This window comes from Chrysemys picta, chromosome 20 (genome assembly GCF_011386835.1).
Source record: "Chrysemys picta bellii isolate R12L10 chromosome 20, ASM1138683v2, whole genome shotgun sequence".
Taxonomy (NCBI): Eukaryota; Metazoa; Chordata; order Testudines; family Emydidae; genus Chrysemys; species Chrysemys picta.
In genome coordinates this window covers 24,467,027-24,590,712 of record NC_088810.1, presented here as the reverse complement: position 1 = coordinate 24,590,712, position 123,686 = coordinate 24,467,027, and the positions used below count along the sequence as shown (strand labels likewise).

At 57.3% G+C, this 123,686-nt stretch overlaps 5 protein-coding genes and 1 long non-coding RNA gene across 17 annotated transcripts in view; 3 read left to right on the top strand and 3 right to left on the bottom strand.

The window, feature by feature from the left end:
• Nucleotides 1–6,947: 6,947 nt before the first annotated feature.
• On the bottom strand, nucleotides 6,948–21,406 carry LOC122172944 (uncharacterized). Of its 2 annotated transcripts, none has more exons than XR_010594093.1 (4): nucleotides 21,268–21,406; nucleotides 17,768–17,820; nucleotides 17,475–17,595; nucleotides 6,948–15,261 (listed from the first exon to the last, which is right to left on the bottom strand). It is a non-coding gene; the product is annotated as an uncharacterized LOC122172944 (long non-coding RNA). The 2 variants fall into 2 exon arrangements; XR_010594094.1 differs by lacking the exon at nucleotides 21,268–21,406 and adding an exon at nucleotides 19,130–20,539.
• Nucleotides 21,347–50,199, top strand: ADAR (adenosine deaminase RNA specific). 5 transcript variants are annotated; one of them, XM_065574371.1, is made up of 15 exons: nucleotides 21,347–21,478; nucleotides 31,708–33,074; nucleotides 37,684–37,870; nucleotides 38,496–38,653; nucleotides 39,110–39,251; nucleotides 39,408–39,622; nucleotides 39,834–39,990; nucleotides 41,040–41,211; nucleotides 41,855–41,948; nucleotides 43,693–43,821; nucleotides 44,300–44,433; nucleotides 45,257–45,439; nucleotides 45,914–46,026; nucleotides 46,665–46,792; nucleotides 48,118–50,199. In XM_065574371.1, the coding sequence occupies exons 2-15, from the start codon at nucleotides 32,347–32,349 to the stop codon at nucleotides 48,356–48,358; spliced, it is 2,781 nt and encodes a 926-aa protein (XP_065430443.1). In that variant the 5' UTR covers nucleotides 21,347–21,478; nucleotides 31,708–32,346; the 3' UTR covers nucleotides 48,359–50,199. The 5 variants fall into 5 exon arrangements, with proteins under 5 accessions (XP_065430443.1, XP_065430440.1, XP_065430442.1 ...); XM_065574368.1 differs by having other exon boundaries at nucleotides 31,504–33,074; XM_065574370.1 differs by lacking the exon at nucleotides 21,347–21,478 and adding an exon at nucleotides 25,218–25,361 and having other exon boundaries at nucleotides 31,504–33,074.
• Nucleotides 50,200–57,869: 7,670 nt separating this feature from the next.
• Nucleotides 57,870–74,063, bottom strand: CHRNB2 (cholinergic receptor nicotinic beta 2 subunit). Its single transcript, XM_065574375.1, has 6 exons — nucleotides 73,699–74,063; nucleotides 64,802–64,947; nucleotides 64,226–64,270; nucleotides 63,077–63,186; nucleotides 61,682–62,678; nucleotides 57,870–58,189 (listed from the first exon to the last, which is right to left on the bottom strand). The coding sequence occupies exons 1-6, from the start codon at nucleotides 73,760–73,762 to the stop codon at nucleotides 58,019–58,021; spliced, it is 1,533 nt and encodes a 510-aa protein (XP_065430447.1). The 5' UTR covers nucleotides 73,763–74,063; the 3' UTR covers nucleotides 57,870–58,018.
• Nucleotides 74,064–84,068: 10,005 nt separating this feature from the next.
• On the top strand, nucleotides 84,069–97,945 carry UBE2Q1 (ubiquitin conjugating enzyme E2 Q1). Its single transcript, XM_024108559.3, has 13 exons — nucleotides 84,069–84,445; nucleotides 87,232–87,336; nucleotides 87,666–87,770; nucleotides 88,653–88,703; nucleotides 92,168–92,308; nucleotides 92,966–93,050; nucleotides 93,621–93,681; nucleotides 94,236–94,326; nucleotides 94,424–94,482; nucleotides 95,002–95,050; nucleotides 95,836–95,931; nucleotides 96,460–96,526; nucleotides 97,510–97,945. The coding sequence occupies exons 1-13, from the start codon at nucleotides 84,170–84,172 to the stop codon at nucleotides 97,539–97,541; spliced, it is 1,218 nt and encodes a 405-aa protein (XP_023964327.1). The 5' UTR covers nucleotides 84,069–84,169; the 3' UTR covers nucleotides 97,542–97,945.
• A 2,348-nt stretch (nucleotides 97,946–100,293) lies between these two features.
• TDRD10 (tudor domain containing 10) lies at nucleotides 100,294–119,427 on the bottom strand. Of its 7 annotated transcripts, XM_065574366.1 has the most exons (14): nucleotides 119,161–119,427; nucleotides 118,842–118,968; nucleotides 114,889–114,917; nucleotides 113,979–114,055; nucleotides 112,325–112,386; nucleotides 111,587–111,657; nucleotides 109,698–109,857; nucleotides 109,130–109,172; nucleotides 106,867–106,948; nucleotides 105,668–105,815; nucleotides 104,925–105,070; nucleotides 103,702–103,856; nucleotides 101,000–101,070; nucleotides 100,294–100,644 (listed from the first exon to the last, which is right to left on the bottom strand). In XM_065574366.1, coding segments are annotated over exons 3-14 (1,086 nt in total). In that variant the 5' UTR covers nucleotides 114,891–114,917; nucleotides 118,842–118,968; nucleotides 119,161–119,427; the 3' UTR covers nucleotides 100,294–100,575. The 7 variants fall into 7 exon arrangements, with proteins under 7 accessions (XP_065430438.1, XP_023964330.2, XP_042699075.2 ...); XM_024108562.3 differs by lacking the exon at nucleotides 118,842–118,968; XM_042843141.2 differs by lacking the exons at nucleotides 118,842–118,968; nucleotides 119,161–119,427 and adding an exon at nucleotides 116,921–117,071.
• SHE (Src homology 2 domain containing E) overlaps nucleotides 116,233–123,686 on the top strand; it is a 12,685-nt gene continuing 5,231 nt past the window's right edge. Inside the window, 8 exon segments of the mRNA XM_005280576.4 lie at nucleotides 116,233–116,843; nucleotides 118,527–118,653; nucleotides 122,513–122,583; nucleotides 122,585–122,828; nucleotides 123,366–123,388; nucleotides 123,391–123,447; nucleotides 123,449–123,487; nucleotides 123,489–123,529. Of these exon segments, the coding sequence (XP_005280633.2) occupies nucleotides 116,376–116,843; nucleotides 118,527–118,653; nucleotides 122,513–122,583; nucleotides 122,585–122,828; nucleotides 123,366–123,388; nucleotides 123,391–123,447; nucleotides 123,449–123,487; nucleotides 123,489–123,529 (1,070 nt within the window). The 5' untranslated portion in view covers nucleotides 116,233–116,375.

Sequence of the window (123,686 nt, the reverse complement as noted above, 5' to 3'; positions counted from 1 at the left end):
TGTCCTCCTAAAGTAGAGCGTGTCTGCAGGGCAGGTGGAGGGAGCACACGGAAGCTCCCTGAGTCACTCCTGGCCTGTAGATCAGCAAAGAAATTTAGTTTTCAGCCGCTGTTGTCCCTGAGGCCCCCAGGACCATGTGTGTTCAGGACTTCCTTGGGGTGGGGAGGTGAACAGAGTCCTCCCTCTGTCTCTCCCCTGCCCTCGGTCATCACATGACTTCCTGTGTGATGGTGTAGTACTGCCCTGCCTCCATGAGGTTTGCTGCTGCAGATAAGCTCTGCTTTCAGGGGAAATCGTTTTAAGTGAAACAGACCCGACAGTGCACTGCCCCGCCTGGTCACCACCAGCTCCCTGAGGAACTGCCCAACATTCTTAGCCAGAAACGAATGAGCCGTGCCAGGGCCCTCTGGGGTCAGATGACAGCCAGTATGATACCAGGCTTCCTAGGATACCCCAGAATGACACTGCCACAGGGTAGAGTTGACACATTTCTTCATTGGTATAAAGAGTCCTAAATTCTGAGAGAGGCTGATTTGCTGGTGGTACAAGGGGATATTCCTTCCTGCAGAACAGAGACATTACGCGTTTCCGGGGACTCACTGAGTTTTTGATGCTTGTGGCTTGCAAGTATTCAGAACAAGCAAACAAACCATCTCTTCCAATCTCTAGTCTAATGGCTGCTTTGGGACTGGGCTGGGCTTGATCTGCGCATGGGGCGGGTGTGCAAAGCTGGCGTGAGGCACTCCCCTGTGGCTGGGGCCTGGCCAGCCTCCCTGTACTGAATTAGGGCTGCTCCAACTTACGCTTGCTCCAAATGGCCCCAAGGGTCTGGAACTACAGCCAAGGATCTGCCCGGCACATAGGCCTAGTCAGACTCGGGAAGGGGCCAGAAGCTCTGTCTTACAACAGAGTGACCCTCCTGGGCTGGCGAAAGAGTCCATCAGCAATGCAGCATGGAGCAGCCAAAGAGCCCGGCCCTACACCTCTTGGTTCTGTATTTCTGTTCAGTGCCTTCCTGCCCTGCCGTCCCCACTGCTTGTGGGCTCCCGTCTGCAGCGCTCCAGAGCAGCACCCTTGCAGTGACCAGATGCCATTCGGAGAACTGCCCCCCTGCCCCCCATGCTTCCCAGCAAGTCTTCATCTCTCTGGAGATCTGAACACCCTTTTCCGCTGAGTCACCAGTGCTGCCCGGAGCGGAGGCTCTTTGCCCTGGCTCAGCCGCCAGCCTATCCCAGGCAACAAACATCCTTTACTCCCTGGTCCTCGGTTTCCAGTCTGCAAGCTATTAGTCCAGGGGAATGCACGAGAGGAGAAGTCCAACCGCTCAGTCCTGCCCCTGGGTCTCTCATAAGAATCATTGACGTTATTTCTTGCAAAGGAGACGATCCCTGCAGGGAACCCATGAGACAGCAAAAGAGATGGGGGTAGGTTTGCCAGACCATGGAACAAGCAGCGGTCCCGAGACCTGTGGGGTTGCTCCGGGCAGCCTCAGAGGATGAGTCCTCTGCACAATTCCACTCTGGCTTCCTGTTGACCCACCCCATTTTCACTGTCTCCTCGGGTAGCGTGATTCCGCTCCTGCGCTACTGCCTCCGGGTCGGTTCGCCATCATGGATCCTGGCTCCACAGGGAGACATTGATGATAATACCATCCTTAACTGCCACAAACATCCCTGAAGGGGGCGGATACCACAAAAATCTGCTCTTCTGCCAGCCACAGCCCCTTACTCAGCTGTGCACCCCTCCACACCACCAGAACTGAATTACAGAGAAGGGCTTTTCAGGGTTTGGGGAAATAGTCCTATATAGGATTAGTTCCCCTCCCTCTGTCAGACTTGGGGCTGTTTTCCTGACGCTTCCTGTGGCCCACAGCGTGTAACAAAGATGCTCACACTTTTACCTTCCTGCCTGAATGGATATTACCCAACAAGCGTGCTGCTTTCTCACTGTTTCTGTTCAAAGTCATCTCGAGGGCTTTCCCTTCATTTCAGACTCTCCGGATCCCTGCCAACAGCACAGTTACTGTGAGACACAGAGCAGGGCAGGGTTTCCACTGGCTTGTTACTGAAAATATCTCCTTTCTTGGCTATCTACCGGTCCAGGATTCCACCGGGGAACTGCCACGACCGAGGTCAGCTAGTACCAGTGAACTTAGTGGGCTCTGAGTCACTAACCCTGAACTATGAATCACTTCTGGTTGTTATTTGTATGTATCCATGGGCAGGATTTGATCAAGTGCTCACATTTCCTAGTTCTTCTGCTAACCATATGCGTGGTCCCTGTCAGCCCGGGGCTCCCTACATTTGGGGGGGAGGGGCAGAGATGCATCCAACAGCGTTGCCATAAAACTGATTTGTACCCAGAAACAGGCATGTTTTAAACTAATGGCTTTAACCTGTTCACTGTAAAAAGTGCCTTGGACTTAAATCTGAAGAGGTCAGTATCTATAAATATTTACTATGCGGGTGTGTAAGTAGGTAGATACCTACATATCTATACACACACACACATATATATATATACACACCCACCCACAAATATACCATCTATACGTACATATATAAAGACTTCAGAACCCTCTGTCCTATTGGTCTTTGGAGCTCTGTTCTTTCCTTCTGATCTTCAATATATTTGCTCAGAAAAAGGCCTTTTATTAACCAGGCCAATCTGCCCAGCAGTGTCGAGTGTTATGATTCTCTCTCTCCTCTTAAATAACTTTTTATGAACAAGTTGGAGGTTTTTTCTCTTGTGTTTTGAAACAGCCAATGCTAGGCCTGGTGGCTTTGAATTCATCACCACAGCCTCCGCCCAGTGGTGGGAGAGCAATAGGACGTGTGGGAGAAGCAGGCTTCACTTCTCCGGGCTGCCCTGCTGGGGCATTCTGAAGGTGGGACTTTTGGAAGGGAATCATTGGGAGACATTTCATTAGATTGGCTTATTATTTCCTGCAGAATATTTATTAAAGTGGCCTCCAAAATGCGGTCTAGACCTTCCCAGGAGAGTGACAGCTCCCATACTACCTGACTCGGTGCTGACAGTCCTATTACCACAGTGGATCTGGGTACCTCTGAGACATTCATGGGTACCCTGCCAGAGAGACCATTTTGCACTGCCCCTGAGCTGAGGCATAGACCGTTTCAGTGATTCGCACATAGAGTTTGTGGCAGAACTGGGACTTGAGCCTAGATCCCGTGAGTCCCGATGCCTTAACTGCAAGCCCATCCTCCTGGTCTTCCTCACTCTAGTGCTTCCCGCCGGTAGAGCGGCAACGAATATGGCACTTTGCCTGGGGCAGTTCTGTCTCCAAAATGCAAGTGGCATTAACCAGCTGTCCAACCCTCCTCTTGAGTCACAGCCATTAACCCATTTGCAGAGCACAGGCGGCAGTGGCCATTAATCTCCCATCAGTGAACAATGCAATTCACACCAGAGACACGTCCCCAACTTCCCGAGCAAGTCTCCTGGAGAGGAAGCAGCAGCTTCCCCAGTTTAAGCCAGCAGAGTCCATTTGTACACTTCACTGCAGACTTCCCTCCACGCGCCTGGCCCTAGTCCGACTAAAGCCAGGAGATAGCAAACACAGACCAAAGAGGCAGGAGAAGCAGCGCCAGGCTGCCCCAGAATCTGAACTAGAAAGGGTTCTTCTCCCTGCCTTCCACGGGCCGAGAGCACGGAGAGCTCCAGTTCCAAGCTTTTTAATGACAAAACCACAGGTGCTTGATGCTTTCACTCAGAGCCCTCCTACCACTGCGGTGGTACTTCATACTGTCTCTCCTCTTAGGAATGAAACCAGGGTCACGTCCCCCCACAAAAATGTTATCATTTTGAAGGGGCTGCTACCTTCCAATGCTCCCTCAGGAATCTGTTTTGGGACTCAACCATTACACCCTTGTTTAAGGGACGAAGGGATCGGCCGTGGTAACTTGTGAATGTGAAACGCTGTTCCTCTGGCGCCCTGGCAAGGTACTTTGCTCCTGAAAACGTAACTGTGTAGCTCAGAGCAGACAGGTCTCCCACACTCCAAGTGTACATTCAAGTACAGACAGGACACTCAAGGAGCACACCAGTGCAAGGGAGAACAGGATCAGGCTTGGTGTGTGTTGCACTGTTAAGCAAATAGTCAGAGCCCTTCCTTACACACAAAGAAACTGGGGTGAAAGGCTGTGAAACCAGATAGAGTCCAGACGGCACCAAAGGGACTCTGCAAAGAGAACGAACTGATAACGAGGAGGAGGACACAGAGCCCTCCCTACCTGGCACGGGATACCAGAGCCAAAGTCCAGCAAATGGCTTAAAGGCCTTGTCCAAAACCTACTGACGTCAATGGGAATCTTTCCACTTACTCAGGAGCAGTGATCAAATGAATCCGCAGCAGCCCTAGTCACTCGGGGCAAAGCAGCGGCCAGGTGACCAAATTCTCATACCCACAGACACAAATTCTCCAATCCACCCAGAAACACGCAGTCATGATGGGAATCTCTCGTGCAGTAACCCAGACGTCAATGCTTTGAGGAAGCCTGGGACATGTGAAGTCCTCCACTGACACGCTTATCATTTCAAAACTATGCCCTTGGGGTTTGTGAGAACTCCGGAGTTAATACCTGTCAAATGTGAAAATACCCTCAACAACCTCTGCAGCACTTACGTAGAAGATTAAAACCATGTAACTTTGTTTCCAGTATTACAGGGGATTAAGGAGGCGGTGCCCTGGTGTGTTAATCCTGCTGCATTTTCCAATACCACTAGAAATTACACACAGAGATTAGGCAAAATGTGCTTAATCTTTCTTTTCAGCAGGAAATCTGTATTTATGAACAGTTCTGGATCGAGGACTCTCCAAGGGGAAAGAGGATAATGCCTGAAACCTAGATCTTCGTTCTCTCTGCAACGATTCACCCACTGGCTTTCTGAAGCTGGAAACAAGGACTCCATTGTTGTTTCAGTTTGGGAGCAGGCTGCTGGCATGTAAAATTAAAAAGGTGGTAGAGGAGTTTTTAAACTAAGGGCTGGGAAAACTGACCGGTCAGAGGAGCACACTCTTCGGACAGAGCCATCCTGTACAAGAGGATTTCTTAAAGGGGATACATCCTAGTAAGGAGGAGAGGACAGAAGTTGATAAAGTACAGGTAGGAATTGAAGAGAACCCGTAAACAAAAAAAGAGCCCCATTCAATTACATCACATGAAGGCAGACAACTAACTATGGACAAACATTAGAAGTGACTGTATAGAAATGCTAGAAGTCTAAATACCAAGATGGGTGAACTTGAGTGCCTGGTATTAAATGAGGGTATTGATACAACCGGCATCACAGAAACGTGGTGGAACAATGATACTCAAAGGGACCCGGTACTACCAGGGCACAAAATCGATAGGAAGGACGGAATAGGTCGTGGTGGTGTGGGAGTGAAAGAAAGCATAGAGTCAACTATAACTACAATCTTAAATGAGTCAAACTGTGCCACTGAATCTCTGTGGATAGAAATTCCATACACGTACAGGGTAAAGTGGAAAGTTTTGTTGGTTGTATACAATCCAGGGGTTGTGCATTAACCACCCCGATGTAACATTTCTCCAGTCAAGTCCTGATTCCGTTTAAACGGATTTACTCTTTTCCCCAGGATGTGTGTGTTATTCTCAGTAACACTCATGGAAGTTCTGCATGTACAGCGAGAAGATGGCAGGCTGCTAGTAAGGGTGTGTCATCTCCCAGCACAGTTACCAGAATAAAGACAAGCTGTATCCAGTTTAGACTAGTGGCCTGGCACTCATGAAGAAAGCAGCATTTCTCAGCAGGATATGCTGTGAAATGTGCCGGTAAATTACATTTTTTTCTAACTAAATGGGTATTTCTGAACTTCCTGCTGGTAGCAGCCACTCGGCTAAGACAATTATATCAGTTGTGACCCTGCCGGCACGGCAGCTCCATTGCACAAACTGCAAACACGTCACCATCCTCCTGAGACGCAGGTTCAAAAAGAATCAAAATAAAAAACTTAGGGCTTGACGCTCTGTTGTCTGGAACCTGAGCTGTCATTTGCACCGGTGCAAAGTGCAGTTGGCCACCACCTTCCAGATGTATCTGTTTTACTCCCACTTTGCACAGCTGAGAACAACAGAGAATCAAAACCATGAAGTAACACTGCATGTAGCCAAAGACACTACACCAGGGTGGTGTATAAAATGCAACACGCTATATAAAAGTACATTAGGCCAGTGTTAAGAATAAAAGTAATACCATATGCGAGCAAAATACAAGAGAATGTTGTGGATGGATTCATTCAAAACAAACCCTCCCAAGCAAATAAAAACCAAGCCTCAATGTAACACCAATGCAAGGTTTCACATCATCCCAGCCATTGAGAAATGCAGATGAGGTTGATAAATATTTTCCTCCAGTTGGATTTTTGCAAAGATCTGTACTTTTCTTAACAGCGCTGTTCTAAGAGGCCCCCCACAAAGCACAAGAAAATGATGAGGCCCGTGGGAAAGAACAAAAGCTTTGTTAGTGCTAAAGATATTTTCCAGCTCAGAATCTGATTCAGTCGGCGTATTCCCATCTTGCACCTTGGAAGCAGACAGCTTGCTTCTCACTGCACCAAAGAACTGCTCTGCAAAGACAGGAGGCTCCAACTCCGCACCAAACTGGGCCCGATCAGCCTATCACACAGGCTTTTTATTCCAGGCTGCAGGGAGCGGAGTGTGTCTCAACCAGTGGTTTCTGCCTAACTGCGGTGCCAGGATCGCCCCCTGAGAAGGGCTCCCTGGTCTCCCATATGGAGGTAGGTCACTGTAATATTGGCTGCCTCATAGTACCGGCAACTTGAAACTGTTGGGCCAGATGAACCCCCTCAGGCTTTGATGGGGTGGCTCCAAACTGCTCCTGGGTTTGGGTTTTGCAAAATCAAAGCCCATCTGAAGACACCTTGCAAAAGGAAAGTGCCCCCCTTCCCCTTATTTTCATTCTCTCTCTCTCCTAGTCACACTGATCGGTCATTTCGACAATTCTTGTCCCACTTCTAATTCTATATTAATTATAAAAACCCTCCTTATAAAACATCCCTTTGTTGTTACATCTCTTGGAATGGCAGGCTAGGATGGCAAGCGGAGACCTTACGTGTAACAACACAACGCTTCAGGAAAGTTAAACGCAAGCTCATCAAACCGCACGCACTGTAACAACTTTCCTTTTCAAAACTCCAAGCGCTCGCCTCTCCTACGAGCCATTCCTCTGGCTAGATATGGCCCCATTACTGGAGTACCTGAGCACCTCACAGTCTTGAAAGCCCGAGGCTAGTGCCCTGAACACTGCACCACCGGCAGAGAGTGTATGTGAGCAAAGGCAGTTGTTTATTAATCAGTCCGCAGGGGCAGGATATAAAGTATTAACCCGTCTCGCTATGGCGGAGATGCTGTTCTTGTGCTAAGGTCTCCTTTCCAGTACAGAGAGAGAGTGTCTGTCTGTCTGTTACTTTGGGGGGTTACCTGAGGCATTTGGGGAGAATTACCACACCCTACTCCCAGCAGGAGGGAGCCCTAATGGGCACCAACTCGCTGCCTCCAGAGAAGCAGGGCACCCGGGTCCCTGGTTTCCCCCCAGTTCGACACTCTCCTTAGCACGAGGCACTTTGGCAACTGTGGAGGAAAGCCAACCTGACGTTGGTTTAACAGCTCGAGGGAGAGAGACCAACCCAAGCCAGCCTAAGGATCTGGGACCGTAAGGCCACAGGTAAAAGAAACACGTCAGACGCCGTTTATAGCCTGGCCTTAGTAACCAGTGACTTTCCTGTCTCATCCGGCATTTCTCACCCAAATAAGTTCTAAACAGCGCTTGCCCAGTCTAGAAAGCTGGGGTTCGCCGTTGATGAGACAACCCCGCTGCAGAGTCATTCCTCCTCTTTCCTCTTCTCTTGTCCCATGGCCCAGAGCTCCCCATTCAGAGACTTTTATTGGAGTTCTTTTGTCTTTGCAAATGCCGAAGCCTGCATCTGGCCAAGACGGCAAACACCAACTAGCTCAGTCGATGGCTGTCCATGGTTCTCATGTAGCTCGGGTCAGCTCTCGGGCTCCCCCGCCCCAGGTTCACACCCAACTGATTTGGAACACCACATCCTGCACATTACCTAGCTCTGCAACTGCTTCCCGTACAAACCTCCCTCAATAACCATGACAATCAGCCAGTTCTTAGCTGTTGGCAGAAACCCCACATGACCCCCTCGGTGAAATATTAAGAAGATGGTTGGACACAGGGGTAATATACCTGCCAGAGCACCTCTGTGTCACAGCACCTTGCTGTGCCTGGGAACTGCTTCGTAAAGACGTGCAGAGGGAGTACGGTATCTCCCAGGCATGCAGGCCCCGTTCGCTACGCCAGCGAGTGACTCAGCCGCAGCCTCTCAGGGATTCTTAGGCACTGCCGTGACTAATGCGGTTATTTTTGGATCCCCCACCTTGCCGGCGATGGAATGGGTGCATGGCGCATCTCTGCACCCAGCAAGAACAGAGACACTCCTCCCGCTCCTGAAGAGAAATAGAAGATCACTGGCTATTGCTGAGGGTGGGGGGGAGCAGAAAGCTCTCCATGGACTGCAGTGTAACCGCCTGACTTCAATGAACCTGGTCCCATAACGCATCGGCACCCCCGACACCGACTGATTCCCGGGAGACAGCAAGGTCCATCCACAGGCACATGAACAGGCTTGTGCGGATTAGTTACCCTGGAGTAAATTGGAGTGATTCAGCTGGATTCTCTCCAGATTTACATCAGCATTGTCAGAGCCGGACACGGCCCTTGGATTTGAAAGAAATCACATTTGTGTGTCATTCACTAAGCTCCTTTCAACGTGTCCTTCGGAGCCGCTCTTCTTGGGAGCTCAGACCTCTGCTTCTCCCCTCGTGCTCTGCTCCAGAGCAGGGGCTCTCTGCCTTCTCCAGCCTGCCACCACAAGCTACAACAGAAAGAAGATTCAGGACCCCTCTGAGCAAAAAAACTGGAGGGCTGGCCATGCTCCCAGGTTGAGAACCCACGCTCCAGAGAATGGAGGGGGAAGAGTAGTGCTGGATGGGGAGAGGAGCATGAAGAGAAAATAGCAACTCCGATGCAAGTCCCCTGGGATCTGCCCAATTCCCAGAGTCACCATTTCTAAGGCTACGTCTACACTTAAAACACGACAGCAGCGCTGCTGTAGCACTTCAGTGCAGACTCCCTGTCCCAACGGGAGGGCCTGTCCCATGGACCTAGTGCTGTCTACACCCGGGGTTAGGTCGGTGTAGTTATATCTCTCACACCCCGAGAGACGTGCCTATACCAATGTGAGTTCATAGTGCAGACCAGGCCTAAGAGAGAGAGTCCCTTTGGAGAGGGATATAAAATAAATCTGCTCTGGGCACCTGGGTCAGCCTCTTCCAGAAAACAGATCAGCTCAGCTCAGACCAGAAAGACAGAATGGTGGATAACAACAAGCATTAGGCAGCAAAATTACCTCTCCTCATGTGTCCCAACAAACCCACTTCCACAGTGTCCTTAATCCTGCACTGTTCCGTCTGCCAGCGCTGACCCCTGCCTCCCCTAGACACACACCGAGCTACCCCAAAGCCCTTGGAGGACACGGCTTGCTCTGAGGCTGGCACTGGATGTTGGTCAGGAGCAACAGGCTTTGTACTCATTAAAGGGAAATCAATTAAGCTGCTAGATATTCAGCCACCTGGTGCCTCTGACGATTTTTTCTCCTCCTCCCCTTAATGTGCCACTGCTGCCCCAGGGAAGTCATGAAAGCAACGAGACGTATTTTCTCTCTCTCTCTCTCAGATTAAAAAATGCTGTATGCAAAGAAATCTGCTCAGGCCATCCAATTACACTACCGTACATCGTCTCTGAGATTTGCAAACCGCTCTCTTTCTATCCATTTATCATCTCTCTCTATCTGCCTCCCTGCCTCTCCATCTGCCCAGATCACTATCTGATCCACGTCTCGGCTCCTTCCGTTGGCTTGTGCTGCATAAAATGATCATCTGTAGTGAATAAAGAATCCATAGTGAATAAGGGGACCTGAGGAAGGTGTAACAGGCTCCCGTGGGATGCAGAAATTACTCCTTTATGCGGGGAAGCCCTTTCAGAGGCCCAGATGCACTCGTGTTTCACTTGCTAGACAAACGCATTATACCGTCTCTCGGCTCTCAAGAGCTACATAAATACGAACAAGCTGAGAGACGAGGGCCACCTCTCTCCTGGCCTTTCCAGGAGGTTCCTGAAGTTTCTTGAGGCATATGATGGGGCAGGTGGGGGGAATCCACTCAGCTGAGCTTCAAGGTGATACCAGGCAAATACTGTGGCTAGTCTGGGTAAATTCAGACCTGGGCATCTTCGCTGCTGGCAGAAGTAGATTTAAATGCGGGTGGCTCCTGCAGATGGCTCGAGGGAAGAGCAGTGAGCTGCATTCCCCCAGGGTAGCTGCACTGCAAAGACTCACATCCCTGAGGACGATGACTCTCGGGCCAGTGGTGTAGCTATCTGTAAGCCATGCCAGCGTGGCAAAGGTCAGACAGCTCCTGCCCCAAAGAGCTGACAGTCCAGAAAGTGCACAGATCAGACAGGTCACACCAGGAATCTGGGAGGAAGGAGTTTTGGTTTGGTTTGTTATTATCTCACTTCCTTGTGGGCATGACAGCAGACATGTATCCTTAGGTGGGACCTGAATAAGGTGTCCAAACCATAAAGGGTAGCCTGGAGAAAGGAGGTATGGGGTGCTGCTGGCCAGAAGCACCCTCACTCCAGGGCTCACTGGAAACTCTTCCCTTTCAATCTCTCTAAATGCAGAGTACAGCGCTCTCCCTCCGACAAATCGTACTGCACACGATGGGAGGGGAGCCTGAGAGAACAGCTACGGCTCAGGAACAAATGCACGATGGAATATTAATGCAGCATAAACTGACATATTGGGAAGCTGAGTGAAGTCTGGGATTAGGGAGGGTCATTAGTTTAACTGATTCACTCTCCGGGAACTGCTGTGTCAGGCACAGTAATCCGGAGGAGCGACACTGACCCACTTTTCACCTCCGATCCCCCTCAATAACCGGCGCTGCCGGAGAAACAGCGCAGCCACCCTTCCTACAGAACAATGGCGCCTCCTCACTCAACCTCCCAGCTGATGCACACGCGCCCAGGCCTGATGCACATTGCCCAGCAGGCCTGGTGCCAGCCATGCCACGCTCCCCACGTCTCCACTGAACACTGACAAGTACACTGTCTGGCTCACCTGCGCGTTAGCAGTGTTAAAACAGGCTTTCGAATGAACAGAATGTGTTTCGCAATTAGACTTTATTGAACGCTTGTGAGCTGCTGCCTGCATTAATCTCATGTATAACAGCTGTAGCCCACACTGTACGGTAAGATTTGAACATTTGCATCATCAGCCTTTGCAACTGTGTAAATCACCAGACAGGAGAGAGACAATAACCAGCGTGACGTGCTGGTCTCCAGCGGGTCTCATTGTCCTGCCTGACCAAGAAGGCCTATCAATGCCAGACGGACCAGAGTGGAACATTAAAAGGGACCAAAGACTGATGTTTACCTTTCCTCTTCCCCTGTGAAGATGAGACCTGCAAGTGAATTCCTCCATCAGCCGAGTTTGCAACTCGCAGCAGAAGGAGGGAAAGGACAAAGGCCCCTAACAAGAAGGAACTGGAGCAAGGATTACTAGACATAAGCAACAGCTCTCCCATGCTTAGCCTGGACTAGCCCTAAAGGACACACACAGCTTGCTTATTATGGACGCTTCTATTACTTTTTGAAGCTTAACATTGGAACGCGTTTGTGTGCATCTACGCTTACCTGCTTTAACCTCGTCAAGAACTCTCGTTTCCTTTTCTTACATAACAAATCGTTCCATAGTTTATTCTAGGATTGGCTCCAAGTGTTGTCTTTGGCAGGAGCTCTAAAGTGCAACAGACCTTGGGCAAGTGACTGGTCTTTGAGGCCTGGGAGCAACCGGAATATCGTTGTGATACTTGGTAGAAGGGCCCGTCCATCATGAAGGGAAGTGGCGTCACAGAGCAGAGGACCCGAGGGGACGGCCTGTGACTCCATATTCAGGCTGTTATGGTGCCTGGGGAGTTTACGCTTGATCATTTGCTGGTGAAATCGAAGTACAGAGCTCCCAGGCAATGGAGGGTTTGTGCCCTGCCTTACCAGTTTGCCCTGAGGTTGGTGCTTATGCTCTTGAGCGACAGCCTGGCAGAGCTCAGCTGGGATAGAATATTCTGGAACAGCATGCAACCTTCTTTCCTATGCCATGGAAAGCAGCAGAACTAAACGGTCTAGTATCCACCTGGCCCAGATGAGCAAAGTCCTCTTAGCCATTGGAACACCAAGACATGCAGCTACTGCCATCGCAGAACATCCGTGTTATCCCCAAACGAGACCATACCGGACAGGTGCCAGGAGCCCACGGCCCATAGGCAGTGGGTGGCTCGGGCTACAGAGCGCTCAGTCTCCCCTATCTGTTTTCTGAGCCACCCTGCTGCCCAGCTCAGCAGGCAACGCGCATGTCCGCCAGGGCCAGGAAGGGAGTGGGGTGTAGCAGGGGGAGGGCCCCACCTGCACACAGACATGCCCACCAAGTGCCACTGTGGCGGGCTCCTCCGAATCTGAGTGGCAAGAGGCCGGAGCAGGACCCAGGCCCACAGGTCAGGAGCGGACGCTGTGGGGTGAGCATGGGACGGGCTCAGCCCCCCAGCGAATATTTTCACCAGCAGCCTCTGCTGAGGCGCACACCTAACTTCCATAAAAAGGGAGCACCGTCCTCTTCAAAACCAAAGGGCAGCCCAGTGTGACGAATGCCCCTCGCACAATGGGGCCTGGGAGCTTGGTTCTGGATGGCGCACTGCGGGTAGGACAGGCCAACTAGATACTACGACTGGCAGCCTATAAATGCTACAGACTACATTCAATTAGGCATCCCGGCGTTGCTTGGTTCAAGATAAGGGCCGCCCTGGCCTGCACTGCAGAACACCCCAGGCTGGATCTCGCTACGCCTGCAGCTTACCCGGTGTGATACGTCAAGGGATGGTCAGCCAGGGAGACTGCTTGAGAATCAAAATGTTCCGATGCCTCTTTGTAAGAAGCCAGGCTGCCTTGCGGAATAGCCCTAAGGATACTAACACCTTCCACTTCTACAGCTGATGTGGGAGCTCCTGGATTTCGGCTCCTGACATTGATCCCCTGCAGCATCCGCACCTGCTTTGCGATGGCGCAACTTTAATAGACTGAAGGCAGCCTGTGCAAATGTGAGACTGTCATCACACTGTCGGACCAGGCAAGCGTGTCACCAACAGCTGGACAGATGTGGTCGCTCTCCCCAGAGCCTGGCTTCCCTCCCTCCCCACACCCGGAGCTCGCAAGAGGAGTAATTGTTGCTGCCTTGGCTTGATCAAAGCTCAGGTTCAATCGTTCATTCAGCAGCAAGAAACCCTGAGAGGAACAGCTTGTGCAATGCCCCAGATAACACAGCTCGTTTCTGGGACCCGCCAGAAAGCTGGGAAACCCACCCCGCTCTAGACATTAGCAAGGGACAAGGAGGTGGAAGTGAACTGCCTTCCCGCCACGTTTTAGGAACGAAAGCCCTCTCCTCTCCGGTGCGGAGACAGCAGTTCTGACAAAGCAGCAGACGGACCCAGGATGACACAGGACAAGCAGACAGGGCAGTACACTGCCGTATGCAACCTACCTCCTAGTGCCTGTTTGGTTAACGGTCCATACCAGCTCATTCACATGCCATTTCACTAGTGTCTTGTGCTCACGTAATGGACATGTACCAGTGACACTTTGCTCGGCAGGATTGTTAATTGTCCCATGCTCATGTTTGAACAAACGCACCGTCTTAAACACACCCTGCTGGACATCTGTTCGCTCTCACGTTGTGATACTGTCACAATGCTTTTAACAACAACAAATACTGAAAAAAATGTGAAGGGGAACTGAAGGCACATGGAATGCGGAGACTTTCCAGTCTAGGTCACTGGTTTGAACGGGCCCCAAGTGAAGACAATGCTGTCTGTTGTGGGGGCCATGTGAAATGAAGGAGTGACATCAGTCTCGCTTTTAGCGCTATGTGACAAAACCCCTTACTGCTCGCTGGGAACCTCTGCAAGGCGGCCAAAACTGATCCTATCTTGAGCTGATCCACCCAGTGCAAAAACAGTGCATGGGCGCGGGAGACGTTTGTACCTATTCCATGGGTAACGAGGAGATGACTCCAGGGCTATTAATCCAGCACCATCCACCCCAGGCATCCATTCATCTTAAATAACAACGTAGGCTGTTGGGTTCAGGAGCAAGCACTACAAGTGAAAGCCCCCAGCCCTTTTCTGCCTGGGGAGAACAGGCTGACGGCAGGAGCAGAGAACGGAGGTTCCAGTGTCCTTGAAAGCCGTTTACAATGAAGCTCTGGGGGAATGGCAGCCTTATACTAGAACTGTCCTTAGAACAGAAAGTTGGATGGGGGAGCTGTGCTGCAACTCTTTGTATTCCAAAAGAGAAAAGCAACGCATTGCAATCAGATGCTCGCTGCGGGTTCCAGAATCTCCTTGCCTAGCTGCTTCTTGGGCAAATGCTGCCACCGTGTGGCCTCTGGAGAGCTCTCCGCAACTTTGTAGGAGAGCGAATCATTTGGAACCAGCTCTCCATCTCCCAGGAGGAAGGGCTAAGAAGCACTTGGGAGAGCTATAGCAAACCTGCCCCGGATCCCCCACAGAGCCTAGAGCTGGAATACAGATAATACAGAGCATGAAATGAAAGCACGTCGCCTTTCTGTGCTGGAACAATGTCCACCAGTTAGCGTGGGCTGCCAAACAGCTCACCTAATCCCTGACGCAATGAATACACCGTGTCCACGCTTTTCTGAACTCCGACCCATGAATGAGTTATTAGGCACTGGCCCTTATCTCCAGGATAAACTCACTCGCCCAGCCCGTTCCCAAACAACAAGTGAGTCTTTGTCGTTACAACTCCAGGATGCAGACAGGATATTAAGGTTTCTTTTAAAATTAAATCGATAAAACTGCAGTTATTAAAGATGTGACTTTGGCAACTTGCAATCTGCAGAGCATCGAGCCGCATTCCTATTGAAGGGAGTTTGGAATCCGGATGAGCTCCCATTGATTAGCTGATACTCGTTGCATACAAATGTCTCCATTGCACAATGCTCGATAGCCCCATCATTCCTAGCACAGACGGCACATCACTCCGGGGCGGGAAAGAGAGGCTCTGTTGGGTTTTAAGAATAACAAATAAGCACTAAATTAAACAAGATTGTTTCAACTTACAGAATGATCACAAGCAATCAAACACTGAACCGATCTAGGGCTTGATTCTTCCCTGCCCTGCATCCTGTGGAGTGATCTACACCAGTGCAAAGTGGTGTCAAGTGCTCCATCCACCCCTCCCCCCTCATCAGAAGGGGAGCAGAACGAGGAGCAATGGTCTCAAGTTGCAGTGGGGGAGGTCCAGGTTGGATATTAGGAAACACTATTTCACTAGGAGGGTGGTGAAGCACTGGAATGCGTTACCTAGGGAGGTGGTGGAATCTCCTTCCTTGGAGGTTTTTAAGGCCCGGCTTGACAAAGCCCTGGATGGGATGATTTAGTTGGGAACTGGTCCTGCTTTGAGCAGGGGGTTGGACTAGATACCTCCTGAGGTCCCTTCCAACCCTGATAGTCTATGATTCTATGATCTTACCCCTCACTTGCCAGTGTTGCCAATTCTTGTAATTTTATCATGAGTCTCATGATACTTGGGGTCTGTCTCAGATCCCCAGCCCCCAGTAGGGTGACCAGACAGCAAGTGTGAAAAATCGGGACAGGGGGTGGGGGATAATAGGAGCCTATATAAGAAAAAGACCCCAAAATTGGGACTGTCCCTATAAAATCGGGACATCTGGTCACCCTAGCCCCCAGTCACATGAAACTTTCACTTTCATGTTTTATGCCAAGGAAGAGAATCAGTTCCCTTGGGTCTAAAGCACAAGGTCCCGATCCTGCCAAGACCAAAGCACCTGCTTAGCTTTACTACTGTGCAGGGTCCCAAATGAAACCAGTGGAACTACTCCTGGTAACAAAGTTAAATACACATGGAGCACGGGGGCATCAATGTGTTCTTATGAGTTACCAAGTCTAAAAAACGATGGGTTCATTACACTGACATTTCTCTAGAACTGGTTTTGTTACAGTCAGACCCAGGACACATTTATGACTTGCCCAGAGGGTGCTGACTGCAGTTTACCAGGAATCACCAAGCAGAGCTCCTACAGACAGTCATACAAGTTCTGTCAAACTGAATGAAAAGGCTGCCGGAGCTTAGGGAAATGCTCACTGTTAGCTGGAATGCAATTCTTTTTCGAAGCCACCAGTAAAGTCTGCTTAGTGCCTTATGCCCCAGCCCTGCAATGAGCTCCACACAGAGGATTCCCGAGCGATCCCAGTGCGGGGTCCAGCCACACACAGCGCAGAACTGCGGCTTTACCTTCTCTGTCTGAATTACTTGTCAGGTGCAACTACTGCCTACCAGTTATACCCATGCAAACCACCAAAACCATGACATGGGGTCAACAACATACACTGGCCACCTTACCCTTCAGGTGGAAAAACCATTCATTACACCGTTACACTTTCTGCCACTTGTACTGTATTCAAAGTAGTTGCTGTCTAGCTATTTTGATCTCCATGCCAGATGGTAAATTACATACAACTATTTACAGGAAAGAAACAACGCAACAGACACGAACAATCTGTTCTATGCCACTAGTTTTCATATGAATACAATTAAGAGGGGTTTCACCTTATGAAATGGAGAATCCGCAGTATTTGAGGGATGAGTATTTGAGCACTGGAATGGGTTACCGAGGGAAGTGGTGGAATCTCCTTCCTTAGAGGTTTTTAAAGCCTGGCTTGACAAAGCCCTGGCTGGGATGATTTAGTTGGGATTAGGTCCTGCCTTGAGCAGGGGGTTGGACTAGATACCTCCTGAGGTCCCTTCCCACCCTGATATTCTATGATTCTATGAAGCTGTTTTTTAATCAGGATGGATGAGTCCGCCTCCATGTTCCTGGAAAGTGACGTGGGGAAGAAATGATGGGGTGATTAGTTTTTGTTTTGTTTTGTTTTTCAAATAGAAATTTTATTAAGAACTGAAAGCAGCAGCAGCTCTTCTCTGCTCAGTGCAGAGGGGGAACCATAGAAATTAGAGATAGCCGACAGTCCGTTAGCACCTTCCCTTAGAATTCTTTGTTGCCACTAACCTAGGGCGTGAGCAGCCTTTACTCTTACTGAAGCTGGAGGCATTCTGCACTTTGCAGACGACTAACAATGCCGTGCAAGATCAGAGGGCCCTTGAATCCAAAACTAGCAACTCAACCAGCTGATTCAAGGGAGACTCCTCCTTAGTTGCTGGCACTTATTACTCTTGCCCTCTCCCAGACTGACCGTTCCACAGCCCTTCCAGTGGAGGTGTTGAAGTGGGGTCCCTTCTTCCCTTCCGTACAGATGTCTGGCTGGAAGTTGAAGGCAGTTGGGTTTCCACAAAACTGTAATCTTGCTTCTTTGTCTATTGAGGAATAAGGCAGGTCAGGCCGAGATGCTATTTGTCTCTGGGCTGTCCCTCAATATTAGAATTCACTCATTTCAGCAGTAAATAAAATATTCATGCAAGTGCATTCTTCCCAAAGCAGTCGTGTAGCCAGTGTGCGCTATTACAGAGAAGAGTGCGTGCTACTCACAAGTGAAATGGCCCCTTGCCGAGATGTCTATTTCTCGCCCTAATGGATGACACCTATAAGTAAAACACACATTGTCTAAATGACTCTATTTTCGGAAGAACTACGCTCTCGGGAATATTGAACATTCCCATGGCCCTCTTCAAAAAACACTCAAGAGAGAACCCAGTTTTCCAGTCCAACATTATCACTCTCAGTAAAACAGGCTCCCATAGAGAAGGAGGAGCCTGAGAGCATCCACTCGAATACCCAGGGCGCTATCGCTATTTAATGCATGAGGCTGGACTGAACCTCGTATCCACACTAGAGCCAAGGCTGCTCCCGTGTGATCCCGCAGGCTGAGTACAGGCCCGGTTTTAGGCACAGGGAGCTGCCTGCCTACATTCCCTTGGCTATTTCATAACATTTTGATGAAACATGATGACATATTGATGCCAAATCATCATTAGTGCTTTGTGTGATGAGATTCTGAGATCTCGACACTCTCTCTGAACCCCAGGGATGGTTCATGAGAAGATGCTGGCCCCCTATCCTCCAGAAAAACATGTATTCATCCCATCTGCCCCTGAAAAGTCAAAGATCCAGTGTGTGACTCTGTACATTGGGAGGAGAAGAGGTATCGGTCTCACAGAGGAGGAAGGGTGGGTAGGGAAAGAGGCACGTCCACAACTGGGGCATCTACTGGCAGAAGTTCAGGGAAGAGAGGATGGAGGTTTCCTTTTAAACAGGGACTGGGGAGGAGAATAGACTGCAACGTTCACCAGCCAGGACTCAATAAAGGAGACGTCAGATTACAGAGGGCAGGGGCCAAAGGAGACATAAGTTCCTGTTCTGCAGAACTCGGGATCAGCAAGAAACCACGTAGCAGATCATTACAAAAATAGTCTGTCCACAGACTTCCTCCTAGGCCACAGCAACTGGCTTTTATAGCGTTTAAGGCAGGGGTTCTCAAACTGGGGGTCAGGACCCCTCAGAGGGTCACAAGGTTATTACATGGGGGGTCGTGAGCTGTCAGCCTCCACCCCAAACCTCGCTTGACCTCCAGTATTTAATATGTTTTTAATGCATAAGGGGGGTGGCTCTCAGAGGCATGCTGTGTGAAAGGGGTCCCCAGAACAACAGTCTGAGAACCCCTGGATTAAGACCAGGGAGGCCCATTACGGTCGCTTAGTCTGACCTCCAGCATAACACGGGCCAGAGAAGCCCACGTGTAGCGTATCTCCTGCCCCAAGAGGTATTCTAGTCTTTATACACATCGCTCCGATCTGATGTAAATGTGGATGTTCTTAGTCACACAAATGTCTGATCCCTATCTGCATCCTTAGTGCATTCATTTATAAGACAGTGTCTCTGTTGACCACTCACTTCTGAGGCTCCAGAGAAAGACCAAGAAACATCTGACAGTTTTAAAAGCTACCATCAACCTGTCACGTTGCACAGCCCAAGGCAGGGGAAGGCTCGTAGCACATCTCTGAGATACAGGGGGAGTGCCACCCCAGGCAGGCTCCAGTTGGGTGGGAGGCAAGCGCACTCCCATGGGGGCTGAAGGAGGGTAGCAGAGTGCAGTGGACTGTGGGAGTGAGGAGCGTAGGGTTGCTATCTATCCAGGTTTGACCAGGATCATCCCTTTTTTGAAGTGGCTCTCCTGGGAAATCTGTCAGGATGCGCACTCCCAGCAGGCCAGTTTTATGGGCTCAGCATCATCGCACGTGTCCCTTTTTCTGTACCTCAGAGATGGCACCCAACAGTGGGGGGAAGCCCGTCCATCAAAGGATGGGTGTCTCATGAGGTACAGGGAAATAGGGGGTATCCTGGGGTGTCTGTTCCTGTGGGGGACCCCTAAGGGAAGGAAAAATATCCCAGTTCCAGGGGGGGATCCCTGAGGGGAACGGGGATATTCATGGGGGTATCCATGAGGGGGAGGTGTCCCCTGAAGGGAAGGGGAAATATCCCAGGGGGGTGGGGTCAGTTTTGGGAGGATCCCTGAGGGGAAGGGGAGTACCTCAGGGGGGTGGGGTATCCCAGGGGGTGGGGGGTCCCTGAGGGGGAAGGGAGTATCCCGGGGGGTGTGTGTGTGGTCTGTTGGGGGTCCCTGAGGGAAGGGGAAATATCCCAGGGGCATTCCAAGGGGGAGTACCCCAGGGGGGTGGAGTCAGTTTCTGGGCAGGGTCCCTGAGGGGAAGGGGAGTATCCCAGGGGGGTGGGGGCTGTTGGGGGTCCCTGAGGGGAAGGGGGTGTTGGGGGGTATCCTGGGGGGTGGGGGCTGTTGGGGTCCCTGAGGGGAAGGGGGTGTCCAGGGGGTATCCCTGGGGGTGGGGGGGTCTCTGAGGGGGAAGGGGAACACCCCGGGGGGGTCTGTTGGGGGGTCCCTGAGGGGAAGGGGAAATATCCCAGGGGCATTCCAAGGGGGAGTACCCCAGAGGGGTGGAGTCAGTTTCTGGGGGGGTCCCTAAGGGGAAGGGGAATACCCCTGGGGGGTGGAGTCAGTTTCTGGATGGGGGTCCCTGAGGGGAAGGGGGTGTCAGGGGGTATCCTGGGGGGTGGGGGCTGTTGGGGGTCCCTGAGGAGAAAGGGGTGCCCCAGGGGGTGGGGGATCCCTTTGGGGAAGGGGAGTACCCCAGGGAGGTGGGGTCTGTTGGGGGGTCCCTGAGGGGAAATATCCCAGGGGCATTCCAAGGGGGAGTACCCCAGTTTCTGGGCAGGGGTCCCTGAGGGGAAGGGGAGTATCCCTGAGGGGTGGGGGCTGTTGGGGGTCCCTGAGGGGAAGGGGGTCCCGGGGGGGTATCCTGGGGGTGGGGGCTGTTGGGGGGGTCCCCGAGGGGAAGGGGAGTACCCCCGGGGGGGTGGGGGCTGTTGGGGGGGTCCCCGAGGGGAAGGGGAGTAACCCGGGGGGGGTGGCGGTTGTTGGGGGGGTCCCCGAGGGGGAGGGGAAGGGGAGTACCCCGGGGGGGTGGCGGTTGTTGGGGGTCCCCGAGGGGGAGGGGAAGGGGAGTACCCCGGGGGGGTTTTGGGGGGGGTCCCCGAGGGGAAGGGGAGTACCCCGGGGGGTGGGGTTTGTTGGGGGTCCCCGAGGGGAAGGGGAGTACCCCGGGAAGGTGGGGGCTGTTGGGGGGGTCCCCGAGGGGAAGGGGGGTATCCCGGGGGGGTGGGGGCTGTTGGGGGGTCCCCGAGGGGAAGGGGAGTACCCCGGGGGGGGGGCTGTTGGGGGGTCCCCGAGGGGAAGGGGAGTACCCCGGGGGGGTGGGGGCTGTTGGGGGGTCCCCGAGGGGGAGGGGAGTACCCCGGGGGGGTGGGGGCTGTTGGGGGGGTCCCCGAGGGGAAGGGGAGTACCCCGGGGGGGTGGGGGCTGTTGGGGGGGTCCCCGAGGGGGAGGGGAGTACCCCGGGGGAGGGGGGGCTGTTGGGGGGGTCCCCGAGGGGAAGGGGAGTACCCCGGGGGGGGCTGTTGGGGGGGTCCCCGAGGGGCAGAGCGCGGCCGGGCCAGCCCAGCCCCTGGCCGATCACCTGGTGCATGTGGAGTCACGTGGTCCGCCCCCGCTCCCTCCCCTCGCGCCTCGTCGCGCCGTGACGCCATCACCCCCGCGCCAGGCACCGCGGCGCTGAGGAGAGCGGGGTCTCCGGAGGGGGAGGGGAAGCAGGCGCAGCGCGAGCCCCGGCGGGCAGCGGCCTCCTCAGCCACTCGGCTCCCGAGTCCCGGGACGGAAGCGGCGCAGCGGTGAGAGGCGGAGGCGGGGGCGGGGGCCGGGGGGGGGGGGGGCGAGACCCGGCGGGGGAGAGAGAGAAGCGGGAAGCGCCTCGGGGCAGCGCGTGCGCAGTGGGGGCTGCGTGGAGGTGGGGGCGGCGCATGCGCGGTGTGGCCAGCGAGGGGGCATGTAGAGGGAGGGGGCTCGCGCTCCCCCCCCCCCGCGCGCTTTGCAGCACGTGCGTGGCGGGGTCACGTGTCCTGGCCCCCGGGTGGGGGTGTGAATTCCTCCTGCGGCGCTTCCCGCAGCTCCTCCCAACTGCACGAACTCCTGCCGGCCTGCGAGCGCCGGGCCCGGGCTAGTGCCTGGCCAGTGGTCCCGGTTCTCCCCCAGCCCGGCCCGCTCCCCCGGCGCCCCCCTGCTGCCGGCCTGCAACGCTGTCCCCTCCCCCCTTCCTGCGGCGTCGGAGCGGGCCGTGCTGGGGACCCGCCTGCACTTCTCCGGCCTTCCCGCCTCGGCTAAAGGACGGGGCGGGGGCGGCTAAATTCTCCCAGGGACTCTTGTGATACCGTTACAAGGGCCTCCCCTCTGCTCGGCAGGAGAAAACCTAAATGATATCAAGTATCCGAGGGGATAGTAGCCGTGTTAGTCTGGAGCTGTAAAAAGCAACAGCGGGTCCTGTGGCACCTTAGAGACTAACAGAAGTATTCGAAGCATAAGCTTTCGTGGGTAAGAACCTCACTTCTCCTTGCATCTGAAGAAGTGAGGTTCTTACCCACGAAAGCTTATGCTCCAATACTTCTGTTAGTCTTAAAGGTGCCACAGGACCCGCTGTTGCCTTTTAAAATGATATTGTGAGATGTCCGAGTCAGATGCTGCCTAGTTCAGAGTGACGAAAGGGGCATTCACCCACGAAAGCTTACACTCCAATACATCTGTTAGTCTTAAAGGTGCCCCGGGACTCTCTGTTGCTTTTTACAGCTCTGGACTAACACGACTACCCCTCGGATACTAGTTCAGAGTGTGACTGTTACATAACCTACCAGGCAGCCCTAAACATTCGACTGCCACACAAAATTTTATAGTAACTTTTAGGGGGAGAAGAGGCCTGTCTGCTGTCAGGATGACTGCCTGAGCTGCCGTCTCTGTTGTGTAGTACCTTTTTACACAGTGTACGAGGATGCTTTTCAGGGAGACTGAGAGGGAGGAAGTGACTTTTTTTGTCTCAAAGGTCCCAGCATCTTGAAAGGACGGATGGAAGGCTAGCGATTTTTTTCTGTCGGGGGTATACAAGTGAACTTAGCAGGCAGGGGCATTAGTGGATCTTTTGCTTGGTTGGAGTAGAAAGGAAGGCCTGGAGTTTAAAGCCCTGGAGGAGAGTTTGGAGCAGATGATGTGGTCCATCTTCCTGAATGTACATAACCGTTTTGATTTGTTTGGCGATGTTTTTGGTTTCATTAATGTAATAGGCCTATCACAGGAATGCTGACAGAGTACGGGGGGGCCTAAACAGAGCTTTGGGGCAGAAGTATTGAACACCTATAGCTCTCACTGACTTTGACTGCTGATGTTAGATGCTCAGCATATCTGGTTGTCATGGAGATCCAGGGCCTGATTTTTTAGTGTTACAAAGGTCAGGTAAACCTGTTGTGGAAGCAGAGAAAAGAACTGACAGAAGGGAACCGCAACAAAAGAGTGAGAACTCAGTTTTTCTCCGACACAACATACCCAATTTTACACTATTTTGTTTCATGATATAGCGCATTCCTAGGTGAGCAGTAACCCCCCGGGGAAATGTGCTGCCTATGATATCTCATTGTTCAGATATTTATCTGTAATGGAAGCTCGTAGACATCAACACAGTTATTTTGATCTGAAAAGACTGGGCGATACTGTCACTTTCTACTTGATGTGGAAGCTTTCAGGAAGCAAGCACAGTGTTTGGCTGGGAAACCAGGACCTCTCTCTTCAAGTGGATTTAGGAGACACAGATTAGCTAAATGTTACCTGTTGCAATGGAATATGGTCCTTTTAAAGTTCAGATTTTTTGTTTGTTTTTAAACTACAAAATGAACAGATGGTGGCAGTATAGGACTGATTATATGGCATGTGCTTTTTAAAAGGGCTAAAATGTTTTTCCCATCTAGATATTGTTGTGGCCTCTATCACTCTCATGTTTGTGAGACACTCAGATACTGAAGAATTCTCCTCACACCTTTGTGAGTCAGCAAAGCATTACTATCCTCAGTAATGATGGCTGGTCTGAAAGACATAAGAGTTCTTTGGTGAATCCATTCGCTTCAGTAGCAAATGTGCATGAAGGCAGTTTGTAATTAAAGAGGAACAGATCTGCTCATAGTGGAAATAATCAGATATTGACTCCTTTCGAGGCTGAATATAGATTATATGTTGATTGAGGCCTAGATCAGCAGTTATTTCCAAGGCTAGTAAATGTTGGTCACCACAAATAGAAGTCGTATGTAGTATTATACACTGCAAATAATCTCCCTGGCCACTCGATTACAGACCTAAAAGTCGCAATATTACAACAAAAAAACTTCAAAAACAGACTCCAATGAGAGACTGCTGAATTGGAATTAATTTTCAAATTGGACACCATTAAATTAGGCTTGAACAAAGACTGGGAGTGGATGGGCCATTACACAAAGTAAAACTATTTCCCCATGCTTATTCCCCGCCCCCAGTTCCTCACATCTCCTTGTTAGTTGCTGGAAATGGGCCATTTTTCATTACCACTACAGACATTTTTTGTTTGATAATAGCTCACCTTAACTGTTCACTCTCCTTATGGCGTATATAGTAACCCCATTGTTTCATGTTGTGTGTGTGTGTGTGTGTGTGTGTGTATATATATAGATATATATAGAGATCTTCCTACTGTATTCTCCACTACATGCATCCGATGAAGTGGGCAGTAGCCCACGAAAGCTTATGCTCAAATAAATTTGTTAGTCTCTAAGGAGCCACAAGTCCTCCTGTTCTTTTTGTGGATACAGACTAACACGGCTGCTACTCTGAAACCTGCACATAATTTGTTACTCATGTAACTTGATCATTCTTAAATTACTGGATACGTAGAACAAATCACAATGGGCTTGCTAAAATACATCGCTGATATATTGAGCACTGGCGCTCAGCGGGTCAGAGAACATGCGACAGGAAAACTGCTGCACTGACCCAGGGCTGGTGGTGGGACTCGGGGAAGACGAGATGTGTCTTGAGAGTTTGTCCATCTCTAACTTCTCTATTATGTGCAGCTGATTTGTGGTAACTAAGACATCTGTAGTGTTGCTTGCCTCCCAGGCTCCACCCCTTTGGTGAAAAACTGGAGCTGCCGGACACATGATTGAAGTGAGAGTAAAAGCAAGCTGGGAAAACAAAACCGAATTTGAACCACAGCTGTGGGAGGCTGAGCTGGACAGAGAAGGGGATTTATTCCCGCGTGTTACATTGGTTTAGAAACAGTCTGGGAGTGGGACAGTGAAATCTGCGGGCACTTCTGCATTGTCCCTTTCTTTAGTCAGAGCCGTAGCCAGCAGCTTTGAGGTTTGTTTCTCCCCGGGATCAGCTGAAGAAATCATTTGGTCAGCGAGGATGCCGTTTTGGTCTGGACTTAAAGGGGGCTTCCCCCAGCGGTGTGGCTGGGCGGGGTAGACAGAGCAGCGCTATCGCGGGAGGGGACCTTAGTGCGGGGAGCTTCTGACCCTCACGTCCCCCGCGTCTCTCCTCGTGCGTGGGGGAAAGTCCAGCGCCCCGAGCGCGGCGTGTCCCGCGGGCTCCCACGTGGCTCCGCTCCCTCGCGTGGGGGGGTCGCGTGCATTGCGCGTCATCACTCCTGGCCGGGCGCCCTCCGCACAATAGAGGCGGCTTCGCTGGCGGCGGCGGCCGAGGGGGGTAAGGAGGCCGCTGGGGCGGGGCGGGGCGGGAGCCAAGCGCCTCTGGCTCCATTGTAACCCCAGGCTCCGCAGGGGGGGCATTGGAGCCCCGCCCCCCTGTTCATCTCCCCCCCCGTGCATGGTACCCCCCCCCGCCCCTGTTCATTCCCCCCCCCCCGCCCCGGTGCATGGTACCCCTCCCCACCCCCCTGTTCATTCTCCCCCCCGCCCCGGTGCATGGTACCCCCGCCCCCCTGTTCATTCCCCCCCCCGTGCATGGTACCCCCGCCCCCCTATTCATTCTTCCCCCCCGCCCCGGTGCATGGTACCCCCCGCCTCCCTGTTCATTCCCCCCCCCCCGTGCATGGTACCCCCCACCCCCCTGTTCATTCCCCCCCTGCCCCGGTGCATGGTACCCCCCGCCCCCCTATTCATTCTTCCCCCCCGCCCCGGTGCATGGTACCCCCTGCCCCCCTGTTCATTCTTCCCCCCCGCCCCGGTGCATGGTACCCCCGCCCCCCTATTCATTCTTCCCCCCCGCCCCGGTGCATGGTACCCCCGCCCCCCCTATTCATTCTTCCCCCCCGCCCCGGTGCATGGTACCCCCCGCCCCCCTGTTCATTCCCCCCCCCCGCCCCGGTGCATGGTACCCCCGCCCTGGTGCATGGTACCCCCCACCCCCCTATTCATTCTTCCCCCCCCCGCCCCGGTGCATGGTACCCCCCACCCCCCTATTCATTCCCCCCCCTGTGCATGGTACCCCTCACCCCCCTGTTCATTCTCCCCCCCCGCCCCGGTGCATGGTACCCCCCCCCGCCCCCCTGTTCATTCCCCCCCCCCCCCCCGCCCCGGTGCATGGTACACCCCCCCCCGCCCCCCTGTTCATTCCCCCCGCCCCGGTGGATGGCACACACACCCTTGCTCATTCTCCCCCCTCCGGCCCCGGTGCATGGCTCTCCCCCCCCGGCCCCAGTGCATGGCATCTCCCCCTTGCTCATTCCTCCCCCCCCCCCTCCGGCCCCGGTGCATGGCATCCCCCCCTTGCTCATTCTCCCCCCAGTCCTGGTGCATGGCACCCCTCCCCCCGCCTTGCACCCCACCGGGACCTGAGGGAGCCCAGATATACTTACCTGTGAGGGAAGTTCCTGGGTTTTCACACACGCAGTGGGGCGCACAGATCAGTAGAAGTGGGGCAGATACATTTACTGCCACTGGGATGCACCTAAAGTAGCAGGTCAAGTCGTTAAGAACAGTGTTGTGGGACCAAGGCTGGGAAAAGGCTTTGATTTGAAGACGTTCATGCTCTTTCCTTATGAAATGCCCCTATGAGGAACTGCCACGTGACCACATTCATTCACTAGCAGCACATCCTCCGTCGCCACCAAACACAGCAGCTCAGAGACGGGATGATGCAGGAGAGAGGAACAGTTCCCCCAGGTTGCTGAGGGACTAGAATGATGTGCACTTGAGCAGATGGCAGGTTAGCGATTGGCTGGGCCAGCTGTCACAAAGGAGTGGAGTGGAGGTAGATGGAGAGCCCTAGACATCCTCATTCCACTGTGAAAGAGAGAGCCCCCTTCCTAATCCAGAGAGGGAAATGTAGCTACTTTCCACCCCAAGAGTAATTTATAAATCTCTGTTGCAAGGCTTCATGTTTTCACTTAGTTCCTTAACACAAGAACAAGGAGAAATTCAATGCAATTTAAAAAGGCACGTGCCTTACAACTGGTAAAAGAACATTTTTTTTACATCAATATTAAATTGCAGAATTTGCTGGGACAATATTAATTCAGATAGTTTAGCAGGATTAAAACAGGATTAGATGTTTTTATGAATATCAAACACTTAACATTACACTAGCTAAGATCTTGCTTCAGAGCATGAACTGTGGTCAGGATGAAATTTCAACCCTTGTTTAACTGAGAAGGTTTACTGAGAGCAGGGTTAGGCTGCTGTCACACAGGATATAAAACTGATGGACCGCTGATCTGGTGTGACAGTTCCTATGTGCCTGCCATCTCTCAAGAATTTAGAAGAGCAAATCATCTGCCAGCCTGTGTGCTTACTAGAGGGAGGAAGAAGGAATAAATTGTAGAGGGAAAATAAAGTTCACTCTTCTGCACCCCACAGTTGCCAGTAGGGCAGTGGTCCCCAAACTTTTTACCTCTTATCCCCCCTTGCCCCAATGCACCCCACCCAGGCTCTGGGAGAGGCACGCAGATGGGTAAGGGGGCCGGGGCGGGATTGGGGCCAAGGCTGGCAACCAGTGCCCCAGGCAGAGGGCCAGCCGCCATGTCCGGAAGCGGAGACCTGGGAGCGGGGCCGGCAGCTGGTGCCCCGGGTGAGGGGCCGCGGCTGGCCCAGGAGCGGAGCTGGGTGGCGCTTCCTCCCCGGCCCCAGCCGCGCCCCCTCGGAACATTCCTCTGCACCCCCCGACAGTAGTATCTAGGGGCCTCAGTTGAGATCAGAGCCTTCTTGTGCAGACACTGCATACAGATAGTAAGAGACAGTCCCTGCCCCAGACAGTCCAAACAGACAAGACAAAGGGTGTGGGGAAGGGGAGAAAGGAGGCACAGACAGGGGGAAGTGACTTGTCCAGGGTCACACAGCAGGTCATTGGTTCTCTTGACTCACAGCCCAGTGCTCTGTCCACTTGATCCATCGCCTCCCCAAAGGAAAGGCTGGCAGAATCCCAGGCTCTTGAAATTGCTGACAATCCAGGCTAAGCGTCAGGGACAAGTTTATAGTGACGAATGCAAGTAGTGGACATAGAGCGTATCCATCAGACGTGCTGCTGCGCTGAACGGGTAGACATGCCCTTAAAAACTACCAATGTCATTAACGCTCTTGACGCTCATTATCTTCAAAGCATCGTACAAACAATCGATCATGAATTCTCACAACACTCCTGTCAGCCAGGGGAGTCATGTAACCCTTTTCTACAGCCAGGGAATCAAGCTCTGAGCCCTTCTCTACACTACAAATTACTTGGGTATAATTTATGATGCTCAGGGATGTGAATAATCAACACCCCTGAGCACCATAAGTTACACCAACCGAAGCGCCGATGTAGACTGTGCTGTGTCGGCGGGAGAGCTCCTGCCAACGCCTCTCGCAGAGGCAGGCGATATTAAGCCGACGGCAGTTTAGAGCGTCTTCACCAGAAGTGCTGCCGCAGCGCCGTTGTCAATGATGTCATGTTGACATAGCCTGAGAGAAGCAATTTCCTCAAGGCCACAGAGGAAGTCTGAGGGGTTCAACCCCGAGCATCCCTGCCAGGCTCTAGTAAGCTCCAGGAGCCACAGGTGTGTGTCCTGGGAATGGAGAGAGGAATGTTCTCAATAATAGGATTTATGGCTTTAAATTCCTGCAAAACAAAATCTTCCACCAAAGAGCCCTTTTCAAGTCTCATTCCTGCCTCCCCCGCTGCTGCCACTTGGAAGCGCAGTGGAGAGAGAAATGCACACCCCTCCTTCTAACGAGGGAAACTAGAACCACCTGTCCTTAGGGCCAGTTCCCAACTGCGGAGTCACTGCGTAGTACAGAGGGGTAGCTGTGTATGTATCCACACAAACTAACAAAGAAATCTGTTAGTTTTTAAGGTGCCACCGGACTCCTCGTTGTTTTTGCGTAGTACGGTTTGGTAAAAAGTTTGTAAGCCACTGTTTAAACCAGAGCCAGCTGCAGCAGGAGATGGGTAGAAGGGGGTGTATGTGTGAGCACTGCATGAAAGGGTTCCCTTTCTTTCCTGGAGGGATCCTGGAACAGACCCGCCCTGGTGAAACAGAACACCAGGCAAAACAGAGAAGTGAGAGTTAGCTGGGAGAAAATGAAACCGAAACTTAACTTGGAGCCATTTTAAGTTGATCGAGTGGATGATTACATTGTTAGCTCCCTGCTGGGCAGAGGGGAAGGGGTGACTAGCCTGTTTCTGTTGTTTGTAAAAAGTACCGAGGTACCGAACTTTTCTGTATCTAGGAGCCATTTGTGAGCTCCGTCTTCAGCTGTTCGGCTGGCACGGGGAAGAGCTGCTCCCGTTGGTGTTTCAGTTGCTTTCAGCCTTTCCTAGCAGTGTGAGTCTGTGGTTAGAGAGATGCGGTGGAGGAGGCCATAGATATCTTTTGTTGGACCAACTTCTGTTCGGGGGGAGAGAGAAGCTTTTGAGTTACACAGATCCCTTCTTCAGGTCTGGGAAAGGCAGTCAGAGTGTCACAGCTAGGTACAAGTTCCGACAGATAGTTTAGCATAAGTAATTAGCACTATTCTAAGGGACCATTCGAGGTGAAGTGGCGATAGGTTACAGCTTAGGAACAGTTCTTTACCTTCTGATCAATTAAATGAATTGTACTTGTCAGCTTGGGCAAAAACAAGGTAAGAGCAACTTCTAAACCCTCCCTTCCTCCTCCAGGTGTGTTGTGTGTTCTAAGAATTTCTTTTTAAACTTGACCAGTGGACCAGATCTATGTGACCTGGTAACTAATAGGACTGTGATGGCAGGAAAAGGAATACAGGTCTGTCTCATCTTACGCGGGGTTCGGTTCCGCGGTTCGCACGTAAAGCGAAAACCGCGTATAGTCAAAATTACATTGAGTTCAATGGCAGGTGGAATCGCCCGCACAACAGGTACAATATTAAAATTGTTATTTTTTTTTTCTTTTTTGTTTTTTTGTTTTTTTGCTGACCGCATAAAGCTGAAATCGCCCATGTTAAATGCACGTAAGATGCGACAGACCTGTACTCACTACCCTCTGCTAACAAGAAGGAGATGTAGCATTCCTACCTGCATCACATGGTATCAGTATGGGTTGAACCAGGGAAAAATGCAAGCAGAGGCTGTTTGTCACAATGTTTAATGCGAGTGAAATTTCAAATGGCCTTAGGCTGGCAACCATGTCTATACTAGCACCTATGTCAACAATGTCACTCAGGGGTGTGGAAAAACACCCCCCTGAACAACATAAGTTTTGCCGTCATAAGCAGTCGTGTGGACAGTGCTGTCGTCCCACCACTGGCTGAGCTGTTTTTATTATGTCCGTGGGAGAGCTCACTCTTTGTATCAGTACAGCTGTGCCACTGTAAGCTTGTAGGTGTAGACCTGGCCTTTGATTCTGCACGAAAGTGGCATGGCTGGTGTCTGGGGTACTCTTCAGCGGAGTCCTTTTGCCAGCATTTACTGCTTAGCTCACTTGCAGTGTCCTGTGTTTTTTCTCCCTATTTTTAAGATGATGTAATTATCGATCACTTACATCCCCCACGTGGTCGCTTTCTGTGTCTGGCTGTAAAGAATCCGTTATTGTCCTGCACAGGTTCCCTTATAAAGATCTGGGGCATAAAAGTTCTGTGGGGATATGGTTTCTGTCACTTTATGTTCACATTCGGCTGCTGGCACGCTTGGGTAGGACTAGAGCATCCCAGTCAATCGTGGTGGCTATCTTTTTTCTTTCATTTTAAAAAATCAAGTGCATCATTGGTTCCAGCCTGACCCCTCAGACCAAAATTCATTTGTAATCAGATGATGGTGCCACGTTTGTGACTGGTGTGAGCTGGATCTGAACTGCAGCCCTAAAAGGCTCTGCATCCTATTACCAACCTTCTACGCTATCTGGTTCCCATGGATCTTATCTCTTTAAAGCATCGTGAAATGAGAGAATTAGCTGTATAGGTCACTCTCCATCAAGGGAGGAAGGGATGTTCTTGTGGACTGAGCCACAAGTTAGATGCTCTGCAGACTCACTGTGTGATGCTTGGCAAGCCACTTGACCTCTCTGGGCCTTAGTTTTCCCATATGTGAAATGGGAGAATTGTGCTTGGAAAGTGCGCCGAGATCCTTAGATGTCGGGCACGATGGTAGGGCAAAATACCCAACAACCAGTGAGGGGTGCTGAGTCTTAAGAATGAAGTTGTTTCTCATTGTTGGGCTCATTCAGAATTCCTTTCAGGTCAGTTTTGTGTTTGGGGCAGGGGCTTAGGCAAACACGTTGTCAGTTTCATTTACCTGGCATGCATGAGTAGCATAGCGACAGGGCTTGTAGGCTGTAGGCAAGGTTAGCCAAGAAGATGGTTATACATTGTCTTGGAGTGGAGAGGCTGGTCATACTGTAGCTCTGGGCTCCTCTGGGAGTGTAATTGAGTTTTGAACCCTTGTTCTTTCCTTTTGGCAGGCCTCTGTGCAGCAATTGTGCGAGTGGAAAGCGAACCACAGCTGCCTCTCTTCTGGTGTGCAAGAGCCCCGATTCACACTTGCATTCCAGCAGCACGCTATGAACACAGGTTTTGGTCGAGGCAAAGGCTCTTATCAAACACACCCAAAACATAGCTACTGCAGTCCTAATCCAGCCTTTTTTAACAACTCTCTCATCCCACAGGGAAATAATCGCGACAGATTCAGAAACCAGCAGGTACAGTTCCTATTGGGACAAATCACTGAAGCTCCCCTGTACCCATTTTGGGAACAGAGGCCACAAGTAGAGCAACACATCAGGGGTCCGCGAGCTGCTGTACCAATTCCTAGAGGGAGTGGGCACAACAGCTGGGGCACAGCTGGGAGATTTAGGCCCCCCTATATCAGTCAGCAAACGCAAAGTTTACCGTCTTATTCCCCAACTCAGTACAACTACAGAAAATCAGAAAGGGAATTTGACCATTTCAACCTGAGTTTCCAGAGACTGACTGTTGCTGGGCAAAACAGGGAGCAAGAAATTTTGACAATTTTAGGGCAGCTCAGGCAGGGGGAGTCCTGTACAGGTCGTGAACTCGCCCGTAAACTTAAAACCCAAAAGAAAGAAGTCAATCGTTATCTGTACAAACTTCTCCAGGAAGGTAAATTGCATAAAGAAGGAGAGACCCCCCCCTTCTGGCGGATTGTGGACAAATCTGGCTCTGTAGGGGCCGTGTGCGAAGGAAGTGTCACCACCGACAGGAGTCGTTGCAAAGACACAGCTTCTGAGAGTCAAGAAAAGGAAAGCCCCACGGTCGGCTCAGAAGACAGGACCGAGTCTCCCATCATGGCTGAAGTCAAGGAGAAAATCTGTAACTATTTGTTCAATGTCACAGACTCCACAGCATACAACCTTGCAAAAAACATTGGTTTTTCAAAGGCCAAGGATGTTAACACCACTCTCAGTGCCCTGGAAAAACTGGGAGAAGTCCACAAGGAGAACACAAACCCCCCAAAATGGTCCCTCACTGAAAAGAAACGGGAGCGGATGCAGATCAAGTTAAAAGCCAATGAAGTAACGGAAATGGCACCTCCCGCCCCAGAGCCAGAGTTTCCAGCTGCCTGCCTAGAGCCGGATCCGCAGGAGAGTGTGTTGCCCCTCACAGAGGTAAAGATGGAAGAAGAAGAAAACGTAAAGAATGGACAGCAAGCCCCTGAGCAAACCGAACAGACTGACACCAGTGCCCCTGACCCAGGCCTGCGGGCCCGGAAGCCCAGATACCGCTTCATGAACTATGACAACTCTGAAAATGGCAAGTGGGCCACCGATGACATTCCAGATGACTTGAATGCCATCAATAAGCAGGCGGATGAGTTGAGATGCATCATGGAATCCCCCTCATCTCCCAGCTACGCTGCCCAGTTTGATACGGCTTTCCAGTGTACGCCCTTAGAAAAGCTGATTGCCTGTCAGGAGAAGAATCCGGTCAGCGGCCTCATCGAATATAGCCAGTACACTTACCAGCGCTGTGAATTTGCCCTTTTGGAGCAGAGCGGACCCTCGCATGAACCACGGTAAGAAAGAGAACATGGGTTTCCTTTGCTATTCTTTTCTGATTAAAGAGATGTACATAAGCTAGATTATGATTTAATTGGTATCACAGAGACTTGGTGGGATGAGTCTCATGACTGGAATATTGATATAGAGGGGTATAGCTTGTTCAGAAAGGACAGGCAGGGAGAAAAGGGAGGAGGGGGTTACCTTATACATAAAGAATATAGACACTTGGTCTGAGATCCAGAAGGAGGTGGGAGGTAGACTAGTCGAGAGTCTCTGAGTAAAGATAAAAGGGTTAAAAAATAAGGGTGATGTCTTAGGTCTGCTATGGACCACCCAATCAGGAGCGGAGGTAGATGAGGTATTTCTACAGCAAATAACAGAAATATCTAAAACATAGGACCTAGTAGTAATGGGGGACTTTAACTAGGCAGACATCTGTTGGGAATGTAATATGGCAAAACACAAAATTTCCAATACGTTCTTGGAGACAACTTTTTGTTCCAGAAAGGGAGGAAGTAACCAGGGGGAACCCATTTTAGACTGGATTCTGACCAACAGAGAGGAATTGGTAGTGAATCTGAAGGTGAAAGACAGTGATTGTGAAATAACAGATTTCATGAGTCTAGGGAAAGGAAGGAGTGAAAGCAGCAGAATAAGGCTACTGGACTTCCAAAAAGCCGACTTTAACAAACTCAGAGACCTGGTAGGTAAAGTCCCATGGGAAGAAAATCTAAGGGAAAAAGGTGTTCAGGAGAGCTGGCAATTCCTTAAGGAAACAATATTAAAGGCACCACTGCAAACTATTCCAATGCAAAGAAAAGATAAGAAGAATAGTAGAAGGTCAACATGACTCCATCAGGAGCTCTTTAATGACCTGGAAATAAAAAGGGAATCCTACAGAAAGTGGAAACATGGTCACATTGATAAGGAGGAGTACAAAAGAACAGCACAAGTGTGTAGGGACAAAATCAGAAAGGCGAAGGCACAAAATGAGTTCCACCTGACAAGAGACATAAAAGGCAATAAGAAGCGGTTCTTTAAATACATTAGGAGCAAGCGAAAGATGAAGGAAAGTGTAGGTCCTCTACTTGGGAAAGGAGAGCTAATAACTGATGACATCAAGAAAGCTGAGGCGCTTTGTGACTATTTTGCTTCAGTCTTCACTAATAAGGTTAATTATGACCAGATACTCAACACAAATAATATTAACAACTGGGGGGGAAGGAATGCAAGTCAAAATAGGGAAAGAATGGGTTAAAGAGTATTTGGATAAGTTAGATGTATTCACGTCGTCAGGGCCTGATCAAACTCATCCTAGGGTAATTAAGGAACTAGCTGAAGCAATATAATAATTAGCAATTATTTTGGGGAACTCCTGGAGGATGTGAGATGGGAAAAGTAATACCTTGCTTTAAAAAGGGAAGACTGAGGATGTGGAGAATAATAAGACCAGTCAGCCTAACTTCAGTCCCTGGAAAGATACTGGAGCAAATGATTAAACAATCCGTTTGTAAGCACCTGGAGGATAACAGGGTTCTAAGGAATAGTCAGCATGGATTTGTCGAGAACAAATCATGCCAAACCAACTTAATTTCCTTCTTTGACAGGGTTACTGGCCTAGTGGATGGGGGGAAGCAGTAGACTTGATATACCTTGTTTTTAGTCAGACTTTTGACACAGTCCCTCATGACAGTCTCATTAGCAGACTAGGAAAATGTGGTCTAGATGACATTACTATAACGTGGGTGCATAGCTGTTTGAAAGACTGTACTCAAAGAGTCGTTATCAATGGTTTACTGTCAAATTGGGAGGACATATCCAGGGGGGTTCTGCACTGGTCAGTCCTGGGTCTGATACTAGTCAATATTTTCATTAATGACTTGGATAATGGAGCGGAGAACATGCTTATCAAATTCACAGATGGCTCCAAGCTGGGAGGGGTTACAAGCACTTTGGAGGGTGGGATTAGAATTCAAAATGACCTTGACAAATTGGAGAATTGCTTTGAATTCAGTAAGATGAAATTCAAGTAAGACAAAGTGTCAAGTACTTCACTTAGGAAGGAAAAATCAAACACACAACTGTGAAATGGGGAATAACTGTGTGAGTGGTTGTATAGCTAGAAAGGATCTGGGGGTTCTAGTGGATCACAAACTGAATATGACTCATCGGTGGGATGCAGCTGAAAAACGGCTAATATGGTTCTGGGGTGCATGAACAGGCGTATGGTACGTAAGATGCAGGAGTTGATTGTCCCGCTCTACTTGGCACTGGTGAGGCCCTAGGTGGAGTCCTGTGTCCAGTTTTGGGCACCACGATTTAAGAAAGATGGGGGAAAATTGGAGAGAATCCAGAGGAGAGCAACAAAAATTATCAAAGGTTAAAAAAACTGGGCATGTTCAGTCTTGAGAAAAGAAGACCGAGGGGGGACTCGTAACACATTGGAAGGTTGTTAAGGGCCTATAATGAGGATGGTGATCAGTTGTTCTCCATGTCCGCTGAAGGGAAGACAAGAAGTAATAGGCTTCAAGGGAGACTTAGGTTAGATATTAGGAAAATCTTTCTAACTCTAAGGGGAGTTAAGCTCTGGAATAGGCTTCAAGGGAGGCCAGGGAAGTTTCCCCATCATTGGAAACTTTTCAAAACAAATTGGACCAACCCCTGTCAGGGATGGTCTAGGTTTACTTGGCCCTGCCACAGAGCAGGGGGCTGGACTTGATGACTTCTCAAGGTCCCTTTCAGCACCACATTTCTGTGATTCTCTTTGGCCTCAATTAACTTCCGATCTAATTGCCTCATCCTAGATTTGCAGGGCCAGTGCATCAATATTTGCTGTGCTTCCTCCTGTGGCAACCAGTCTAATCACCCGCAAGGGTCGTGTGCCTCACCCAAAGGACTCAAGGTCCCTTAACTAAAATAGGGAAAACCATTCACCAAAACAACCAGCTCTTTCCCTCAGAAACCCCATAGTCCCCAGTGAGCAGAACAGAAAGGAACGCACAGTGCTGTCCTTCCTGGTGTTTTACACGGCTGAATGGTTCAGCTGGAAAGGAAACCGAAAGCAGCTGAGTCTGAAGGGCCCGATTCTGCTCTCACTTACTCAGGTGCAACTCCCACTGACTCTAGAGTTGCCTCTAGAAGGACTGGAAGAAGAGTGAAATGAGGGGAAGTCGGTAAAGGCAGGGGAAATAGAGGAAAATAACCTCTAGAGCAGGGGTTCTCAAACTATTGTACTGGTGACCTCTTTCCCATAGCAAGCCTCAGTGCAACCCCCCTTATCAATTAAAAACACTTGTTTCTATATTTAACCCCATTATAAATGCTGGAGGCAAAGCGGAGCTCGGGGTGGAGGCTGACAGCTCGTGCCCCCCCCCCCCCCATGTAATAACCTTGCGACCCCCTGAGGGGTCCCGACCCCCAGTTTGAGAACCCCTGGTCTAGAGAGAGAGTTCCCCCTGAATCGGAATGAACAGAAGCTGATGTCTCTGTCCAGGAGTGGGAAATCCTCCGCAGCAACTTGCTGGGGGGAGGGGGAGAAATGTCCTCCAGGTTTCCTATGGTTTCGTGCCCTTGGATCTTTTTTCTGATCCCAACACCCTTTGCACTGCTGGCATTTAACCTCCGGGAACCCCTTGTTAGCCGCTCTGCAGCTTGTCACTAGCTGCAAGCGTCTCATGGGTGTGGCAGTTCGGAGCATCCCGTCTGCACGAGCAAAGGCGTAGCACGTCACTTGCAGTCCCAGAATGGGATTTTTTTCTGGGCTTTTACGGTTAGTCTGTTGAGGATACTTTTTGATATTGTGGCCATTCCTGGGCACTGATGTGACCGTGAAAGACACCGTTTATGCCACACTGGAATATGTCAATAGGCCCACTAGACGGGAAAATCGGCCTACTTTCCAAAGACAAAATCCAAGCCTTCTCTTTAGGGAAAGGTCTGAATGGAGTTAGCCCCAACGGCTTGTCTTTAGATCCAGTTCAACCTGCTTTTTCCTGAGAGGAGTCCGCCTCTGCAAAAGGCTGGGTGCCAGAAAGGAATCTAGCTGGCGTAAGCTGTCATTGGGGTCTGCCCCTGAGAGAGAGGCAGGCACATCTGTCAAAGCCAAAAGATTTAAACGAGGAAGTGCCTGGCAAAGATGCTGTGCAGAGAGTTGGCAGGCAGGTCAGATCCTGTCTGAGGGACAAACTGACCCAAAGTGACTAGGCACAGATGTGACGACTGGCTTTCAACCTTTCTTTTCCCCGTGCCGCAGACTGTCTTGGATTTGCACTCTGAGAACAGCCAATGAGTTAATGACTCATGCGGCCTCTGGTCGTCTGGACCGAGGAGACTCATTCTGCAGCATTAGGGCTAAACTCATTGGGGTCTCTGTCGCCACATCTGCTGTGGAAGGCTGTGTAAACTTCTAAATGAAGCCTCTGAAGGCCTGCCCCAAAGTCAGATTGCATCTTCAGTGTGTCTGGCCCTTCTGCAGCCGTGGCTTGTTTGCTTCTGCACCACGGGGACCAGCAGCTCCATCCCACTAGAGTACCTAGAGCTATGCTAGAGGCGTAGTGCAGGAGGGGCAGGCTGGTATCTGGAGTGACCGGTCACATGTTTGTCCTTGTCTCTTCCTCTACGAAGATTTAAGTTCCAGGCCGTGATAAACGGGCGCCGGTTCCCACCAGCGGAAGCAGGTAGCAAAAAACTGGCCAAGCAGGAGGCAGCTGCCAACGCCATGAAAATCCTGCTGCGCGAAGCTGAGACCGAAGGGGAGGATGGCATGGAAGGGGAGGAATCGTTCATCCCAGACAGCTCCGAAGCAGAGTTGGTGAGTCCCATGCTGTTTGTTCTGGGCGACATGCAGGCTGAAATCAGTGCCTTGATGCCCGTGTTCTTAGCCCCTCTCTCCCAAAAGAGCTGTCCTCTGCTGCTGCTGAGAGTTTCCATTCACAGATGCAGCGCGAAGCAGACAGTGTTTGGGACAGGCTGGCCTGGCACTAGCTGTCAGGGGAGGGTGATGTAAAGGAGCTAGAGATTGTCCCTTCCCAAAAGGAAATGTGATTCTAAATTGTGTGTGGGGAAACTGTTTCAAGCCTGTAGGAGGGCACGCCGCCTTTCTCTTTCTGGAATTAGCGCGCTCGGGTGCTATTTGGGTATTGCCCAGAATGGCCGGAACGTTCCACAAAAGGCCCCACGCTTCTCTTGCTTGTCGCAAAAGTGGCTTCTTATGAGTATACAGAGGGGCGCGGAAGCAGAACCACAGATGTGAAGCTGCCGTGCTCTCGATGCAGTGTGGTGCTCGTTCTCTTGGCCGGGTTGGCTTTGTCCTGTAGTTAGCATCTCTGAGTTGACAGAAGGTTGCAGCCCCTGGGCTAGTGCCTGACAACAGCAACCTGTGGGTGGGAGCTTGGCTGAGATCTGTGCTTTAGTCGCCTCTGCGTTTCTCGCCGTAGCCTGCACGCCCAGAACCAGAGCCTCCATCTGCAGCGGCACAGCTAAACTTGTCTTCCGGGAAGAACCCCATCAGCATATTAATGGAATATGGACAGAAATCAGGGAGCACATGTGAATTCCAGCTGCTGTCTCAGGAGGGACCACCCCATGACCCCAAGTATGGCACATCATGTTAATTGGGGGGGTGGGGGGAGTAGGGATTCTTCTCTTTATTTCCTCTCCAATCAGATGAACCAGCCGTGTTGCCCCATCTGTCCGGGTTCCCATACACTTCACTGTTGTTTGAGTGCTCATCTTGTTCAGGGACGTCTGGACCTGGCTCCCCCGAGCCCTGTGCGCCCCAGAAAGAGGTCAAGGAATGCCTTCCTCTGGGAGGCTGGGCGTCTCCAACCCAAGGACAGGTTCAGAGCTCAGGGGCCAGTCCTGAATACCATGCATGGCAGTGCCACGCCAGTGCTTTTGGAGCATCCCGTCATCCTGATGCTCTTAAACTGCTGATAACTTGGAAATGTTCCTTGTGCATCTTTAGCCCGACTTGAACTGGGAGTGGGTGCAAAGAACAGACTGAAGCGGCTGGGTTTAACATTCTTCTCATGGTGTAACATCCTGCCAGGTTCAAATACTGCGTGAAGGTGGGTGAGCAGACATTCCCCGCGGTGATAGCCAACAGCAAGAAGGGAGCAAAGCAGATGGCAGCTGAGGTTGCTGTGAAGATCCTCCGTGGGGAGGCTGGGGGGCAGTTCTTCCCAGAACAGGTAGAGACACCCTTGCACCCTTTACTCCTCCCTCCAGCAGGATTTTATCCCGGGCGGGTCAGCCGGCAGTAGCCCAGGCTGACTGTGTGCAGTTCCCCTGCTGTAGTACATACTCCTAACCATTTAACTTGCTCCTCTTGTCTAACTCTTCTGCAGCCCTCCGTAGAGGTCCCAAGCGAGCCGACCCTGGATCCGCCTGTTGCCCAGCCCCTGAATCCGGATGAGTCGGCAGCAAAAGCCAAGGGCATCGGGGAGCTGATCAAATACCTCAATGCCAATCCCGTCAGTGGCCTGCTGGAATACGCCCGTTCCAACGGGTTTGCAGCAGAGTTCAAAATGATCGATCAGACGGGACCGCCTCACGATCCGAAGTAAGTGACTGTGAATGTCCATGACAAATCTGGCACTGTCTGGCCGCCCTGAAGTGGGCGCAGACTCCTGCCTAGCATAGCAAATTCCTGGTGAATTTGAGCTAGCTACTGTCAGAGCGTCGTCTGCCTCCCTACAGTTGGCAGGTACAAATAAAAACCACTTGGTTTTCAACATTGCTCTCCCAGTGACATGCTGCTGCTACCTCTGTAGGTTTGTCTACCAGGCCAAGGTGGGAGGCCGCTGGTTCCCAGCCGTGACTGCACACAACAAAAAGCAAGGCAAGCAGGAAGCGGCCGACGCAGCACTCAGAGTCCTGATTGGGGAAACGGAGAAGGCCGAGCGCACCGAAGGACTGAGCATCGCAGAGGTAAGTTCTCTCTCCCGAGCTAGACTGTCACTTGTCCTGCTGTTCAGTCTGCTGGGAGCGCTGTCCCAGAGCTACGCCCTGCTGATCGGTGACTTGTAAAGGTAGAGCCAAGCTGGGTCTGTTGTCCATTCCTGGCATGTGCTAGAGCTGCTCCCGGTGGGACACGCACCTACTCTGACCCTGCCTCCTGCCAGCCTCTGGTGCTGGACTGAGCGAGCCCCAAACTCTGATCCATGAGCAGCTGAAGCATGGTCCTGTGGGTGAGAGCAAGAGCACACAGTGGGATTCCGCATTCCAAGTTCAGTCATTCTGACGCCGCCTTGTGGCACCTTCAGATATCGCACGGCAGCTCAAAGGTGCTGTGAACAAAGCTCTAATTCTGGCAGGATTGCTGCCCCAGTTCTGTGCCATTCTGAGTCCTGCTTTGAGCTCTGCGATCTCTAAGATGTGTGTTCCCTGCTGCAGTGCTGATCCTGGCAGATGAGATCTTGCCTAGTAAAAGCGGATTCAGAGCAGGGCCAGAGAAGGCAGCCAGGTGTACACCATACACTCTCCCCGCAAGCACCCAGAGGAAGAATTGCTTAGGCACTAGTGATAGAGAAGTCCTACTAGCTAAGTCCCAGGGAACTGGGGCAGAATTGTTTCTTACTGTTCGGTTTTAAACGTTCTCAGTGATGGGGGTTTCCACTCCTTCCTTGGGGAGACTGTTTCTCACCCCAGCGCACCTCGCTGTCCGGAAGCAAGACTATCCACTGATGTGTGTCTCAGAGCTGAGCGTGGGTACAGCAGAGTTCTCGAAAGAGGTGTCCCCTCTATGCCGTGGTAATCTCTGCGTTTGCAGTCCAAAACTGCATTGGCCTTTTGTGCCCATGGCAAACTCACCTCTATCTACTCACCTGCTCTTTCCCTTGGCATTTGCGTGCTCTGGATTCTACCCTCCCACTGAGTAGCTGTCTTTCTGATTGGCTTCCTTCTTGATTCTTTATTTACGTGAATGAATGACCTGCCTGTGATCTCTTAGCAATGCTGGTGTTGTGTCCCCCTTCCAGCTCCCTGTGAGCGGCAGTACCCTGCATGATCAGATAGCTATGCTCAGCCACCAGCGCTTCAATGCCCTCACTGCTCGCATCCAGCACAGTCTGCTCGGACGGAAGATCCTGGCTGCAATCATCATGAGGCGAGGAGAAGAGGGCCTGGGAGTTGTGGTCAGCATTGGCACGGGTATGAGCCACTACTTCCAGCATGCATTGAACTCGGACTCCCTAGCTAGATACATTTCTTACTCGAAGTAGGCACTGGCCAGTCCTATGGGCTCCTTCAGGGAGAGTGGGACACGGTCCCCTCTCAGCATCCTACAGGGTTAAAGAATGGTCCCAGGGTTCACACGGGTCACCAGTGATTTAGTTACAAAAGGAGAAAACAAATCGAACGTGCCTTCAGCTCTATCGCTCGTAATCTTTGCTTGCACTGCTACACACTAGCCTGTGCATCAGAGCATGGATTTTCCCTCCTGGTGTCAAACAGCACAAAGTCCTATGGCTTCCCTCGGCTTTAGATTTCTAAATCCCCCTCTCATTAGGTGGCTGGCACTGCTTTGCCTCTCCTCAGAGGATGGGCAAATGAGGCCTCCAGGTTTGAAGGGACACAGGGTAGATCTAGATTTGTGCTGCTCATAAAAAGAGGCAAGTGATTTGTGTGTGGAGTAGAATTCTGTCCTGTTCATGTCTAACGGATAATGATCCCGGTAACTGGGTCTGTGGTGGTCAGGAGCCCGGAGCAGTGAGGCTTGGTGAGATCAAACACTGCCTTTTCAGAGGAGCCTATGCGTTGGCATTGTGAGACTTTTCCCTCCCTCCCCCTCTAGGTAATCGCTGCGTGAAGGGGGAGGAGCTGAGCCTGAAGGGCGAGACTGTGAATGACTGCCATGCAGAAATCATTTCCCGACGAGGCTTCGTGAGGTGAGGGACGGGGGAATCTTTGTTCTCTGTTTGGAGGGAGTCTCGGGAGAAAGGTACGAAAGGGAACACCCAGCTGCTCGTATTTCCCGGGACCTCTGCCTCGCAGGCAGACCCCTCTCCAGGAGCACAGCCAGTGTCAGTTTCTGCAGAGAACACTCTGGTGCGTAGGAGCTGTGGTTGCCAACACTTGCTCTTTATCTATCTGGCTGTGAAGCACAGGGACACTGTATTTTACAAGGAAGGGTTGTGTGTGACTGTTGCCCACATTACTGCCATGTTGGCAATGTGTCAGGACCCCCGGGCGGTACTTCCCGTCCCTAGGAGGGATTGGATTGCAGCCACACTCATGTGCAATACAACGGAGAGCCAGGCAGAATGCCATGCACCATCTCACCCACGCACAGCGCTGCTCCGCCCAAGGTGGATAGAGCCTTGTGCGCATATACATTTTTACATTTATATCTGGTACCGCCACGCTGGGGGAGCTGCTGGTGCGGGGCGCTGACTCCTGGCAACGGCGGCCCCACATTCTGCTCCTTTCGCCGCTGCGGTTCCGCAGATACTGATTTATATCCGCAGATATCCATTTGTAGCCACGCAGGGCTCTAAAGATGGAGAACTGTCTTCTGAGTCAGAGCATCTCTTCAGATCCAACCTCCACGCTTGGGCTCTTCCAGTTCGAATTGCACTATCAAACCTTATCCGTGCAATCTTGCCATAGGGGGTAACAAACCCAGCCCAGTCTGCGGGGCAAGGCTTCCCCAAGCTAAGTCCCACAACCCCGATTGCTCGCTCCTCCCTCATGCATTTAGCATTGCACCTTATAAATAGCGAGAGAGAGAATCTGGACTAGTTCCAGTCCTTATCTGTACCCCGTCCAGCCGTTCAAAACAACACCAGCCCCTCCCTGACAGCCTGCACCTGTGTCTGTGCTGGTCACTACACTTGGTGTGTTCCTCCACCCCGGGACGATGGGAGCAGGTCCCCAGCCGATCGGTGAGTTAGAGCAACCGTGTGCCTGTGATCTGCAGGTTTCTTAGTGATTTGTCCTTCCCATGAATCCCTGGGGCTGTGGTGGACAGGCTGTTCTACCAGCTCGGGTCCGGCACAGGCCGTTCAAGGTGAGAGCAGGGGGACGTGTTTCAAGCTGAACTTTGCCTTGCTGTACAAAGCTGGGACGGTCTCCACACAGACTCTGCTTTAAGCACCTCTGTGAAGCTGCAGTTTCCCATTAGTCCTTGACAGTGTGTAAGAAACCTCCAGGTTTCCCCTGCGCTTGGACCAAAGTAGCTATAAAAGGGCCAGTGGTCGTACAGCCGCAGGACTGGTTTACAAACGATACTGCCAGCGCTCAGCCCTCCCTGGGACTGTCGTCTTAAGTGAACTTTGTGCTGAGGAAAGCTGCTAGCGTGGCAGTCTTGGCGTCGTCTTCCCCGCAGGATGAGTACATGCAAGCAGCAACCGGGTAAGCGTCCCGTACTCTCCTACAAGTATCCCTCTCCACTGACCTGCCTGTTACCTGGTCAGCCCTTGGCTTCTGGGCTGAAACCTCTCCTGGGTTTTCCGCCCTCACGCGCCCGAACCAACAGACACAGCTAACCACATCACGTGTTTCACTGAAGCTCTTTTCCACCTTCAACAGAGACAGCAGTTGGGGCACTGCCTGTCCTGATCACGTGTGGGGTTGGGGTGGTTCTGATCTCTGGAACGAGGCCATCCTCTGACCCAGCGTGTTTGTTTCCAGGTTTCTCTACAGCGAGCTGATGAAGTACAATCCCGCCGATCCCTCCTCCGCAGAACAGAGCATATTTGAGTCAGCAGGAGAAAACAGGCTCAAAATAAAAGACGATGTTACCTTTCACCTCTACGTCAGGTCTGCACGGCGCAGAGCGCTGCTAACCTTTACTGGGGCTGCCCCATTAATCTACCCCAGCTGATCTGTGTCTTCTGATGGGCATGAGCCCCAGACTCTCCCCTGACCTTCCCAGTCCCCATGTACCGATAGGCTTGGGTGCTGGATAGCAGGGGTTGCAATGCCTTTCTGAGAGGGCTGCATGGTGCACGCTGTCATGGAATGGTGCTGATGATCCCTTGCTCTTCTATAGCATTCAAAGGGCTTTACATCTGTAATGTATTTCTCCTCCCACACCCCCGGGAGCTAGGGAAGTAAAGGTAAAGCCGCACGTATAGACAGGTCTGGAGTGGAAGTGACTAGAGCAAACCTCACTAACAAACTCCCCTGGTGCAGTAACTGTCGTGCCGAGCCAGCGTAGGAGTCTGGCATCGCCTGCGTTATTTCCAAGTCCTTTGGGTTTACGCTAACTCAGCGGGGGCTGTTGGTTTGGTTCTAGCACGGCGCCATGTGGAGACGGGGCCCTCTTCGATAAATCCTGCAGTGACCAGGCAAGCACAGCGGGGCAGAGCCAGCATCAGCCTCTCTTTGAGAATCCCAAGCAGGGTAAACTGCGCACCAAGGTGGAGAATGGTGAGTCTTGCAAAGCCTCAAGAGCCCTCGCGCCAAGCATGCTGCAGCGCCGAGAATGCTGGCGTCTGTATCTTCCAGTCACACGGAGGATCCGCTGCGGGAAGTGCTCCCTGCTGGTAACCCCTGGCCAGATGGGGGGCTTATCTCCATTAAGCTCTTCCATGTGGTAGCGTGATCGGGAGAATCAGAGCCCTGGGGCCAAAGGCTAGGAGTTTCGCAGCTACCTCTCTAGGAAAGGACCAGACTCTCCGCTCTCCTGTGTCGGACAGAGAGCTGCAGGAGGTGGGAGAGGGGAGCTGGCGTGTATCCCCGGGAGTCTGAGCCCCCGCGGGGTTAGGCGCTGGAGAATTGATGTCCTGCAGGCCTTTCTCCCGTTTGTGCTTGTTGCTGCCTGAGGATCAAGTGTGCGAAGGCCGAGCGGGTCAGAGGATGGGTGAAAGGGGCGGGCAAGGGGCTGTGTAGGTGGAAAGTCACGCTCCGCCCTCCGTGCTTTTGTCTGAATCCAGCACCCACGCTCATGTGGCACTGACCTCCTTTGCAAGCGCGAGCTAATTGGGCTTCAGCCATGTGAAAACCTGCCTCTCTCTAGTCTACCCAGCTCTCTCTCTGCTTGGTGCGAGAGCTTGCCCAGCAGAACCCGGCAGCAGGGCACTGGGTGCAGGAGCATGTCCTCTGTCAGCGTGGGGTCGTGCCGTCTCAGAGGTGGGCATGTTCGCTTCAGGGAGCTCGTGGAGCGTGGCGTGCGCCCTTGGTGGAAGGGGGGTTTGTAGCCGTGTGGGCTGGCTGGCGCCTTGCTAATTCCCTTTCCTCTCCTCTCCTGCAGGGGAAGGCACCATTCCCGTGGAGTCGAGTGACATTGTGCCCACGTGGGATGGGATCCAGCATGGGGAGAGGCTGCGCACCATGTCCTGCAGCGACAAAATCCTGCGCTGGAATGTGCTTGGCCTGCAGGGGGCGCTGCTGTCGCATTTCATGCAGCCGGTGTACCTCAGCTCCGTTACGCTCGGTACGAAACCCTGTGCGCACTCAGTGCATTCAGGGGCTGAGCTGCGAATGCCAAGGGCCAGATAACCTCCTTACTGCAGTAATGGAAAAGAGATTCAGCGGGGGGCGTGGGAACCGAAGGCTAAAATGTTGATTCCAGCAGAGCTGCACCATTAGGAAACACATGGGACCTTGTGGATTTTAACCACAGGGATACGTGGGGATTTTCTCCTTGGCTCTCGGTTTGGATGTGTGAGGACGAGGGGGGAGACAGAAGTTGCCTGTAAATGTTTTATGGCCACAAATGTTGCAATCTGTAAAACTGAACCCTTCACGTGTTAATGACCAAGGACGTGTCTAGTGATAGGAAAATTGCTGTCCTGAACGTTTCCGCCTCCGGCTTTCTGAGCAGAGCGGTGCAGCTTCTCAGATTTCTGCCTGCCCATTAACAATGCAGCTGCTCTGTTTCCTAATGCCTGCGCGTGTCTTTTCCCAGGTTACCTATTCAGCCAGGGTCACCTGACACGTGCAATCTGCTGCCGCATGTCGAGAGACGGGAGCACGTTTGAAGCAGGTCTCCAGGCTCCGTATCGTGTTAAACATCCCGAGGTACCGTAGGCTTGGCAGCTCTCAATGTTTCCATTCTCTCCTCTCCGCACAAGGCTCCAGCCGTCTGCGCTGGTGCATTCTGTATTCGTGTGACTTGGTAGACTACCTGCCGGAAGGTTAATGCTCAGTGACCTGCCACCTTCCCGCTGTAGCAGGAAAGTTTAACTTCCTTCTGGTATTTGTGGGCCCAGCAACCTGGTTCAGGACAGAGCGATCATAGTGGCTGGTTCTGGGCTTCCCTGTCTTTCAGCCCACTGCCACATCTGGCCAGGTGTGAATGGTTAATGAGACCTTTGTGCACACGGTGGTGCTTGGGCATGACTCAGTGGTCTCTCCGGATTCCATGCATGCCCGGTCTAACCCGTCTCTCGAGGGGCTGTCACGGGGCGATCTTTGAATTGGGGAGCGTGGCGTAGCTGAGATTGAGAAACATAATAAATGCTTTGCCGGTGGGGGGAGCCAGAATGCAACGCAATTGCTGGGCACTCCAGCTGGCAGGTCGCTAGTGGGGGCCACAGGTGAGAGGGTTCAGCTGCATTACCCGTCTACCAGTGCTGAGAACCATGCACCCCTCCCAGCTGTGTGCATGTGCCACACAGTCTGCTGGGCCAACCTCTTGTCTCCCTCTGGCCATCTAGGTGGGGAGAGTTAGCGTCTACGACTCCGCCAGGCAGACAGGCAAGACCAAGGAGTCGAGTGTGAACTGGTGTCTTGCCGACGAAAGCGAGGTGGAAGTCCTGGATGGCACAAAAGGCAAAGTAGACGGGTAAGTGAAGAGCTTTGAAGCCTTCATAGAATCATAGAATATCAGGGTTGGAAGGGACCTCAAGAGGTCATCTAGTCCAACCCCCTGCTCAAAGCAGGACCAATTCCCAACTAAATCATCCCAGCCAGGGCTTTGTCAAGCCGGGCCTTAAAAACCTCCAAGGAAGGAGACTCCACCACCTCCCTAGGTAACGCATTCCAGTGTTTCACCACCCTCCTAGGGAAATAGTGTTTCCTAATATCCAACCTGGACCTCCCCCACTGCAACTTGAGACCATTGCTCCTTGTTCTGTCATCTGCCACCACTGAGAACAGCCGAGCTCCATCCTCTTTGGAACCCCCCCTTCAGGTAGTTGAAAGCAGCTATCAAATCCCCCCTCATTCTTCTCTTCTGCAGACTAAACAATCCCAGTTCCCTCAGCCTCTCCTCACAAGTCATGTGCTCCAGACCCCTAATCATTTTTGTTGCCCTCCGCTGGACTCTTTCCAATTTTTCCACATCCTCCTTGTAGTGTGGGGCCCCAAACTGGACACAGTACTCCAGATGAGGCCTCACCAATGTCGAATAGAGGGGAATGATCACCTTGCCAGAGGCTGGCTCTAGGGGAGCTTGTGAAGGGGCCGGTTCTCCGTGCTGTTCCTGCGGTGTGGGAGGACCTGGCGGACTAGAGCCCCAACCCCAGTAAAACGGGGATACGTTGCAATCAGAACAGCTGGTCTCAGTCACTGGGCACACTGCTCCAATCGCTCCCACGCTCAGAGCAGTCCTGCCAGTGGGGCCTTCGCTTCCCAGCCCCGGTAGCCAGAGCACGCCGACAAGTCCAACGGAAGCCATGGCGCGCAAGGGGAGGAGCGCTGTGCTTTCACTGCGGCAGCCGCTCGTTGTTGCTAGAGTAGAAACGTTTAGATAAGTTTGGAGGCAGATTTTCCCTGTGAAACGTTCTTGTCGGTTGTGGTCCAGGCCTGTGTAGGCGCCAATAGGCGGGGGCCCCCTTGTGCTGAACAGGCACAGAGCAAAAGGCAGTCGCTGCCCCAGAGAGCGCCCTGTCCACACATGGGCCAACTAAGTTCTATTCCTGACTCTGCTGGTGATCTCTGGTGGCCACTACCCTTCTGCCCACGTGCGAGGGTCTCCCCGGGAACTGCAAGGCGTGGCTGCTCTGTGCATCGCTTTGCTTGTTGTTACAGCCCTGATCCTGCCATGAGACTCTGCCCACATGGATCTGATGGCAGGACCACGTCCTACATCCCCAGCTGCTGTTTGCCCCCGTGGCCCCGTGCCATTCCCTGGGGTTCTCATTCGGTTCGTGTTCTTCCCCTTTCCAGACCAAAGCTAGAGGTGTCCCGCGTGTCCAAGAGGAGCATGTTCGCTCTGTTCCAGCAGCTCTGTGCCAAGGCTGACCGCAAAGACCTGCAGAGCCTTGCGCTGTACTCAGATGCCAAGGAGGCAGCCGGGGCCTACCAGGGAGCCAAGCGGCACTTCTTCAGGGCGCTGGAGGAGATGAGCTATGGGAGTTGGATCTGCAAACCCCAGGAAGAGGAGAACTTCTCTCTCGCCGAGGCGTAACAAGCTGCCCTCTGTGTGTGTGTCTGTGTGTTCCTTTGGTTTTCTTTTTTTGATTTTTTAAATGGAGCCAGGAATGTTGAGTAGGAGTGTGGATTTCCCCTGGGTCTCTCCTCCTTTTGGTTATCCTGGCAGTACACGTTGATTCTGCTGGGAGGGACTCCCGCGTTCAGATTGCATTCTTTCTACGTGAGTGTACACAGCACACGAGAGAATCCACACTGTCCACACATTTAAATGAAGCCACAGGCGAGCCCGCTCCCGTGTCCCTTCATCACAGCAGTTGGGGGGAACGCAGCTTTTCGCTTGTCAGATGCATTGTCTCGATTGGATCCTTTTAAACAGTATGTGTGTACTTCCCAGCGTCTTACCCTCTCCCGAAACACTTCCCTCTGATTTGCAAGATGATTCCTGCAGCTATTGGCAAAACTCCCCGGGACTTTTCCTTCCCAGCAGTCCTGCTGGGTGGGCACAAATCGGTTTGAAGACAAGGTGATCTCTTGCAGCTGCTATTTAATTCTGGGATCTGCCTGTAGGGCATAGCACAAGCCGGGTGGGATTCAGGGCTAGTGGCAGATTGCATGTACTACCTGATCTAGATCCCCATAGTTAGCAGGCATATTCCTGGCTTTGGCGTGGTAGCCTCGTCTGACATACCCTGTTGATTATGAGGGTTGGGGCTTGATTTCTGGAGTCCTGCTGAGATGGGCCATTCTAAAACCCTGCCTGACACTTCCCCCTGCGAGGGGGGCGAGTGGCACCCGAGGGTGGGGTGCCCCAGACTTGCCAGGTAGGGTGACACCACTTTAAGATGCACGTCAATGAAGTGGAGCGTTTCTTCCTCACCCCAGACACCCCTTCGGACCAGTTTCATGACTAGCCCATGGCTGGTTCGGCCGCAGCACAGCCCCTTTTACTGAAATGGGACCAGGGATCTTTTCGAGCCTGGCCTCTGTTTTTAAACCGTGCCTTGAAACGGTCATGAATTTTATCTTGTCTACAGGCCTCGGGCCCCCCAGCCTCTCCTCTTGGTTGTTTGCAGGAATCTAAGACGCCTTCGTGGGTGATGGGATCTAAGGCAGGTTCTGTCTGTGTTGGGAACGCAGATTGGTGGCTGTGCTCCCGCCTGCCCTCTCTGCAGGCCTGTGTCTGGGCAGCCCTGGGGAATGGGGGTCGTGGGGCTGCCTGCCAGCACTGGGCTATCAGGGCCAGCAAATCCCATCCAGCCTGCCTAGAATCCCAGGCCCCGGGTTACAGGATCAGCTTGCTCCGGAGGTCGGTTGCGTTTGGCCTGAGCTGGCCTGGGCTTTGTCAGAAGCTAGTCTGGGTTAGCCTGGCCCTGGGGGAAGGGGCGAATTGAGTGGCGCTGTGAGCAGTCAAGTGCTGCGCGGGGTGTACGTTGCAGTGCGGGAGGCTGGGGGCAAGGTCAGGGGGCGGACTGCCCCTCTGAAGTCATTGAAGAGAAACCCAGACCTGTTCCTACTCCACAGTTCTGGCATCTCCTTGTGCCGTCTCCACCCCGCCCCCATTTATTTTATTTGTAATTCGTTGCACTGTCAGCGCGTCGGAGCAATTCCCGCCGTGCATCATTTGGGGACTGTCTCCTGCAAACTCGTCCTACCCCCGCCCCCTTTCTTTTCTGTCATGTCGGATTCCTTCTCTTGTCGCACTGGCTCTGGAGAGCTGAATGGAAACAAATGTAAATTTATTCATGGGAGAACTGTAACCCTCCTTTTTATTTTATTTTAATTTTTGTAAGTCTGCTTTTAAGTGCCCCTCAGTATCGATGAAATGAAGTCCTAACATTCCGCATAAAAATAAAAAAAATTCTGTATTGTTAGACAGCTCCGCTCTGTGGGTTGTTTTAATTCCTGGGACACGAACAGTGGGGCCAAAGCCGGTGTTAATTTAAATGGCAGCGAGCATGGAGATAGAGTCGCTCAGAAGGGAAAGGGGGGTTATTTGATCGTCAGCTGGACAAGTGCTGACGGCTGCACCATGTCCCGCACGGATTTCATAACCAGGTGGGGCTCTGCCCCCGGACGGCGGGTCTGTGTTGAGCAGCAGCTCTGCAGGGGCAGGTTCAATCTCTCCCCCCTCAAAGTTCTCGAGTGACTTCTGAAGTGACTTGCTCTGCCATCCCTGGAGCTAGGGGCACCTTCTGTCCATCCCTGGGTACTTACCTGCATAGCCCCAGCTGTGCTGAAGCAAGGGAATAACCCCTCCCCCCCCTCCCCAAAGGGGAGACAGTTGGCGAGTCATAGATTTAAAGGCCAGAAAGGACCATCAGATCATCCATTCTGACTGCCTGGCCTGGGTCACCCAGGAGGTTTCACCCCCGTGCTCCCATATTGCGCCCCGTGACTTGTGTCTGGCTAACGCATGGCAAGCTGGATCCAAAGCCCTCAGCAGATCGACTCCACCTCTCCCCTGGTTCCAGTGGCTAATCGCCCTCTGTCACGGAGTATTGGGGAACTCAGGGCCCTGCACCCCCCGCTTCCTGCGATTCACCATGACTCTCAGCCAGCCAGTAAAGCAGAAGGTTTATTTGGATGACAGGAACACAGTCCAAGACAGGTCTTGCAGGCACAGACAACAGGGCCCCCCTCAGTTAGGTCCAGCTTGGGGTCCCAGGGCATGCCAGCCCACCCCCCTTGGGGGGTCAGAGCCATCTCTGCCTCCCAGCCATCTCTCCAGCTCGCTTCCAGCCCTCTGCCTTCAGCGACCCCTCCCACAGCCTTTGTTCGGTTTCCCGGGCCCCGGAGTCACCTGACCTCCAACCCCCTCCTGGGTTCTCATGTTACAAGCTCAGGTATGTTCCCTTGGGCCGGCTCCCATCCCCCGATGCAGACCATCCTAGTCACACTCCCCTGTCAGCATTCACACACCCCAGCAAGAACAGTCCCAGTTCGTCACATCTCTCCCCCCTTCGAGACCGAACTGAGCAGGGTCACTTTAGCCAGTGACCCGGGGAAGTTCGAACCTACCCCCGTTCCCATGGATGCCCCCGCATCCCTCCAGTTCCTTGGTGAGAATTACACCAGGCCCCTTCCGTTCCACGCCCCCCCTTAGGTCGGGGGTGCTTGATGGCACTCGCAGTTCGCATGTGGGAAGGTTTATGCGGCCTGTGCCCTTTTTCCACCCCCATACCTCTGGGGTTCCAACTGGGCTGTGGTCTTCTCCCAGCGCTCCAGTCTGGAGGTCTGTGCTTTGGGCTCTCTTGGTTCAGAGCCGCCCTTTTTACCTTGGCCACCCTCCGGAAAGGCTCCTCTATGCTGGGCAAGGGTCCTAAGGCTGTTTTCCCCTTGTCCCAGGCCTTCCTCCCCCTCTGACAGGGGTCACAGGATCCGCAGTACTGTCGGACAGTAACAAAGACCCCAGGCCAGTAAAAGCTCCGTAGCAGCCTCTGCTGGGTACGCCAGGTTCCCTGGTGCCCTGAGAGGGGAATGTCATGGGCCCGGCACAGCAGCTGGCGGCGATACTTCTGGGGTACCACCAGCTGCCTCCTGATCCCCCCTGACTCCATTTTCCCTGGGGGAGCCCATTCTCGGTACAGGAACCCCTTCTCCCACAGGAACCTTTTCCGGCCACCTCGTTCCATGGTCTGTACCGCATTGAGGTCGGCCAGGTCCCTTATCTTCCGCAAGGAGGGGTCTCTCTGTAACTCGGCCTGGAACTCAGCAGCTGGGACAGGGATGGCCACCTGCTCTTTCTCGCCCGCTGGGTCCGAAGCTGCAGCCTCCCTGAGCCGCGTCCCTGGGCGTTCCCTCCCCACCAGGTTAGGGTCCTGCGCCTCAGGCAAGGCACCCCCCCCAAGGCCAGGGCGCAGGGCCCCTCGCCGGCTCTGACTGCGGGTCACAACCAGTGCCTTTTGGGGGTTGCTTGGCCAGTTCTCCAGGTCCCCCCCCATCAATACCTCAGTGGGCAAATACGGGTGTACCCCCACATCCTTGGGGCCCTCCTTGGCCCCCCACTTCAGGTGTACCCTTGCCACGGGCACTTTGACTGGTGTTCCGCCCACCCCCGTCAGGGTCAGGTAGGAGTTGGGCACCACCTGATCTGGGGCCACCACCTCGGGCCGGGCCAGCGTCACCTCTGCGCCCGTATCCCAGTATCCATTGACCTTCCTCCCATCCACCTCCAGGGGAACAAGGTACTCTCTCCGGAGGGACAGCCCCGCGCCCACCGTATAAACCAAAAACCCTGAGTCTGGGGCATCCAGCCCCCTAGAGGAGCTGGCCTGGGGCCCTTCTCTCTCTTGAGCAGTTGATAAGCTGCCAGCCCCTCTTGCGTGAGAAGCCTGCCCCTCGTCCGTCTGGGCCTCTACCAAGTTAACCCTATGCGGGTTCGGTCTGCTCAGTCTGTCCTTGAGCTTGGGGCACTGGGCCCGAACGTGGCCTCTTCGGCCGCAGTAATAGCAGCTCATGTCCTGTGGGTCCCCTCGAGCCGGTCGGTTGTCCCTGACGCTGGGCATTCCCCGTGGGAGGGGATTCCCCATATTCCCCCTTTGGTAGGTCCCAGGGTGACTCTCTCTCTGCATCGCGGCGGGCCTGTTCCTTTGGGGCTCCTCCCTGCCACCCCCTGCCCGGCTCTTTACAAACTCATCGGCCAGCTGCCCGGCGTGTCGCGGGTTCTCTGGCTTTCTGTCCACCAACCACAGCCTCAGGTCGGATGGGCACCGCTCATACAGTTGCTCCAGTACCAGCAGTTTAATCAGGTCCTCCTTCGTCTGGGCCCCGCCAGCCCACTTGCTGGCGTATCTTTCCATGCGGACGGCTAGTTGCAAATAGGAGATCTCAGGGGCTTTATCTTGACTCCGGAACCTTTCCCGGTACATCTCAGGAGTCAGCCCAAACTCACGTAGCAGGGCCCTTTTGAATAGTTCGTAGTCCCCTTTCTCTGCCTCTCCCAGTTGGCGGTACAATGCCACGGATTTGGGGTCCAGTAAGGGGGTAAGGACCCGGAGTCTGTCCGCGGGATCCACCCGGTGCAGCTCGCAGGCCGTCTCAAAGGCCTCCAGGAAGTCATCCATGTCCTCCCCCTCCTTGTATGGGGCCATGATGCACTTATCAAAGCTCCGTGCAGTCCTGGGTCCCCCCTCACTCACCGCAGCCGGGGGTTCGCTGCCCTTCAATCTCGCCAGTTCCAGTTCACGCTGATGCTGTCTCTCATTCTCCTGTCTCTGTCTCTCATTCTCCTGTCTCTGTCTCTCATTCTCCTCCCGTTCACGCTGATGCTGTCTCTCTTTCTCCTCCCGTTCATGCTGACGCTGTCTCTCTTCATGCTGTCTCTGTTGTTCACGATCCTCCAGCTCCCTCAGTTTTAGCTCTTTCTCCCATTCCAGCCAATTCCGCTCCCCGGATGCTGAACGTCGCCGGGAGGATCCTCTGCTGGCCGGCGAGCTTCGCCGGGGGGACCCCCTGCTGGCCGGGGGGGTCACGGCGCCTTCAGTATTTGCTGGGCTCCTCCCCACCCTTCCCCTAGGCATAGGAAGGAGGGGTCTCGGGAAGCCCTCAGCAGCGGGCTGACCACTCCCAGCTGGGACAGACACTGGTGCCTGCGCTGCATTTGCCAGGCTGCTTCCCTGAGACACAGGGATCGGTTCATTCGCGCGATCTTCCGCCTCCAGCTGGGCAATGAGCTGTTCTTTGGTGAGCCTCCCAATGCGCAGCCGCCTCTGCTTGCACAGCTCCACCAGGTCGCTCTTAAGCCGCTGGGCATACATCTTCCTGCTGGCCACTCACCGGCCTGTGTGCTCACAGCTCCCCACAGTTCCCAGGGGGACCCCTAGTGTGCCAGCCCTTCTCGAGGTCACCACCTCTCTGCCAGGGTCGAGCTGCAGACTCCTCCGCCCCTGGGACCACTCGCTGCGATCCCCCCGGGGGACCCTGTTACTGCAAAAGTCCTTCTCGCTGGTCACACACTCCCAGGGGTAATAACCGTCTCTCTCCCACTCTTCAGCGTGCCTGGTCCCCGTCAATCCCCCTTCGTTTTACTGCTCCCCAGTCACTTACTGCAGGAAGCGCCGTCCACGGGGTGCAGTAGATCCCGCCGCTGCCACCAGTTGTCACGGAGTATTGGGGAACTCAGGGCCCTGCACCCCCGGCTTCCTGCGATTCACCATGACTCTCAGCCAGCCAGTAAAGCAGAAGGTTTATTTGGATGACAGGAACACAGTCCAAGACAGGTCTTGCAGGCACAGACAACAGGGCCCCCCTCAGTTAGGTCCAGCTTGGGGTCCCAGGGCATGCCAGCCCACCCCCCTTGGGGGGTCAGAGCCATCTCTGCCTCCCAGCCATCTCTCCAGCTCGCTTCCAGCCCTCTGCCTTCAGCGACCCCTCCCACAGCCTTTGTTCGGTTTCCCGGGCCCCGGAGTCACCTGACCTCCAACCCCCTCCTGGGTTCTCAGGTTACAAGCTCAGGTATGTTCCCTTGGGCCGGCTCCCATCCCCCGATGCAGACCATCCTAGTCACACTCCCCTGTCAGCATTCACACACCCCAGCAAGAACAGTCCCAGTTCGTCACACCCTCCACATTAACAATCTGACCCTAAACTTGCCCGGCTGCCTTGGGGATTGGCTGAGGAGTTGGACTTCCCTCTCCGGGTGAGGAGGGGAGTAATTCTCTAACTCCCAGGGCCCTTGGGGCATGGAGCCTTGTCAGGCAGCCCCCCAGCTAGACTTGAAGGAGCCCCCTTGGCCAGACAGCTCTGACCGTGTGAGTCGCAGCTCTGGGTTTCATAGTGCTGCTAACGTGCTCTGCTCAAAGACGTCTCCACGAGGTGCCGTGGCTGACTGACCTTCCTGGGAGGGCAGCATCTGCCCAGCGCGGCCCCATAGCCCGGGTTCCTGTTCCATTTGAGCTCAAGTTTTTTTAAGACACAGACTGTCCTGCCCAAGAGCGGTTTTATTACATGTCAGAACAGTTACAGCCCCCCTTCGAAACAGACCCCGGCCTGGAGCACCGTTGGCTCTCGCTTTGCTCGGAGCAGCACGGAGATGCTGGTGACCAGCCGTGCAAGGTGTAGTGCCAGGGACGGACGCTTAGGCCATTTTGAAAACCAAGGAAAACAGCAAAACTCTGCTGACACCTGGGTCTCCTGGTCCCAGCCAACTGGAGCAGAAGGTGTCACTCAACCCCCCTGCAGGGCCCACGGCTATTGCTCTGCCGCAGGGTTTTGCCTCGTGGCCGCCCAGCAGCCACTCTTGTATTTTAAATGGGGTCCCACTAATCACTGGGAAACCAGGTGCCTTCAGAGCTAAGCAAAGGGGGACTTGAAATTGACTCAGTGAAAACATGATGCAAAGGGGCTAAAGCGACTCCTTCAAAGTGCCCAACCGCTGCCCGAGCAGAGTTTGTTCACTCTGCCCGCCGCCCATTGCACGGTGCTGCTCACGCCATGAAGGGACCCTGTTACGCACCCGGCGAGTAAAGACTTGGTACTGCCCCCTCCCGTGTCTGGGGGGCGGGAGGGGGGAGTTAGAAGTAGAACCCAACAGCGTGCCTGATCCGCCGTTTAAAGCGAAGGGGCGGGAGTAGGCAGAGAACGGGAGCTGCCTTCGTGCATCCAGTCTAGGGCACATAGAGGCAGCATCCCACCTGGCTGCCTAGTGCCGCTGCCGTCTCTCTCCCGGCGTGGGCCAAGGCGCTGTGCTGCAGCCAGAGGTGGGGCTGGATTCCCGCTCTGAGCCATCCCGCCCCCGACCGCTAGGCTGGCACCGCAGAGCTCTGCTCCGGCTGAGCCCCAAGACTTCGGATTCTACCACCAGGCAAAGGCAGGAACGGGTTTGTGCCTGATCTGCTCTGCGGCAGAGCCCGGGGCTGAGCGGTCAGGGGGGTGGGACTGTGATCCTGACCGCTCAGTGGGTAGACCCAGTGGTCTCCGGCCCGCGGGGGCTCATCTGCCACGGCAGTTCCATCCTCAACCAGCTTTAGATTTGAAATACCCCTCAAATCTAGTCCCGCTCCCCCTGGAGGGCAAAGCGGGTGCAGTGTAAGTGGCCATTTACCAGCGGCTGGCCCTTCGGGAGCAGGCCGGGACCCTCTATGCCTGGCTGGAGGGAAAGCTGAGAAATGACTGGCTGGGATTGTTTACGGAGCAAGACTTGCAGCAGCGGGATGTGCTCAGTCTGTCCCTCTGCTCCGTGCTGCCCTTCCACACAGCCTGGAGGATTAGCGCTATTTATAGGAGATGCTTGATTTCAAATTTCCCCCCGGGGAGGCAAATTCTTGCCTGCCCAGGGATTGCGGCACTGGCCTTGGGTTTCCATTCTGCACATGCACTGTCCATCTCCCTCCACCCCACATCCGCTCCAGGGCACCAGCCAGGGGCCTGGACACGGTTCCTAATCGAGCTGCGGCTGTATCTGCTGCCTCTCGCCCCCCGCAGAGCTGGAACCCGGGAGGGGACGGCCCTAGGGCTCCGGCAGAAGGAACAGGCAGTGGGAGCTTTCACCCACGGACTGATAGTAATACTGAGATCTGACGAGCCACCCTCGGAGTCTTGCAGAGGGAAACTGGGGCCACGGGCGACTCCTGGGTGTGTCTGCAAGGATCTCGATCGAGCTGGCTCGTGGCTGTAATAATCACTCTCGCTCCACGGAAGTCCAGTGGCATCGGCTGAACCTGGCTCCCCTTTGCCCCGTGCGCCGCTTCGCAGCAGGTCGCACTTTAACGCCCTCTATGACACTGGTGAAATCCAGCTTTGCTGCACGTTCGCACCCGTGTTTCACTGACATCTTCCACCGGCATTGGCACTGACGCAGCAGCCTGGTGCAGCCCGATCGTGATCTGCGGTGGCACAAGAGCCCTCGCCGGGGCATGGCCAGGTGCAGTGGCCCCACGTGCGCTCTGGCTCGGCGTTAACAGCGTGTAAATCGCAACGAGACAGGGACGCTGCTCTTCCCCCGTGTTAAAGTTCCCAGCCCACCTGGAGAACTGCAGCCCTTGTGCCCTCTCGGCCCTGCCTCTCCCCTGCTCCAGGGCGCCCCATGATGAGGGTGGCTTAGAAATAAAAAGGGGGTCAAATTAAACCAAGTTTTAAACAAATTCCCCCTCCCCCCGAGTCCGTGTGATTATTTATTGGGCTGCGGTGACATTGGAAGCAACAGCGGATGTCTGAGGCTGCCCCGGGCAGCGCCCCCCACCCCCCCGAGCTTCCAGGGACACAGTTGGCTGAATGCAGCAACGGGCTCCGGGCTCAGTCCAGAGGACGTGTCTGGGGCGTGTTCACCCCCAGCCAGCCCTGCCCCTGGCCGCATGCGACCTGGCCCCGCTTTGCTCACCCCGCGCTACTGTGGGGACCATTTGGCCTCGCTAATCTATCTCTGGGGGGAGGGAAGCCCTCCTTGACCCCCAAGCGCAGTTGCTGGAGCAGTCCTGTCCCTCCCAGGAAGGGCCGGGACACCTCGAGCTGCGCCCGGCTCCCGGCCTGTCTCCTCCGTCAGCTCCTGGGGCTTTGCTCTCAATGGGGCGGACGTGGAGCTCCCCCCTCCCCCCCCAGCAGCGGGAGCCAGGACTGAAAACAGCAGCAAGGCCCTGAGACCCCCCTCCCCGGACTCCCCCAGGCCTGCGTGCTCCAGTCACGTGCGCCAGGCCGCTGTCTTTGTGGTGGGGTGATGGCTCCGCGCGCACGGGGCAGGGCTGCCTGCCGTCCCCCAGCCCTATTTGGAGCTGGGCGGGCCGTGGTTGAGCTGCAGCAGGGAGGTGGTGGCGTAGTTCTGGAAGAGCGGCTGGAGGAACATGCCGATGGTCCCGAAGACACAGACGAAGATGAAGATCCACAGGAAGAGGCGGTCGATCACCATGGCCACGTATTTCCAGTCCTCGCTCACCTGGAAGGAGACGGCGTGTTCAGAATCCGGGGCACGGCCGCCCACCCCGCCCCACACACTGACCCGAGGCGGCGCGAGGAAATGGGGCCAGGGCCGAGCTGCGTGTGGTTGAGGAGCGTCAATCCCATCAAGGCAGAGGCTCGAGGACAGGGCGCTTACACGGTGCTAGTCCGGCCTCCGCCCTCGCTCCTGCCAAACCTCCTTCCCCATCAACCCACCTGGGCCCCTGAGCCCAGCAGCAGCACCAGGGGCCAGGCCTGCTGCCCCCGGGCTGGCTTGTTGTGAGGAACTGGGACTGTTCTTAATGTGGCCTTTGAATGCTGAGTGGGGAGTTTTGGCTGGGAAGACAGGGGAGTGTTGGCTGGGACGGTCTGCATGGGGGGATGGGAGACTGGCCGAGGGAGAATACCTGAACATGTAACGTGAGAACCCAGGAAGGGGTAGAGGCCAGGTGACACCTTTGCCCGGGAGAAAGGCTGGGGGAGGAGACGCGGGGGGAGGGAGAGTTTCAGGAGCTGGCTGGTAATGGAGGAAACCCAGACGGGGCTCTGCCCCCCCCCCCCAATGGGGCTGTGGTGCCCCTGGGACCCCAAGATGGACCTAACTAAGGGGATCCTGTTGTCTGTGCCTGCCAGACCTGTCTTGGACTGTGTTCCTGTCGTCTAAATAAACCACCTGCTTTACTGGCTGGCTGAGAGTCATGGGGAATCGCAGGAAGCCGGGGGTGCAGGGCCCTGAGTTCCCCCACACTCCGTGACACTTGTCCCCTCTGCTTCCGAGCCAGCTGCTGCAGGGATGGCCTCAGACTCTGCCCGGCAGGCCACAGCTGGGTTAACACAGAGACTCGGCCCCAGGAACGGGCCCAGAGCGCAGCCCTGTGCGGCCAGGAACAGGTTAAACGAGACCGGGAGAGACGCGCTCCGGGAGCACCTGGAAGGTGCTGTGTCAGTCTCGCTCCCACGAAGCCCGGACCGGGAGCGGGCGGCCCAGGACAGCGTGTGGACCTGGGCATCAGGACTCCTGGGAGGAGTGAATCGGGCCCCAAAGAGCCCTTTGTCTATGTCACTGCCCTGCCCGTGGGCGGGAGAGGGTGGAACGGCCCCGAGAGCGATCTCCCTTCTGTGTCTGATGGCCCACTCCTCTCTCAGAAAGCTCGCACGTCAGCCCGTGGATCCGGGGCCTCTCTGGTGCCCCCATCACTATGGTATCTGGGCACCTCTCCATCTGGTGGGGCTTGGGGCGGGTCGGCAGCAGATGCACAACATGCTGCCCCACAGGGGGATCTGAACTCGGCTCCCTCCCCATCCGTGCAAGCTGCCTGTCTCGCCCCTGCCCGTACGGCAGCATTTAGGCCTGGCCAGGTGCTCCTGTTCTGTGCCGCTTGCCCCTCTTGCTATGGGTCTGGGAGGGGCAGTTTCATGCCTGAGTCTTGCTCTCATTGCTGTCCTTGGCCAACAGCATCGGCTTCGCAGGGAGCCTGGCTGGGACGCGACAGATGGGACTTCCGCGCAGCTTGGAGGAGGGACAGGCAGGGACCGAATTAATTCCGCTGCCTAGAGATCGCGGCAAGACCCGAAAATCAGCATGTGCTGGAGGCAGGGCGGAGAGGAGCCCGGTAACCACCATTCACCTTCGCTTCCACCAGGCCCTGGGACCGGCAGCTTCCTCCCCTGGGCTGGATTTGTGCTAAGGGAGGCCGAGCTGCGTGCCCTGGCTAACGGCGAGCCAGGCCCAGGCGGAGGCAGTGCAGCCACGTGGCAGGAGCAGGTGGCCTCAGCGCTGGGTAGCTCTGGGCACGGCCACCTCTGCCCTGGACCTGCCACGTGACTTCCAGGCAGTGACTTCCCCTGCGGAGGCCTCTCTGTTCCCCTCTGTAAAGTAGGGACCGTTCCAGGAATGTGGAACTCGACCCGTGGGCTACACAGCCCCCCCTACCGCTCTGCCAACGCCCCACGCTCCCCACCTGCAGCGCACGCGCCCCTGGGCTACCCTCGTACACGCGGCTCTGCTCGTCTCAATCCCACCTCCCCTTGCAAAGCCACAGGTGCCTAGAGCCCCCGGCCAGGCCAGGCCAGGCCAGGCCCGCCCGCGTCTCCCCAACTCCCAGAATCTCAGACTAGGCATCGTGCTGTGACGTGGGCCGGAGCCCCTCTGAGCTGGGCCCCTCCCCAGATCTCTCCCGCCCACCCCTCATCCAAAACCTGCAGCCTCCCGGTGCTGCCCAAGTCCTGGGCTGCTCTCCTATGAGACAGTTCTGGTTACTATAGCAACTCCGAAAGCGGGGCCTGGCTGGGGCAGGTGCTGACAGTCTGGCAAGGCCCAGGAGGAAGGGATGGGGGGCGAGGGGCTGGGCCTGCTGGAATCCAGCCGCAGGGTTACCCCGGCACTTGGCATATTTGCATTTCAGAAGCCCCCACCCTCTGGGTGTTGGCAGAAACCCCACAGACACAGCCAGCTTCCCTGCCCCCCGCCTGCATCTCCCATGAATATTTCATGGGCTTTCCACGGGGCCCAGCCGAGCAGAAGGAGGATATTGATTTTGGACCTTGCCATTTGCGTTGAGAGCTCAGGGCCGGCGCCTTCCCGCCAGTCCTGCAGGCCGGGCTGGGAGGAGAGGGACGCTCCGACTGCCGCCCCCTTGGCACTAAAGCTGCACCCTGCCCGGGTCGCCTCCCTCCAGGCCCCCAAGCACAGCACAGCAGGGGACCGGGGCGTGGGCACACTGCGCTGATGGTCCCTGCAGGGCTCGTGAGAATTTGGCAGTGCTCCTGTGCAAACCTTTAGGTGAATTATGGTTGACACCCCCTCCCCGCAGAGGGGTGGAAGTTGGGGGGGTCTCCCCTGTACCCCAGGGCAGAGGGTCCACCCTGCTGAGCAGCAGGCGCGGGAGTTGAAGGAGGCTGTTGTACTGCCTGGGGTACCGTGACACTGCGGGCTGGGGGCACAGCGCTTACACCACCTCCCTGGGGGACCCTGGCTGACTCCAGGGATGAATGTTGCCCATCACAGCTGGGGAGAGGCCGGTGCAGAGACCTGCTCTGAGCGGGCGGGTTTGCCATGCTGTCTCTGCCCCAGGCTCGGCAGCAAAGGGGGCAGAGGGAGCCCAGCACGTCTGGGGCAGGACTGGTCCATGCTCAGGCCTGAGCCCACCCTCCGTGGCCACGCATGTGCCCAGGTAACACTTCCCACCGCCACGGAGCAGAGCCCCTGGCCAGCAGCGGGGCCAGCAAAAGAAACCAACATGCACAGAGATGGGGCGGGCAGTGCCAGGGACACGTGTGCTTTTGTACACACACACACACACACACACACACACACACACCGGCTTGCACACAGCCGCCTGCACACAATCCCGGCTGTGTGTGCACCAGGTACACACACGCAGCCTTCCATGGGTGATTGTGCACCAGCACACAGACGTGTCCATTCCCCCTTGCACACCCTCCCCCCCCACACCTTCCCTCTCTGCCTCCACCAGCTCCCCCGACTCACGCTCTGGTCGTCGTCCTCGCTCCTCATGTGGTCTGCGATGAAGCGCACCCCATCCACCGCCTCCTCCACCCCACAGCAGCACTGCTGGCTGGGCGCCGGGGCCTGCCCCTGCCGCTCCCGGTAGCCATTGGCACTGTCAGCTGCCTCGGTGAACTGCCGGCCGCCCCCCGCGCTGAACTTCTGGACGGTGGCCTGGTTGGCAAAGCAGGTGCAGGAGCGGGCGCTCTCCCGCAGGTAGAAGCTGCTGCTAGCCCGCTCCTGGTTCTTCCGGTGCTGACGCAGCCGCTGGCGGGCACAGTTCTGGCGCGGCTGCTTCATGAAGAGGACGGTGGGCAGCTTGTCCAGGAAGACCACCTTGACCCAGGGCGGCATGGTGTGGGTGGTGGGCGAGCGGTGGTGCACGTTGAGCACACACACGCTGGTGACGATGGAGAAGGTCACCAGCACCATGGTGAACATCAGGTACTTGCCCACCAGCGGCACGTCCAGCGAGGTGGGCGGCACGATCTTGGAGATGAGCAGCAGGAAGACGGTGAGGGCCAGCAGCACGGAGATGCAGAGCGTCATCTTCTCACCGCAGTCGGAGGGCAGGTAGAAGACCAGGATGGCCAGTGAGGTGATGAGGATGCAGGGGATGATGAGGTTGATGGTGTAGAAGAGCGGCTTGCGGCGGATGATGAAGTCGTAGGTGATGTCCACGTAGGTGGAGTCGTCGGGGTTCTCGTTCCGCCGCCCCGGCAGGGCGATGATGTCCCACTCGCCGCTGGGCGTGAAGTCGTCCAGGCTGGCCACGTCGCTCTTCAACACCAGGTCGATCTCCGTCCGGTCGTAGGTCCACGAGCGGAACTTCATGGTGCAGTTCTGCTGGTCGAAGGGGAAGTGCTTGACCTCGATCTTGCAGGCGCTCTTGTAGATGGCTGGGGGCAGCCAGAAGATGCTGCCATCGTAGGAGACCACCGCGTTGGAGTAGAAGGAGACCTCGTACATCCCGTCGGCACTGGGGAGCAGGAGAAGGGCCGTCAGGCCGCAGGGATCTCACCCCCCACCAGGACTGTTCTGCCCACCAGCCCAGCGGAGCCGGGCTCCGTCCCCCCGGGCAGCAGCTGCCGGGAGCTGAGGGTAGGGGTGGAAAACACCCAACTGGCTTCCCAGCTCCTGGGAGTGGGGCAGGGACAGCTCCTCTGTGGGTCTGGGTGGAGCTGCTGGGATCTGGCATGGCTGAGAGTGAGGGAACAAGATGTTGCCTCTTCCCACAGGGGACCCGCGTCCCGCCCCTGAGGCTCCCCTACAGATCAGGCCAAGTCCGCTCTGGGCAGGACCCTCAGCCAAAGCGAGTGGGCCCAGAGGCTGGGATAGAGGCTGGAGCCGCTGGGGGACGGGGACGGTGGCACCTACTTGTTATAGAGGACGACGTCCGGCAGCCAGATGTGCTTGGAGGGCAGGCGCACCTTCCGCATGTTATCAAAGTCCCCTGGCTTCCAGGTGAGGCGGTAATCCTCCCACTCCTGCGGAGAGCGCGGCAGGGCCTCAGCACCGGCCCAACCCTTCCCCTGCCGCCCAACCGGCCCTGCCCGGCCCTGCCACCCAACCAGCCCTGCCCGGTCCCCACTGCCCAACCGGTCCCGCCCGCCCCTTCCCCTGCCGCCCAACCAGCCCTTCCCCTGCCGCCCAACTGGCCCTGCCCGGCCCCTGCCACCCAACCGGCCCTTCCCCCACTGCCCAACCAGCCCTGCCTTGCCCTTGCCGCCCAACCGGCCCTTCCGCTGCTGCCCAACCGGCCCTGCCCGGCCCCTGTCACCCAACCGGTCCTGCCCCTTCCCCTGCCGCCCAACCAGCCCTTCCCCTGCCGCCCATCCGGCCCTGCCCGGCCCCCACTACCCAACCGGCCCTTCCCCTGCCGCCCAACCGGCTCTGCCCTGCTCCTGTCGCCCAACCAGCCCTGCCCAGCCCTGCCGCCCAGCCGGCCCTGCCCGGCCCTGCCACCCAACCAGCCCTGCCCGGCCCCCACCGCCCAACCGGTCCCGCCCGCCCCTTCCCCTGCCGCCCAACCAGCCCTTCCCCTGCTGCCCAACTGGCCCTGCCCGGCCCTGCCACCCAACCAGCCCTGCCCGGCCCCCACCGCCCAACCGGTCCCGCCCGCCCCTTCCCCTGCCGCCCAAACGGCTCTGCCCTGCTCCTGTTGCCCAACTGGCCCTGCCCAGTCCTGCCACCCAACCAGCCCCACCCGGCCCCTACCCCTGCTCCTGCCACCCAACTGGCCCGGGTTCTGCAGCCCCAGCTCTGGGGTGAGGGGAGGGACCCCAGGCTGGCGCTCCCCCCACCCGAGTGCCTGCACCCCCCCCCACAAGCGGCCTGGGCCTCAGGCCAGGGCGTGGCTGGGGGAGCTTCCTGCCTGGCGTAGGGTTGGGACCCTCCCTCCCTTTGTTTCTGGAGCAGGCAGGAAGTTGGGGGGGAGGGTGTACGGGGGATGCAGCGCAGTGGGGGCAGAGTGAGCTGTCCAGGGGAAGGGGTGACCCCCACCCTACCCCACGCCAGGCGTCTCACCTGTGTCAGCCACACGTTGGTCGTCATGATCTGCTCCCGCTCGTGCTGCAAACAGGACCGAGGCGGCGTTAGCAGGGTCGGGCACAACGGGGAGGTAGGCCCAGCCCTCAGCAGGGCGTGGGGGCAGACGGCAGGCCTGGGGCTGGCCGCTATGGGCAGGGGCAGCCAGGCAGAGAGAGCTCGGAGAGGTCAAACCGCACCCCCTCCCTTTACGCGGTGCAGCCCGGCCCCCAGCGCCCCCCAGCAGCGCCGGGGCCTCCTGTGCTGGCTGGGCCAGACGCAGGCCATTGAGCGTGTGCGTGTGTATACCTGCGTGCAAATGCATGAGTGTGCACAGCGAGCCAGCGTCTCCCTACGCACGGGGGTGCACGCGCACTGGCGTGTCCCCGTGCGAGGGGGCTACACACACACGTGCCTGTACGGGGGTGTTTGCAGCCCGTGCCTGGCGTGAGAGACTGACGCTCAGCACAGCCCTCCCCCCCCCCATGCCAAGTGCCTTCACCCCTCCAGGACCCGGTCTCTGCCCAGGGCAGCAGGTGCGAACCCCGCGCTGTGCCGCAGACCCAGCAAACTCACCACACTGATGAGCTGGGCCAGCGACACCATGAGCTGCACGGTCACCAGCTCCGAGCCGTTGGTGGCCGGGCGGATCAGCTTGTTGTAGCGGGATGGGTCCAGGAGGTGCTCAACCAGCCGCTCCTCCGTGTCGGTGCCCAGGCTTCCTGCAGGCAAGGGGGGGACAAAGGGGTGAGACCCCAGTACCCAGCCTCCTTGTCCCCACACAGCACCCCTTCCAGCCTGGCCTGCCCCACACCCCACTGGCCAGGTCCTGCCAGTGGGAACTGAGCCGCTGGTCTGGCCCCAAATATTCCTCCCTCCCCAGCTCCCAGCTGTGGCCCAGGGGGCGGGGATCCCAGCTGCAGCGTCTGGAGAAGGGTCCAGCGAAGTCGCGGCTGCTGGAATGCCAACCATCAGCTCCGAGATGGGCTCGTTCGGGTGCCTGGGGGGCCTAACGCCCGGCTCGCCCAGCCCAGCATGCAGGGGGGCTCCCAGCTCAGTCCGAGTGCGGTGGCCATACCCCCGCTGCCCCGAGGGACGGGACCCCCACCAAGTGCTGGGCACTGCCCTTGGGCCCCCGCCAGGAAGAGCCCTGACAGTTTGATCAGCCAGGAGCATGACCCACACCGCTGAGCCTGCAGGATCCACCCGCCGTGGGGCAGCCCCTGAAGGCTGCGGTGGGTCGGGGGAGAGACCACTCCGAGCCTGGCATGGCTGGGGCAGGGACAAGGGCAGCCACCCGTCTCTCTCGGTAGTTACAATGTGTTGCGGAGTGTGGGGGAGTCAGGGCCCTGCACCCCTCTTCCCGAGATTCACTGCGACTCTCAACCAGCCAGTAAAGCAGAAGGTTTATTTAAGGACAGGAACACAGTCTCAAGCAGAGCGTGTAGGTACGACCGGACCCCCTCAATTAGGTCCCTCTGGGAGGTTCAGGGAGCTTAGACCCCAGCTTGGGGTTCCCTGCGTTGCACCACCCAGCCCAAACCGAAACTAAACTCCAAACTCCTCCTGCTGCTCCTCTCCTTTGTTCAGTCTCCCGGGCAGAAGGTGTTAATTCTCCCCACCCCCGTTCCTGGCTCAGGTTACAGCTCAGGTAGCTTCCTTCAAGGGAAGTCCCCCCTCCTCACTGCAATCCCCCTGCAACATTCCCAGGTCAAATCTGCCCTGCTCCCTGCTCCGTCACACAATGCACCAATGGCTGGCCCCTCTAGGCTAACCAGGCCCCTGGGTCTCGCCCCCCCTGGAAGGAGGGAGGGGGCTGAGTGGCCTTTCAAAGGACCTGGTTGCTTACTGGTGGTGAACAGGCAACACCTGTTTGTACCCCCCCACCCCGCTCCGAGAGTGCTGGACAGAGACAGGCCCAGCCCGCCCTGCGTTGTCTGCAAAGCGCTAAACAATGCTGCAGAAAGCGTCTGAGCAGAGAGCTTGGAACCGCCACCCCGGCACCCCGCAATTCCTACGCCCAAGTCCCCCACCTCTCCCTGCCCTCCACCCCCTGCCCCCACGGCCGCTCTGCAGCCCAGGGACATACACCCGCCTCCCTGTGCTGTGGGCAGAGGCTCCGGCTCGTGGGGGTGGTGGCAGCAGGCTGTTCCCGTGGAGGGTTCGTTCCAGCTATGGGGGCCCTTCAGCCCGTCTTGGGACCCAGTCCTCTCGTCACCAGCCCCGCTTGGGGAGGGCCGGGCATGGAGGGGTAACGGTCTGAGCGGTTTTCAGTGAGCGGCAGGGTGTGACCCCTGGTGTCCCGGGCAAATCTCAGCGTGGGGTGTGATGTTCACCCTCCCTAAACTGCCCGACAGGCTCCCTTAGATACAGGATTTGCCTTTCCTGTCAAACTCTTGGCAGCGTTGCTGTGTGGCTGTTAAACAGCCCTCATGCCCCACCCCAGAAGCAGCTGCATCTGGGTGCTGGGTGAGAAATCCCTGGATAACCAGCCCCCGCACCTCACCCCAGAGGTGGCTGCATCTCGGTGCTGGGTGACCAGTTCCCTCTCTCAGTCTGTAAAGCAGTTTGGGGTGAAAGGGGAGTTAGAAATGTGACCTATTAATATAACTGCGATAGTGGGTCTTGCAGCTAAGACAGACACACAGAGAGGAAGCAGACCTACAGACAGACAGCAAGAAATGGGGCTTATTCCACAGCCCCCCCAGTGCCCTGTGCTCAGAGCCCCATGGCTGGGAATGGCCGCCCGCATGTGCACACGGATCCCGTCCCATCAGCCCCCAGCCTCCTGTCTGAGCCAGGCCGGAGCCCTGGCTTCTTGGGCCGCTCGTCCCCAGAGCAGCTCGGCGCCCGCCCGTCCTTGGGGATGAAGGCGCCGGTGACTGACAGGCCGCTTCAAAGGGCCTGTAATGAGCCTCGCCCGCGGGGTCAGGGCCTGCGGAGGATTCTGGGCTGGCGCTCGGGCGCCGTCTCATCTTGCCGCCTCCTGGACGCCGCTGATAGCTCTGTGTTCGCGGGCCCTCTGCCCCTCATTACGCACCGCCTTTGTAGCCAGCCCGCGCAGCCGGCTCCGGCCTTATCACTAATCACCAAGGAGCCAAACCCAGCCGCAGCAGGGCTACGCCGCAGGGGATTTGGCCCAGTGAGTGCAGACGCTCACCACGGGCAGAGGGATGCCAGGCAGGGCGGAGGCCTCATGCCACTGATGTCCCCCCCCTGCCCCAGTTCTGAGCCTCAGCGAGTGGGGCCTGGGCCTGGGGGCTGCTGGGGGAGGGGAGCATGCAGGGGGGTGAGTGCCTGGTGGGGAGGGCCCAGCTGCAGGGGTGCTTGGGCCAGGTGCTGGCTCTGGTCTGGAGGCTGCCCCGTGCTCAGCCTCACCCTCCCGCCTTCCCTGTGCCCGTGGGTGTGTCCGTCTGTCCGTCCATGCGCCACCTCCCCGGGCACTCCCCTGTTGTGAGCCATGTCGCCGGCTCTGGGAGCCCCAGCAGGTGTATGGGGAGAGCCCGGGGGACCAGGCTCAATGGCTGAAGGGGCCCAGCCTGCATCCCCCCCTCAGCTGCTCCATCCTGCCCCACGTGGGGCTGAGGGGGCCGGTCTCACCAGCCTGCTGGGTACCGGCCAGGGAAGGGGAGAGGGGGGCAGAGCAGGGGGCTGCCCCAGCCAGGGGCCCAGCTCTGCCCTCCCTTGGTGCCTGTCGCTCTACATACCCCACCCCCCTCGTCCCAGTCCTGCTTGTCAGTGTCAATCCACCACTCCTCCTGCCCTTCCAGCCTGCCCCACCCCACCAGGAGCTGCCCCAGCCAGATCCCGACTGCCTCCCGGCCAGGCTGCAAAGGGTGCAGCGGCTGCTGAGTTTCAAAATAACCCCTCTCAGCTGGGGGGCAGCAGGCCCGGGGCCTGCCGGGCGCAGCGCTCGCTCTGGGGCTGGCCCTGTGGGGGCTGGAGGGTGAGTGCAGGGCTGCAAGTAAGACCCAGCACCCACTGCACTAGAGAAACCTCCCCCTCTCCTGCCCCCCGCTCCTAGAGGGCATGGCAGCTCAGCGGGGGAGCAGGGCGAGCTCCCGGGCCCAGGAGCTGAACAATGGCAGGGAGGGATGCAGCTCTGGTCGGGGCTGCGCTGGGTGCTGGAGGGAATGGCTGCACCCTGTGTAGATCTCAAAGCACTTGGCTCAGGAGGCCAGTATCGTTTTATAGGTGGGGAAACTGCGGCACAGAGACAGTAAGTGACTTGCCCCAGGTCCCCCAGCAGAGCCAGGCATGGAACCCGCGTCTTCCGAGTGCCGGGCCAGTGGGCTAGGGCAGGCCACTAAGCCACACGGCCGCTCCCCTTCCAGCTGACGTCCCGGTCCAAGCCTTGGTAAGGCTCTGCTCAGCTGCCCCCCGCCCCGCTGGGTAACAATCCATCACGTTCCCCTCCGAAGCCAGGACACGACACCAGCGTTTCCGGACAGTGTAACCGCGTGTCTGGGCCGGGGCTCAGGCAGGCCGCAAAGTGCAGCGAGGGCTTGATACCGAGAGCTCTGAAATATCGATCCAGGGACAATGCCAAGCCCGAAAATGCATTTTCCACACAGAGATGGGGGGAGGGGCACAGAAACAAACTGCATTCCTCAGACTCGTTTTCCCTGACTGTGCTGACCGGAGCTCGGAAATATGTACACAGGGGGGCTGGTCCGTGAGAGGCTGAGGATCGGGACTGGGACACGGGGCCTTTCCCCTGTAGGGGGCACCGGCTCCGATCCAGCCCTGGGGCAGGGGACTGGCTGGCTCAGGGGGGCAGGGAATGGGACACGGGGCCTCTCCCCTGTAGGGGTCACCGGCTCCGATCCAGCCCTGGGGCAGGGGACTGGCTGGCTCAGGGGGTCAGGGAATGGGACACGGGGCCTTTCCCCTGTAGGGGTCACTAACTCCCATCCGGCCCCAGGGCGGGGACTGGCTGGCTCAGGGGGGCAGGGAATGGGACACGGGGCCTTTCCCCTGTAGGGGTCACTGGCTCCTAGTCATAAAGTGGGTGGAAATGCCCCCCTCAGAATCACACTCCCCCGTGTGAGGCGCTGCACCTCCCCAGCCAGGCCCCTAGCAGAGGGGGTGGATCGGGCATGGCTGAGTGCACTGCACTCTGGGTCGTCTCTGCTTCCAGGGGCCCACAGGGGAAGCCGAGGAGAAGAGCCTTGAGGCTGCTCTTATTTATGCCTAAAGCCACCTGCCCCCTCGCGCAGGGACAGGGCCACTGAGAACTGAGCCCTCAGGCTTCATCTGAGAGCCTCTGGCCTGCCTGGCCCTGGCTAATGCCCTGCTGGGGAGCGAGGGGGATGGGCCAGGCAGTGGAGGGAATCAGGGCATCTGGGAAGGGACCTGCCCTCACACTGTGCGAGAGGAGGCTAACGGGCTCCTCTAGGCCTGCGTGCGCTAACGAGGCGCACCTGCAAGGCTTGCGCCGCCGGGAGGAGCTGAACAGGGGAAAGTTTCCCGGGGACGGGCGCTGCCACAGAGGGAAGGTTGCCCCGCCTAGCACTGAGGGTAACCGGGCCAGGCCAGCCGAGGAGGAGACGCTGCCGGAGCCACCCATGCCCCAAGCCGAGGGGCGGAAGGTAAACGCGGGAAGGGACGAGAGACTGTGAGAGGCTAAGTGGATACAGCCAAACACCCAGGGGCTGTCTGAGGGCCCTGCCCTGTTCCAGCCCCACCCCCAAGTGTTGCCAGCTGGGGTAGAAGAGAGGGTCACTGAGGGACAGTGGGACTTTGGGGGGGGCCTAGGGAGCCCTGCCCCCGCCCCAGTGTCTCAGCTGGGCCCTTCCCGAGTGAGTTGGCTTCTCCTGCGTGGGGCCGTGTTGTGTCACGTGAAGGGCCCGATCCTGCGAGCCGGCTGGTCCCACCAAAGCTGGTGGCGTGAGCCAGGCTGCAGGATGGGGCTCGCAGAGGGAAGCAGCAGGCGCAGAACGAAGCCCAGCTGTGCTTTGCCCTCTCCAGCAGCAAAGGGCCACTTTTCCTAGCCACCCCCAAGTGCATCTGGGAGCTCCTCCCCGAGCTGGGGCCTTCGTCCCAGGTGTCAAACCCCAGGAGATAAACGGCCCCAAGAGCTCCCATGGATCCGAGGGAGGAACAGAAACCTCAGGCGAGCCGGGAGGGCCTTGCCGGTGGCGTTCAGCAGGGAGGAGGTCGATCTTGCTCAGCCCTGCCCTCGCTGCTGCCAGCCTGCAAGTCGCGTGAGAAGCAGATGGGGGTTTGCAGAAGAAAAGGGCAGAGCAGAAGGGTTCTGCTCCTGGGCTGCCTGGGTCCAGGGCCAAGCAGGAAGGACACGGTGTGAGACAGGGCGTATTTCAGCCAGGGGCATCTCAGTTTCCACTGGTTAAAAAAGGGCTTGGGGTTCCCTTAGTCTGGGTCAGCTGCAGCTCAGAGCGAGGGGAATCTCCCTGCACGGCCTGGGCTTCATTTCCAAGGTGTGAAATAGCGAATCACTCCCAAGCCCCAGCTGCCTCGCAGCCCTTCACGCCTCCAAGATGAATTGTGTTCCTTCCGCTCTACTGCGTATTGAGTGAGAACTTAAACCCCCAGATCCTCGCTGGTCCCTGCGGCACATTTCTGTAAGCACACGGTTTGCAGCAGCGGCCTCAGACCAAATCTCCCCTCCCCTCTGCACTAGGCTGCTGCTCTCTGCCCCAGACACAGCCGCATTTGAGTGGGGTGGAGTGGGCTGTAACGCTCTTGGAGACCCTTTTGGCTGTAATGCTGGAGGGACTCATGTTTCTCAGAGGTGGGGTGAAGGTCAGTTCGACAGCCATCGTCTCACTCCAGAAACAAGCTGCACGTGCAGCTGCTTCTCGGAGAACAGTTCTACTCAGCACTGCAGCACTTGGAAATGGATTAACCCTCGCACACCCAGGAGAGCTTCCCCCGCAGGCTGAGGGGGAACAAGTCAGCAGCTCCCAGGGCCCTGTTTGTAGCACCAGCCTGTGCTCTTCGACCAGCTAAAGCGTACGGAAGCCACTGGGGGCTTTTTCACGGACTACAGTGGACTTTGGATCAGACCCACTGAGCCAGGCAAGAATCCAGCCTCCAGCAATGGAACAAGGAGCCCCCAGCCCTGGGAACCAGAGTGAGAAGGCCTGGGGTGGAAGGAAGTGGGGTCAATCCGGCCACCCAACACACATAGGAATTGCCATCCCCAACTGGCCTTGCTCACTCGCCTGACAGCCACAGAGCTGAGTCCCAAGGTGCAAGACACTCCAGGAGGCGGGGGGGGGTTTCCCAAAGGCGAAGTACGTTTTCCCTGCCCCCCGTCAGTGAGCGGGTGGCTCATGCAAAAGAGTTTGGGGCCCTTCTGCACTATTTTTATCCTGTCTAATGTAATGGCAGCTACTGTCATCATCCAACTCAGCATTCAATCCTGCTAAACATTCCAGTGCGGTTATATCTTGTGGCAGGGAGTTCCACAGACTATATATGCATTGTGAAAAAAAGCTTTCTTTTCTCAGTTGTACATTTCCGGCTGTTCAATTCCAAGTGCACGCATGGGTGTGTACACACCTAGCCCCACACACCTGGGGCTCAGATTTCCAGCAGTGCTTTGGTCACAGCTGGGGAGTGCTGGGTGTTGGACACCTTTGAGAATCTGGACACATGCGCACACACCATCGATGTACAGCCAGAAGAGAGTGTTTAGCACTGCAAGATATAACCCGCTCTGGGAACGTAACCAAACCTCTGTCTCTGCTGCAGCACAAGGCAGCCAGGGGTGACTCAGGTTCGGAAATCATTGAATTCGAAGTCGGCCCCGTATGGGAGAGTCCCGGCAGCCTGGGCCTGGCAGGGCTTGTCAGTAACTTTTTCTCTCTGTGTGGCCTGACGGCTGGACGCCTGCGACGTGTCACAAAGACCCCGCTGTCACCGCCGGGGGGCCCCGGCTCTGTGGGTGACTCAGGGGAGTCAGGGCAGTAAATCAGGCTGAGCAACCAGCATGGTACGGAATAGCTGGGGGGACACGTCTGGGGCTGAGCCCCGCCCGGTTCGCACTGCACCACCCTGCACTGCGAGAGCTACAGCTGGAGTCTGCCTCTGGCACAACGCAAAGGCCCAAACAGTGTCTGTCTGGCTCTCAAATCTCTGTTCACCCCGGCCTCTGTCTGTCCGGCAGGCAGCCGGTGCCATGGGAACTGAGCACTAGTTCCATCTGAAGTGGGGGCGGGGGGGGATGGAAGTGCCTGGCTAATAAGGGAGATTTGACTTTTTCTAATCTCCCTTGTTCCTCTGGAATTAATATGATGTCGCGCCGAACTGAACAGAGCCGGCCTGCTGCGGATTGTTGCCTGGGGTGAGTGCATGTGTGAATGTCAGGGGTGAGTGTCTGGGGGTGAGTGTGTGTGTGTGTGTGAGTTTCAGGGGTGAGTGTGTCTGGGGGTGAGTTTCAGGGGTGAGTGTGTGTGGGATGTGTGGGTCTGGGGTGAGTGTGTCTGGGGGTGAGTTTCAGGGGTGAGTGTGTGTGGGATGTGTGGGTCTGGGGTGAGTGTGTGTGTGTGTGTCTGTCTGTCTGGGGTAAGTGTGTGTGTATCTGTGGGCATGTGTCTGCACCCGCTAGACACCCCCCCCCCCCAGAAGTGGAAATATTCCCTGACAATCAGTTCTCCCGGACGGTGGTTTGGAAGACCAATGGCCATCCATGGGCAGCCATTCTCTTCAGCGACAGGCAGCGCTACGGAGAGCAGCGGTTCCCGGGTGCACCGAACGGAGCCCGGGGAGATCCATGGAGCGATGGCCCCTTATACCAGCTGAGACCCCCCCCCCCCCATTGGGGGCAGCAGAAATGGGACTAACCCGCTAGGAACAAACCTGCCTTTGAGAACTGAAGCCGGCGGGGAGGCAGAGGCCCAACCCCCCTTGGCCCGGCCTGGAGGTGGGGCCGATGAGCGGCCGCCGATGGGGGCACGAAGGGGAGAGAAAGGCCCAGCCCCGGCGCCGGTCAGTGTGAGCCCCAAGGGGCCCGTGGTACCCCCGGGCTCGGCTTCCTTCCCGGGTTGGGACTCGCGTTCATGGCCACCCTGCAGCTGTGGGACCAGGGTCCTGCTATTGGCCGGCCCCTCCCGATATTAGGGGCTTTGTCTGATACACACAACGCTCCCCCCGCCCCCAAACTCCCCCAATTTCCCCACTGGCTCTCCGGTCACCCCGCGCCGGCCCGGCCCCCACCCGGCCCCGGGCTCGCAGGGGCTCGGCCCCCACCCGGCCCCGGGCTCGCAGGGACCCGGCCCCCACCCGGCCCCGGGCTCGCAGGGTCTCGGCCCCCACCCGGCGCCGGGCTCGCAGGGACCCGGTCCCCCCTCGGCCCCGGGCTCGCAGGGACCCGGTCCCCCCTCGGCCCCGGGCTCGCAGGGGCTCGGCCCCCACCCGGCCCCGGGTTCGCAGGGACCCGGTCCCCCCTCGGCCCCGGGCTCGCAGGGACCCGGCCCCGGGCTCGCAGGGACCCGGCCGGCACTTACTTCTCAGGAGGCCGAGCAGGAAGAGGCACACGAGCGAGGCCATGGGGGCGGGCGGCGGCTGCATCCTCTAGCGGCGTCGGGACATGGCCCGGCCGGAGCGGGGCGGCCGGGGCTGCAGAGCGGCGCGAAGCGGCCGCTGTCCCCGGTGCTGAAGCGGCTGCGCCGGCCCCTGCGCGGCTCTGTCCCGGGTGCTGGAGGCGGCGGGAGCGCGGGGCGGCTCCGGGCGCTGCTCAGACCCCGGCTGCCTGCGCCGCCCCCGTGCGCCGCCCCCTGCGCGCCGCAGCCGCCCGCGTCCGTCCCCCCTGCGCTGCGCGGCCCGGGCCGGCGGCTCCCAGCGCCGGGCGGCTGCGGCGGGGCGGGGCGGGGCGGGGCGGGGACCGGCCCTGCCCGGGGCTGGGAGCCGCGATGGAGCGGGCGGCCCCGGCTGCAGGGGGCTGAGCTCGCGGGGATGCGCGTCTGTGAGAGCCGGGTGGGTGGGTGCGTGTGGGTGGGTGATCACTGTGGGGGGGAGCGTGTCTGCGTGTGATCACCGTGTGTGTCTGTGCGTGTGATCACTGTGTGTGTGTGATCACCGTGTGTGTCTGTGTGTGTGATCACTGTGTGTGTGTCTCTCTGTGTGTGTGTGATCACTGTGGGGGTGTGATCACTCAGTGTGTGCATGTGTGTGTGTGATCACTCTGTGGGTGTGTGATCACTGTGTGTGTGCCAATGTGGTCACTGCGTGTGTGTCTGTGTGTGTTCGTGTGTGCATATAATCACTGTGTGTGTGTGTGTGTGTGTGTGAAAGAGAGAGAGAGATGTCAATGGGTCGCTGTGTGTGTGTGTGATCACTGCATGGGGGTGCATACAATCACTATGTGTGTGATCACTGTGGGTGTGAATATGATTGTGTAGGGGGGGCATGCGTGGCCCACAGAGCCGCCTCCGTAGTTCGTGTCCCACTTGGCTTTGCCTCAGTCTCGTCACTCTGGGCACCGTACGACACCCCGGGGTGCTGGGCTTGGTTTGTTGCCTGCTCTGGGGCTCGGCGCTCGGGGACGTCATTTGCCCCAGTGGGTGCAGGGTGCCCCATGCTGTCTGGGCACCGTCCGGCTCCTGCAGGGCTGGGTCAGCCAGGCTCGCACAAACAGCGTGGCGATGGGAGGCTTCCCGGAGCGTGGCACAAACAAAACCCCCATGGGGCTCGGCTGGGCAATTGCTGGGGGCTGGCACTAGTGCAAATGCTTCCTGTAGGGATTTCTCTGCAAACAGCCCTAATGCAAACCCCAGGGCTGGAGCCGGGCGGAGGTTTGCGGCGCCCTCAGGCGGGAGAGGCCTGTTTATGGGGCAGGAGCTCCTTGTCGCTTTGTCACATTCCTCATCTCCGGGTAATTCTGGGCCTAGCATGGGGGGGGGGGGGGGGCGCAGGGCTCTGGCTACGGCGATGGAGGTGGGGGCTGCTCCCTGCTTTTAAAGCAACGTATGAAATAGTGAAGCCAAATCTTACAGCCTTTTCCTGAGACCAGGTGACCTGGGGAGCGCTCAGATACCGGGGGGTGGGCACCGAGGCACAGCCGGAAGAGAGACAGGCCAAGGCACTCAAAGGCCGGGGGTGGGAGGCAGAATAGCAGATTCAGGCTGGGTTTTGGCCATCAGGAAGGATTTGTCTCTGTGCAGGGGCCAGCACAAACCCACCACTTTCAGAGCCTCCTGCTAACCGGCTGCACAGGGCCCAGGTCACTGCACAGCATGTGGGGCACTCAGACCCTCCTGCAGAGCGTCACGGGCGCCCTTTCCCCTACCGCTCAGTGACATTCCTTTAAGCATCACCTGCCTGGCATGTCCCTAGTGCCGGGGTGGAATCACCAGCTCCATGGTCCAGCCCATTAGCCGGGGTGGCCAGACCTGGCTGCTTCCCGCAGAGAACCCCCTTGTAGGCCAGGCGTTCCTTACCAGCCTATGGGGGGGATGTTTCTAGGGGTGGTTTGCCCAGTGGTACCTAGAGGCCCCACATGGGATCAGGGCCCTGGAGTGCCAGGCACAGAGCCCTTGCACCAAAGGCCTCACAGTCTAAATAGACACAACCGACGAAGGGGGAGCAGGGGAAAATGAGGCACAGAGCAGCGAAGTGACTTGTCCAAGGCCACCCAACAGGGCAGGGGCAGAGCTGGGAAGAACCCCATCGTCCTGCTTCTCTGTGCAATGTCCCAGCCGCTGAGCCAAGCTGCCTGAAATCTCCAGACTAGACAGGGATGGGACTGGTGCTTCCGATGGGTTCGTACTAAGGGCCCCCGACTCTGAACCCCCCCAACCCAATCAATAGTAACAGCAGCACATTCCTCCCCGCTCGCCAGTGCCCGCGATCCTCGTAATCGCTGAACCCTGCTCAGTCATTGTCTCCCTTCCTCCCGCTGCTCGGTGACCTCGTTTTAGCATGTGCCGATGGCGCGGCTGGGGGATGGGATGTCCCCCACACACACACACACGCTCCGCGTAGCACCAAGCGTGTCGGTGGCGGTCGCTAGAGGCCATGTGACCTGCCATCCTGTTGACATACAGCTGGGTATAGAGAGGGCCCTTCAGTCTAGCAGATGAAGGTAGAACAAGCCAATGGCTGGAAGCTGGAGCTGGCCGAATTCAGGTGTCGTTTTGTACCAGGGAGGGCGATTGGCCAGTTTTCAGCCCAAGGGCCAGGGGGGTTCTCTGTCACTGGCAGGTTTCCGTTGAGCTGGTCTGTTTTCCCACACGCTACGTCCTAGCGCAGGCCCAGCGCGTGGCCTCGAGGCACAGTTAATTCAGGGAAGCCCGGCAGCCTGCGCTAAACAGGAGGTCAGACCCTGCTGGCCTTAGAACCTCTGGGTGCAGCTGGACACCCCCTGCCTTTCTCTTCCCGCGTCACATGGGTGCAGGGGGACTGGCCACCCGGCTCCGCAGGGGAGACCATGGGCCAGCTCCTCCGTGGCTGGAAACCAGCCCAGCCCCGCTGACCCCAGGGGAGTTCTGCTGATCTGCTCCCATTGCAGACCTGCCCAAGGAGCCAGTGACTGGATTTTCCCTGGTTCTAAGCACCCTGAGTGTGGGGAGGAGAGACCAGCCCAAGGCCCCGGCGGTTCTCTCTGGTGTTTGCTCTTAGGCCCAGGGCAGAGAGGAGCTGGGAGGTGGCTGCTCCGGAGGGGTCAGTCATGTTCTCTGGCCTGCGTCTGCCTGACACCTCCTGCTCAGTGGCAGGGCTGTAGATAGGGCCCCCATTGCTGGGCCCAGGTGCTGCCTAGCTGGGGTGTGCGAGGTCAGCGCCCTCCAGCTGAACCCTGCTGCCAGCGGGGGAGGGGGTGATTTTGGAACAGATGTCGCCCTGTCACCATAGTAGGTCACCTCAGTACTTATGGTCCATTCATCAGAACCTGAGCAGGGTGCTCTGTGCCACCCCTAGACTGCAAAGGCAGCTGCTTCCCACTGCAGCTTCCCCCCAGGCCCCCCACCCGAAGGCAGGTCACAGCTGGCCAGGGTAAGATTCTCCCGCTCTGCCCTGTCCGAGCTGTTAGTTACCGGACTGTGCTTCCTCCCAAGGCTCCGACTTTCCTCCACCATCCCCGTTGCCCTCAGTGGAATCCCGGCTCAATTCCCGCAAAGGCTGGCTATGTCTTTTTCTCTTTTAAGACCCTTTCAGCTCCTAGCCGTGGCGTCATTCTCAGACCCGTTTCTATCATGTAGCACCTGCCCGTCAGCTGTGTGGACACCAAGTGAGAGGCAGTCCCGGCCCCAAGGAGCCAAGACAGACGAAGAAAGGGTCGTATCCGCATTTTGCAGATGGAGAACTGTGGCCTGTGGATATCTGAACTCTGAGCCTGGTCCTGCTGGCATCAATGACAAACACCCCGGGACTCCAGTGGGCCTGGGTTCAGCCTTTGCATGGTGGGCGTGTAAGTGACCTCAGCTCACAATGGGAGCTGGTCTCTTCCTCTAGGTTATGGGCCAAGTTCTGCCCAGGCAAGGAAAGGCGCTGCTCCTTTCCCTCCAATCCAGCACCCCCCGCCCCGGTCTCTGTGGCCGATCATGGGGCCGTCTGAGCTGGGAATGGGGGTGCTGGGTGTGGGGCAGTGACGCGGGGCAGCATCTTTGAAAGGAGCGAGGCCTGTCCCTGGAGAGGGGCAGCCACGGGCACCGCCGCTCTGCATTGTGTGTTCAGTGAGTCGAGGTGAGTCAATGAGGCAGGCGCCGGGAGAGGGCTCCAAGCTCCCTGTCTCCTGTGGATAAAGGGAGCGAGGGGCCCTAGGAGAGGCCAACCCCTGGAGAGCTGCCCAGGCCTGGGGACGGGTGACACAGGCAAGGCCCCAAATAATGTGGGGAGTCACATGCCTGGCCAGATGCAGCTGCTCCCCTCCCTGCAGGCCCAACAGACAGAAGCTGGTGCTGACAGCTTTCCTCCCCAGCACTTTCTTCTGCCTCTGAACGTGCTGATTCCCCTCTGGGCGGAGAAAAGCAGGACCCTGCTGGTCCCCTCAGGGCTGCGGAGACGGGACCTCCCTCCTGGTGGCTGCCGGGCTCCTGCTCCAGACGCAGCTTGATGCCCTCCCCCCAGCTGGCCCCATCACCGCCTCCGAGTCGCCGCTCAGTCACCCAGCGCTCAGCTCCCTGGAGCTGCAGCATCGTGCGTGTGTGAGTGCAGATCCCACTTGGCAACTGGGGCGGGGCGATAAATGATGGATAAGACAGTGCTTGGCATGGCTGGCTGGGCCGTGCCCAGGGGTGGGCTCCCACTTTCCAGCAGGACCCTCCTAGGCTGCACCTCCTCGGGCTCCCCCACCTCTCCCTGGCCGTGCATTGCACCCGGCCTAGCACCTCTGCTGGTGCTCCCCTGCCCCCGGGGCTCCGCCCCCCTGGCCCTGCCTCCATCTGTCCCATGCCCTGGGGGCTCCGTCCCCCTGGCCCTGCCTCCGTCTGTCCCCTGCCACAGGGCTCTGCCCCCCAGCCCTGCCTCCGTCTGTCCCCTGCCACAGGGCTCCGCCCCCCTGGCCCTGCCTCCGTCTGTCCCCGGCCCCGGGGGCTCTGCCCCCCGGCCCTGCCTCCTTCTGTCCCCTGCACAAGGGGCTCCGCCCCCCTGGCCCTGCCTCCGTCTGTCCCCTGCCACAGGGCTCTGCCCCCCTGGCCCTGCCTCCGTCTGTCCCCTGCCACAGGGCTCTGCCCCCCGGCCCTGCCTCCGTCTGTGTAGGATGATGCCGCCCTGGGGAGTCGGGGCCTCCTCCATTAACGTGTGTAAAGGGCTAGGAGCTGGCTGCGAGGTGGGAATGGGCAGAGCACTGCGGCGGGTGCACCCTGGGCGGGTGAGTGAGCAGGGCAGGGCCAGGCCAAGCAGCACACGGGCTGTTCTCAGCACCAGGGGCAGAGCCGGGATTGTTTCCCCTCTGCCCTTCCACCTGGGCTCAGGCCTTCTGAATCCCCAGCGGAGCCGGGGGGCAGCTCCCCCACAGCCATGCCTGCCTATTTCCCTGCCGGAGATGCAGAAGAGCAAGGGGGGCAGGGCTACTGGAGAAGACCCGTCTACCCCGTGTCAGGAGCAGCATCGGTCCCTACAGTCTATTCTCCCAGGCTCTGGTCTAGTTTTAAACCTCCCCAGTGAGGGGGCCCCCAGCCTTGCCCCACGGTCGGTGGAGGCTCATTCAGCCCCAGGCTCCACCCCCGGGGGCAAGTGAGCAAGAAACCCCGGAGCCGGAGCCCGTGTCTGCACCGTTGCTGCAGCGGCCTGGCTGGGGGAGGAGTTCCCTTTGTGCCACGGGGGAAACAGCAGCATGTGCATGTTCCAGGTTGCCACGTGCCAGCCAGTGCAGTTCACCACTGGGAGCAGCCAGTGGGGTCATCTCCCTTGTGCAGCTCCCAGCCCCGCGAGGTGGGGAAGGGCCCAGGCCGGGCGGCAGGGACTGGTGCCCCCGGTCTGTGCCGGGAGCCTGGGCTATAAGTGATAGCAATGGGCTTCCAGCATGTCGCTGTGGCTGGTCACGAACCCTTCCCCAGTGCCTCGTGCTCCTTGAAGCCGCCAGTCTTGGCACCAGGCCTCCCCCCTCCCCCTGCTGCAAGCAGGGTCCCTTGAACACAGAAACTCCATTACCGCAGCCAGCAGCTCCCGCGACCTTTCTCTGCACAGACAAGGTCAGGGTCTGACTGCCCCCCGCCAGCCGCCGGCCAAACGCCTCCTCCCCTCCCTCTCTGGGTGAATCTAGCTCCACGTCTGGTCTCCCCCCTGCCCCTGCCAGCCTTTCACACTGGCAGGCCAGGCCCCTCAGCACAGAGACTGGGGAGAGCAGGAGGATGGTGGACACAGGTGTCTGGGTTACATGGGGGGCTGGTAGGGCTCCCTGTGGAGGGAGCCCAGAGCTGGGACAGCAGCACTGATGCATTGCCCATAAGGAAGTGGCCAACCAAGCGGAAAGCTGTCAGTTCACAGCTTCCTTGTGGCTGCCAGCCCTCAGGGGGGAGCTGCCCCCGCCTCTACCCAGCTCTGCCCCCCCGCACTTCCAGCCTGACATGGTGGAGCCTGACTGAACAGGACTGGTCCTGCGCGCACGCCCCTCCCTCTGCCAGCTGCAGACTCGCTCTGTCCACTCCCAACAGAGGCCATGGGGGGCTGCACTCAGCCCCAACCCTGCTGTAGTGGGGTGGGGCCTGTCCCCAAAGCCACATTCCCCAGTGGGAGACGGAGGGGGCTGGCAGCAGCTCATGTTGCCATGGGGTGACATAACTGGCATCCCATGGCTGGTCGTGGGAAGCTGCCCTAGCCCAGAGGTGTGGGTACTGCAGCACCAGGAGCCTCGGATGCTACCCCGAGAGGCGCCCCAGGCTGGCTCCACCCCAGCCTGTCTCTGTCAATTCCACTCCAGCTTCCAGTGACCTTTCCGGACACCATTTGCCTGCGGCAAATGCTGACTCATGGTTGCAACTCTGGGAGCCGGAGCCCTCGCTGAGCCGAGCCCGGTGGCGGGCACTGGTTCCCAAGGCGTGAGTCCTTTTCATCTGCGTGTTCAGCCAAGCACACGGACATGCCATGGGGAGGATGGGAAGGCGGCAGCTGGGCCCACCTGACTGGTGTGGGGGGGAGACCTCCAGATGAATCGCTTCAGCATCACTTCTGTGCCCCCCCCCTCCACTGGGGGTGTAAGGTGTGTCTACACTGCAAAGAAAAACCCACGGTGCCGAGTCTCAGAGCCCGGTCAATGGACTCAGGCCCACGGGGCTTGAACCGCGGGGCTAAAAATAACTGCATCAAGGCTTGGGCTGGAGCCTGGGGTCTGAGATGCGCTGCCGCAGGGTTGGGTTTTGGCACCATCGTGGCCCTACCCCTACCCATGTTCATCATCCCTGGTTGGGGGCCTCAGCACCTCTCCACCCAAGTCACCCAGGGATTAAGAACATAAGTGATGGCTGGGTGGCTCACTGCTCCTAATCCCGGAGAGTGGAGAAGCCTCCCAGAGGGTCAGTGTGGGCAAGGGGTGGCCCCCTTTCTACATCAGCCCAGATTCCTGTTGTGCCTGGCGGAGGAGGGAGAACAGGAAGCAGGTGCTGCTCACTGAACCGGGTGTGGGGGGGGGGGGGGGGAGAATGGTGGTGTGTTTTGCTGCAAGGAGACCTGCCTGTGTCCAGCCAGGCAGCAAATGCCCCTGTCAAAACAATCCTGCTTGCAGAGCATCAGCAGCTGTTGGCAGCACCCATTCCAGGCAGCAGGAGATGAGCTGCTCGCCTCTGAATTTTCCACTAGGCTGGAGCCTGAGAGACTTTGCACAACAACTTCGCCCTGGAAATTTGGCAGCTCCAAGGACAGCAGAGTGGTTCAGATTCCTTCCCCACACAAAGGGGGGGCAAGGACAAGGAGAACCCTAGGGAGCAGGGAGCTGAAAGCAATTCTGGAGCATCAGTGCCACTGCCTAATGGCCTCAGGGCCCTGACTCAGCACAGCTGCCCTGACAGCGGCACGCTGGAGAGGAAGGTGGGTCTGGAACAAGGTGTAGCATCATTCCAAGTCATGCACTTGAGCTGGGCTTTCAGGGCAGAGCTCATCCGCAAAGTAACCCTCCAGGTGAGCAGGACACAAGACGTGATTCTTCCACTCTACTCCATGCCAATAAGGCCTCAACAGGAGTCCCATGTCCAGTTCGGGGCACCACACTGGGAAAGCTGTGGACAAACTGGAGCAAGTCCAGAAGAGCAGGGGGTTGGACTAGATACCTCCTGAGGTCCCTTCCCACCCTGAGATTCTAGGATTCTATGAAGAGAGCAACAAAAATTATTAAAGATCTAGACAATAGGACTTATTAGGAAAGCTTGACAAAATCAAGTTTGTTCAGTCTGGAGAAGAGAAGACACAATAACATTATTTATTTAAGCATGTAAAAGGCTGTTATAAAGAGGAAGGCAATAAACTGTTCTCCTTAACCACTGAGGACAATGTCCTTAAATTGCAGCAGGGGAGACTTAGACATTTGGAAAAACGTCACTGCCAGGGCAGATAAGCACTGGAGCCAGTTATCTAGGGGGGTTGTGGAGTTTCTGTCATTGGATGTTTTCAAGAGCAGGTTGGACAAACACCTGTCCGGGATGGTCTAGGTAATACCTGGTCCTGCCTCGGAGCAGGGGACCCAATTGGCTGACCTATCAAGGTCCCTTCCAGCCCGGCAAGTCTATGATCCCTGAACCCCGAGTTCAGGGGGAAAGTGGGTTTCTGCGGAGTGTGGGGCCTGGTCCCACTCGGGGCAGCGCCCCTGGGCCGTGGGCTGCCCCCTTAGCTGTCGGTGAGCGGCCCTGCCGGGCCCGGGGGTCTCTGCCCCGTGGCTGCCGGGCCCGGGGGGTCTCTGCCCCGTGTCCCCGGGGGTCTCTGCCCCATGGCTGCTGGGCCCGGGGGTCTCTGCCCCGTGTCCCCGGGGGTCTCTGCCCCGTGGCTGCCGGGCCCGGGGGGTCTCTGCCCCGTGTCCCCGGGGGTCTCTGCCCCATGGCTGCTGGGCCCAGGGGTCTCTGCCCCGTGTCCCCGGGGGTCTCTGCCCCGTGGCTGCCGGGCCCGGGGGGTCTCTGCCCCGTGGCTGCTGGGCCCGGGGGTCTCTGCCCCGTGTCCCCGGGGGTCTCTGCTCCGTGGCTGCCGGGCCCGGGGGGTCTCTGCCCTGTGTCCCCGGGGGGTCTCTGCCCCGTGGCTGCCGGGCCCGGGGGTCTCTGCCCCGTGGCTGCTGGGCCCGGGGGTCTCTGCCCCGTGTCCCCGGGGGTCTCTGCCCCGTGGCTGCCGGGCCCGGGGGGTCTCTGCCCCGTGGCTGCTGGGCCCGGGGGTCTCTGCCCCGTGGCTGCCGGGCCCGGGGGGTCTCTGCCCCGTGGCTGCTGGGCCCGGGGGTCTCTGCCCGGTGTCCCCGGGGGTCTCTGCTCCGTGGCTGCCGGGCCCGGGGGGTCTCTGCCCCGTGTCCCCGGGGGGTCTCTGCCCCATGGCTGCTGGGCCCAGGGGTCTCTGCCCCGTGTCCCCGGGGGTCTCTGCCCCGTGGCTGCCGGGCCCGGGGGGTCTCTGCCCCGTGGCTGCTGGGCCCGGGGGTCTCTGCCCCGTGTCCCCGGGGGTCTCTGCTCCGTGGCTGCCGGGCCCGGGGGGTCTCTGCCCTGTGTCCCCGGGGGGTCTCTGCCCCGTGGCTGCCGGGCCCGGGGGTCTCTGCCCCGTGGCTGCTGGGCCCGGGGGTCTCTGCCCCGTGTCCCCGGGGGTCTCTGCCCCGTGGCTGCCGGGCCCGGGGGGTCTCTGCCCCGTGGCTGCTGGGCCCGGGGGTCTCTGCCCGGTGTCCCCGGGGGTCTCTGCTCCGTGGCTGCCGGGCCCGGGGGTCTCTGCCCCGTGGCTGCTGGGCCCGGGGGTCTCTGCCCCGTGTCCCCGGGGGTCTCTGCCCCGTGGCTGCTGGGCCCGGGGGTCTCTGCCCCGTGTCCCCGGGGGGATCCCTGAGTTACCCTCACCGGCCACCCGCTGTCCCAGGACTGGGCACCCGCCATGGGACGCCCCAGGAGCCTGCCCAGCTGGGGGTCACGTGGCTGCAGCCCCCCCCCCCGTGCTCCCCCCTTGACCCCGTGCCCTGAGCGCCCCCCTCCGGCCGGGGCCGGGCAATGCACAGTGACCCCCCCCCCCCCCATTGGTGGATCCCCGGGAGCGCCTGCGCCTGCGCCGCGTGAACCAGGGCGTAGGGCTGGGGCCACTTCCGGTCAGGGTGCACATACTGGAGCGCTCACGTCCGGCCCCCGTGAGTTGGATCGTGGCGTCACTTCCTCTGCCAGGCTGAGGCGCTAAACGTCATTTCCTCTGCGGCTGCAGCTCCTCCCAGCGACTGGGGGGTAGGGGAGGGGCCACTTCCGGTGACTAGAACCCGCCTCCTGGCGCGCTGGCTGGTGGGAAGGGGAGGGGACACTTCCGGGTAGCGGGGCCCGTCCCGGCCGCCATCTTGGGCCGGCTCCTGGCGCTGAGGCGGGGTCGGCGGGGCCCGGGTCCCTCCATGGGAAGATGCAGCGGGCGGGGGCGGAGGAGGCGGCGGGGTCGCAGGCGGCGGCGGGGCCCGGGCGGAGCGGGGGCGGCGCGGCCTCCCCCGGGCGGCTCCTGAGGCGGGAGCTGCGGCTGCTCGAGTCCATCTTCCACCGGGGCCACGAGCGGTTCCGCATCGGCAGCGCCTGCCCCGACGAGATCAGCTGCGAGTTCGTGCCCGGGCCGGGGGCGCGCGCCGGGGGGTCCGGGAGCCGGGGCCCGCCGCCGGGGCCCGTCCGCATCCACTGCAACATCACGGTGAGGGGCGGGGCCGCACGGGCCGGGGGGGGGGGGAGTCTCTTCCCCCCCCCCCTCCTCCATGGGGCGGGGCGGGACCGGGCCTGGCTCCGGCCGCCCGCCGCCTCCTCCGCAGCACGGCCCGGCCGGGGCGGGCGTTACAAGCGCCCCCTTCCCGCGGCCGGGCCCCAGCACTCGGCTCTGCGCCCGGCGCCATCGGCGTGTCCGCCCCGCAGCGCCGAGCCCAGAGCCCGGAACAGCCGCGGAGCCCTTCCCCTGTGGGCTAGTGCCCTGGCCGGCGGGCGGGCTCCAGCCCAGGCGGGAATGGCTACACGGCTCCTGGATGGCTAAGTCCATCAGTGGCTATTAGCCAGGACGGGTAAGGAATGGTGTCCCTAGCCTCTGTCTGTCAGAGGGTGGAGATGGATGGCAGGAGAGAGATCACTTGATCATTGCCTGTTAAGTTCACTCCCTCTGGGGCACCTGGCATTGGCCACTGTCGGCAGACAGGACACTGGGCTAGATGGACCTTTGGTCTGACCCGGTACGGCCTTTCTTATGTTCAGCCCTGTTGTGTGAGCCCAATCACTTGCCCTTGGCTCTGAGATTCGCAGCCACGGTTGTTGTTGTTGTTTTTTTTTTGCAGTGTAGATGTTCCCTTTGAGAGGCAAAGTTCAGTCCAACCTGCCCTTCCTCCTTGCTGGGAACCCCAGGAAGTAAAGGGCTGTGGTAGGAATGCTCAGAGGCGCCCCTGCCTCCAGTGCTCTATTCAGCCTCACTAAAATGCTAGTTATAATCTCTTCCTCGAAGGACCAGTTCCTGTAGCTCATTCCAGCACTCTCTGGGATGAGCAAGAATGGGCTGGGTGTTTACATTGAAAACTAAATGACCCATCTTAGTCCCCTTTTCAACATGGAGGTAGCTGATCTGAAAGGCAAATGCCTACACACTGCCTCAAAAGGTGCTGCCGGGTTTCTGAGCAGAGAGGCGCTAGAGCAGGGGCAATACACATGGAGGGAGAGATGTGCATGGTGTTCCTGTGAATAAATCTCTCCAACCAGGTGGGATTAACTTCTGGATTAGACCCCGAAGTGTCTGCCTTTTAGACATTCAACTGTAGGAGCTGCTGTATGCAGCTGGGGCAGGCTAAGCTGGGGCTTGTCTGAGGTGAGGTTAAAGCGCTAGAGATGAGCGGTTTGCTCCTCAGACCCTGACTGCATGTTCATTTCCAGTAGCTAATGACACAAAGCTGCCTCAAGATGCTGTAACCCACTTCACGTGTTATGCTGTGTTAGTGAAGGGGGCTCACGGATGAGCTGTTCCAACCATTGTCTCTATGGTGCTGGGAATATCGTTCAGAACCCCAGATGCCACTTGCCTCCTGGGCTCATTCAGATCTGACAGCTGGGGAATGTGGCACCCTTGTTTTTGACCTTGTCCACTGGGAGGAATTTGGATGATGGCAGACTTGTGCCTGGTGAAACATCCGCATCCTGCTTCAGAGCTTCTGCTCTTTGCTTTCACGGGGAGGATGGCAGCAAGATTGCACTGCACACACCGAAGCCAGAAGGTCACCGGGCATAACTTGGAAATGGTAAACTGCAGTCTAGAGCAGCCTGCAGTGCACTACGCACAGACCTTGGTGCAGAGTGCAAGTTGGGCTGGTGTGTAAACAGGGTCTGACTGCAGGCTTGCCCTAGTATTGCTGCAGTCTCTGAATTGGATTGCCCCTGAGGCTGCAGGAGAAGGATCGTGTTGGCCTGTTATGATCGGACAGTTGCAGAAGTGAAACTGGCCAAGGTGATTCTTGGGTCTGTCTCCCTTCTGGGGGTCCCAGTGGGAGTTCTGCTGGGTAGAACTGTGTGCATGTCTGTGCCCCCGCAGGGTTTCCAGTATTATCCTGTGTCTCAGGACACGTAACTGCTGCAAACATTTAGTTGAGGACAAACCTCTCTGCTCCCCATCCATGCACAAGGTGTCTGCCCAGGATGTTTGCATGCAGCTCAGAATGCGGAATTTTGGTTGAAAACACTGGTTGGGCTGTGTGTGAAATGAACCATCAAATAAGGACTTGATCTTTCTGGTGCACATGAGACTCCTGGCTCTGCCGGGGCTGGATTTAACAGGACTCTGTTATGGATAAAAAGCAAAGGCTGCGAGTTCCCTTTCAGGGAGCATGTGCAATAAGAACATTAGCACGCTGCAGGGGGCTGTGGAGTTGGTGGACCATGTGTTGCAGCAGCCTCATTGACACAGACCTATTTCTTGTACCTAGGTATTGGAGCCTGCACTCCCTTGCCCCTATTTCCATGATGTGAGTTCGGGATGATTTTCCAGAGGGCTTGTTTAAAAAGAAGATACATTACCAAGTGCCATCAGCAGAATGCAGGACAGAGAGGGTCTGCCCTTAAGGGGCTGACAGGCATTGGTCTGCATAGGATGGGAGTGTAGGATTTCGTGCCCTCTCCGTAGGCAGTAGTGTGAAGTGACATAGACTTTGCACCTTTCTTTCTCTCGCCATCTGGCAGAGCCTGCGGGTTGGAGGGAGTGTAGCAGCACAGAATTGACACAGATTAGTGTCATCAGAGCTATCGTTTGTTTTGTCTCCATCCGGGATTAGTCCGGAGGGTGGAGTGCATTTGCCTGGACGCTGCCCTGCTGAGCTGTGTGTTTGTGAGTGAGGAGAGACAGGACTGCAGCTTGCTGCCCCGGTCAGAGGGATACTCGCTCTGACACCCTAGGCTGGGTGGGGTCGAGGTGCACTCTGTAACAATGGCCCAAACATCACCTTTTTCCCTGTTCTCTAGGAGTCTTACCCGGCTGTTCCCCCAATCTGGTCTGTGGAGTCGGATGATCCAAACCTGGCAGCTATCCTGGAGAGGCTGGTGGAAGTCAAGAAAGGAAATACATTGGTGAGGTGGCAAGGGGTGGGGAAGGGCTGGCCGGGGAGAGCTTGAGGAGTGAGTCCCGTCTGTCCGTGGTTCTCTAGTGTTCTGCCCGGTGTGATTGGAAAGGGGTTTGGAGAGTCGAGCTGAGCAGTTCAGGCTTGTCCAGCTAGTGCTCTTCCCTTACGTGGGATGTGGCTTGGCTGCTGGCTGCAGCCTGCCCTGGTGCAGTGCAGAAGCTGCGTTCAGCAAGGAGCTTCTCCCATGACTCCCCAGGTATCTGAGTTGCACGCAGTGGAGAGAGTGGCGGTGCCAGGGGCTGCTTAACACTGCTTGTCTGTCTCCTTCCTGGGCAGCTTTTGCAGCACCTGAAGCGGATAATCTCCGACCTGTGCAAACTCTACAACCTTCCCCAGCACCCAGATGTCGAGATGTTGGACCAGCCTCTGCCAGCAGAACAGGTAACGGGCCTAAGACAAGCTGCTCCGACCTTGGCCTGGGGGAGAAGTCTGCTGAGAAGATGGCTTTTGTGCAGCTTGGTACTGCAGTGCCGCTTCTCCCATGTGCCCAGCCCAAGCTGGCACTCTGTGTGTCGGGAGATTCTGTGGAGCTAGATCTGGGGGTGCCCTCCAGAAGGGGTCTGTTTTCCAGGGTTGTGGCTTTGCTTGCTCTCCTGGAGCATGGCAGATGGACTAGTACCTGTTTTCGCCCAAGTGCTGCTTGCCTAGTGCTCAGCAATGCCCTACATCGGGTGCACCTCTTGTAACATACAGAGATGCAGCGCTGCATGGGTCCTTTTCCGCCCAGTCTCTGGGCGGGAGTCTGTGGAATTGAACGTGGATGTGTTTAGCTTCCCTACCTGAGACGAGTACGTTACCTTGGCAGTGCTGGCCAGCTTTGGTGAGCCAGGTTGCCTGTGCAGTGCTGGTACAGCCCCGACTTGGTTGTCTGCCCTCTCTGGATATGTATGCCAGTGTGTCAGATGTTGCCCACTGGGCTTTCTCTGATTACTGCCCCCAACTGAACCCTTCACCTCTGAGGCAGCCATTCTAGAAGGAACAGCCTGTACAAAGTTTCTAGCTTCACTTTAGTTTTCAGATGAATGCTCAGTGTCAGTCCTCATCCAAGCCTCCCTGGAAGCATTGTAGGGGATTCCAATGAGGTACAGAATTGCATAGGCCCCTGTCGGTGAGCTTTGCCTGCTGGCAGCTTCCTAGCGGAGATGCTGCTTGTCAGCACAGACTGTCTGGGTAGCGGTCACTCGGCTGGCTAGCTCCTCCCTGCAGAATGACAGTGACTCCACAGGGGCCATTCTGATCCTTGTCTCTGTCCTGCTCCCGTAGAGCACCCAGGAAGAGGTGTCCTCGGAGGATGAAGATGAGGAGATGCCAGAGGTGAGTGCAGGGGGGATGCGGGAGAAGTTCACGCCGTATCCGGCTGTGGGGAGGGCACTGCAGTGAAGTGTGTCAGGAAAGGAGCTGAGGCAGATTAGCCCGAGCAGCCGTTGTCAGATTCAAACCTGGCTTGTTTCTATTCAAAGCATGAGCAGCTCCTTATACGGACCAGGTTGGGATCCGTCACTGAGCAGGTTTGCTCAGCCCTGGCAGGGGGTCAGCGGGTCTGCTTTACTGAAAGCCTTAAGGAAATGCTACTGCTGCTGTCCTCTGCATTTGGTTGATATAAGAGGCCCGTGTTATCAAGACTTGCCATTGCTGGGAGGGTGGGAAGGGATTGAGCTGGGAATGGGATCCCTTGGCTTGCTGCTTTGTCTGTTTGTACTGCAGTTCTCCAGGGCCTGAAATTTACCAGCTAAGCTCTTTGAGCTCCTTGGCGTGGAGTTTTGAGTTGCCATTGCTGGCATGGAAATCGCATAATGGAAATCTGACTCCTGGAGAGAGAGGATTAGGCAGGCTTGCGAAGTGTGCAAGCAAGAAACTTGGCCAGGAGGTGAGAGGCGGCCATATTTCACCGCAGGCTTTGCTGTAACTCCCGTAGGCTTTAGCTGTTGGTTTGCGCACTCAAGGCCTTTCCAAGGGGATGGAATAAACCTGACTCTCCATGGTGATACTTCCTAAGATGCCTCTGGCTAGGATATGGGTGTGCAAGGTTCATACAGCTCTTCACAGCCATTCCAGCAGAACCTGGGGGGCAGTCACAGCCCTATACAATTAGTGGGGGTGTGCAGTGTAGGGATTTTAGTGAAGATGAGACCCTGTTGGATCAGGGATAGGTTCGTCCCCTGAGAGAGGATGTTGTGCATTAACCTGATATGCGAGGTCACATACAGTATGTGTAAACGCGCCCACTTTCCCAGCCTGCCTGTGATGTATGCACTCCCCCACGCTGCACCTAGCTGGACCTGTCGGTGGTGAATGGACCCTTGAGAACTGGGTGGTTACTAGCGGTAACTAGAGTCCCCTGTTTTTTACAAATGTGAAATAATCTAATAAAATGAAAAACCTCACCCTGCAGTTCCGGCTCCATCCCCCAAGGCTGGGCCCATCTCCTCACTCCAGGCATTGCAGCTGTGTTCAGGGTTGCAGTGCAACTCAGGTTTGGCCCAGCCATCCTCCTATTGTGACAATGCGGGGTAGCTGGGCCAAATTTGAGTGAGTGGTGCTGTGACCCCGTCACTACGTCGCTCTCTCAAATCTGGCCTGTCCACTGCTGTCACCCCTCCTCCCACTGTTGTCATTTGAGGCCAAACTGAAGTGATGCTGTGACCCTTGTGCCTGGAGTGGGGAACTGGGCCCAGCCCTGTGGGACAGGAACCACCACGGTCGGGCGAGTGCAGGTCAGGCTCACTCTCTGAGCCCCTGGGACAGGACCAGACCCCAGGGGAAGAGTGGGTGGAAATGGATAAAATGCAATGAAAAAATCCTTTCCCGTGGTCCTAGTGATAACAGACTAGTCCAGCTGCGTCTTGGGACCAAACTCTGACCCCTATCCTGGGCCCCGGGGCTTCCATCAATGTGCTGTGGCCAGGATCACTGTAGGGTGCCGTGCAGGTTAATCCCGTTTGGAGGGGTTTCCTAGGCAAAGCCCTTCCCAAAACGCGTGGTTTCTCCGGAATAGCAACAGGTGCCCTGGAGAGCGGCGACAGCAAGGTGCTCCCTCGCAGCGGTTGAAAACTCCATCGGGGTTCTGCACCTAGCCAGGGGTTGGTGGAGTCGGCACTTAGCTTTGTATGAGGGACACAGCATCTCTCCTGAGTGACGAGAGCCATCAGTGCCTCAGCGCAAGCGCGGTCTGCGGATGCACTGGGTGTAACGCAGGCGCTGGGGAATGGGGCTTCTGACCATGCTCCGTGGGGGCTGAGGAGCCAGCATGCTTGGGCTCTATGTGGATAGTGTTTCATGTCCCACTCAACAACCTTCTCTGGCCAGCTGACTGTGGAGGGCGGGAAGGGGGCTTCAGAGCTGAGGGTGATCTGAAAGCCCCTCCAAAAGTACCCTGAAATACGGTACAACTTCCAGAGAAAAGGGCCCTGAGCCGCGCTGGGTTTCACATACACAAAGGCCCTGGGAATCTGCCCTGGGTCCCTTCCACGCTCTTGGTGACCAGAGCGGTTGTCTCCACGTATTGAGACAGCTCCGTTTGCTTTCCCCCTGCACGAGCAAAGGCTCAGCAGAGCTACTGAGCCTTCGAGTTCGGTGAGGCATGTTGGGAAATGTACACAAGGGGATAGTGGGTAATTCTAAGAAGAGCTGGACTTGGCAGCGAAGAAGCCGGTAAACAAGGAGCTGTATGTGCCCACTTTAAACATGGAAAGGAAACATGCCCGAGGGGAGCAGATTGAAGAGCTGGGGGAGCTCACCTGGGGTCCGCTCAGAAACCTGCTTAACTTTGGGTCTGGGTTTCCTCTTTCAGAAATCTGCAGCCACCGCCAGGGGGTCCCCCGATGGAGCAAGGGAGCAGGGACAGAGTTGGGAGGGGAAGACGCAGGGGAAATCTGTAGCCACCGCCAGGGGGTCCCCCGATGGAGCAGGGAGCAGGGACAGAGTTGGGAGGGGAAGACTCAGGGGAAATCTGCAGCCACCGCCAGGGGGTCCCCCGATGGAGCAAGGGAGCAGGGACAGAGTTGGGAGGGGAAGACGCAGGGCGGCTGGTTGATGGGGAGCAGTTGGATACACAGATTCTCATGTGGCAGCAGAGCCACGGAGGCTAGTAATGACTGGATGTGGGATTTCACCTTTGAACGAGCTGCAGCCAGTTCCCGAGGGTGGGGGCTGGGGCTGTGGGAGCGACAGCGGCTACAGAGCCTCAGTATTTCTCTTACTCTGGAGAGGAGAATTTCTCGGCGTCCCTTTGTTGAAATCAGTGGGTGAGTTTGCGTGTGCACTCCAGGGACAGACTGCGTCCGCTCTGGGATCCTCGGGCATGCGCTAGAGGCAAAGACCCATCTTTACTCCTGCTTGCCTGAGTGCAGCGCCAGCTCGGAGCTGGAGCAGTGCCCGGGTGTCACGCAGCTGGGTGGCTTCAGGGCAGTGGAGTTTGCAGCTCCTGGCTGGTCTTTACCCACTTGCCCTGGAGGCAGAGCATTGCAGGATGGGCTGGGGGCCATTCCAGGCAGTTTCCTGCCCTCTTCCTGATCTCCAGAGGAGTGCGCTGGACTCGGGTATTGGAATTTCCCATCCCATAGCTCAGACCTGACTTCGCTCTGCCCCACGCTGGCTGCTGACACCACAGGCCTAGCAGGATCTTGTGACCGCTCTGCCTGTGTTGGGAAAGGAGTTGCTGAGAATTTCCAGTGAGGGAGCCCGGAGTGCCCCTGAGAGCCGGCCCTGCACTGCAGGTGCTCGGATCAGTGAGGAGTGGAGCTGGGTGTCTGGTGTGAGATCTTTCTTCTCCTGCCCAGGACACCGAGGACTTGGATCACTATGAGATGAAAGAGGAGGAGCCAGTCGACGGGAAGAAGACGGAGGACGACGGCATCGGGAAGGAAAACCTGGCCATCTTAGAGAAAATCAAACAGAACCAGAGGCAAGATTACTTAAATGTACGTGTCACTAGGAGGGGGGAGGGGCTGGGGAGCAGAGGGGGCCAAGGGATACCCCGTGGAGCTGCTGCACCGCTTGGAAGAGCAGTGCCCTAGCCCATGCCAGTCCCCGTCTGCTGCAATGTTCTAGCTCCTTATTGCACAGAGAGCCTCGGGTGACTCCGTTTTCAATGGAGGGATCTGCAGTTGCTCACGACGCTTGTAGTCTGCACGGCTACACGTGCCCAGTAGCTCTGTAGCAAACGTGCTGTCTCCAGCGAAGGATGCAGGGAGAATCCGGAGTCCAAGTGAAGACCACTGAGCTTGGGTGGCTTATCCAAAGGAATCTGGTTCGCTTCCCTCTAATGCTGCTGGAATCAAGTGCAGCCGCTTCTCCTTCCCCTTGCTGGGCTTGTCTTCGCTGAGCTCCTCTCAGGCTCTCCGCCTGCCTCCTAACGCAGAGGATCTGAATGCCTGGTGCAGGGGTGGCTGCTCCCTGGAAGACTGGAGATCTGCAGTGCGGAGGAGGGGGCTGCAGCGTATGGCACTAATCCACCTGGGCCAAATCTCCCAGGGTAGGAGTTCTGGCTCAGGCCTTGGCTCCGGTAGTAATGACTGTAGTGAGACCAGTGTAACAATGTGATTGCCTCCCCGTCCCTCTTCCCGACCCCCTCGCAGGGCGCAGTGTCTGGCTCTGTACAGGCCACTGACCGGCTAATGAAGGAGCTCAGGGATATTTACCGATCACCAAGTTTCAAGGGCGGTAAGTGGTGACTAGCTCTGACCTGAGTGCTGGGGGGACCTGCCTTAGTCTGATTGCTTGTGTCATGGCCATGCCAACCTGTACCTAATGGCCAGGGAGAGCTGGTCTGTTAAGCAGGCCACTTCCCTTCCCTATGTCCTAATGGAACGGGCTCCCCAGAGCCGTGTTGGGGGTTCAGAGGCGCTGGAGCTGGACCAGTGAGAATACGGTCTGTGTTAGAGGGGAACAAGGAGCTTGTGCTGAGAGGGAGGGCCTCTGAGTTGGTACTTGCTTCCCTGAAGTCTCTAGCTGGTGTGATGGCCCTTTCGCTGTGTGCACTGGTGGCGGTAGGGGAATGACTGTCCCTCGCCCCGAAGCCCCAAGACTCTGGGGAGGGGCAGTCAGTTGCCGGTGCCCGTGGGGACAGCCTGCCGAGACAAGGGCGCTCCCTGCGCAGTGCGGATCCCTGCCAGGTTGCGCTCATGCTTTGTCCCAAGGTGACTTGGATCCAGAGGGCCGCTGCTCAGATCCTTGTCCGAACGGCAGCTGCTGTCTCCGGTGGTGCTGACGTGTCCTTTCTCTGCTCTGCAGGAAACTATGCAGTTGAACTAGTGAGCGACAGCCTGTACGATTGGAACGTCAAACTCCTGAAGTAGGTGGCCTGTCTCAGGAGGTCTGTTGGCAGGGCTTGGGGTGGCTGGGCCCCGCTACCTAGAGCGTGTGCGTACGGGGAGAGGAGGTGGGAGCTAGTGACTAGAGCAGGAGGTGATGCTTGGCAGACCTGAGCTGTGCGCCAGACTCTGCCAGAGACTCGCATGCCCTGCCCAGTCTGTGCCTCGGTTTCCCCTGTGCTTCGAGGGAGCTTTGGAGCTATTTGCTGTTTCTGGAGCTTTGGCATGGGTGCACACCCCCCCCCGCCCCCCCTCCAATGCAGCCACTCCTTGCCTAGGGCCAGGCATGCTTCCCTTGGAAGTTGTGGGCTCTCGTGCCATGCTCATGCAGGGGGGGCCTTCCCTCTCCTCTCCTGGTGCATGATCCTGCTCTTGCCTGGGGCGCGAGGGGCTGGGTTGCGAACTGGAATCCCTTAGTGTTTGTGTTCCAGTCAGAAGGCTTGGGGTCAGCCAGGTGCGATTGCCCTGGGCTCCTGTGGGCAGTGCAGAGTGCTGCCTGCCCTGGGCTCTGACCCCACGGGCTCTTCCCTTGCAGGGTTGACGAGGATAGCGCTTTGCACAACGATCTCCAGATCCTCAAAGAGAAAGAAGGGATGGACTTCATCCTCCTAAACTTCTCCTTTAAAGTAAGGCCTGCAGCCCCCGGTCCCTTCCCACCCCCCTCTGCCCTGCTGGAGCTCCCGCTGTGGTTCTCAACAGCCCTGTGTCTGTCTCTCCTTGCAGGATAACTTTCCTTTCGACCCACCGTTCGTAAGGGTTGTGTCCCCTGTGCTCTCGGGGGGGTAAGTGACTGTTCAAATCAGTGCGCTCGTCACCAAGTGCTTTGGCCGCGGCAGTCCCTTGTCCCGTACCTAGGGAGCTGCCGCAGGGGCGCGGTTAGGGCTCTGCAGAGAATGATGGTTCCTCTGGGCTTGTCTGGGGGCGGGTGGGGATGGATCATCTCTGTATCTCTTTGGTCCAAGTCCCCTCTCGGGGTCTGCCAAGAGTGTTTGAGGTGACGCTCTGACTCCACTAGGTCAGTGGTCATCTCCCCGGTGTGGTGTAGGTGCAAGAGGGGGGAAGGTGACTGTGGCCTTTCCTGGGGGAGAGCAGGGCCCAGGCATGGGGGTGTGACTGGAGGGGACGGAGGTGAAAGGTGCCGGAGACCTGCTCAGCTGCTGTCTTTATAGCAGCTCACTGGTGTTTCCGTAGAACTGCGATCTCCTTTGGACGGGGAGCAATGACTAGTTACCTCAGGCTGTAGGGGGAGGGACTAGGCATTGCTGCAGGAGATCGGTATGATTGTCCTCTTCCCTCCCAAGGTACGTTCTGGGGGGAGGTGCCATCTGCATGGAGCTGCTTACAAAGCAGGTGAGTGTCGGCGGCTGCATTGTGCGAAGGCCTGTGCGCTCAAAGGTGGCCAGTGTGTGGCCTGGGCACCTGTTACTTAAGGCATGTGAGTGGCACTGGTGCTGGGAGCCCTGCTGGGGTCTGAAAATCCTGCCGCTAGCGTTAATGTTCACGCACAGCTCGGACTCCTCGAGTGCCTGGCGTTACGGGGCTTCCCTGTTTTGTACAGTGCTGCTGCCTTTATTTTGGGGGAGGGAGAAAACATTTGCTTCCAGGATATGGCAAAACGTTCAGTTGGTGGGCGACACAGTGCCAAGCTGCAGGGGGAATCCACCATAGCCCAGTGCAGTGTTCTTCAGGCAGGGAGGGCTTGAAGATTGCGAGGTGTTGAAACTTTCACCGCAGTCTTAAGCAAAGCAAATCTCTCTTCTCTCCCTACCCCCCCCCCCCCCCCCGGCTTTGAGTTAGTGTTCCATCGGCCTCGGAGAACGCACCCCAGTTCTCTAGGGCTCGCATTGCTCTTGTTCTTTTCACTTTTCTAGCCCAGGCTGGAGGGTAATGAACATGTCCCCCTCTGAACAAGGGGTGAGCAGCCTGCAGAGATTGACACACACTGGTGCAGCCCGAGGGGTGGGGGGGCAGGCTGCTGATCCTCGAATAGCCGTACCCCAGCATTGCTGGATGGACCCCTCAGCAGAGCCCAGCTGAGAGAAGCCAGCTCCTGCCAGTCAGGACAGGCCTGGCTGCTGTCTGGTCACCGGGAGGGCAGGTTCCCGCCAGTCTCACTGTTTCACCTTGTTTTGCAGGGCTGGAGCAGTGCCTATTCTATTGAATCGGTGATCATGCAGATCAGTGCCACGCTAGTGAAAGGGAAAGCCAGGGTGCAGTTTGGAGCCAATAAAGTAAGGCCCTGGTCTGGAGCAGCAGGGGAGGGGGGAGTGTTTGAGACCTTTGCAGTGTTTCAGCATCATCTACTCTGTGGATGCAGTTTAAGACACCTGGGAATCTTGGCTTTAAATACTTGGGAGCTGCCGTTTCCTTGGCTGACGCGATGAATCAAATGCCAGCAGTGAGCTTTGTCCGGGGCTGCGGGACGGAGCCAGTAATCCCAGCGCGAGGCCCCTGTGCTGTCATGCCACCCACCTGCGTCTCAGCACCCTCAGAAAAGCTGACAGGGCTCGGGGTGATGCGCTGCATTCTCGGTACGGCTCTAGAGCGGGGGCTGGCGACCCTGTGCAGATGGGATCAGTCACCAGCTGCCTGCCACCATCAGCTCTGAGCATCTGCAGCCTTAGGTGCTGGTCCCAGAAATGGGTGTGAAGTGACTTGGGGTGGGACACGCCATGGTGCGGGCCCGGTGCAGCTGGTTTAACTGATACCCCTGTTGTGTAGCACACGGACCTGACTGTCCCTCTGGCTTCCCCTTGCAGAATCAGTACAGCCTGACGCGAGCACAGCAGTCCTACAAGTCCCTGGTTCAGATCCATGAGAAGAATGGTAAGGCCTCCAGGGGTGGGGGTGTGTGTGGGGGGGTCTGTCCTCCCTTACCACGGGGCTCCTGCAGGGGGCAGCATGTTGAACCTGGCTGTGCTCACCTCGGAATCACTGCTGGAGAGCAGTGACCGAGTGGGCTGCAGCCAGTGTCCCCAGCTCATGCTTGGCCCTCGCTGCAAAAGCCGCCTCTTGCCCTGTGGGAAGGACCCTTAGCTCACTGCAGAGACCGAATGTAAGGGCCGTGCAGGGGAGATGGTGCAGCTGCTCAGCAGGACGTCTGGCCCTGTTCAAACGTCCCTGTGCCTGGCTTCACGATGTCTGATTCCATAAGGATTTACCCATCTTAGCCACATGGACGCTAGCAGCTGGGGCGCAGCAGGACTGTGTAGAGCAAACCCAGTCTCTGAAGGACTGCAGCAGCTCCAGGGAGCTGAATGTGTAATGCCTTACTTGGCCTGAGACCGAGATGAGTTACTACCTACACGGGTCTCTCCTGGTTGCTGAAACGAGCCGTCTCTTCCTCCTTGGCTTCCCAAATTCAGGTGCACCGGGCACGTTACGGGGTGGGTTAAATTTGTCCTGTCGGTGCCGGTACCCAGCTAATTAAACCGTGTAACACTCCAAGCTAAAACCACCTCTGCTAGCAAAGCAGTGTGGGTGATGCTTGGCCTGGCTGTCCTGGGCGGCTTGTGGCCCGGCAGAGCTAGACCAGATAGTGCATGTGAAGCGTTAACCTGCTAGAGATGGAGAGTCTCCTCCTGCCTGTGTGTGCAGCGGGCACCCCTTGCAGAGCTTCAGGAGCTGTAGTATGGGCAGAACCTACAGTCAAGGCTGGGACGGGGGAGGAGAGAGTCTCCTCCCCGTCTGCCATCACACAGCTGCATGGTCTCACATGTGAGGCACTTGTCACATGGAAGGAGTCTGGTGGGACTGTTCTGGGGAGTCTGAGACTTGTCCCTCCCATGGAGTCTTTGCTCTTGTTTCAGGCTGGTACACACCACCCAAGGAAGACGGCTAGCATTGACCGTTGGCTGGGCTCTGCAGGACCAACTGGTTACTTTTGAATGCTCTACTTGGCCCATAAAATGCCCCTGTGGCTCCCTCCTGGGATGATAGCTCTGCCTGTTTGCAGGACAGTAACGGCTGTTATAAACTCGATGGGGAAAACTGTGTAAGCAGTTGGACTGACGGGAAACTCTTGCTGGACCCTCGCGAGCAGGTGTCCTTATTAAAACAACTCTTGAGCCTCTTGTATCGCTGGAAACTTTCGACTCCGCTCCAGTCTAGAGCATCCTCCTCACCTATGCTACGGATTTAATTTATTTTCTTATTTCATGTACACTGCTTTTTTTGGTTACAGTGTATGATGGATGTGTATGGAAAATGTATCTTTGGAGAAAAATTACAGTTTGTTAATTTGAAGATGCTGGTCTGACTTTTTTTTCTCAAGTCACTGCTGAGCTGAGTTCTATGCTGCGGGTGCAACATACTGCTCTGAGCCCCCAGGCCAACTGTCTTCGGCGTGGCCCCTGGCCAGCTGTGTGTGGTGGGGGAAGTATGTCTTTCCTCAACTGCCCATGCTTGTGGATGGCCAAAATCTGTGTGAGATCAACCCTTCTGAAATCCCCCCAGGAGCCCTGACTTCCATGCTGTGAGAGAGGTGGTTCGCTTGCTAATCTGCTAAATCAAGAACAGATTTTCCTTCAAGAAACCACAAAGTTTCTCTCTTCTGGAGAACAGAGGCTAAAGTAGCTCTAAGGTGTATGTGCTCATCCTGCTGTGGGTGAGTGGTTTATGTGCTCTGGGGGAGGAGGGGCTGTCAGAAGCACCACACTTGCTCGCCTGTGAGATGTTGCCCAACTCTCTAACCTGTTCTCGTTTTGTCTCTGCCAGAGCTGCTGCTCAGTAAGACACGGGTGAGCAAAGCACTTCTCATGCAGGGAGACAAGTTCCCACTAACCTGGCTAACAGCTGGGCCAGTTGTTCTGCGCTCCCTATAGCGGTAACAGACCAGCTCTACCTCCTAAACGAGTGAGGCAGAGTTACTGGGTGAGTGGAGGATGGGCTGAAAAGGCAACCCTGTTTATGGCCCCCCCCAAATCCTGGGGGTGCTGATGAACTGAGTATGGCAGCTGGGCTCTGTCCTGTTGCCTCTGACTCCGTTTCCGAAGAGGTATATGACTCTGCCTGTTTTACCTTTGCTGGCAGTTAACTACGTGAACTCAGCCCTCGAACTGCTGAGTACAGCTGGGCACCATGCTGTGAACCCTCTGGCTATGGGCCATGAGACCAGCACCTCAGGGCGGGCAGATCATCCCACATCTGCCTCCTGTGAGGTTCCTGCCTTCCTGAGGTAGCTGCTGCTGGCAGCTAACTGTGGTAGATGGCCCACAGGTCACATCCAATGTGGTACCCAGGGGGTAAACTGTCCCCTGCTGCTCTCCTGGGGGAGGGTGTTGGACAGAATACTCCCTGCTCATCCCCTTTTCACTTCCTGTTCCCATCTTCCAGGCCTTAAACTTGGCATGTCAGCACGTGGCTGCACCACTCATGCCATAAAGCCAGACTGTCAGTCTGAACTTACTCGAATAGAAGCTACTAGACCTCAAAGGCACTCAGAAGATGCCCATTCTCTTACCCAGCAGCCCTTCTACTTTTCACTGTCAACTGTGCAGCAGGGCTCTGGAATTACATGGACTGTCTCACTGCCTGCTTGTAGGCCAGTTCTCTTCACTAAATAAAAGGTGTGTGTCACTCAAGAGGGTCCATGGTGTTTTCCTTACTAATGTTAGGAGAGTTCCTCTCCCCCCTTTGAACAATGGTAAAATACTCAGCTGAAGGATCACAGAGGTAAGACTGCAGGGCAGTGATGTGCCATCAACCACACACTGGATAATGCTGCCAAGCCACTTCATACTGGAGATACTGAGCGCATTTCCCTCAAGCCCTAGCCAAAATAAGATTTCCCCTGGGATTAGAGCTTTAACCTCGGTAGATAACTGGCTAGAGCACCTCACTGAAATGTTCTACCCAGCTGCAAAGCAGAGTCCAAAGCCATCCAGGATAGCCTCATGCAGGGGTTATACAGCTTTCTTTTGCCTTTCAGAAAAAGGGATTTTACCAATCAGGTTCACCATCCTGGGAGGCTACTGTGGGAGAATCTCTGGTTTCACAACTGCCAGCCCTGCCCACTGACTTTCACTTGTGAAATTAAGCTTGACAACTTCTGATCTAAACCTGGGGGCCAGGTGGGACCGAGGCCCTTTTACTTTAAACAAGCTTCTTGAGCTAGCTTCGTTCTTTCACCCAAAGGACCAGACCAACTTTCCTCTGAGCCACTTAGCAACCAAGCCCCCAAACCAGGCACGAGGGGCAGACCTGAGTTATCCAGAGCCCTGTTCGTTTCTTCCCCCTTCAAAAACAAACCAACCTCTGCCCTTAGCAGTTTAGTCACTCTTAAGACCTGAGTATTTGGACCCTGTCCATGGTCTGTCAAAGTAACAAAGTGGGGATTTGTACGATCCTTTACCCAAAGGAGCTTGCGGGCACAGCCTGCCCCAAGCCAGTGGCTGAAGGCTCGAGTCCTGCTGAAGAAAGGGCTGCAGGGCCTTGTCCTTATAGCACTGAGGGAACAACTTTCCCTCGGGCTCTTAAAGCTGCCAGGGCATGTGCTGGTCTAAAGAGGTGATTTGTGCAGCGGACAGGCACTCTGAACAGAACCCCACCTCGCCTCCGCATGCCTGTAAACACCCCCGCTAGCGGAGACAGCGTTATTGGGACTTGCCAAGCCAGGACAGGCCTTTCCAGGGTCCATTTAATAGTCGGGTGCCAGAGGGACAGTTACCAGCTCCCTCACAATTTTACAGAAAAATCAAAACGCGATATCCCCTTTTAGCTATCACTAAACCTGGAGAAATGAGAGATGCCCCCTCCCCCCATCACACCACTGCAGCCAGTTAATAAGGCTGGTTCAGGTTGAAGACGACTTTTCCAAGGTCCAGCAGTTCTCTGCCCCCTCCTGCTTTGGGCAGCTAGAGGCAGGGGACTTCAGCTCAGAGCTCCTGAGGGTCCCCGGCTTCCTCTTCCTCCTCGGCGCAGAAGGTGAATGTCAGGATGTGAGGCTGGCACAAGGCAAGTGGGGCAGAGTTAGCCGGTCTCTCCCACCATTTCCAAAGCTGCCAGAGGCCTCCCTCCCCCTCCTCCCGTTCCAGGGAAGCTGGTGTAGGATGGGTAAAGATCTCTCAGAGGTGTGGGAAGGAGCCCCAGGGGAACTGGTCACTGCTGTACACACACCAGAAAGCTGGCTTGGGTATGTACATTGGGTGTGAATGTCTCTAAACACTGGCCCAATGAAATATGACCCCAGGGTTGTGATGACAGACGGGACCAATGGTCCTGTGCATTTTGGGGAGGACAGCATCCTCTCAAACAACACACGAGCCTTTCACACACCCCAAGTGCTCAGGGCTACGTTACCTCCAGGCGAGACGGGCCAACCACCTTCCCTTGCAGGATTTGCCGGACCATGGGTCTTGCAGAGACCATCTCTAAAAGACAAAGAGGGTTCAGTGAGGTTCTGCCCTGCATCAGACGGAGGAACGCAGGACAGTAACTCAGCACTTTAAACAGCCAAGAGATTCCAGAGTTTACAGGGACCTGGCAGGTTGGTCCTGTGTATAGGCTGCGGGCCCGGGAGGTGGGAGACCCGGTGTTAAGGCCCAGCTCCATGTGACTTAATTCTCCACCCGTAAAATGCGGACATGGTACCCATCCCAGGGATGTTGTGAGGATACGAAGACAGGCAAATAGAAACCAGCGCTTCTGTTTCCAAGCATGCTGTGGCAGATCCCATTAACGAGGTGGTATTTTAATCAGAGGCATTAACTCGTGATGGCAGGGCGAGGGATGCAAACCAGCAGGAAATGAGAATTCCCAGAAAAGCCAGGACAAGGTGGGCTTCCCATTACACCCAACCCACACTAGGAGCTGACCTGCTCTGAGGAGCAGCAAACATTTGATGGGAAATTAGGAATTTGTGATACGTCATCACTAGGCAGCAACCCAGCAGCAGGAGTGAGAAAGGAGAAAAAGGCATCAAAGACCTTCGGGGTAAGATAAGATCTACTATGTTCCTGGAAAAGCGGGTGAATGTTTTGCCACTGGGGCTGTAAGTATTCAAAGCAGAGAAAGCCACAGTGCTTTTACAGCTGCAGAGCGTTCTTCCAGCCCTGGTTTGCACCTCCACATTGGGAATTGGGGGATTTATACTGAAAATACTGTTTTTTTAGTATCAGAGGGGTAGCCGTGTTAGTCTGAATCTGTAAAAAGCAACAGAGGGTCCTGTGGCACCTTTAAGACTAACAGAAGTATTGGGAGCATAAGCTTTCGTGGGTAAGAACCTCACTTCTTCAGATGCAAGTAATGGAAATCTCCAGAGGCAGGTATAAATCAGTATGGAGATAACGAGGTTAGTTCAATCAGGGAGGGTGAGGTACTCTGCTAGCAGTTGAGGTGTGAACACCAAGGGAGGAGAAACTGCTTCTGTAGTTGGATAGCCATTCACAGTCTTTGTTTAATCCTGATCTGATGGTATCAAATTTGCAAATGAACTGGAGCTCAGCAGTTTCTCTTTGGAGTCTGGTCCTGAATTTTTTTTTTGCTGTAAGATGGCTACCTTTACATCTGCTATTATGTGGCCAGGGAGGTTGAAGTGTTCTCAACAGCTTCCACTCCACCATCGACCTCAGCCTGGACCAATCTAGATGGGAGGTCCACTTCCTAGACACCACAGTACAAATAAGCGATGGCCACGTTAACACCACCCTATACCAAAAAACTACCGACCGCTCCGCCTACCTTCATGCCTCCAGCTTCCACCCCGGACACACCACACGATCCATCGTCTACAGCCAACCGCATCTGCTCCAACCCCTCAGACAGAGACCAAACACCTACAAGATCTTCACCAAGCATTCTCAAAACTACGATACCCACACAAGGAAATATAGAAACCAATCAACAGAGTCAGACGTGTACCCAGAAGCCTCCTGCTACAAGACAGGCCCAAAAAAGAAACCAACAGAACTCCACTGGCCATCACCTACAGTCCTCAGCTTAAACCTCTCCAACACATGATCAGTGATCTACAACTCATCTTGGACAATGATCCCTCACTTTCACAGACCTTGGGAGGCAGGCCAGTCCTCGCCCACAGACAACCCACCAACCTTAAGCATATTCTCACCAGCAACCACACACCGCACCATAACAACTCTAACTCAGGAACCAACCCATGCAACAAACCTCGATGCCAACTCTGCCCACATATCTACACCAGCAACACCATCACAGGACCTAACCAGATCAGCTACAACATCACCGGCTCATTCACCTGCACGTCCACCAATGTTATATATGCCATCATGTGCCAGCAATGCCCCTCTGCTATGTACATTGGCCAAACTGGACAGTCACTACGCAAGAGGATAAATGGACACAAGTCAGATATCAGGAATGGCAATATACAAAAACCTGTAGGAGAACACTTCAACCTCCCTGGCCACACAATAGCAGATGTAAAGATAGCCATCTTACAGCAAAAAAACTTCAGGACCAGACTCCAAAGAGAAACTGCTGAGCTCCAGTTCATTTGCAAATTTGATACCATCAGATCAGGATTAAACAAAGACTGTGAATGGCTATCCAACTACAGAAGCAGTTTCTCCTCCCTTGGTGTTCACACCTCAACTGCTAGCAGAGCACCTCACCCTCCCTGATTGAACTAACCTCGTTATCTCCACGCTGATTTATACCTGCCTCTGGACATTTCCATTACTTGCATCTGAAGAAGTGAGGTTCTTACCCACGACAGCTTATGCTCCCAATACTTCTGTTAGTCTCAAAGGTGCCACAGGACCCGCTGTTGTTTTTTTAGTGTAATGGAGAGACAAGAGATTAACCTTGCAGCTGGTCAACTGCAATACACCTACCTGGCCAGCAAGTGACACTGCACAACCAGAAGGTTGTTTCTACCAAACTGAAGTTTAAAATCAGTTACAGACCACGGCTGTTGCCATGGGAGGCTGCAAAGGACCCAACGCCCCAGCTGTGCAAAGCAATCCAGTCAGAGCATCAGTGGGAACGGATCCCTTTGCAACATCGGGGCCTTATGCTAGTACCTTTTTGGAACATGAAGGGCTGGGCCAGCGGTTTTATGTCCCAGAAATCGTCTTCATCCAGCTTCCGCAGTGAGTTCAGAGGGACAGTGGCCGAACGGCCAAAGTCCACAAAGAGAACTACTGCAAGATCTTCCACTTTCTCCAAGACCCAGCACCTGTGAGGGTCAAACAAGAGAACGTGAGCCCAGAAAGAAGCTACAGGACCCAGGGTTTAATACAGGGGTAGGTAACCTATGGCACGCCTGCCGAAGGGGGCACGCGAGCTGATTTTCAGTGGCACTCGCACTGCCCGGGTCCTGGCCACTGGTCCGGGGGGCTCTGCATTTTAATTTAATTTTAAATTAAGCTTCTTAAAACATTTTAAAAACCTTATTTACTTTACAGACAACAATAGTTTAGTTACATTATAGACTTATAGAAAGAGACCTTCTAAAAAGGTTAAAGTGTATGACTGGCACATGAAACCTTAAATCAGAGTGAATAAATGAAGACTCGGCACACCACTTCTGAAAGCTTGACGACCCCTGGGTTAATATTTGTCCTGCAAAGAGGAGGGAGAGAGAGGCCAGCTGGCTGCCTCAGGGGTTAGGGAATTTTTGTTTGTTTTTTTAAACAGTGCAGCTTAAAATCTCAGCAAAATGGAGTTTTGACTGCAATGTTATCTCCTGCCATCTCAGTAACTCAGACCGGGAGAGCGAAGCCAGGGCAGGCCGGGTCAATACCCGCATGAGAGACCTTCAGGGAAGAAGCCGGGTGAGACGAGCTAGTTCTGGGCACTCAGCAGGGGGCGCCTTTCACCAGCATAGTGCGAGGTGACACCGTGCGGCTGGTGAACCGCAAAGCTTGGCTGGAGCGACGTGTGCTTTGTTTGAAGGCGGCCGGGGGTTCACCCCAACATGGGACAAACCCCAGCTTGGATAATTGCACTTGCTGAGTTCGACTGCCCCTCTGCCTGGGAATTCGCGCTTCGCTCCCTGGGCTCAGCAGCGGCCAGGCGGTGCTGGCACAGAGCGGCTGCGGCTCGGTAATGGGGACAGAGGCTCCTGCACGGGGTGAAGGTGCGCTAAGAAACCTGCAGACCAGGAAAGTGCCACATGCCCTCCGTGCACAGTGCGAGGGGAACTGATATCAGCGAATGTCCCCCCCACTTCCCCGCCCCTTTGGCCCCAGCGCTGCCTCTCGCCCAGCCGGTCCATTCTGAGCATGCAGCTTGTTCCCTAAACCTGTTCCACGCCGCGCCGTCGTCCCCCAGAATGCACTCTGCCATGCACCGGGTCCCTCGCTGCACCGCCTGCTTCGGCAGGTAGGGCTGCTTGGATTCCTCTTCCGCCAGCTGGCAGAACAGCTTGTGCATGTTCGAGTGACTTTCCTGCCGAGGAAAGAGCAGAGCACAGCACCCACTCAATCCCACCCCTCACGCCAGGCTGCCAGCGCGACTGCACATCCACCACCACTCACTTGTACTCTGGTGCCAGCCGAGGTTCTCCACTCCCCCCCCACATCCAGCCACTCTGGCTCACTCCCTTTGCAATTCAGCAAATCACGCTTAGCCCCCCGGGGCGTCAGTGGGATTTCAGCATGTCCCTGGCTTGGGAGCGAAGACCCCAGAGCAGAAACCAAACAGGGCGGGGGGAGGGATTGGAACTTGATCCCACGGTGCCTTTTCCTCGTTACATTTGAGCCTTGTAAATTCAAAGCGCAGAGTTCCCAGTGTGAAACCGTGCTCAGAATGGGCATCAATCATCCAGTCCCCGAAAATCAGAACTCCCCGCGGTTCCCTTTGCACGTTTGGCCTTTTCCTCGTGGGCCTACATAATCATTACGCAGACTGCTCGTAGACCCCCCCAGGACGGGCTAGCCCAGAAATACGCGTGTTACAGTCGGATACACGCACCCCCAGAACAAGGCGACCGTCTCACAGGGGCTCCCGTGAAAGGACTCACAGCCCGGCTTTCCCCGTGCCTACCTCTGTGAGGTGTATGGCCCAGAAGTACGGGGTCTGTGGCAGAGCATCCGTCACCAGCAGCCCCGCCTCTCCGTGCAGCTTTGCAATGGACACCAACCAGTTCAAATCCTTAAAGCAGTCTTTCAGCATGAGGGCCAAGAAGGAACCCCTGGAGTGGAAACAAACTAGCTAAAGTCAGCAAAGGGAAGGCTTCTCACGTGGTGCAGCCCTTCGCAAGGTGGGGGAGAGAGGGTGCGATCTAGCCAACAGAACGCTTCTCGTCCCTTTCTCTCCAAGGCCCTGCATGCTGTGACGAACTGGGACTGTTCTTGCTGGGGTGTGTGAATGCTGACAGGGGAGTGTGACTAGGATGGTCTGCATCGGGGGATGGGAGCCGGCCCAAGGGAACATACCTGAGCTTGTAACATGAGAACCCAGGAGGGGGTTGGAGGTCAGATGACTCCGGGGCCCGGGAAACTGAACAAAGGCTGTGGGAGGGGTCGCGGAAGGCAGAGTGCTGGAAGCAGGCTGGAAGGAGGCTGGAGAGATGGCTGGGAGGCAGAGATGGCTCTGACCCCCCAAGGGGGTGGGCTGGCATGCCCTGGGACCCCAAGCTGGACCTAACTGAGGGGGGCCCTGTTGTCTGTGCCTGCAAGACCTGTCTTGGACTGTATTCCTGTCATCCAAATAAACCTTCTGCTTTACTGGCTGGCTGAGAGTCATGGTGAATCGCAGGAAGCCGGGGGTGCAGGGCCCTGAGTTCCCCAATACTCCGTGACACATGCTCATTGACAGAGGCCTCCAGCGGCGGCTCTGTCTCTCTTCACCCGCCAGCAGATTCGACAGGTGCCAAGCGAAGAGCAGCGGCTGGAATGAATTCGTTCTAAGAGTTCTGAGACGACCGAGTCTGGCAGGGGGAGGAGAGGCCGAGGCACAGGTTGTGGGGTGGGGGGGAATCGGGGGCTAGGTACCCGGGTCGGCGGAGTTATGGCGTTTGAGCTATTGGGGAGGAGGCGAGCGGATTGGTGCACTGGCCTGGCCTGGCGGAGGTCAGAGAACTGAGATCCTCTAACGAGGTTCCCAGCAGGATGGAACGTGGCCACCCCGGCCAAGCAGCCAGGACTGAACGAGTGGCAGAGTGAGGAGCATTAAACGTCACAGCGTCGTTATCCCAGAGCCGGTGATGCTGGCAGGCCGGGGTCCCTGACACTGGTGCTTACCTCATTTCCATGGGAACCGCGTAACAGATCTGCCTCACTGCATCGGGAGGTGCCGGCTGCAGGGTTTGGTTCTCTGCCTTTGCTAGGAGCAGAGGAAGAACAGGAGGGTTTGAGATTTAAACGAGCCCTTTAATTAAAATCCGCCAGACGGGATTTCAGTCGCCTTCCCCTCCTGCTCCGGGAGCTCGCGCGACTGCTGGAGAAGGGGTTTAGAAACCTTACAGCGAGATTTAACCGGAGCAACCGAAACGTGCCCAGCGGCATTGGTCACCCCCAGAACCTCCCCCAAATTAGCTAAGCCAGTCCCTCGTGCGACCGAATTCCCTCGTCCCCAGCAGGCCCACGTGCACCAGAGTCGCAGCCGCCTTTTTAGGCAGGACAGTTGTGGGGTTTGGAGCCGGTTTGGTGTTTTGGCAGCCACAGGGTGAGCTGCTGACAACAGGGACTAAGGAACACACAGGCGAGCTCCTGCAAAGCCACGAGCCCAGGGGACGTTCCCCTTTGAGACTGGCAGGGGACACTTGGGAATTTGATGAACAGCGAGCAGATCAGGGTACAGGTGGCTGCTGAATTAGAAGCCACTCCAGGTTCCTGGGCCTACCAGCCTGTGCAACCTCCAGTGCCCCTGGGTCTAGGACAGGCCAGCCGCCGGGGGGGCAGAGGGGACAACTGACCTTCCTGCCCGCCCTCGCTCAGCACCGCTCCGGGAAGCGTCCAGAAAGTCCCTGCGGCCCTGGGGAGGGGGTCTCCACACGCTGCCCCCGCCCTGAGCACCGACTCCACAGCTCCCATTGGCCAGGAACTGCAGCCAATAGGAGCTGTGGGGGCGGTGCCTGTGGGCAGCAGCAAGCGGAGAACCCCTGCCCCCCCCCCCCCAAACAGCTGCTGCCAAAGGGTGTGTGGGTCGCTTTCAGGAGCCACCCGAGGTAAGTGTCGACCCCCTGACCTTCTCCTGTACCCCGACCCCCTGCCCCAGCCTAGAGCCCTGCACCCAAACTCCCTCCCAGAGCCCGCACCCCTCACCCCCCCGCACCCAAACTCCCTCCCAGAGCCTGACCCCGAACCCCCCCCGCACCCAAACTCCCTCCCAGAGCCCACACCCCTCCCCACCTCCCACACCCAAACTCCCTCCCAGAGCCTGACCCCGAACCCCCCCCTGCACCCAAACTCCCTCCCAGAGCCCACACCCCTCCCCACCTCCCACACCCAAACTTCCTCCCAGAGCCTGACCCCGAACCCCCTCCGCACCCAAACTCCCTCCCAGAGCCCACACCCCTCCCCACCTCCCCCAAGCAACTCCCTCTCGGAGCCCGCACCCCTCACCCCCCCCACACCCAAACTCCCTCCCAGGATCTGCACCCCTCCCCCCCTCCTCCAAGCAACTCCCTCCCAGACCCCGCACCCGTCACTCCCCCCGCACCCAAACTGCCCCCCAGGACCCGCACCCTTCACCCCTCCTGCACCCAAACTCCCCCCAGGACCTGCACCCCTCACCCCCTCCTGCACCCCAACCCCCCACCAAACCCAAACTCCCTCCCAGAGCCCGCACCCATCACTCCCCCCGCACCCAAACTCCCCCCCAGGACCCACACCCCCTCCTGCACCCCAACCCCCCCCCGAACCCAAACTCCCTCCCAGAGCCCACACTCCAACCCACCCCGAACCCAAACTCCCTCCCAGAGCCCAACCCCGAAACCTCCTGCTCCAGCCTGGTGAAAGTGAGTGAGGGTGGGGGAGAGCGAGCGATGGACGGAGTGAGGGTGGAGAGAGCAGGGGGTGGGGCCTTGGGAGAGGGGCACGGTCTCAGGGAAGAGGTGGGGCAAGGGTCTTTGGGTTTGCGCGATTAGAGAGTTGGCAGCCCTACCGGGCGGGCACATAAAAGCCCTGGCCGTGCCGGAAGAACGCAGCGCAGCCGGCAGCTCGCTGGGCACCCACCAGCGCAGGCAAAGCACCGCTCGAATGTCAGGCATCCGCGGCTTGTGCATGCGGGGGGGTGGGCACTGACTGTTCTGCCCTGGGGCCCGGAATTGCTGTCCGGGGACCTGGGCCAGGACGTCTCCAGAGGCGTGTGGAACGAACTCCTCCCTGATCATTCCTGTCACACACAGGCTGCTCCGTGCAGAGCAAAGGGGCGTGGGGCAGCCGGACAGCTCAGCTTACGAGCAGCCACCCAGCTTCATTTCCCCGTGGGGGTGGGAGGTGGGGCACTGCTGATGGAACCAGCGCCCAGAGGCAGCAGGCCGGGACCCCCCCCAGCGCTTACCCTGACTCAGACCAAGCTCTCCTCTGGGGACTCTCTCCAAAGCCTGCAAAGAAAACAGAGCTGATCTCACCATGCAAGACACGAGCCCCCACGGGCTGGAAGCGCTCAGAGAGCAGGAGCTCCCTCCTGCCCTCCCCACAGCGGGCAGCAGCTCAGGGCTGCGGGTGGTCGTATTCCAGCCAGCTCTGCGGGACAGGGAACATGGTGCGCCGACACCGGGGCTTTCCTCCAAAGAGCCCAGCGCACTTTGCAAAGGGGGGGGGTTATTCTCCCCTTACAACAGGCAGGTCTCGGACACTGCAGCCACTCCCCTCCCCGTTCTCCCATTCACAAAGTGACAGAGCTGGCAACATCACCCCGGCTTCCTGGTTCCCAGAGCCCGTCCTGCCTCCCACGCCCCCCTTCGGGCAGCAGCCCCCGTGTCTGACTGACATCGTGGGGAGAAGGGAAGGGCAAGGGACAAAGTGAGCACAGGGCTCGGTCCATCCGAAGCAGCCTTGGCCAAGCGTGCCGACAGGCGGCCTCCCCTACAGCCAGTTACACAGCTCAGAGCTAGCAGCAGCCATACGGGCATTCCCACGGTGCTCTGGGTCCCAGCCGGGTCCTTCCTCCCGTTGCCTGTGCCCGTGCGGCTCAGAAACAGGCGACGTCCGTTCACGAGGTGCCCGCTGAAGCGCTGGATTGCAGCCTGCACCTGCTCAGAGGAGCCGAGATCTACAAAGGCATAGCTGGGGGGGGAGGGGAAGGTGCCACGTTACCCTGGGACGGTGCACGCCCTATGGTTTATGGAAATATGCTGATGAGGGTGAATATGATGCAACTGGGATATGCTTCACGCAAAAGGTCTCTTGTAAGGTATCATTACAAAGCTTATAATCTACTGAATATATTCCTCCTATTTGTGTGCATGTATCATTCTTGTATCTGACGCTAGAAATATGAAGTACAACTCTGAGGTCCTATTGTAATTATCCAAAGGGTGGGCCATTAATGGTGATTTAGAATCTTGATGGCTCCCACTGATTAGGACAATTGTTTGTAAATGGTTTATTTACCTGCAAGCCTTCCTGTGGACGTGTGGGCCAGCCCAGGGGGAATGGAGACTAGGGGCTCTTACAGTGACATGTGACCATGGCACCTGATACTGGAATCCATCTTAAATCTGGTTCTTTTCCATTTAGAAGGAGGGGTGGGGACCCAGAGAAACGAAAGAGTCCCGCCTTGTGCCAAAGCTATAAAAGGGGGTGGAGCAGAACAAAGGGGGCGGCCAGTCATGAGAAAACCCCTGCTTACCACCTGAGATGTCTGCTGGAACTAACAAGGACTGTACCAGGGGAAGGATTGGGCCCAGCCTAGGAAGGAGTCTAGTCTGTGAAAGAAACTGATTGGAACAGCTCTGAGGGTGAGATTTACCTGTAATCAGTTTCTTAATGTATTAGGCTTAGACTTGCGAGTTTTGTTTTATTTTGCTTGTTGACTTACTTCGTTCTGTCTGTTATTACTTGAAACCACGTAACTCCTACTTTTTATCCTTAATAAAATCAGTTTTGTTTATTAATAAACCCAGAGTAAGTGATTAATCCCTGCGGGAGCAAACAGCTGTGCATCTCTCTCTATCAGTGTTATGGAGGGCGAACAATTCATAAGCTTTATACAGAGTAAAGCGGATTTATGTGGGGTTTGGATCCCACTGGGAGCTGGGTGTCTGGGTGCAGGAAGCAGGTGACCTGCTGAGCTGTTTTCAGTTAAGTCTGCAGCTTTGGGGGCATGGCCCAGACCCTGGGTCTGTGTTGCAGCAGGCTAGCGTATCTGGCTCCACCAGGCAGGGTTCTGGAGTCCCAAGCTGGCAGGGCAAACGGGCTCAGAGGTAATTTCCGCACGTCAGGTGACAGTCCCAAGAGGGTCTCTGTGACCAAACCTGTCACAGACCCATCCTGCTGTGTCCAATAACAAGAAGCTAGAAATGGCCCAGCAATGAACAAGTGCCACTGGGCGGACCCGCAGGGAGCTCCCGGCAACGAGCCAGACTGCCATAGGGCGGAGAGAAGCCCAAACCAAGGGGCTTAAGTTATCTCCAGGAACTGTTCCCAAGACCCTACTCCTCGGGCTGCCTTTGGCCTCCTGTCGCACTAGCTTGGTAGGGACTCGGGGGCGGGTGGAGAAAAGCTTCCAGGGTGACCCCAGAATGTTGTTCTGCTGTTTCTGGGCAGAAGGGAGAAGCTAGGGTGCCAGCGGGGGGCTCTTCCGAAGACACTCCCTAGAACAAAATAACTTGATAACTACCACGACCACCCAATCTGTGGAGCAAGCTAAGGAAAGGCCATTTGCTCTCCCAGGGAATGGGGTATCAGCGAGCCTCTCTCCTCACAGAACAAAGCCCCTGGAGCAGGGACAGGAGCTTGCAGAGCTGGACAACAGGGAGAACTACACTGAGGGCAAAAGGAAAAACAAACCTACCTTCTCAACCCGGAATGGCACCTTTTAATACGCTGCGGGTGGAAGTCCCTGAGCAGGAGCAATATGTCCTCCTGGGAAAGCAAAGGAGCCCACGTTAAGGGGAGAGGCCTTGTTACAGCAGAGGCACTGACAGCGGCCGCAGAAGGCGGTTTATTTGGAAGATTCAGACAGCGGTTTCCCACAGGGACGGGAGCGCATTTTATTTTGGGTGAGTCCAGCGATTGTCTGTGCCGAGACAGGCAGCTGACAAGGCTGCAGCGAAACCGGTTACACACAGAACAGCCGGCCCTGGAACGGGATCAGCGTAACGGGTCACGCCAGCGGAGCAGACACCAGCTCCTGGTTCAGAAAGACGTACCGTAGGGAACGGGAGCAGAGTAACCATGGGAGCAAGATGAAAGTTCCTCCTGCCCTGATAAGAGTCACGGCCATTATATTAAACTGCTGGGTTCCTGCTGCAGGTTCCCCCCAAGAGCATCGCTAATCCCATGACCAGCACCAACCTGCCACCTCCATGTCCGCACTTACACAGGAACAAGTGCGGATGTTTGCAAGCCAGCTTTCGTCTCCCTTGGACGATTATTTGGCGGCAGAGCGGGGAAATCAATCCGCGTAACCGCATTTCACCAAGAGTTAAAGACGGCAGACTACGTACGACTCGGTGGGACGTCAATGTTAACTGCTTAACTTATATCACTAAAGCCAAGAACGCCCCTTCCAAAACAGTGATGAAGATACCTCCTTCATTTCAGGCGGGACATTTCCGACATAAACTTCCGAATTCTTTTTCTTGACGACACCTTGAAAAACAAGCAAGAAAAACACCGAAAACTCCATTTTGTGCTTCCGGCGAAGCAGGGTCTTGACAAGCTTAACGCAAATCGCAGGCTGCAATTTTCTTCCGGAAACAGCAACTTTTTTTAAAATAATTGCAGCAAATTTGACTCAAATTTTGGCCCAGTCATCCAAGCATCAGGCCTGCCTGTGAGAACCAAGCAGGACACGCAGGATCTCCTCTGTGCCGCTGCCCTGCTGCGGGAGGAGCACACCTGGAATCGCCACATTAACAAACTGTGGCTATAACTTTTGAACAACCAACCAAACAACTTTCTTACAGCCTTATTTGTGGATTAACAAACCTGAGAGTTGTTTGAAGTGGCCCCAGGGGAAAGGGACAAATACCTATTTTGGTAAACAGCTCCCCCTCAACGGGTTATACCAACAATTATAGAAATACATTTTGGGTTAAGTTCTGATGATGGACATTAGCCAACAGATGCTAACAATGCCAAGAACTTTATTGTTTCTCTTGCATATCTGTGCATCACACACACACACACACACACACACACACACACGCAATATCTCTGGGGCTTTAGCTACTTTACTCCTCAAAAGATCAACAAGCTCTATTTTGACACCATCAGATCAGGATTAAACAAAGACTGTGAATGGCTATCCAACTACAGAAGCAGTTTCTCCTCCCTTGGTGTTCACACCTCAACTGCTAGCAGAGCACCTCACCCTCCCTGATTGAACTGACCTCGTTATCTCCATACTGATATATACCTGCCTCTGGACATTTCCATTACTTGCATCTGAAGAAGTGAGGTTCTTACCCACAAAAGCTTATGCTCCCAATACTTCTGTTAGTCTTAAAGGTGCCACAGGACCCTCTGTTGCTTTTTACAGATTCAGACTAACACAGCTACCCCTCTGAAGCTCTATTTTAGTGACAATAAAATGCATCTTTTATCTTAAAAGCCAAAGATGGATTCCCCCGTCACTCCCACCCTCCTGATCCAGGTTTTGGTTATTAGTTTGCAGGATGAGATGCCTGTTTCCCTTGAACCCCTGTGAAAGGGTTTATCATGGAAATTCAGGTACAAACTTAGGTCTTGGTCCTGCAAAAAATGACCCACGTCCTTAACGTCTATTCAGTTTAACATCTGCATTTTATGGGTTTAACCGTTTGCCAGATTAAGGATTTAGCTTGAACCACCACCCATGGATTATTTTATATCCCGTTGGTTTTGATAACAAACAAAGAGCAAAGTTGGTCACTGCTAAGAGAATGAGAGTGCCCCACAAAAGTGCCTGCAACTCTAACGACGGACTCGTTTGCAATATTAAAAGCGCAGTTGTAAGACGGTCACAGGTACAAGAGAGACCCGGCCTGTCACAGGACACAGCTGTACATCACACAGAACGGCTGTTTGTAGAGATCCTGCTGCAGCATTAAGCTCTGTTTGAGCAGTGCAACACACAGCATTAAATCCTGGACACACAGAAAGTTAATGATTCTCTCGCCTTCTTGTGGAGGATGCAAAGTGAACAGTCACCTGAGCAACCCCAGCAGTGGCGAGGAAAAGGAATCAGGGTCTGAGTTTACCTGAGTATTTGAACTGCTCCGGTTTCCCATTCGGCTTGTGGGGCTGGGGAGGACCCCAGCCACCGTTGTTGCTTGCCCTGAAACGGCAGAAGGAACAGAGGACACGCGCGCTTTGTGACCTTCTCACCCACGACCCTACACTCGTAACGTGGAAGGAGGGTGATGTGAGAGGGAGCTCTGGGCGCTCAGCACCGCTGGGAAGATCAATAAATCAAGCCAGACACTCGCTCAGGGCCCTGGGGCAGTGCAACATGCCACACCCACGATTCACCCCTAGCTCCAGGGCCTCTCTCGCGCTCACTCACACGTGTGTGTTTCAAGCCTTCATGCCACCGAAATAACCTCGAAACAGGACCGTGGCCTAGATTCACAGAGCCCAAGGCCAGAAGGGACCACCGTGGTCATCACCTCAGTCCTCTGGCCTAGCACAGACCAGACATTAGAACTGCCCCAAAATAATTCCTAGAGCCGATCTTTTAGGAAACCGATGCTGTGACGTTTCCTGAGTTTGCAGCAGCCTGAAACAGGTGTGAACTGAGCTGTGCCTATGCCAGCGAAGGGCCGCACTGCCAGATTTAATTCCTGCTAAAGATTTTCTGGACCTGGGGATGCTGCTGCAGAACTGGGATCCACCTGGCCACGGGGCCCGATACAAGTCTGAGCTGGGGGCCGGAGCTTTGCGCTGGGAGGGCTGCCCCAGGGACAGGGTTGCCCAAGACCCTCCCCAAACGGAGTGGTGCCTGGGGTTGCAGCACCACAGAACCCCATGGGGCTCATTGCAATGCTGGGGGCGGGGGGCCAGGAGCTGGGAGGGGCATTTCCCAGCCAGGAGAGCCCCCAGCCCCAGCCTGACAGACACCGAGCCCCCCAGCTCCCCGCCAGCAGGAGCTCATCTCCCCCAGCTACTCACATGGTTCAGGGGTCACGGGGCCCAGCAACCTGCAAAGAGACCAGGAGAGACCCAGTGAGCGTCGGGGCTGAGGCGCGTCTGACCATGCTGCTCCCAAGGGAGGTGCCCGCAGAGCTGTGCCCACTGCAGACAGGTGTGTACCACCGGGCACCCCCACCACAGGGCCCCACCAGGGAGGGGCACCAGGGGCCTATGGGGGGGGGGCAATTTCCCTCCCGGGTCCCCCCAGAGGGGGACTATATAAGGGGGCCAGTTAGCCCCAGAAAGCCACAAAGGGGAAGGGGTGGGACGGTTCCCCGGGGGGCTCCGATAGGGAAGGTTTTAGGGGGGGGCTCAGCCCCGGCCCTGGCCGCAACCAGCCCCCGAGTCCCGGGCACCTATCGGGGCCCTGCAGCCCCGGTTTCGCCGCGCACCAGCTCCGCCCGCCGGGGCAGGGCCAAGCCGGCCCCATGGCCCGGCCCCGGGGTGCAAACCTGGCGGGCGGGATCAACCGCCCCCCCCGGGGAGCACGAGCCGGCCCCGCTCCGGAGCCCCTAGTACCCGGGTGCAAGCGGCGCTGCGAATTGCAATTAGTCCGGACATGTGGCGTTTGCCCGCGCTGCTTGCACGTTCACTGCCTGCGTGCAAAGCCGGCGGGGCGACCCCCCCAGTGCACCAGCTGCAGCCGTTGCGCGGGGGCCCCAGGGCTCCGCGCGCTGACTCGCAGTCGTGCCCGTTGGGCGCAGTGTGTAATGATCACCCGCGCGCGCAGAGGGTTCGCGCTGATTTACAAAGCGGGCCCGGCGGCAAAGCGCGCAGCGCACTGACCGCGCAGCGCGCGCGCCCCGACGCCGCTGGAAATCGCCCTGCTCCCTGCGCGGCAGGTTGCGCCCCCTCGCGGCGGGGGCAGCTCTCTGCAGGCCGGTCCCCCCTCCCCCCTGCGCCGCCCCCTCCGGATCTGGGCGGGGAGCCCGGGCAGCGCTGGCCGGCGGCCGCGGAGCTGCAGGGAGCGAGGCGCAGGAGACACGGAGCCGCCCCCGCTGCGCTGCGCCCCCGCAGACCCCCTCCAGGCCTCGGGGCGCCCAGCAGCGCTTCGTGGGGCCCCCGGGGCGGGGCGACGGACCTGGAGCGACCCCATCTGCCCCCCCGGCGAAGGAGGCTCCCCACCCCCCTTCTCCTGCAGGTGACATTGTCTCCCCCTCCCGCTGCACCCCCATGGGTTAAGGACCAGCCCTCCCCCACGAGTGACTCCCGCTCCCCACCTCTGCAATGGGGGCCCCCTTCCCCTGACTCTCCCCCCCACGCCGGGACTGTGATTTACCGGGGGCGGGGGGGAAGCAGGACCCCCCCTTCTCCCCACCCTCATCCCCTGCTGGCACGGAGCTCCCCCACGGGTGGGGCACGCGCCCTCCCCCCCGAGCCACCAGTGTCCGCTCCCCACCAAAGGTCACAGCCCCCTCCCCGGCATCTCCCAGCCATAGCCCGGCAGCCGGCAGCCCCCCCGCCCCATGGCGGCCAAGTGGTTCAGGGAGTTCCCCTCCAGTCTGAAGACGGCTTCGGAGCGGGCCAGGCCGGGCAGCGGGAGCTTGGGCAAGCTGGGCAGCGCCTCCCGGAAGCCCCTGGGCCCCGCCGAGCCGGGCCCCGGCCCCGTGCAGGGCAAAAACCGCAAGAACTCGGCGGCCGAGCTGGGGGGCTGCCGGGCGGCTCCGGGGCCCGGCAAGGATGGCGGCAGCAGGCTGTCCCGGGACAACCTGCAGGGGCTGATCCAGGCCGCCACGGGCAAGATGCGCAAGAACTCACGGGCGGAAGGCAGCCCCCAGGAGGGCGCCCCCAAGGGCCCTGGCTGCAGCACCTACATGAACCGGCTCATCAAGGTGGACGCCCATGAGAAGAATGGGAAAAGCTACCCCAGCGGTAGCCCAGCGCCCAGCCCGGCGCCGGAGGAGGACAAGGGCAAGACCCCTAAACAGGAGACGGTAAGGGGCCGTGGCCTAGCGGGTAGCGCCCAGGGCTGGCGCTCACGGGAGCTGTTGTGTGGGCTTGGGCAACTCACCCAGGGGCGTCTACACGGCAGCAAATGGCTGTTCTTAACTCGGGGTCAGCCCCCCGGGAAGACACGGCCGCTCCGCTTTTAACGGGCGTTAGCAGTGCGGGTTCGCCCGCAGGCCGCCCTCTGGGCTTTAACTCCCGCTGCTAACCCGCGGTCAGGACGCAGGGGCTGCGTACCCTGAGCCTGCCCTGTGCCTGGGAGGGGACAGTGCTGCCCTGCCGGATGGATGAAAACCCCGTTCGCTTCGGCCAAGTACTGGTGCCTCGAGGGAGCCAGCGCCCCCTGGGAGAGCGGCTGCCCCTGTGCTTGGCAGAGCTCTGGTGCGTGGCATTGGGCAGGTCACGTTCTCATTCCCTCTCCCCGGATCCTGGGAAATGAGGGACCCCAGAGCAGGAGGCGGCTTTCAATGCTGTGGGCTCAGCTGATTAGCCCGGCTCTGAGCCCTTTCCTAATTCCCTTGATCCCAACCTCGCTGTAATCGGCCAGAGGGAGAATAGGCGCTCTGTCCCCCTGCTAACTGATCCCACGCTGACCTCGTTAGTCCCTGCTGGCGGGGCTGCTCGTTATGAAAAGTCTGGTTGGAAGGACCCCGTTTGCTGGGAAGTGGGACACGCTGGGCTAGGGGCTGCGGTTTAGCTAAATAAAGCGCCTACGTCCTGGAATCGGAGAGCCCCTGTCAGCGCTGGCCTGAACCGTGGTCCCGACCTGCAGCTCTCCTGCTGCCCAGACAGAGGTGCCCATGGCTGGTCAGCCCTGACCCACAGACTCCCCCCCACAGCCCGTTGGCTTCTGCAGCCAATGGCCTCATTAATCCCCTACCCTCTGCCCCCGCTGGTACAAGAGCCTTCGCCTGGGCGCCCCCCACTGCCTGGAACCCACGCGGGTCTCAAATTCAGGGGGCTGCGGTGTGCTGGGCGCTGCACCGATGCAGAGGCCTTGTCTTCTCCAGGGACACTGCCGTGCTGCCACGATCCCCGTGGGCACAAGGCCATTGTGGTTGTCATGTGCGTTAGCAGGCTCCCCGCTAGCATCACCACGACCGGCCAGCATCTGTGACGGCTACAGGCTGCCTGGTCTGCCCTGGGAGCTCCCTGTGTGTTGGCTGCGGTGTCGTTGGGACGCATCGTGAGAGAGGGCTCATGGGTCTGAACAGGCAAAGTGTGGGAGGAGAAACTGAGGCAGAGAGGGGGGAAGGGACTTGCCCAAGGCTACCCAGCAGGGCAGGGGCAGGGCAGGGGATAGAAGCCAGGTCTAGGTTCTAGTCCAGGGCCCTCCCCACCAGGCCACACCACCTCGTCTCTCTGTCCCTACCAGCTTCTGATTCCGCTGGGATTATATTGTCTCCAACCGTGAAGCATTCCTGTCACCGTGCGTGTGAACACAGTCGTGTCGCACGGTTGTGCCAGCAGTACCAGTGGCAGTGAAGCAGGGCTTGGAGCTGGCAGGGGTGCTGCTGAGCTCTCTGGTTGAAGGTGTGGGGCGCTGTGGGGCCCAGCACCGCTGGAAACACGGGCCCTCCCACCCCATAACTGGGCGCGCTGGTGCTGTGGCCCTTAGGGGGCTTGTGGTTGTCCTGGCCAGCGTGTTGGGAACTCTTTGCCCCCCGCAGGTCATCATTCTGGAGGACTACGCCGACCCATACGACGCCAAGCACACCAAGGGCCAGCGGGAGGCGGAGCGGCTGGGGGAGAACGACGGGTACATGGAGCCCTACGACGCGCAGCAGATGATAACGGGTGCGTGGCCGGGGATCCCGGCGGGGCTGGCGAATGCCAATTTGACCCCGGGAAAAGGGAAACTCGGGGCGGGACGGGTCAATGTTGAAATTGGATATTTAAATCTGCCCCCTGCCGAATGGGGGAGGCTCATTCAAGTGGCATGAGGTTCTCTGCAGGGGGGATATTTGCAGATGTTAAAGACCCACCCCTGAAGCCGTGGAGCTGGGTACAATGTGGGATTGCTCCAGGCTGGGCAGACTCCATCCCTGCAGCAGCCCTGTGGAAACGAAACCGAGCTGGAGCAGGAAGCCGGCTCTTCTGTTTCCTGTTGCTCTGCGGGGAGAGATAAGGAGTCCAGCGGGCTCTGGCCAGGGCCTGACCCGGGGGCCGATGGACTCTGACCTCCGCTCACGTCCCTCAGTGAAGGGAAGTGAAACGAGCAGCCCCCGGGGCGGAGAAGAGGGGAACGAAACGGGGAATCCCTCGCGATGGGCCCGATCCTGGCGTTCAGAGCTCCCATCGTACCTGGAGGCCTTGGCCTTGGCCAAGGGGGGGCAGGCTCAGAGCTGTGTCCGCCTGGACCTGGGCCGGTTCGGTTCCCTCCCCGCTCTCGCCTGTGTTACTAGGCCGGCCGGCTCGGCTCCGCTGCACAAACGCCTGGCCAGCGACAGCCCCAGCGCGCGCCGGGCTCCTTCCCCATCCGGTGAGCTGGCTGGCTCCTGCCTTTGCCCTGTGCCGGCCCACCGGGGCTGGGAGCTCTTCGTTCCCAGTGCTCCCTGGGGGTGGGGGCCTGTCTCTGCCTTCGGTCGCTGACCTGGGGGGCGGCTGGGGCCTGTCTCAGGGGAGGCTTGGAGCGTCGCATGTGGACTCCCAGGGACTGCAAAGCTCGCACGGCGTGAGTGCACGAAGGAGCTTTGAATTCCCCGGGCTACTGCTAACGCCCATGGAAGACCCGATTGGTGCCTGGCTGTGGGTCAGGTCTGGGGTAGTCAGGGGACACTGGTGTATTTGCGAAGTGACTAGCACAGCAAAGGGGTGTGTCCGCCCCCGCCCCCCCCAGCTGGCATGCTGGGCACGTGGCAACTCGCACTGCAGTACCTCTGGGGCAGGGTGCGGGTGGTAATCGGTGCCCGTGAGTCCGCTCTGCTGGGTGGGCGACGCCTTGGGGATAAGGGGGGGTGACCTGCAGGGGGGAGCAGAGTTAGGTACCCGGGGCTGTTTGCGGCTGGAGCCTTCGAGTCCGTCCTGATCGCTGCCGGGTTCCCTGCCCCGATTCTGGGCCCACACCCGAGTCTCGCCCCAGTCGGTGGGGCTGGAGCAAGTGCGTAGGGACTCTGTCAGTCGGGGGCTTGGCGCCGTCCCAAACCCAGGGTGTGTCCATCTGGAGAGTCCAGGCCTGGAGAGCTGCAGCTTCCACTGGTCAAATTGCAGGGCTTCAGCAGAGCCAGGGTGCCCCGGGCTGGGCCAGAGGAGGGGCTGTGAGTCGGGAGTGAGGGGCACTGGCAGAGCTGGGTGGGGTGCCCCGGGCTGGGCCAGAGGAGGGGCTGTGGGTCGGGAGTGAGGGGCACTGGCAGAGCTGGGTGGGGTGCCCCGTGCTGGGCTAGCAGGAGCTGTTGGTTGGGAGTGAGGGGCACTGGGAGAGCTGGGTGGGGTGCCCCGGGCTGGGCCAGAGGAGGGGCTGTGGGTTGGGAGTGAGGGGCACTGGCAGAGCTGGGTGGGGTGCCCCGGGCTGGGCCAGAGGAGGGGCTGTGGGTTGGGAGTGAGGGGCACTGGCAGAGCTGGGTGGGGTGCCCCAGGCTGGGCCAGAGGAGGGGCTGCGGGTCGGGAGTGAGGGGCACTGGCAGAGCTGGGTGGGGTGCCCCGTGCTGGGCTAGCAGGAGCTGTGGGTCGGGAGTGAGGGGCACTGGCAGAGCTGGGTGGGGTGCCCCGTGCTGGGCTAGCAGGACCTGTGGGTCGGGAGTGAGGGGCACTGGCAGAGCTGGGTGGGGTGCCCCGGGCTGGGCCAGAGGAGGGGCTGTGGGTTGGGAGTGAGGGGCACTGGCAGAGCTGGATGGGGTGCCCCGGGCTGGGCCAGAGGAGGGGCTGTGGGTTGGGAGTGAGGGGCACTGGCAGAGCTGGGTGGGGTGCCCCGGGCTGGGCCAGAGGAGGGGCTGTGGGTTGGGAGTGAGGGGCACTGGCAGAGCTGGGTGGGGTGCCCCGGGCTGGGCCAGAGGAGGGGCTGCGGGTCGGGAGTGAGGGGCACTGGCAGAGCTGGGTGGGGTGCCCCGTGCTGGGCCAGAGGAGTGGCTGTGGGTTGGGAGTGAGGGGCACTGGCAGAGCTGGGTGGGGTGCCCCGGGCTGGGCCAGAGGAGGGGCTGTGGGTTGGGAGTGAGGGCCACTGGCAGAGCTGGGTGGGGTGCCCCGGGCTGGGCCAGAGGAGGGGCTGTGGGTCAGGTTGGAGGGGTGCTGGCAGAGCCGCTGCGTGAGCTGTCTCAGCACGTCTCACGCTTTCACCTCCGAGGTTCCCCCGGGCGTCTCTGTGGGCAGCGTGCTGAGGGTGGTAGCTCTCCCGGCCTGTCCAAGGGGCAGCAGCGGGGGCACGGGGAATATCTGGGAGCTCTGCGGTTCCCTCGAGCCCAGGGAATCGCGGTAATTTACAGCCAAGCCCCCGAGCAGCAACTTTCTCCCGCTGCCCTTTGAAAAACCAGCAGAGCCGCCCCAAGTCAGTGCCGCGCTGCGCTGGGCCCCGGCTCGCCCCGGCCAAGCAGCTGGGCGGAATAACAGGAAACGAGTGGAGCGGAAGCTGGAAATGAAAGATTTGCTGCTGGCTGATGGGTTTTTTCCATGCAGGGCACTTTGTCAGGCCTGGGGCGTCGGGGTTCGCGGCGGACGGAGAAGGGTTGGGGGGCGGGCGGGGCGGGTGGTTTTATTTGATGGCTCGGCTGTGCCCGCGTGGGCCCCGGCCGCAGGGTGGGCTCCTGTTTGGTAGGCGCTGGGCAGGGTCCCCTGCCCCACGCTGCCCACAGCGGGTTCACATGCCTGCCCCTCCCGGATGAGGGAGTTCGGCCCTGGGCCCCCTTCTCGCCGGGGAGCAGCTCAGCTCCGTGACTTGGGGGATAAGGGTCCCCGGTGCTGAGTGTGAACATAGGAGGGGGGCCCGTGATGGGGGGCCCGGGGCGAGTCCCCAGCCCCTGGCCAGCTGCATGCATGTCCCCGAGCATGATCCCAGCCCTGCTTCGCTGCGCCCGCTGGCCTGCCCCGGCGCAGTGGGCTCCTATCGGACAGCCAGGGCGTAGCTTCCTGCCTGCGTTTCCTCCGGGAGCCCGTCCCGCACGTCCCACTCCATTCTCCCAGCAGGAAGGATCCCTTTGCAGCTCCAGGATTGTTTCTGTTCCCGCGGCGCCTTGGGGAGGGGCAGAGAGACCCCAGTCCTACCCTGGCACTCATCGGTACCCCAGTGCTGAGCCCTGGGGGGACACGCCCTCTTCCCAGCCCCCACGGCTAGGACTTGTCCTTCCCAGCCCCATAGCATTCAGGGACAGCACCTCGCCCTCCCAGCTCCATGTGCCGATGTCCCACAAAGCAGCGTCAATCCCCTGCCCCCTGGAGCTTGGCTTTGCAGAGCCGGGGTGTTCCCAGGACCAGCTTGGGTCAGCCCTTGAGTACTGGCCTGGCCAGCGCCTGCGGGAGCCCGTGGGAGTCTCCCAGGGCGGGGCGTGTTGGATTGAGCCCCTGACATTGCAGGTTCCAGGGTGTTCACCCCCACCTTTGGGTCTGGGGGTCACCTGGGCATTATTATGGGGCGGGGGGGGCAGGCCCCCCTTGCTGCCCTCTCCCCCCGCTCTGCTTGCAGGGCTCTGGGGGGCTGCCTGACTCTGGTTCTCCCCTGGCCTTTCAGAAATCCGCAGGCGGGGCTCCAAGGACCCGCTGGTCAAAAGCCATCTGCTGCTGGACGGGCCCGGGGAGCCGGGGGGAGGGCGTCCCCCGGCCGGACGCGGCACCCAAGCGGCAGGGCTCCAAGGAGCAGCTGGGGAAGGCCCCGCCGCAGCTCTATGACACCCCCTATGAGCCCGGGGAGGCGCCGGCCAGCACCCTGCAGGACAGGAGGGCGCGGGTGGTGGACAGCCGGCTCCCGGAGAACGACGAGCGCCCTGCCGCGGAGTACGAGCAGCCCTGGGAGTGGAAGAAGGAGCAGATAGTGAAGGCTCTGTCAGGTAGGGGTGGGGCTGTGGGGCACTGGCCAGCGGGGGGCGGGGGGGAGAAGGCGCTGGCTGGTGGGGGTACTGGGGACTCTGGGGCGGGCGGGGCGGTGGGCCTGCAGATGACAGAGGCATATGGCCTCCATATGCCTGGAGCCTGCTCTCAGGGCTGCAGGGGAGCAGCCGTGGGGTCGCTCTGGTTTCCCGCGTGGGCCCCAGGCTGCCATGGGGGAGCTGCCCCACTCTCCTGCTAGCAGAGGCCAGGGACTGGCTCTCTTAGCAATACGCCAGGGTGTCCGTCCACGCCATGCGGTTGCCCGTGTCCAGTGGGCAGCGCCCTCCCCCTGGCAGGGGCCCCGGGGCCCGTCCTTGGGGGTGAGGAGGGGATCTGGGCTCCCGAGCTGCTGGAGAGAATCTGGGCTGGGGAAGCCCGGGAGCTGAGGTAGGGCGAGCACGAGGGAGAGGAGCGTGGCCCGTTCAGGCTGGGTCAAGGTGGGGAGAGTCGGGCACTTCTCCCCATTGCCGATCGGCGAACGGAGCCCTTCCTTCCAGTCCAGTTTGAGGGAGCAGAGCGGCGGCGGGCGCCCCCAAGGACGAGGCGCTGCGGCAGCACCATCGCCAGAAGAGCTGGACTCCCCAAGACCCTGAAGCCGACGCTCCCAGACCACGGCGAGGGGCGAGCGAGTGGACCCAGCCCTGGCGCTGGAGAAGCAGCCGTAAGCCCCGCCCCCCCTCTCCTGCCCAGCCCCACGCCTGCCCCCCTCCTGCCCACCCTCTTGCCCGACCCCCCCTCCCCTGCCCAGCCCTGCATCCCAGGAGCTTCCCAAACAAAACGAGCTGCATTGTGACTTTGGTTCGCCCGTTGCCCCTTCC

What these genes read in the sequence shown, in the direction of transcription:
- CHRNB2 (XM_065574375.1), bottom strand. Translation starts at nt 73,762, where the DNA reads ATGCAGCCGCCGCCCGCCCCCATGGCCTCGCTCGTGTGCCTCTTCCTG. An exon ending in TGGCCCAGCTCATCAGTGTG is followed by an intron (nt 64,271 to 64,801) that starts GTGAGTTTGCTG and finishes TCCTGTTTGCAG; the next exon opens with CACGAGCGGGAGCAGATCAT. An exon ending in GCGAGGACGACGACCAGAGC is followed by an intron (nt 58,190 to 61,681) that starts GTGAGTCGGGGG and finishes GTCTCCTTCCAG; the next exon opens with GTGAGCGAGGACTGGAAATA.
- UBE2Q1 (XM_024108559.3), top strand. Translation starts at nt 84,170, where the DNA reads ATGCAGCGGGCGGGGGCGGAGGAGGCGGCGGGGTCGCAGGCGGCGGCG. An exon ending in TCCCCTGTGCTCTCGGGGGG is followed by an intron (nt 94,483 to 95,001) that starts GTAAGTGACTGT and finishes TTCCCTCCCAAG; the next exon opens with GTACGTTCTGGGGGGAGGTG. An exon ending in TGGAGCTGCTTACAAAGCAG is followed by an intron (nt 95,051 to 95,835) that starts GTGAGTGTCGGC and finishes CTTGTTTTGCAG; the next exon opens with GGCTGGAGCAGTGCCTATTC.
- ADAR (XM_065574368.1), top strand. Translation starts at nt 31,603, where the DNA reads ATGAACACAGGTTTTGGTCGAGGCAAAGGCTCTTATCAAACACACCCA. An exon ending in GGACCCTCGCATGAACCACG is followed by an intron (nt 33,075 to 37,683) that starts GTAAGAAAGAGA and finishes TCCTCTACGAAG; the next exon opens with ATTTAAGTTCCAGGCCGTGA. An exon ending in ACAAAAGGCAAAGTAGACGG is followed by an intron (nt 46,793 to 48,117) that starts GTAAGTGAAGAG and finishes TCCCCTTTCCAG; the next exon opens with ACCAAAGCTAGAGGTGTCCC.
- TDRD10 (XM_065574366.1), bottom strand. An exon ending in GGAGCAGTTCAAATACTCAG is followed by an intron (nt 112,387 to 113,978) that starts GTAAACTCAGAC and finishes TTGTTTTTCAAG; the next exon opens with GTGTCGTCAAGAAAAAGAAT. An exon ending in TTGGCCCGTCTCGCCTGGAG is followed by an intron (nt 100,645 to 100,999) that starts GTAACGTAGCCC and finishes GCCTTGTGCCAG; the next exon opens with CCTCACATCCTGACATTCAC.